Raw genomic sequence first — 144,179 nt, 5'->3', positions numbered from 1 at the left:
AACAAAATTGGAAATCATAGATGGACATCTGTACCGAATCCGTTGTGGCATCCACATAATAGCTATGGAACCGAAAAAGTTTTCAAGTCCGAAGGATCAATCACATGCACACAGAGTTTTCGTTTCACGTTACAAACCATGTCCTACAGGCAAGTCTATGACGTTGCACAGTAAGCAAATAATATTGTTCCAGGTATATGAAGTTACAACGAGATTAATCGAATGAGTAATTCTGACAGATTTTGTAAGTTGACTCAAGAATTGACAAAATATTATCTCCTCACAAGAACGTCATTTGCAAAAAAAATTTAAGCATGTTGTTAAGTAATTATTACTTTTCGTAAGATGACAATTCGATCGACGTTACATCATTCTGAGACTCCAACAAAAGATTTTAAATGTCATTCTCTGCTTTTAGCATTGAGTGATCTGTAAAAATTACATAGGGAACGGGTTCCTATACATGTTACTTTTTCTGATTTTCATTTGAATTGTGGCTTTTAGGCTGCGACTAGATTCTGTCCATGCAGAACGTTTCCCTCAGGCCAACGAAAACCAGCATGCAAAAAGATGGGCGGGGCGGGGGGGGGGGGGGGGGGTTAGGGGGGCAGCACCGTCTACTTCAGGACCGTAACAGTTATACATCGCCATGATGGTATTCAGGTAGATAGGGAATTGGAAGACAAGCCAGGAAGCGCATCAGAAACACACAGTGCAGCGAACGCTCCTAATGATCGGCCTCCGAGTTTGACCACCCATGTATTTGCCAATGTTAACACCACGACATCGACAACTACGACTGAAATGGGTGCGTGACCATCGGCACTGGACGTTGGCGCAATGGCAGAGGGTTGCATGGTCTGATGAATCCAAATACCTTCTTCATTATATCGACGGGAGGGTGCGAGTCCGTCACCTTCCAGGGAAACAGCTCCTTGTCACCTGTACTGCGGGACGAAGACAAGCTGGAGACAGCTCCATTATGCTCTGGGGAACATTCACGTGGGTACCCACGGCTCCAGTGGAGCTCGTGTAAGACATGGTGGCCAAGAAGTATCGTGTACTGGTTGTAGACCACGTACACCCCTTCATGTAGATCATCTTTCCCAATTGCTGTGACATTTTTCAGCAAGATAGTGCTCTATATTACAAGACCAGGAGTGTGATGGAATGGTTCGAGCAACACAGAGGCGAGTTGGAACTGATGTAGTGCCCCCCTCCCACCCAACTCGCCAGATCTGAAACCTACTGAACACATCCGGGATGTGATGAAAGTGGCACAGAGCTCATAGCAATCCCCCCCCCCCCCCTCCCACGGAATTCACGGGAAACGGGAATTAGGTGAGTTGTGTGTGTGCAGACGTGGTGCAGACTTCCTTCAGCGACCTACATAGACCTCATTGCTTCCATGCCACAACGCGACGCCGCTGTTATCCGTGGCAAAGGCGGACATACCCTCTGTCAGGTAGGTGGTCATAATGTTCTGGCTGATCATCGTATAGAACCTATCCTAATTATTTCGACATCCCGAAAAAATTATGTGATTCTGTTTCAAAACGTCCTTGCCTAATGCACAATTCGTAATCGTAATAAGTGGCTTGACTAAAATTTCATTGTTTTTAGTAATTAGGTTCGTAAGATTGTTGTCTGCTAACACTGTCACAACAGTACTCTCTATGATTAGAAAACAACACTTGTAGCTCCCAGAGCGCCTGTTATAATAACATTCCTCTGACGGCGCGCTTAGCTGTAACAAAGCTGTAACTTGACAATTTCAACAACTGAGAGTTTACGTTGCTCCAGGCCTCCTATACATTGAAAAGGGTTTGTTTACGTTCGGTAACTGCCTGTGGATCAACTCCACAGACGTTATTTCCCGACACCTAACGTTAAAGAAGTACTAAGTAACTTCGGACTTGTATAGGAACAGTAGTGTCTTCAACCATGTTCGCTACATCAGTCATAGCATTCTTGGTCACTATTGCTCCGCATCATTGGTTCACCGTGTTGCAATACGGTGAATGGAGCCAGAACGTCTCCAGGCACGCATTATAATATTATTGTTGTTGGTGATATATTACCACTGAAATTTGCGAATGAAGAAACTGCAGCTCCTTATGCCTAACTTTCTTTAATGTAAAACGGCAAGAGAAAATCAGTTTGCTATTTCTTGACATTTGCTCACTTGGAAATGACAGCATCTTTTCATTCGCTCTTTTAGAGACAGCACCCAGTGGAAAAATTTTTCATCGATAAATTCTGACATTTGCGAGTGCTTGTCCTGTAGCCATCAGAACATTTCATCTCATCGCTTTTTGGTACTGGTCAAATTGATGTCTTATCTCGTCTTAATTGGTTGCAATATTCGTTACAAAATTAGATGAAGTAGCATGCATGTTCGAGGTCTGTTCTAAGTACTGGCATTCGTATTAGTCTGAGCACCAGAAATTTCGTTACACGGTGACAAAAAAGGTGTCATGGAACAGTCAAATATTCGAAATTCCTTAGCATTTAAGAAGCCTTATCCAATGCATTAATCTTAGTTTGAACTTCTCCTTCCGTTTTGGTAACAGAATTCTGGAAAATTTACGGAAAGAAAATAAATTCTCACAGTGATTTGAATTTAATAAATTACTTCGGCGAAAATTGGTAGTCCCTCTTTGAGACATACATTTTTATTTTCAGTTATGGAAGTCGCATTGAAGGGCTTGGTGCAAGTCCTAATGGAAACCACTTCTGAGACTTGCATGTCCCTAATTTACCCTGGTTAGCCAGCGGGAGAAGGCGACCTACAGTTTAATGTAGAACCCAAACCACGTTTTGTCCGTAATGGCTCCTCACATCGTTGAGAGGCGAGGGCTAAGTTAAAGAGGAGACTGTAAACTCCATGCTCCGACAGTGATTTGATCCCACAGTGTCTCGGTATCCAGGCACACGCTTTACCATTTTTTTTGTCAGCCTTACTTCGTAATTACATGAACATTCAGGTGACCATAGTCAAATTGATCACGTGATATGAGCTCCAAACTGAGAAAGAAATAGTTATTACAAGAGAAATAGATTCTGAACAACCAAGAAACTGATTCACAACCTATTGTATCTCAGTTTATTTTTATGTGTGTAGAAAGAAGAGAAATGAATAAAACAAGTTTCAACGTGACTGGGCACCGGAAACAGGGAGGAATCGAAGACCCCAGGGGAACTTATTCAATACCCTGTTGACTAGACTCAAGAAAAAGTACATTTGTGAAAAGGGCTCGATAATGTGGCAGCCGCAGCCATTCCCAATACTCGGTCTCTAGATATTGGAAAAGACCTGGATATACCATCGTTCTCTCCTTCACCAACATAATCAACGCAGTGACCCAGGTGTCAGATGGTCGTATTCGGTTTCGCCTGCGCAGGAAAGGATACGTCTGTATCAATAACAGATTTACTCTAAAATGAGGATTCAAGCTTTCGGAAAAGGAAAGAAAGTTTTCGACGGATATAGGGCCAATGATCCCATCCACAAGAGAAAAGCCTGTGAAGAAAGATGTCAATGTTATGACATTCGTCACATTCGGAAAAGGAAAGAAAGTTTTCGACGGATATAGGGCCAATGATCCCATCCACAAGAGAAAAGCCTGTGAAGAAAGATGTCAATGTTATGACATTCGTCACATTGATCAATAGGGCGAAGGCCAATGCAAGAAAGACGGTCACCAGTCAGTACTAACCGAGGAATGACCCTATATGACAACGAACTGGTCTCCATCGGAAATATAGGAAGATTAAGATGAGGCCAGACAGTTTTCCCGGATCTGGATGGGGAAGTTATTTCGTTAGGTAAGATGCAATACTTTACTCTTCAAGGGATAGTAAGACTCCGGTAGTAAGGCGCGTCTTTGGAAGAACATCAGCGCCTAAGAAACTGACAGTAACAAAATATTCTCGGATATGGTAAATCCTTCCAATATCGACTGAAGGGGTCACACTGAGCGGCTGGAAACAGGAAAATAAACGAGATATAGTGGAATACAGCGCCTTTGTACATGTTTGTGATGCACTATGACCCGTGAAGTCTTGTGGGGATTGACCACCTTTGTCCAAGGAATTACCAGTTGGTAAAAACTCTGAAATGACAGGAACGCGCATCTGCGATCATTAAACCAGCAAGGCAACAAAAAAAATCCAAGATATCATTGAGTGAAAACACCGTCGACATTTCGTATTAAAATCATGACGTCATCAGCGTACGTGCGGGACGAAAATCGTTCCCTCACTATAGTCCAGTCCTCTAGCTGCATGGCAGAACGGCGAAGTAAGGGTTCTTTGGGGTAGACCCCCTCATATCGAAATCTGGGGGTAAGGTGATAGTCACAACCAGTAAGGCATGGATACCTGTGAGTAAAACCAAAACCGGTTAACACACTCATTAGAAAACTTTGACTGACAAATGTAATTTACGCAGTTGCACGCCCGAAATTTAATCGAACATTGGACAAGATGTTTATTTTATCCAACAATGTGTAAATCTCACCGGTAAGATATTATTCATCCCCCTAAGTGACACCACTGCTCGCTTTGTGGCGCTAGACTGGTGTCAGGCTGGTCTTGTAACATCCAACACCGTTGTAAAACGTGGCAGTGAAGAATTGTACATGTTTCAGTCAGTTGAATGGATGCAGTGCTGTGACATTATCGACGCGGAGACGTTGAAACGTCCCCTTTTAACAATTTATACATACGACTGTGCTTAGACTGACACACAGTATTTTTTTTGCGCAACGCAATCTGACTTTCAATAATCTCTACAAGAGAATGGCCCTGACTAACATTAACCTGTACTTTTCACAAATCACTTACCTCACAAAAATCTTCGCTGCTCAAGCTACTGCAATACAGCGAGCGCCACTACTGCCAGCTAAATAAAAGATTCAAACTATGGAAGGCACTAACTACTGATAGGGATAGTTAGCAAATGAAAGATATTAATAGAGAACAAACAATGTATTTACCTTGATATCATCATATATATAGCAGTTCATGACAAATTACAAAACTCCGCCATCTCTCTCCCCACATCCACCACTGCTGGCGGCTCACCTCCAACTGCGCAACGCTAAGCGCTGCTCACAGCCAGCTGCCTAACACTACAATGGCGAGTATTACAACAATGCAAAGCAGCCACAGACTGCACACAGCACAGCCAGTGATTTTCATACAGAGGTGGCGTTACCAATAAAAAAACCTAAACAGCCTACTTACATAGCCCCCATGCTACCCACAAAAAATTTTACAAATTTTTTTGGGCACTGGCCAATACATATTTGTTAAAATTTTTTTCACAATTACAATGACAAAGAAATCAAATGCACACACTTATTGATACAATGTTGGTCAAAAGCTAAAATTTTCTCACAGTCCATAAAGACAGTCCTGATCGGTGAATTGCAGTGTTTTTCTCAAAGACTGAGCAGTAAAAGACAATGCACACAGACGTAGTGGATTTCCATGCAGTCTTGAAGTAGTAGTGCTGTCCTTCCAACGGAAAGACAATGCTGACTCTCGACATGCAGACAAGTAATGGGTCACAACAGAGCAAACCCACAGCAGAGTCATTAGAAGTTTTGAAGAATATTGGTAGGGAGGTCATCACAGAGTAGACCCCCTGTAGTCCTGGTAGAGATTATGGTATTGATGGGCTACCAGAGGTGCAGACCCACTGTAGTCCTGGTACAGATTGTGGTATTGGTGGGCCACCAGAGGTGCAGACCCACTGCAGTCCTTGTAGAAATAATGGTATTGGTGGGTCATCAAAGATGTAGACCCATTGTAGTCCTTGTAGAGACGGCCAACAGCCATCTGTTGCGACTGTGCAGGTGTACCATCACCATCGAAGAGTCTTGCGGAGAATATAGCAAGTCCATAAACCACCACTTGTGCATGCACAAAGTATTTGGAATTGTCCTTAGAACCAGCAATGCTGTTATCCAGTCCCTTGCTGAATTATTAACACATGTGCAAACACTAACAGTCCCTACTTCTCACATATTGCCCATATACTATGACCAACAGAAACGTGTGCAGTGAAATGTAACTTACAAGTTACTTAATTTGATGAACTGGTGTCAATTACAGTTTTATAACACAAGAATACAATAACAAAGGTACAAAATACATCATTAAAACATAATAATACAGATAACATTTGTAGTAATAGGGGCTTTACAAAAGAATAGAAATAAACATACACATCAGTGTTACAGGAATTATGACATAAGCAAATACATAAAAGATCAGAATAACTTTTGAAACATCAATTTCACACATGAGCATTAAAACAAAACAGAATAAATAATGTCTAAACATCTTTACAAGGTAAATAACATATTATCAGAAAAATTCTACAACATAAATCTTATTAGCTAGACACATACAGACAGGAAAAACACAAATTCACGTAGTGTAATAAAACAAAAATACAGGACAGGGTTTGTTTTCAGTGTAACATTTGGTACTGCAGTCAATCGCAAAACTTCATTCCACAGATCTTTCGCCTTATTTCAACATTTGTTTCCACCAAAAAAATCCTATCCAAGCATGCTTTCTGTATTTATATGTTCACATATTTCTTACCTCATTATTTATTTTCCATTATCTTACCCCATCATTTATTTCCAAGAAAATCCTACCTAAACCTGTTGTCCCTAAACCCTACTTTTTTGCTCATATCCTCTTTCAAACTACTTTTTTGGCCTAAACATTTTCTTATAGCTTCTCAATGCATTTCTTCCAATTGATCACAACTCGTTCTCTCATATAGCCTACCCCATCTTAAGCTAACTTAAATCTACTGAGCTCAGATGCTAAACTAAGGAACGAGGCAATGCAGCAGCACAAAACAAGTAACACAAACATCAATGACAAAAAATACAAAAGGCGAAGCAAGCAGCATAAATTACAACTAATATAAGGCAATGAGCAGCAAACAAGAAAAATAAATCAGTAGTAAACTGGCTTAGCAGAGTAATACAAAGTCAAATTCAATAACATTATGCCTGGCAAACAGCAGCAGAAAATTAAATAACTTCTACCTAAACATGACATAGCTAAAGCAGAAAAAATAATACACTAAAGATAACAATGCAGATAAGGGAAATGTATATTCACATCTTAATATCTATGTCATTAAAGTGGTGCACCACAAGAACTAATTCTACAAAAAAATTACTAAGTACTAGAAAAGAAAATTATGTATGCAGTTCCTGTGAAGGTAAATGTCTTTTTGTGCTCCCTCATTTGTTTGAAAAAAATTATTATTTACTCGATCTGTAGACAGAAAATATTTGTATTAGTACATCTATAAAATTTTATTTTAACCAATGCTGCAGTGCAGCTAGAAACTAGATATTAAACAAAATGAGTAAACAAATACATAAAGCAAGCCATATGGCATTTCTCTCAATTAGCAAGACAATAACTGTGAAATGTGTAATCATATGTTTTCAAGTTCAACCGTGTCGTTTTTGCGATGCTCTCTACAAAGGAACGTCAATAGCGAGGATAATGTCCTCCCTTTTTTTTTCTACCTAATGGCTTTTTCTCAAGGTGGCTGGCACACCTGGCTGCTCACAACGCATTACATCACGGTCACTCACCTTTCTTACCGAAATATTTACGACATCAGTTTCCGCTACAGTGACAGTCTCCTATAAAAAATTTCACAGGCCAAGAATTTGCGTTACAAATCTGTAGAAACAAAATCCTATTGATATAAGAGTGTCCAAAAAATTTTCGTCGGCATTGTGATACATTCAGGCATTTACATACATTTCATAACTCTTAAAGTACGATTCTTGGTTTCCAACAACCTTTTTCACAAATCAGATTCCCTAAATCACTATTCATTACTCCTTACCTTATTACACATATATATATCGTCGACACATAATCAAATTCCTCATAGCATCAGCTTATTGATCATAAACGTACCTCAACAGCATAAAACACATCGTCGTCGTCAAAATAACAACATAACACCTCAGTCAAATCTCAAAAACGTCGTAGCTTCCTCCAATAATTTCAAAACCTAAGAAAAATTCTCTGCTCATTTCAATAGTGTCATTTACCTCAAACGTACTTTAAAAATCATGATCCCATACCAAATACATCATTCAAAGTTCTCATAGTATCACAATGGTTCCAAAAAAATATGAACAGTTCACAAAGTACTGACAAAATGCAATTTCATACGTGTGAAGTTATTCAACTGTGTAATTACGTAAACATCTGTCACTGATGTAGTAAAAAAAATGTTTATCTCTCAGTTAAATGATCAGATAGCTGTGTAATTTGTGTGTTAGAGAAATATGGTACCGATGTATAAAGTTGCATAAGCAAATACCATATTAGCTAGGGTTCCTCGTGGTTGCCACACACATGGTACACAAAGTAAGCGTGTACCCCCCTGAGGATTAATGTAATTATATCCTCACAAGTTACAGATTACAGCAATGGAATTAAATGTATCATGGAAAACTTTATTTGTAATTCAAAAATCTTTAAAAATAAATGTTTCAAGTATAAAATTAATCACTCAAATACATGTCCTGTAGCGCTAAACTGTGTGTCATGTTGTAAGATAATCTCTGTGGAAGTCTCGTAGTTATCGTCCTCCGAAAGCTAAGTTCTGCAGAAGTCAATGTACTTACCTCATGATAAACAAAAGTGAAATGCTTTGCGTATAGATATCTTAGTTATTACGCTTATTGTTGTGATGAAGAACGTACTGTGCTGTAACGTATTGTTGTGCTACAAAAAAGGCTGTCTCACTGTAGCTATACCACAAAAGTTACTACTAAAACATGTTTTACTTTCCAGAATAATAAAGAAAAACTGTGTAGATATAAAACAGAAACACCGCAAAAGCAACATTGTAAATTGTCACTCATTAGTAGCGTTGTGATAAAAATCGTGTAGCTGTCACATAAACTAACCATTGTGTCATCTGGTATCTCACAGAAAGTACTTTAAATCCAGAATGTATTTTCAAGTAAACCAAAATGTTGCATTAAAATCTCATTAGCAGTACTGGTAAATGTTCTAAGTATGTGAGTCTTATAGTCGTTACATAATTGTGCAACTAACAAGCAAGAATGTACAAATACAACACTGTGTAGTCTGTTCACTATAACAATGCATTCGTAATTTCAGTTTAAATAAGTTCTCTTGGTTCTTGACTGGATATTTAACTTCAAACATTGTTGCATGTTAACAGATTCTAAGTCTGACAAAGCATACTAGAAATGTGAAGTGAAAAATTTTATGGCAAAGACTAAGTTAAAAAGCAGATTATCTTTCAATAAACGGTTTTACATGTGAAATGTGGTGCAATCCTTTACTCTTCCTAGTACGCAGAGTTTCAACTTCAACGCAATTATCATGCGGTATACGTCGGTAAAGAATGCTAAAATTTTTCTCAAGGCTAGCGTCTTATGTTATTTTTCTCGGAGCCAGCGGGCGCACGCAGCTGCCTGCTGTGCGAGTCATTGTCTGTCTCTTTGTTGGCGCGCGCCGTTATTGGAATTAGGAGACCTAACTTCTACAAATTCACTTTGATGAGAAGGCCCTGCCCTGTTTGAAGCTCGCCAGTTCTGATGGAATTCAGGTCTGTCGTTTTGTCGGTAGTTTACACAGTTTCTTTCTTGTCGGTCACGTGGTGGAGAATTTCTCCCTGAATCGTAACTGCGTGCTGAACTGTTGCGTCTGAAATTATTCTGTCTCCCTTGATAATAATAGTTCTGATTACCATATTGTCTGTTTCTATGGTTACCTCTGTCATATTCATTACTACGGAAATGCGATCTTTCTCTGTACCTATTATTTTGCCTACGGTTGTCATATGGGTGGTGTCTGTTTCGGTCACGATTTACGTTGAAAGAATAGCCTTGTCGTATATTATTTCTGTCATCGCGGAATTGTGACGGATGTGATCTGTAATTGTTGTGCTCCTGTTCTCGCGTTCCGCGATTGTCAGCGTCAATTTCCAGTTCTTGTAACAGTCCCTGAAAAGCCTCAATGTCTTCTTTGCAACGTCCTGCTAAAATAATATGTCGTAAATGTTCAGGTAATTTGATTAAGCAAATGCGGATGAGTTCTGAGGGGCTGTATGGGTTTGACAGATACTGATTCTTATGCAACATGTCTTCAAAATATTTCATAAGACTGGAAAATTCAGATTGTTCGAAACGTTTCATCATTATGATGCTATGTTTTACTCGGTCTTGTGTGGCTTGAGACCAATATGCTGAGAGGAAAGCATGGTAAAATTCTCCTTCACTGTGGCAATCGTGAATGACCGATCGCATTCTCACAGCTGGTTCATTCTCTAAGTAGCCACACATAAATTCTAATCTGTGTTCTAATGACCAGTTGGGAGGAAAACAATGAGAGAATTGATGGAGCCACGCTTGTGGATGAATGTCGTTGGCAGAATTCTTAAACTTTTTGAATTTACGTGTAGTAATGAACAGCTTATAGTCAAAATCATCATGTCGGCGAGTTGCATATCGGTCATTGTTAGGTCGTGTCGGCCGTTCCATCTCAAAATTCGGTGCACATTGCCAGTTTCTTTCATAACTTCCGAAATGCCCTGTGTTATTATTTTGCGTCTTTTCCGTATTTCTAAGTCCCTCTTCCCGTGTTGGGGCGCGAGTGTCCTCTGAAATACGTAATTCTTGTATTACCTGTGTCAGCTGATCTTGTACTTCGCGGATTTCTCTTTGGTGTTGCGTATTAATTTGATTCAGATTTTGTTTCAGTTTCCTAATTTGTTCGCTCTCTTCTGTGTCATTAAAGACTACCGGTTTTGTGTCATTCAGATTATCATCTACCTTCGTAGATAAGTTAGTGAACTGATCCGAAAGTTCGGCTACTTTCTCCGATAGTGAACACATTTCCTCAGTGTTTTTTTCTGAACCAAGTTTCAGAGTGTCCATTTGTGTTGAAATCGAATCTACTGTGTCCTTCAAGTTTTCCTGAGTTTGTGCAAGTTGCGTAACCGAATCGGTAGATGCAACTGAGTCAATTTTAGCCCACAAGGTCTCATGATTTTCATGAACAATGATTTGCAGTTCCTTTATGGCTGCTTCGTGATTCTGTAATGCATTTTCATGCCGCGAAAAAATAGGTTGAAAATGCTCACAAATTTGTGTTTTTACGTCATTACAGACTTTTTGACATTTCGATTCAATGTGATGTAACTAGTAAAATCCTCACGTGTTTGTTCAAGAGTTTGCTCCAATGTGTCTAACTTTTGAAGATTTTGTCCCATTTGTTTCTGATTTTGTTCGAGCGTTGTGTCTAACTTTCGAAGATTTTGTTCCATTGTGTCTAATTTTTCAAGCTTTTGCTGTGTTTGTCTCTGATTTTGTTCCATTTGTTGCATTAATTGTAATAATAATGTGTTAATGTCTGGAATCGGTTCCTCTATGCTTTTCGGCACTGAATTTGCACCGGCAACATTTACATTTTGACAAGCAGAAAATGTATCTTGACTTATTTGAGAAAACGGTGAGGACCCAAAACCTAAGTCTACAGTATTTGCAATATTGTGTTCTGTCATTCCCGATTCCTGAGGCGAGCTGTTGCCGACCGATCGATCGATAATGCTTCCCTCTTCACTAATTGTTTCACTGTCCACGCCATTGTTTGCAACCCGCTCCATTTCCCTATGCACAATTACCAAATTACTACTTTTAACATTAGTTAATTCATTACTCTGCGGCGCTAACATACTGCTTTCGTCTTCGCTGTCATTTCTCAATTTACTTTGGAGCCTAGTGTTACGTTTTTCACACGCCATTATTGTCACAGTGTTTCACACGACAACACAGAAAAACACAATTTGAAGAGCAAAAATAGGGGAACACATTAACATAGCACTGAAAATAATATCTAGTTAATTGCAGCTGCGAAATACTTGGTGCAAATCTACATGCATACCACAACTGTTTTACTGTACAACAATGAAAGACTGCAACTACAAAGGAGATTTTCTCTACAACTACGCGCTAGCAATAAACAAAAGCTACACTAATTACACAAACTACAAGAAAAAAAAAACAGAAGATTCCAGTGAGGTATCCTCGGCTAAGGATCGACATATGAAACGTCCCCTTTTAACAATTTATACATACGACTGTGCTTAGACTGACACACAGTATTTTTTTTGCGCAACGCAATCTGACTTTCAATAATCTCTACAAGAGAATGGCACTGACTAACATTAACCTGTACTTTTCACAAATCACTTACCTCACAAAAATCTTCGCTGCTCAAGCTACTGCAATACAGCGAGCGCCACTACTGCCAGCTAAATAAAAGATTCAAACTATGGAAGGCACTAACTACTGATAGGGATAGTTAGCAAATGAAAGATATTAATAGAGAACAAACAATGTATTTACCTAGATATCATCATATATATATAGCAGTTCATGACAAATTACAAAACTCCGCCATCTCTCTCCCCACATCCACCACTGCTGGCGGCTCACCTCCAACTGCGCAACGCTAAGCGCTGTTCACAGCCAGCTGCCTAACACTACAATGGCGAGTATTACAACAATGCAAAGCAGCCACAGACTGCACACAGCACAGCCAGTGATTTTCATACAGAGGTGGCGTTACCAATAAAAAAACCTTAACAGCCTACTTACAACGTGCTACAATGGTTGAGAGGAGATATAGTGTCTGTACAAGCCCGTGACTACATCGTAAACGAAGTCTCCTCATTTGTGGTTGTAATAAAAGCATATAGACCATCGTATTTACAAGTAAAGTTATACTGCTCGCAGTCATGCAACACGGCGTAGGGACAGTGGGACAGTAAAACATCCTAACCGAGAGGGAACGGAGACGAGCGACATGCCTTAGCGATGACAGTCACTTCTGAACCCCACAACAGTTGCTGCAGTCAACGAACGCAGGTCCTTATCAACAAATACCTGAGTGAAAACAGCGATGGGAACAGCATGAAATGGGCCTTTAGAATACGGTAAATGGTGCAAAACCACCGTTCACAACGGTTTACGAAACCTACAGTCGTCGGTTGTATTAATAACAGCTCGACTCGACAGTTGCTTATTGGAGAGATGTAGTGCTGCCTGATGATTTGTGATTTTGCTTCTTTTCAAGAAATGCAAAGCGAAAACACTAACGACCCAATGAGCCGTCTAACCCACAGTTGTGCTATAAGTGTGATTAAGGCTGACGGTGGTTCTGTGATGTCTCTGTGCTATTTTCTCCCCGTGAATTCGACCCACGGATGCGTGATACCGTGAACAAGAAGCACAACATTTATTTCAAGACATTGTAACGTGCATGCAACAAATTTGCAACAGCAGTGGCTAAATCTAACCTGTGTAACACTGTACGGATGTTGTATGAGAGTCAGTTTCACTGTCATTTAAGCCCTCAACAGATCGTTACATAATAAACTTAAAACTAACATTTAGATAAGCTATCTGACTGCGTTTTTGAATAAGAGTTTGCAAGTGATACAGAATCTGACTTATGCAACGGAATTTACTGGACTATAGTACATGACGTGTTTTGGTGTGTCAGTGTCTCTGTTTTGGCCCTAAGTTTTGCACTCACCTCTTTAGATGACTACCTTTTTCCATGTGGTTTACAGCAATACGCAGCAGCATGCAGCAGCAGCGGCTAAAGCTTATTGTTACTAAGAAAGAATTTAATGACAAGGAGTTTGCTTGGGTCCTGTTAACTGCAAAATAACTTTTGAGAAGGGTTTTCATTAATGAAGTCTATTTAAAACTTCAGAATCATCATGAACAAATACTAATAATGACAATAACAAATTATCTCAGTTTCAAACTTGCATGAAAGTACGGCATATTATTAAGATGTGGAGAATAATTATTTATATTTGGAGGATAAGGAGGCTTCTTTCACTCACAAGCAAAATATGGGATTATTGCAAACTCGGACTAACAATCACCTAAACCTGCAATTTCTTTTGCACTGTGCTTGCGAATTTTACCTTGAATTCCATCTTCAAGCGCAGCTAAGCCATCTAAATCTCACCTGGCTATATAAAGGAAATCAGGCCTTGAGTGTGGTAAGATCTGCCATCACCGACGTGAGGGCAGCGTGACATGTCTTCTGTCTCCGAGCTCTCGACCGGCACGTATTACTTCCACTGTCGCAGACAGACCTCGTCTCACAACAATGCTTAGAATCGCGTTCCCATGTTTCGCCCTCAGATTGTTACTATCGATATCTGAGTGTTTACACAATACAAAGAATAGCGTTAAGTTTGACGTATTGTTTTATGTAATGGAGAGTTCTGACACACTCCTTACAACATTCGGTGCTTGGGTCTTAGGTTTTCTTCGAAATCTTCGTGATAAGTATGCTGTCGACAGTTACGTGACAAGAGCTGTGTACACAAGGCCGCACGTATTTGTTCTCTGGTTGAAGAATACTCAAGCATCTTACCGCACCTCGACATTCGCTAACTCATATGACCTTAATCGTAAAGAATAGCTAGTGACACATAGCCATTAACGTCTCTAATTCTGGTACCTTTAAGAGATTTAATCATCAGTAAATGGCAACCACTGGAAATGATATACTGAAGAAACTTGTAACCTCTCTTTATCACCGAAAAAGGACAGTTATCAAAGGTAGAACCGGTGTTACACGATATTAGAGTGGTGACACCTGGGTGTACGTAAATTTTTTCTGTTGTGCTTGTTTGATAGATCTGCACAGGTATGATAAGCCAAGAATATGTGTTTACCTACCTTTACACATACCTATACAAGTGTGGAATCCAGACAAGAAAGTGCTCTATGGCGCTGTGGCTGGCTAATTACATGAAGGTCTGCCTCCCCTGCTGGTGTTGGAAGTCAGTGCGTTGCGTGCTACGTTGCGCCAGCAATTCGAATCCATTATTGCATACCAGAAAAAGAAATATTTAGTCAGTCAGTCAGATTATGCCTATTGATACCAATGATCACGACCGTAATAAGGCCCAAGTTACCCAAGCCGCAGCTTTGGGCGCCAGGCTGAAAGTGGTGCCAGATGCGCCACGATCGTAAGTTTTCTATACAGGACTGTAAAACAACTAGGAACAGCCGTTTGGGGCGGCGAGGAAAGAGGGGCGCCATGGGGTGGCCAAAAGCAAGATTAGTCTACGGGATGCCGCACAGTTAGTAGCGGAAACTGAAACGGATGCAAGTGTAGAAGCAAAAAGGAGATGTGTGTGTGTGGGGGACGGGAGGGTGCCAAATGATAATTCGCTTATATCGAAAAATATTCTCGAACTGGTTGTGCCAGCCAGTGGCAACACACAGGCAGCAACTAACGCAGTGGTAGCTGTCTCCATTGTTGATCTTCCATATCAGTAACCCAGGAAACCTGAGAGTCTACGAGAAATTTCGATATTATTTGTCATCATAGAAATATAAAGTGAAAGAAGAAATACTGATATTTCACAATTTCAATGGAAAAGAGGAATTAAACAAAGAAGTTTTGGGAAATGATGTCTAAATGGATAGTTCGAGCTGCCATTGCAGTTGCCACGGGAGCAGCGGGATACATGTTGTAAGTACCACAGCAGCCGTCTTCAGGGAAAAGAGGCCGGAAACCACCTAGAGAAAGATTATGGTCTATCACAGTAAATTTACGCCAATTAAAATTACGTAAATGCAACTTTGCAGTACACTAAGATTTCTAGAGTAGTATAAAATAATTATTTTCGTTATGATTTCACAATTTCAAATAAATTGACAGCGTGTCATTTTGGGATACGCCGTGGGGTAAAATGACACACCTTTCGCTTAGCAGATTTATTTCTTTATTATTACTATTACGTGTTAACATAAACATAAATTATAGCATAAACATAGATTATGTCTGTTGTGGCGTAACAAGCTAGCTACGCCACACTGAAGTAGCCGGAAGGGCACGCGTCAACTCACGCCGTCTTGCGTTAAGTCTGAAACAGGATACTTTACGAATGCTATAAAGAAAAGAACGGAGCTTCTCGTATACTTAACTTTTATTCCCTCTTGTGGTACATCGCTATGGTTAATACAAATGAGACTCTCTCCAGATATGGTTAACTGCGCCTTGCTAGGTCGTAGCCATGGACTTAGCTGAAGGCTATTCTAACTGTCTCTCGGCAATTGAGAGAAAGGCTTCGTACGTGTAGTCGCTAGCAATGTCGTCCGTACAACTGGGGCGAGTGCTCGTACGTCTCTCTAGACCTGCCGTGTGGTGGCGCTCGGTCTGCGATCACACAGTGGCGACACGCGGGTCCGACATGTACTAATGGACCGCGGCCGATTTAAAGCTACCACCTAGCAAGTGTGGTGTCTAGCGGTGACACCACAATGTCTTTATTAAGAGTTAGAACAGTATCCCTAACAAATTTACAACCTGGATTAGTAAAATATATGAAAATATATATCAATTTACTTCCAGGAACTTAGAATCTTACAGCACAAATTCTTTTGGGAAGTCCAGCAAAAATAGCATGGGTCACATTGAGCAGCTTATACTCTTCAGCCACCCTCCTTTCCTGAGTTAAGCTGAATATATCTAAACAGTAAATACAAGTAGCGTTCTCTTCTTCATCAGTACGTTAGTTAATATTTGCTACTTGTTCTTCATTAGGAGTTGAAACGATGATGAAAAGTCGCTTCACAGTGGCTCGGTTTGAATTTCTTTATTCATTTTGTCTTTTCTGGGGATTCTTTTCCTGTTGTTGCTAGTAACTTTCAATTTCTAATAGGTTTCCTATAAACAGACACACAGCATTTCAGCAGTTGATAAGGTATGTGATGGATTAGTGTCAAAACGAGATAGTCTTGTTCATTTTTCCAATAGAAGTGTAACATGTGGTCATAACCTCGGCAACTAACAAACACAAAATAAAAATATCTTCGTAAGATTTCCCCGTGGTAGTAAATCTTCCACAGAAGTAACGAAGGCTGCATTACGTTATAAGTTTCCTAAGATAAATATTGGTTTCGTTGACTTCGAACATGGTTTCCCACTTCTCACGTGGCCAAACGGTACAGGGCAAACAGTAATAGCTCGTGAGCAAAAGTTATCCATCACAAGCCGTAAAGAAAAATGTCCTATCTGCCATCGAATTTTAAAAAGAAACCACTGTCTTGTTTTACCGTTCCATGTCATTTTGAAGTACTTTCCCCTACACTTTTACAACAATTTCACCGAAACGAATATTCAGCCTAAGACGATTGCGGATAACGGAGAATACGTGGAACATGCGACCGGTGCTATTTTGCAGGGATAATTTTGCAGATGAGTTTAAATCACTTATAAGATCTTATTTGAGTACAAGTGCGGTAACAGGAGCCATAGTTCGGAAACTTAGAGAACAGTACTATTACACCTCTGATGAGAATGGAAATTAAACGCAATAGTAACGTGCTGCTTGTTGTAATTTATTAGATTCGACAATACACACTGCCGACATGACCTGACAGTTATTTTCGAAACTGATGACCTTCCGTTAGCCACAACAGACTGCTGCAAACGAGTTCTCCTTCTTTGCCTTAAGGTTCAAAAATGGCTCTGAGCACTATGGGACTCAACTGCCGAGGTCATTAGTCCCCTAGAACTTAGAACTAGTTAAACCTAACTAACCTAAGGACATCACAAACAGCCATGCCCGAGGCAGGATTCGAACCTGCGACCGTAGCGGTCTTGCGGTTCCAGACTGCAGCGCCTTTAACCGCACGGCTTGCCTTAAGGCTAAAAACGCAGAGCTCCTTCATAGGCAAGCAGAGAAAAAAGCAGTATAATGATAGAAGGAAGACATATGGGACCTTATACGGATCCCAGTTTGAAAGCGACCATCAGTAATTTTATGAGCGGGCAAATGTATAGTTTCAGACTAGATTCATGTGTGTCAGCCCTCAATCTCAAAGAAGTTCCTATGATGGGGACGGGTATACTAACTGGTATAGGCAGCGACGTGTTCTTGGTGGTATGAATCCCATAACAAAGCTAGAAATCAAATATGTCAGTGTTTGCAACGTGGAGAAACGTATTCGAGAAAGGTTTACTGACCCGTACGCTACAAACGTGTAGTGTGACTTCAGTGTACTGTCTGGACGAAGTTTCTAAATCTGAGGAAACAGGATGCCTACACATCATCTTTCACGTGACGAGAGTTATATCCTCGTTTCAAATCATCCCGGAGGTATGCAGTGGGGCTCAAATCCAAGAAATGCGTTGGGCATATCTGTTTTATACTTAATCCATAGTATTTGACGTGGCACGCTGTCTCAACTTTTGCCAATTGAGCTGAGGAACTGCTATCCTAGAAGACAGAATAGGTAATATAGCGTACAATTTTTCGATCAGTAGCTCCAGTTAGTTCATCTGATTCAGCGAATCTGTCGCTTCGAGCCAAGGAATCAGTTCAGTATTAAGTAACATCACTGAACCTCTATTTTCCAATACTCGAGTCACGTACACGATATGAATGAGTTCACGTTGCCTTCACGTTTAAATGGATATCTAAACAGTACAACTTGTTACCGAAGTCTAACGATGGTCACTTGTCTTACTTATCAGATTCAAAGACGGCATTCGGATGACAGAAAAGAGTGGTAGTCTCTTTCGTGTGCCTGCATCGTACCATCTCAATGGAAGTCTTGCCACTATTGTTTATGACGATGTATTTTTTTGTGTTTGACACGCAGAATAGTTAGATCACATTGTACGTTTATCATATTTAAGTAAAAGTCACACAAGCAACAACTTTAATTGTACATATTACACAAAACTTATGGCACATATAATGAAGCGCCAAAGAAACTGGTACAGGCAGCTGCGGTTGCAAACGCCTATATAAGACAACATGTGTCTGGCGCAGTTGTTAGACCGGTTACTGCTGCTAGAATGGCGTGTTATCAAGATTTAAGTAAGCTTGAACGTGATGTTGCAGTCGGTGCAAGAGCGATGGGAAACAGCATCTCCGTGGTAGCGATGAAGTGGGGATTTTCCCGTACGACCAGTTCACAAGTGTACCCTGAATATCAGTAATCCGGTAAATCATCAAATCTCCAACCTTGCTGCGGCCGGAAAAAGATCCTGCAAGAACGGAAACAACGACACCTGAAGTTAATCGTTGAACGTGACAAAAGTGGAACCCTTCCGCAAATTGCTGAATATTTTAATGCTGGGCCATCAACAGATGTCAGCGTGCGAACCATTCATCGAAACATCATCGATATGGGCTTTCGGAGACAAAGGCCAACTCTTGCACGCTTGATGACACAAAGCTTTACGCCTCACCTGGGCCCGACAACACCGACTTTGGACTGTTGACGACTGGAAACATCATGCATCGCCGGACGATTCTCGTTTCAAATACTATCGAGCGGATGGGCGTGTACGGGTTGTAAGCGTATTGACATATCGCTGGCTTAGTTGTGGAGTATCTTTGCGGGCAGCCGCGTCTGTGAGTGAGTCGAGCGCGGGACACGGTACTATTATGTTGTGTAGTGTGTAGCTCTGAAAGTGAGAGGCTTTTTTAGTATTCAGGTTGAAGTGTTGCTACAAGTGCTGTTACAGTAAAGTGATGAAATATGGAAGTGATTCAGAGGAAAGTGCGTCAAGAAGTAATGAAAAAACGAGCAGTGCCGTCGATAACGTGTTTATGTTTCCTCTCGTTGCGTGTCGCACAACATCGATCATCCGCGCCGTGTTCGGTCTCCCAGGATAAACTGATGTCAATCAGTAGAAATTAGTTACCATAAAAGAGTGCAGTCAAGTGCCAGTGTCTTGTAGCGAGTGTGAGGACATGCGTTCGATCATCGCGTTCCGCATCATCAACAATCAGCCGCGCCGCGACGGTTACGCGAACGCTCGTACAAGTGAGAAATGAGAACTGAAAAATTAACTTTACGAACAGTGTTATATCATTACTAGTGACAAGAAGGACCATTACCAGATATCTGTATGTGTGACGAGCGTAATAACTTTCGTTGAATCATTCGGCTTCCGCATCATCAACAATCACCCGCGTCGTGTCGGTTACGCGTACGCTCGTCTGAATTATATTTTGGACTGTTAATCATCAGGATTGTTAATTGGGATAAACATTTACGATTTAGATTGTAAACGGTGCAACCTGTGGTTTCCATATCATCTCAGAATATAGATGTTCATATCAGACATAGGACAGTGTTGTGTTTTAACGTTGAGTGGCTCCCCTAAACTCGCTTGCATATTTCAATAGATAATTTCAGGCAAGCCAACAGCAGTGTGGAGCAGAACAGTACGACCACCGCGGGATTACCAGGTTCGTGGTGTGGACAGGGCGCACGGTCAAGAAAAGCAGAAACAGTAACGGTTTAGGGTCCCCAACCCCCATTAGTACTCCCGGGCGTGTTACAGGGTGTGGAGACAATCTCATGAATCCATGGATCCTGCATGTCAGCAGGGAACTGTTGAAGCTGGTAGAGGCTCTCTAATGGTGTGGGGCGAGTTCCGTTGAAGTGACACAGGACCTCTAGATACGACTCTAACAGGTGAGACGTATGTAAGCATCCTGTCAGATCACCTGCATCCATTCATGTCCAATGTGCATTCCGCCGGACTTGGGCAATTCCAACTGGATAATGTGACACCTCATACATCCAGAATTGCTACTGAGTGGCTCAAGGAACTCTCTTCTGCGTTTAAACACTTCCGCTGGACACCAAACTCCCCAGATATGAACATTATTGAGCATATCTGGTATGCCTCGCGAAGAGCTGTTCAGAAGAGAACTCGACCCCCTTGTACTCGTACAACCCTGCAGGATTCATGGTGTCAATTCCCTCCAGCACTACGTGAGACATTATTCGAGTCCATGTCACGTCGTGTTGCGGCACCTTTGCGTGCTCACGGGGGCCCAACGTGATATTATGGAGATGTACCAATTTCTTTGGCTCTTCGGTGTATTCATTACGATGTGTCACTAATTTTGGTCTAGTTGCCTCTTTAATTATCTTTACGTTTTTTTATTTGTAAGTAAATAGCCAATTAATAAAAAAGTGTCACTGAAAGTGAAGGGTTTTTTCAGGCATCGAAACTTTAACTGGAGACGTGTGTTACCCGGAATAGTCTGGGCGTCCGAGGAGGGTAAGTATGTCCATTACTAAATTGTGGAAGTAGTTTGTTGTTGATAAGGAGGCGTTAATTATATCAGATGCAGCACTTTCATGAGAAAAGGAGTTACACAAATACGACTTGTTTCTTTTACTTTAGCTACTCGAAAGTAAAAAAAATAAACAAATACTATCGTACCTCTGAGGGTCGGATTTTTCTTATGTTTCAAAGCATATACAAGAAGTTTACATTATCGTTTCTGGTGATAATCAAGATAAAATCAAATTATTACCTTCTCAGTCAGCTTACATGTCATTGTATTTCGATATACACCTAAAATAAGTGAAAGACTGGTTGTTATTGTTAAGCATATTCATTATTTTTCTGTTATATTATAATTGTGTTACACGTAAATGCAACAAACGAGAAAATAATTATATTAAACAAAATCCAGAAAATGAAAAGACACACACGCACAGAAAGACTGAACACTGGCATTGCAGGAATGGTAAGTAAGTCAAACTAGATTGACGAATGAGCTAAAGCTTTTTACTGTATAACAGCTAAGGAGGTGATTCAAACATAAATGAGTTCTTGTTATCGCCTTAAAGGGAGAGCGAAAGTGTGGGCTGCCCTCTCAATAGTAGAGTGAGTTCCGTGTTCGAAAACTGGCATATAGAAAATCATATATCACACGCCGTATTGTATGTTGAGCTTTCTTCCCAGAATAGCTTAAAGCCAGAGACGTGTTAGTAGAACGTGGTTTCGCCTTACAGGTTAGAAGGTGGTACGGCCCATCTGGGTGGTTCTTTTCACCGACTGCACTTTATTGTAGCTCTCTCACAGTTGGTGCTCTTCCCAATAATCCATGGCGCTGTATCACATCTGGGAGATTTCTGCAGATGTGGTGACTTTTCGTTGTCCAACATTAGACAGTGTACTGGGCTACCTGCCTACTACATCCACAATTCTGGTGGTACTCAGCATACTATCTTCTTCTATCCTGGCTTTTGAATCTGAAGTAATTTTTCTTGAATGTACTGGAATAATTTTCTGCTGGGCACATCTTCTAGACCGATTACAGCGCATACAAAGGAACAAACGAATTGAGGAATTTCATTTGTTGACAATATTTGTGATCTCAAGGGCTACATCTTCATCTCCATTTATAGAACGCCAGCCACCTTACGGTGTGTGGCGGTGGGTACCTGGTGTGCTACTGTCATTTCCTATATCCGCTGTTCCATACATGAATGGTTCGTGGTAAGATGGATTGCTGGTAATTTTCTGTAAGCGTACGAATCTACCTGATTTTATCTGCACGTCATTTTTCGGCAATATATTTGTTGACTCTTCTAGGAATTTACGCTTTCGAACTTTAACAGTGAGCCACACCGTGATGCAGAACGCCTCTCTCGGAGCGTCTGTCACTATTTGTAATTTAACATCTCCAAGACGCTTACGCAAATACTAAATGAACCTGTAACGAAATACGCTACTCTTCTACTCATGTTCTCTATCTGGTCTATCAATCTTACCTGGTACAGATCTCAGAAGGACAACAGAATTTAATTATTGGTTGAACGACGGTTTGTAAGCTATCCCTTTGTGGGTGGAATACATTTCCTGAACATTCTGCCAAAGAATCTTAATCTGGCGTCAACCTTACACGTGATACGTTTTACGTGGTCGTTCCACTTTGAATCGATTCGTATGTAACCCCTATTCGTGGACGCAGCTGCTCCCAATGAATGTTTTCCAATAGTGTAAGCGTACATAAATGGGCCTTTCTGCCTATTTATGTACATGTTGGAAGTCAGTTCCCACTTCCTGCACCCCCTCTACAGTTCTTCCTATATTTCGCTACAACTTTGTAGCGTTCCTATTTCTGTGTATAAAACTTCATTATATGCGAAAAGCCTCATGGAACTACCTATATTATCCCCTGGATCAATTATATAGAGTACTTTGTGAAACGTAATGCTCCTATGAAGTTTGCAAAGATGCATGCATCCTATCAAGAAGGTGCCCCGCGCGGGATTAGCCGAGCGGTCTTAGGCGCTGCAGTCATGGACTGTGTGGTTGGTCCCGGCGGACGTTCGAGTCCTCCCTCGGGCATGGGTGTGTGTGTTTGTCCATAGGATAATTTAGGTTAAGTAGTGTGTAAGCTTAGGGACTGATGACCTTAGCAGTTAAATCCCATAAGAAATAAAATTTAAAAAATCAAGAATCTGCGCATATAGTATCGAATAAAACAAAGAACTCTGGCAGCATCTAGAGTGCATTAGAAAAGCAATGAGAAAAACGGGGTTAATGTTCCATGAGTTATACTAACGGGCCTACAGCGTTTTCTGCATGATGATTAAATAGATAATTCGAACTAAATTTTGGCATACATATAGATTACTATAGTGATAACATAACTGCGTGAAACGATGTGGATTAAGACATACCGCGAAGGATTAAACGGTGAATGTCATTAAGGGGGGGGGGGTTAAAATTACTTCTGTTTGCATACACAACAGAAGACTATGCACGATAGTGGGTCGGTGGTATAGATTTAGCCTATGTTTCTTTGCATTTTCTAATATATATTGTACAATAGACTAGTGACTTTTTGCACATCTCCGCAAATACTGTATCTCCAGTACAGTACCCATTTGACCCGTATGCAACATATAAGATGCTGGCAGTAGAGGATGGGCCAGAACTCACAATCGGAAATTATTCAGGTAACTTAACATATATTTTCGCTGTTACATAGATCTCGAAATGTATTACAGATTAAAAATAATGTTCCCTGGCCGTAGTACGCCTGTCTTCTGATAGAGATCACTGAAATTACAACAAAGCGGGTTCACTCCATGAAAATAAGTGTTGTTTTGCTTGTGTTTCTGGCGAACGGTACGACATATGATTGTGTTCTGTTTTACAACCAAGGTGATATTGTTGTAAATATTTGTGTTAAAATGGCGGATACAAGCAGAGTCACAATTGCAGAACGTCTTCTTCTTAGCGTATAGGTGCATGCAAAGGAGCGAACGGGTGAAAAATATGATAAAATTAGGGGAAACTTTTTTAATCTCTTCAAGAAAGAAGCCCCAACGGAGGCTGATCTTCGGAAGCTGAAAAGTAAGGTCTTTCAAACTAGACCTGTGAGAGATGCACGACGCAGTAATAGACACAAGAACTACGACAACGATAATGAAGTCACTGAACGCTTAAATGCATTATTGCTTCGTTCACCAGCAATATCGTCAAGGATGCGCTCGGCAGACATGGACATTCCCAGAAACACCAAGTATCGTTGATGAAGAAAGAAGATTACCGTTTATTTCGGCCCAGCAGCGTCAATGAAGCAAGTGATCGTGATATGCACGCACAGCGTGATTCCTTCAAACAGGTACTTACAGCTTCTCCAGCATTAGCGGCTCGAAGTACGGTTATGATGACAGATGAATGTGGTATGTAGCCGGCAGGAGTGGCCGAGCGGTTCTACGCGCTACAGGCTGTAACCACGCGATTGCTACGGTCGCAGGTTCGAATCTTGCCTCGGGCATGGACGTGTGTGATGTTCTTAGGTTAGTTAGGTTTAAGTAGCTCTAAGTTCTAGGGGACTGATGACCTCAGACGTTAAGTCCCATAGTGCACAGAGACATTTGAACTTTTTTTTTCTTTTTTTGCTACGTATCTCAGCTCCCGGTCTCGAAATGTTTACATCTGTTCGATGGACAACCCTGAGAATGCTCACTAACGAAATTCTGCCCAGGCAAGTAGACGCACATAGCATCGAATCCGACTCTCCGCTGAGGTTGATGGTCAAGATACAAAGAGAGTCTGAAATATGTAAAAAGCACGTAAGAACTTTCATTTCTGTGTTATACCATTCTTGCATCTATCTTTTTCCGTCAAATACAATTTTTGCTAGTGCTTGGGAGTCATTTCATGTTTCTGTTTGCCTTTCATGTTGCTCTTTGTTTCAATAAAATAACTAAACATTTTCGATCGTGACTTCTGGTCAAGCCTGTAGAATTAACGCTCGGTTTACACCCCTCCCTAAACTCACACAACAGAGCTTCGTGAGAACTGCATGGTCATTCTTCCTTGGAATTCTCTTTAATTTCTTACAATGCGCATGCGGACTGCTTGTAATATCAATATCCAAATATGCATCTCCTAGGCAGGCAATGTACTAGTCGCTTAGGGGCGTCATCTTGCATTAAAAATATCGAGACTGATGCTCTAATGAAAATACTCCATTAAGTTTCCTCCATGTGATGTGTGGAGTAACATTCTGCGTACAAAATTATATGAATGATGCTTGTTGTAATATACGAGAATGGCTATATATCTCTGATCGGGAACGACTAAAATTAAATCTTGTGTCCAAAATTGAAGTATGCTTCATCTGTAACAGATACCGTTTGTAGAACCCCTGAGGACACATTCTTCAGTGTTATTCGACTGTTATGGATCGCCATCAGGTGGGATGAAAGGAAGACATCACTGCGACTCAGAGGCGGGCTGCTAGATTTGTTGTCGGTAGGTTTGATCGACACGCGAGTATTAAGGAGATGCTTGGTGAACTCAAGTAGGAATTCCTGGAGGGAAGGAGACGTTGTTTTTCATGGAACGCTGATGAGAAACTTTAGAGAAGCTGCATTTCATTCTGACTGCAGAACGATTCTACTTACACCAACGTACGTTTCGCAAATTAATGCCCGTACCAGAGAGTATAGGCATTCATTTTTCCGGCGCTTCATTTGCGAGTAGAATAGGAAAGAACTGACTAGTAGTCGTACAAGGTACCCTCTGCCACGCACCATTTGGTGGCTTGCGTTGTACGGATGTAGATTCGGATGCAGAAATAATTGTCTTTATTATTTATCGAAATATGTATGATTTGAGTATAAGAATACTCAAGAGTTTAAGTGTTCTACAGCTTTAATGACGGTTTTTCTTATTTTACAGTAGATCGAGACTATATTGATAATGACGTTGAATTTGCATCCATAAATAGCGATGAAACGCTGGACATTGGAGACGAGTGTAAGTAAATTTAATGTAACGATACATAAGAGGATAAGTTACATTCCACATTTTTTTACACAGTGTGTTATTAGATCTTAGGTTATTTTTGTTTATCTTTACAGTGACCCATCGTATTAATGATGCTACGGAAGATGCAGAAATCGTCTTGCTCTATAGCGCAGAGGAGGAATGTATGTATATTAAATGCGTCAGTACGTGCATGTGTATGTTATATTGCTTGCCGTTCTATATGTTACTTGCTGTAACGATGGGGTTTTAATTTTAAAGTACAGAATAAGCATAATAACTGATGTGCGCTAATTGTATGCCAAATAACATCTCACATATTTAGAGTATGTGCCAAGTCTAGATAACCGCAGCTGATCAGTATTGCGTATTAGTGCAGTTCTGTTCATTCTAAATGTCTCGAGCTAGTGCAGTCTACTATTCTCGGGGGTTCATATCACAATGCAACATTGTCAGTCAATTACATCGAAAGTCGCCTCGACCCTCAACCTGTCACTGGCTACAGTGAATAACCTTAATATTCGGACACTAAGAGATTTTTACTTTGTTGCATCATAACTGTATTCTGAATAAAAGATATATATATATATAATATATCTACGTATCATATGGAGGTAGATGTTTAGTAAATAATGGTGTGAATGATTTTTGCACAACGTATACCACTTGTTAAGTAATACGATGGAATTAAAGCACTCTTCGATGGTTACGTTAATTTAATATCTGGACAGATGGCAGTGCCGCACTTGCTTTCACCGTTCACACCGGGGTAAATACGTCGAGTCAGAAGGCAAGTGTGTGTTTACAAGCGCGGTCCACTGACCAGACGGTACGGTCCCACGCAAAAGCTAACACTAGTTCGAAATGTCTCGAGCTAGTGCAGTCTACTATTCTCGGGGGTTCATATCACAATGCAACATTGTCAGTCAATTACATCGAAAGTCGCCTCGACCCTCAACCTGTCACTGGTTACAGTGAATAACCTTAATATTCGGACACTAAGAGATTTTTACTTTGTTGCATCATAACTGTATTCTGAATAAAAGATATATATATATAATATATCTACGTATCATATGGAGGTAGATGATTAGTAAATAATGGTGTGAATGATTTTTGCACAACGTATACCACTTGTTAAGTAATACGATGGAATTAAAGCACTCTTCGATGGTTACGTTAATTTAATATCTGGACAGATGGCAGTGCCGCACTTGCTTTCACCGTTCACACCGGGGTAAATACGTCGAGTCAGAAGGCAAGTGTGTGTTTACAAGCGCGGTCCACTGACCAGACGGTACGGTCCCACGCAAAAGCTAACACTAGTTCGAAGATACGACCGCTTGTGACTTTTCACAATGCGAAAGGTAAATCATATAGACCAATTGCTGCCACGCTCAACATAAGTAAGAGTACTGTGTCAGATATCGCCAGACGATTCAAAAATGAGGACCGTGTCGACTGTATTCCGCAAAGGGGTCAGCCGCCGAAGCTGGATGCACGTCACAAGAGACAGCTAATACAGAAAATTAAGAAGGATCCTACCCTTAGCGCACCCAGATTAGCATGTGAGCTGCTAAACTAGACTGCCAGGAAGGTACATGCTCAAGCGATTCGCAGAGAATTGAATGAAAGTGGCTACAATGGAAGAGTGGCCAGGAAGAAACCGTATGTGAATGAACAGAATCGGAAGAAGAGATTTTACTTTTCCAGGGAGCTTATTACGAAGGATGAACTATGGTGGAATAACGTCATTTTTGCCGACGAAAGTGAATTTTACGCTTTTTGATCGGATGGACGAAGCATGGTGTGGCGGAAGAAGAACAAAGAATTTACAGTCACAAATATTAAACCGATTATGAAGCATGGAGGTGGCAACGTTCTTGTCTGGGGCTGTATATCGATACTTGGACCGGGCGAATTGGTGTTCATCGACAGTCATCTGTGTCTAATCTTTAATATGGATGCTCAAAACCAGAGGGCTCGGTGTGGTACAAGCAGGCTACCATGCCACGGAGACCCAATCCTGCTTTCTATAGCCATGTGAGCGAGTCTGAAATGTGTCAAATTGTGGCATTCCGCATGGCGGGATGGTCTTTTCGGAGAACTGCCTCACAAATTGAACGTCCAGCGTCAGTTGTGCAATGATGCTGGTAGGAGTGGTGACGTGAACATTCTCACACCTGTAGACGAGGTTCTGGACGTCCACACAACACAGACGCTGGCCAGAAGTTCGTATTGTTAGGGCAGCAGTACAGTTACTACAGCACAGATACGAGCCCAGACGCGTCAACACAAACTGCTGCGAACCATTTATTAGCCGTGGGACTACGCACATGCGCACCTGCAGACCGTCTTCCAATTACCCCACGGCATCGACGTTCACGGCTCGACTCGTACCGTAAGAGGATCATTTGGAAGATGGAATGGCGCCGTGGTCTTCGGCGGTGAGAGTAGAATCTGACTGCATTATCATATGCGCATAGGACGTAGAATGCATTCATCCAAGACTCAATGGCCACACTCCAGGCCCTATGGTCTTGGGTGCGATAAGGTAGAGTTCTTGTTCACATTTGGTATTTCTGCAGGGGACACTAACTACTGCTCGCTAAGTGCAGAACCTTGTTAGACTCGATCCTTTGCCGTTCTTGCAACAGGAAAGTGATGTGTTGTTCCTGCAGGATAATACTCGCCCACGCACTGCCCGTGAAACTCAACGTGCTCTGTAAGACGTGTAGCAATTTTCCTGGCCAGCACGATCTCTGGACTTGCGCCCAGTCGAGCATGTGTGAGATATGACGTGATGAGAAGGGACTCGAGCGACTCGACAGGCAGCAACTCTTACAGAACTACGTGAACAGGTCGAGCAAGTGTGGCATAAGGTAACCAACCCATGACAGTACTCGCCCCATCTCTACGATGAACCAGATGCCAGAGTCAGTGATTGCATTGCCACCTGTGGGGCCTACACCACACACTTTGGCTGTTTCGGTATGGTCAGTACCTGGTACCTCAGAGCCGTTTGTGCTATTCATCGGTAAATGCAATCATTTTATATACCCCACAATCATTGTTGTAACTATAAATCTTGAGTGAATTGGAAACCTCTAAAAGCGTGGGCTATATTGTCTGGCAGTATATATCAGTTTCTGAATGTTGCTGTTGTTGTTGTGGTCTTCAGTCCTGAGACTGGTTTGATGCAGCTCTCCATGCTACTCTATCCTGTGGAAGCTTCTTCATCTCCCAGTACCTACTGCAACCTACATCCTTCTGAATCTGCTTAGTGTATTCATCTCTTGGTCTCCCTCTACGATTTTTACCCTCCACGCTGCCCTCCAATGCTAAATTTGTGATCCCTTGATGCCTCAAAACATGTCCTACCAGTCGATCCCTTCTTCTAGTCAAGTTGTGCCACAAACTTCTCTTCTCCCCAATCCTATTCAATACCTCCTCATTAGTTACGTGATCTACCCACCTTATCTTCAGCATTCTTCTGTAGCACCACATTTCGAAAGCTTCTATTCTCTTCTTGTCCAAACTGGTTATCGTCCATGTTTCACTTCCATACATGGCTACACTCCATACACATACTTTCAGAAACGACTTCCTCACACTTAAATTTATACTAGATGTTAACAAATTTCTCTTCTTCAGAAACGATTTCCTTGCCATTTCCAGTCTACATTTTATATCCTCTCTACTTCGACCATCATCAGTTATTTTACTCCCTAAATAGCAAAACTCCTTTACTACCTTAAGTGTCTCATTTCCTAATCTGATCCCCTCAGCATCACCCGATTTAATTTGACTACATTCCATTATCCTCGTTTTGCTTTTGTTGATATTCATCTTATATCCTCCTTTCAAGACACTGTCCATTCCGCTCAACTGCTCTTCCAAGTCCTTTGCTGTCTCTGTCAGAATTACAATGTCATCGGCGAACCTCAAAGTTTTTACTTCTTCTCCATGAATTTTAATACCTACTCCGAATTTTTCTTTTGTTTCCTTTACTGCTTGCTCAATATACAGATTGAATAACATCGGGGAGAGGCTACAACCCTGTCTCACTCCTTTCCCAACCACTGCTTCCCTTTCATGTCCCTCGACTCTTATAACTGCCATCTGGTTTCTGTACAAATTGTAAATAGCCTTTCGCTCCTTGTATTTTACCCCTGCCACCTTCAGAACTTGAAAGAGAGTATTCCGGTTAACCTTGTCAAAAGCTTTCTCTAAGTCTACAAATGCTAGAAACGTAGGTTTGCCTTTTCTTAATCTTTCTTCTAAGAGAAGTCGTAAGGTTAGTATTGCCTCACGTGTTCCAACATTTCTACGGAATCCAAACTGATCTTCCTCGAGGTCCGCTTCTACCAGTTTTTCCATTCGTCTGTAAAGAATTCGCGTTAGTATTTTGCAGCTGTGACTTATTAAACAGATAGTTCGGTAATTTTCACATCTGTCAACACCTGCTTTCTTTGGGATTGGAATTATTATATTCGTCTTGAAGTCTGTGGGTATTTCGCCTGTCTCATACCTCTTGCTCACCAGATGGTAGAGTTTTGTCATGACTGGCTCTCCCAAGGCCATCAGTAGTTCTAATGGAATGTTGTCTACTCCCGGGACCTTGTTTCGACTCAGGTCTTTCAGTGCTCTCTCAAACTCTTCACGCAGTATCTTATCTCCCATTTCATCTTCATCTACATCCTCTTCCATTTCCATAATATTGCCCTCAAGTACATCGCCCTTGTATAAACCCCCTATATACTCCTTCCACCTTTCTGCCTTCCCTTCTTTGCTTAGAACTGGGTTGCCATCTGAGCTCTTGATATTCATACAATTGGTTCTCTTCTCTCCAAAAGTCTCTTTAATTTTCCTGTAGGCAGTATCTATCTTACCCCTAGTGAGACAAGCCTCTACATCCTTACATATGTCCTCTAGCCATCCCTGCTTAGCCATTTTGCACTTCCTGTAGATCTCATTTTTGAGACGTTTGTATTCCTTTTTGCCTGCTTCATTTACTGCATTTTTATATTTTCTCCTTTCATCAATTAAATTCAGTATTTCTTCTGTTACCCAAGGATTTCTACTAGCCCTCGTCTTTTTACCTACTTGATCCTCTGCTGCCTTCACTACTTCATCCCTCAGAGCTACCCATTCTTCTTCTACTGTATTTCTTTCCCCCATTCCTGTCAATTGTTCCCTTATGCTCTCCCTGAAACTCTCTACAACCTCTGGTTCTTTCAGTTTATCCAGGTCCCATCTCCTTAAATTCCCACCTTTTTGCAGTTTCTTCAGTTTCAATCTGCAGTTCATAACCAATAGATTGTGGTCAGAAACCACATCTGCCCCTGGAAATGTCTTACAATTTAAAACCTGGTTCCTAAATATCTGTCTTACCATTATATAATCTATCTGATACCTTTTAGTATCTCCAGGATTCTTCCAGGTATACAACCTTCTTTTATGATTCTTGAACCAAGTGTTAGCTATGATTAAGTTATGCTCTGTGCAAAATTCTACAAGGCGGCTTCCTCTTTCATTTCTTCCCCCCAATCCATATTCACCTACTATGTTTCCTTCTCTCCCTTTTCCTACTGACGAATTCCAGTCACCCATGACTATTAAATTTTCGTCTCCCTTCACTACCTGAATAATTTCTTTTATCTCGTCATACATTCTATCAATTTCTTCATCATCTGCAGAGCTAGTTGGCATATAAACTTGTACTACTGTAGTAGGCATGGGCTTTGTGTCTATCTTGGCCACAATAATGCGTTCACTATGCTGTTTGTAGTAGCTAACCCGCACTCCTATTTTTTTATTCATTATTAAACCTACTCCTGCATTACCCCTATTTGATTTTGTATTTATAACCCTGTAATCACCTGACCAATAGTCTTGTTCCTCCTGCCACCGAACTTCACTAATTCTCACTATATCTAACTTTAACCTATCCATTTCCCTTTTTTAATTTTTTTCTGAATATGACATGCAAATTGCCAAAATAGCACACCATCGAGCTTTTAAGTAATTCTCTGACTGTCTGAACTAATTAACAGGCTTAGGGGCTGTAATGTTAAATATTCATATATTTCTCACAAGATTTCAGAGAAGATGTGAAAAATATACGATTCTATTTTGTTTTATGATTATCCTTAAAGGACTGACATGTTTTAGTCTGGTATTATTTCTAAACGAATGTGACGAAATTTTAGATCAATTGGGAAAGTGTTTACACCACCCTAAATTATCCCTGTATCTGTCACCTAAGCAACTAAAAAGTATGCAGTGTTAAATATTGTTTGTAATTTCGAAAATTCCTTGGCGTTTTCCAAACTTTCTGCTTTCATTGGACTTTAAACTGATACTCATAGTGATCCTTATTTTACAAGCTCTAACTTTTATCTGTTGACGGCAATAGCTAAACTGAAGTTATAAATTAAGACATTTGAAGTCACTGCGCGATTTTGTCAATAAACATGTCTCCTTATTCAGCTACACAGCAGCTAAAATTTGCTTGAAAATTATCATCAACAGAACAGGATACATCTAAAACGTGAGGGATGTAAGTGATACGATCCCACGGGATGACACATTTCGATAAAAAAAGTCTCATTAAGATATCTCTGAAAATGGATGACAGCATGATTCAATAAACAGGTGATCAAAACAACTGATTTGTCATACTAAGCAAAAACTACCGTCACTGTAAGAACAGTTGCAGTTCTAAAGCCTCATTCCTTAACGTAGACCTCCGGCACTACAGTGCGTCTGCGAGAGCTTTGGTACAGCAAGGCTCAGAATGCCTGAACACCGCCAGAAAAGTACAGTACAGGAAGCCAGAATGACAGGGCAGGAGAATAGAAGAAACTCAAGCAGCTTATTCAAGAAAAAAGGGTATACAGAAACGGACAAAACAAGAATCTCTGCTAACATCTACAGTGGTTTACAATACCAATGAAAAGATGGGGCCAGTGTTCGATGACGGTACAATAAAGACAAGCAAACAATGTTCCCTATGCTCTACTGTGTATTGATTTTAACATGATGACCAAACAGATAATCTGACCTATATACAAGTAGATCACGAATGTGGTAAGGTAACTGCATCAGATGATGTGAATTAGAGACATAACTCGAAATATTAAACTGCAGAGCTATAACCCACTTTTAGCTCCATCAGTATCTGCATATTTAGATCGTGGAGCACAGTACTCTGCGGTGGTTACTTGGCGTAGATTTTACCTTATCTTATTTTGATTCACATATTGTGCTATGGAAAAGTGATTGTTTGCACACCTAGGCACATACACTAATCTCCATTATAGTATCCACATGATCCCTAAACTCATCCAGCAGTTTCATGAGAACTGCATGATATTTAATCCATGGGATTCTATTTAAATCCCTACAAAACGCAGATATATCTGTTTTGATCCCTAAACTCATCCAGCAGTTTCATGAGAACTGCATGATATTTAATCCATGGGATTCTATTTAAATCCCTACAAAACGCTGATATATCTGTTTTGATGTCAATATTTGCATACGCCACTCCTAGGCATTCTATGTTGTATTGGATTGAGGAAAGTTATCTTGCAATCTTGCATTAAAAACAGATAGCATCACCTGATGCTTTAATAAATATGCAGCACTAAAGTTCCTATATATATATAGGATGTTCTGATGTGTTTAGTAACACTACGTTTTGGTTGTCGTAATTCAAGACCATAGCTGCATATATCTGTGGTATTTAAAAAAAATTGTGTTGTTTATCAAAACAAGTATAATGTTGAGTTTAAAAAACACTTGCAGCTTAATTGTTCTATAGCTCTAATTATGTTTTTTTATATTTTACAGTACACGTTGATAACGTTTATGATTATACTCAGTTCACATCGATAGATGGTGCAGGAACGGTAGTGTTTGGAGAGGAGTGTAAGTAAACTAAACGCAGCAGTACATAAATTTATAAGTCATATTGCATTCATTTTACGGTATATGTTTCTTGATCTGAAGATTTTATTTTGACAGTATACTGTTATATTAATAATGCTATGGAAGACATAAAAGGCGTAGGTAAATGTTGCCTAGACGAGAAATGTAAGTAAATTACGTGCATCAGTATGTATGTGTATATGTTACATTCCATGCTTTTTTATACCAGGGAGTGCTGAAAAGTGATGCGTCTGAATTTTTTATGTGAAAACTCGAAAATCTATTAAAATAATTACTTTACTTTAAGCATTGTTGGACATCGCAGCTTTTTTCAGAAAATACACTTTAGGAAATGTGGCAAACGGCCACAAGTTTTTTAAAAATGATGTTATTGTACCATTACTAGGTTTGGGCGTGAGCCTATCGTCAGGCGGTGGCGGTTACTTCTTATCAAATTTTACCTTTGTGTCCTAAAACAAAGTAAAGGTCTTGTGATTACATAGTTTAAAAAAGATTTTACCTTCGTGTCCTGAAATATAACAATGTTTTTGTGGTTACATAGTTTTACCCATATAGAGGCTCTAAATTTTTACTTACTTCGTGAAAAGCTGTCCTTTGCAATGTTACAAGACAGAGTTTTTCTTTTTTTTTTTAATTTTATTATCAATGCTGATCAGTGAACTGAACTAAATACAACATAGCGAATACATTTTTTTTTTTTTTTTACATTGGCTGCTGATTTGATGTGCCCAAGAAGGTGATATGTATACAGATAAGGCACTGTAGTAACTAGAAAAATACTTCTTCATAGAACCGATTTTTTTGTTTTGATTTGTGAAGTGCACAATAAAGTAAAAAAAAGGGACCTGAACACTGAAGATAAGCTATAACAACTAAAAACAATCACATTTATAGCCTACAGTAATAACTACAGCTCTGGCACCATTGCTAAACCTCATGATAGAATTGAAAACAAATACAGTAACAAAGATAGCTCTTAGTCCAAATCAAACAGCGTTTGGCACGAACAACTTCTCAAAGTTCTGCTATGGATGTCTATATACCATTCATTATTAAAGTGTCATATCAAATTGCAAACTTATTTCTTACAAAAAGAATCAAAATTAGTCTTTCTACAAACAGTAACATGAAAGACAAAATTGTTTACAGTTGAAATATAAAAACTGAAGTACTTCACAAATGTAGCATTTAAAAAACTAAACTGTACTGTGTGCCCCAAATTTTACATCGGTCAAACTGGCAGAGTTCCAACGTACCATTTCGTGAACACATGCATGCTCTCAGGCTCAACAACCTAAATAAGTCAATCTTCGCTAGTACGGCCCAACACGGAAACAGAGATAAGCATCGAAGAAAATGTAGAGTTATTACATTTTACAGACAAATTTGTTGGAGGAAACAGAAACACACAACCAAATTCATAATAAGGCTAACTGCATACAGAATGATTAACTGGAATTAAAAAACTAAATGTATCCCCAAAATTTAATGCACTTCTCACAATTTCAAATAATAGAATCATAATTAATTGACAGAGAGAACATATTTCATTGACCATTCCCAGCATCTTTCCAGACTAAATAATTAAATGTGTAAGTGTATAAAATTATCTGTACTGCGAAGAAGTATCTTTGCAGTGTGCCTTATCTGTAGACATGTCACGGTCTTTGACACATCAGATCATCAGCCAGTGTAAAAAAATGTATTCGCCGCCTCCTATTTAGCTCAGTTCATTAATCAGCATTGATCGTAAAAGAAAATCAAACGTTTGTCCTGTAATATGTAAATGGGGATTTTCGTGAACTAAGTACAATGTATAGACCATCTGTAAAACTGCGTGATCGTAAGAAATTTGCTACATTTTGTGAAGCAAATGTAAAAGCGTTTGTAAACTATTCAATCATAAAAACTATTTTATATTTTAGGGCACAAATGTAAAGCTTGCAGAGAATTCAACGCTACCGTCTTATTATGGCTCAGGCCCGAAACTAGTAACGGTATGATAAAGTCATTTCAAAAAACTATGGGTGGTTGCAGTTCTTCCTACATAGCAATTTCTTTTTAAAATAAAACAAACGCTCTTAAAAATCTACATCTTTATCATTTATGTCTACATAGTCGTAATTATTTCTCAGCATAGTCACCCTGGTGATAAACATTTTTCTCCCAACGAGAGGTCAGGTTTATGATCCGTCAGTGTAGAACGTTTGACTTCGCTTACAGAGCCACAACCTCACCTCCGCTAACTCCGCTTCATCGCACTGTGAAGGTCTCGAAGGTGTTCTTTAAGATTAGGAAATACACAAAAATTGGTTGGGGCCAAGACCTGACAGTATGGAGTATGATCGATAACAATGATCCCAAAGGTTCAGATTGTTCCAGATGTTGTGCTTTGGCATTTTCATGCTGAAGGAGAGAGTGTGTGGAAGAACCCTTCGAATTTCAGACTCGATTAAGCTTTTTTTTTTTTTTTTTTTTTTTTTGACACAATGCCAAAAGGGTTCCCTAAAAATGCTGAAAAGGCTTTTACTGATGTAATAACATCAAATGATATACGTAGAATAATTTAAAGTTATTTGCAGTTGTAGGCTTTTATACACGTACTGCCAACAGGTTATGCTCGCATAGTTATAAGATATTTAGAATTACAAGACTTTTGCATGACGTCGGAATTTAATATTGTTGGGCTCGCAGTAAGGATGGTTTCCTAAAGAGTAGCTAGCAGTGATATAAATGAGATGTCGTTGCCCCCTTCACGTATCGGCACTTTTTCATTCAAGAGCATGATGTTCTCTTATTTACAGGGAAAATATGGTCCTCTATTTAAGTTGCCGATGTAATGAAGGTTTTCTTTAGACCTAAAGAGGACATTTAATACTTTTGGGGCAGAGGATAAAACTGATAGCTGCGTCAGTGCTGGTACATACTCGGTAGTCTGCAGCCTTGAGCACCTAAAATTTGCTGAAATTCTGGAAAATCTTAATAGTAGTACTGCGTAATAACTCGTCTTAAGTAGCGACGTAGCTTTTCGTATTTAATCAGCTGGCCATCGCGGTCATATTTAAATAAATTAGTAATCCAGGCAGTAATGGCTGCCAGAAATGAAAATCTCCGCCTGAAATTAATTCTGCAAATACTCAGACAGAGGATGTTAATTTTTACGTAAATAAAATGACATTCCACCTTAACCCAAATAAGTTATATTTTAATGATAAGAAATAGATAATTTCCAGCGGTAAAGACCTTTTATCAATCGAGCAAAATGAGATATTACAATCCACGCAGCGGTAAGATACAAAGAAGATTGATCACAACTCTATATTATAAAAGAATCAATTTTGTTTAAGTATTTTTGCAGGAGACGTTACAAAGCCCCCTGTAAATGGTTTTGTCTATCACGCAACTTATGTGGATTAAACATTTCCCCGTCTTTGAACGGGAAAAGTTAATATTTATATCGATAACAACGGTAAAATACTTTTCAAAGTAGAGAACCAATAAGAAAATACACTGGCTTTGCCATCATGCAACTGTTAAACATGAAATATTCTTCATTTCTTACGATTGTCGTTTACCAGACAAATGTATACAACCACAACATTTATGTTATGATGTTAACATCTGTGGTGTAATTTTTTGTATGGTATAAGTCAGCGAGAATACAGCTCCGATAAAACTTCGTATGCTTCCCGGGATGTACAGTGATAAGTATTCTGAGAAACACTTTCTCTCCACTGGGATTTGCGTCGTGCGCTTTCTAGTCCGTCTTGGCTCACTGTGCAGAGGCACTCGTCTATATAAATTCAGCGCAGTGGCGGGAAGTACAACACTTACAATGTTGTTGTGGTCGGTCCATAAGCGTTTTGTCACTGCCCTTCCGCTAGTATTTCGTCGAATACCTTTGGCTTCTATTAGCTTTTGTTTTGATTTTAAGCAGTTCACAACATGCCGTAGATCGTAGATTATTCAGCACACCTCAGGCATATGAGGCTCGGCATTTTGGTTTCTCCAGACAAATTGTATTTGGAATAAGAAGAAGCCATTAACAGGGAGCACAGATAATAAAGAAAGAACGGATATACCTAGCAAAGTCACACTCCGAACGAAGAATCTCATAATGAGGATGTGAAAGGGTGACCTAAAGAGAACTACTGTTGATATAAACAGAGAGCTGCGTGAATTCCTCAACGGGGAAATATCTAACAGTACCGTGAAACGGATCCTCGGAGAGTCTAATCTTCATGGCTGGCACCCATGCAAAAAGCTATTAATATGGGCAAAGAACAGGAAACGTCGACTTGAGTTCACCGGAGTGTGTAAGGACTGGACACGTCAACAGTGGTCACGTGTACTTTCGAGCGATGAAAGTAAATTTAGTTTGTTTTATTCCGATGAGGTTAGATGTACGAGGCCTGTTCAGAAAGTAAGCTCCGATTGATTGCCAAATTGAAACCACAGTGAACATCAGAAATGTTTTACTTGTAACAATTAGCTACACCTTTCAGCTACTTCTCTACGTAGTCACCGTTCTGACTTAGACTTTTGTCATAGCGTTGTACCAACTTTTCAATAGCTCATCATAGAAGGCAGCCGCCAGTGCTTTCCGCCAATTCTCCACGCTGGCCTACACCTCGTTGTCTGTGTGAAAATGTTGTCTTCAAAGACAGCGGTTCATGTGGCCAGAGATGAAACTCAGGGGGAGACAATTGCGGACTGTATTGTGGGTAATCTAACATTCCCATTTGAAAACGATGCAGTAGCATCTTCATCGCCCCTGCTGAATGTGGCTGAGAATTGTCATGAAGAAGAAACAGCACGACAGTTATGTAATGTTAGCTGCATAGCTTCAGGCGAAATTTCTCACCAGGCCCTCGTACTTGGCGGCAGACACTATTTTCTAGACATCTTTACGCACTCACTGCGAGCTCAGAAATGAGAAGAGCGACGTGATGCTAACTGGGGTTATACTAGAGACACTACCCAACACATCTGTGCAAAGCTTTATCGGATTTTCATAGTCGTTTCCATTTCGCGACCGATCGGAGCTTACTTTCTGAACGCCCCTCGTATATACCAGTCAATGAAAGAAAAAATGTCCGGTACCAAGTACCCACTGTTATGGTGGTGGGAACGTCGTTGTGTGGGGATCATTTTCCCCTTTCCAGAGTTGGCCCTCCAGTGTCTATTGAAAATATTAAGGATCGTTTCAAATACATCAGACTCTTGAAAAACCACATGTTGTCCCATGCCAAAGATAAAATGCGGTGAACCTGGGCATATCAGCACGATAATGATCCGAAGCACACCTCTGCTCATGTCACAGACTTTTTGACAAGGATGAGAGTAAGGATGCTTAAGTGGCCTAGCCAGTGCCCAGATCTCAGTCCGATTGGATACCTTTGGGAGGAACTCGATCGAAGGCTAAGGCAACGAAAATATTCCATCCTTCACCGGTAATTACAATCTTTGGTTAGAAAACGGCAGAAAATTCTCCTTCATCGTTTGGCTGTCGTCACTGACTCCAGGACATCACGCAGTGCGGCTGCAATTAATACGAAATACCAGTTACTGATGGCTATGTGCACTTATTCGAGTTCCACAAGTCTTTTAAGCTGTAACATGATTTTTGAAAAACTATCTGTGATGCTGCTAGTGTTGGAACACAGTGTTCCTTATTTTCTAGTATTAGTGAAATTAGCGCTGTTAATCAACTGACATAACAGTTATAAAAATTTTCCCTCGAATAATTTGCTCATCTTATGAAAATGGTTGTGTCGAAATACTTAACTGTCGCTACAATCGTTGTAAATGCTCTTCCGTCTGGGTTCGCAGGCGTTGGAAAACCTGAGAATGAGAAGCAGCCTGGAGCTTTCCAGCTGCATCATCTGACAGTGTAGTGTTATTATCAACTTAGTGAGTTAGTGTAACTTCATAAAATTTGGCTTCAGAATGCATAACTAGGTTTGAACATGAAGTAAATATCATAATTTAGGGATATCAGTTACAACTGAAAATGTGTCGTGAGATAACAATTTGCCATTGATAAGTTTTAGTCTGTCCATGTTTGCATTAGATACGCATGTTGTTCAAAATTTTGCAGTTCTACGAACACTCATACTGTTAAACAGAATTTACAATATTCATTGTTGCTGACATTGTTTCGTACGTAGTCGTTGGTTCATGACAATCGGCGTCCAGCCGACTGGAGCACTCGGCCCGCCGGAACAGTACGTGGACTCGACTGCAAGAGGGACTGGGTTGGAACTTAACGAACGCCGATCTGTTTCCCGCGTAGTCCAGACTACCAGCCTCTCCAGAACCGCATCTCGTAGCATGGTCTTGAAAATAACGAATAATATTAATTCACCCAATAGATAGTTTAATATCCTTCAAGGGAAGGATAAACGTAATTTAATCCACGCTCCACATGGTGCTTGGGTAGCATTGCTTATGTTGATGCTGCATTAAGCAATACATAGTCTCGATCAAGGTGTGCTAGTCACTTATGGCACTTTGCCTAACGACACTGAGCATTACGTTTTGCACTAGAATGAGCGTTTTTGGTAAATCAAGGACCTAATATTTTCGTCGGTTTCATTTGTCGACGTCTGCAGCGCTCGCAGCTTCAGAGCGAATGCATGGAACGTTCATTATTCCGCGCTGCATGGGTACAGTCTGTCTCGTAACTTATAACACAGATTTCATTATTTCTCAGTTTATTGGTCTTAAAAAGGATCAGATACTTTTCTTAAGTAATTATTTATATAATGACACAATGAACGTCCTTCCGTCTGTATTAAAGAGTTGTTTGCACTGGTAGAACGACTTTTATTGCACTGATTCCCAAAGCTTAGTGTAGTTTATCAGTTCACTCACTCATTTTTTGACTAGCCACCATTATTTGTACATAGTACGTGGCAGGACACAAACTGAAATCAGTATTCACCGTCCGTACTTCAATGTGTTCATCGTAAACGTGTAAGTACCACGACCAATTCGTTTAGCCATTCACATCTTTGTACTAAGTCCATCTCAGAAAAAAATTCCACCATTGATGTATCATTACATAAACCTCTCTTACACATATTGTCTGTCTTTTAGTAAAATAGAATAATTTCCTGAGTTTCTATCAATTACCCACAACAGACTACAAATGCCCTGTATGTTTTACATTAGTGATTCACTCATACAGATTGATTCCCTTATTTAGTGACTTATAAACTAAATGAGGACCTGTAAGCTTGTATCTCAGTCTGAAAAAAAAAAACAAACTCGAAACACGAACCAAAAAACGAGACTTTACAGTACACAAAAAACTCAGAGAAAGTTGGCTGAAGTGCCCGTTTTTATTATATTTTATTTATTTTTTAACTAGGACTTGATGTATCCTGTATCAATCAGTCTATGTGGCAAGAGTGTATCCTAACTGATAGACTGTCTAGAATCTGGGTTCATATTCCCTGTGTTTACACTAATTACTTATTCTGGCAGTACATGCTGCCCGTAAAAACTGACACACATATATACACGAACATGAAATGAAATCTTTACAAACAGAAATAGGAACCACTCCGTTAAATAACAAGTGATGAGTGCTGAATCTCACTTCAAATCATATCCCAGGGTTTTCTCAATTAACAAAGGGTTGCTGTGTATGCAATCTCTAAGTTTTGGCCAGTGATATGAAAACTGTTTTGCCCTTGCAACTAAACCTACACCCTTGGTATAAACACAAGATAATAACATGAAAAGAAAAAAATACCTGTAGGTACTATATATATCCAGTAGAATATTTGGTTGCTGGTTCAGCAAAATAGTTCCTCTTATGTATAAAACCTCTTGAGGTCCGCATTACTGATATGTCTCCTATTTCATTTGTTAGGATTTACCAGCACATAACAACCCTCCTGAGGTGTGGTGCCAATTTTATGTGGCCCATTACACAATAAATGTCATATCTTACTTTTCTTTTTGTTAGTGATGCCTTCGTATGGGACCTAGGCAACACTACGTCTCCTACATTTTATGATTGTCCTTTTGTTGACCTTTTGTCAAACTGTTTCTTGTGAGTCCTAACTTGCCCCGCAAGAGTGACTAGAGCTTGCTCTATTTTATCTTCCTGCATTTCTTTCTATCTCAGGAAGATGATTTAACAATTCATTGGATTCTGTAACTGGAAAAATAATTTCAGAAGGTGTAAAACATGAAGAGGTATAAGGTAGATTATTATAAATTGTCCAGACGGCATGACGTACTCGAAACATTTGGTTTGCTTGGAATGAGCGTAACTTCTTATAAATTGATTCAGCTCTATAACTATTCTCTCTAAGGGATTACTAATCTGGCTTAAGTGGGCTTTTAAAACATGCTTTATATCCTGTAGTTGCACGAAATTTTTCATCTCCTACTTACAAATTAGGAAGCTTTATCAGATAAAATAAAGATAGGTTTTCCTGCCATTAGCAGGAAATCAGAAACCGTTTTGTTGAGTTCTAATGAGAATATTGGGTTATCTTGTCTACGCACTTTTTTATGTCAAAATGCCCCATACATTACATGTGTACCAAACAAAATCGTCTAGATGATTAGTAGGCGCGCGCGTACACACACACACAAATACACACACGCACACACACACACACACACACACACACACACACACACACACGCACGCACACTCACACCATTTATCAGGGTTAGTGTTGTGTCTGTTGTATAACACTTCTCCATGCAACAGGATCATTTCTTAATGTTCCTTTCATGTTTCTCCACATAAGGTCTGCATCCTGCAGTGGTCCTATTTTCCTGCACATACTCAGTAATCGTTGTCTGAATGTAGCATCTTTGATCAGAAGTACCTTGTACTCTGAAGATTTAACCAACTATTTCGGTGAATTCTGACAGACCTTGAGGTAACCTGGATAATGCATCCATTACTATGTCATCCTGTCAACTTACGTGACGAATCTTGAGGACATATTCCTGTAAGGATCCATTGAGACAGCTGCACATGCAGTAATTTGAATGACGGAAGGGAACTCAGCGCCTGATAGTCACTGAACACCTTAACATGTTTTCCATAAACATAATAATGATATTTTTTAAACGGCCACACAACAGTGAATGCCTCACGTTCTGCACTGAACATGCTCATTCTAACCCTGACAGGACCCTACTCGTGAAACCAATGATTCTAATGGTTCTAACTTCGGGTTTCCTAGATATTTCATCTTCTCGAAGCGGGACGCTCCCAAACCACAGCTTGAAGCATCTGTTGCCAGGCGGAAATCCTTAATCATGTCTTGGTGTTTCAGAATCTCTGAGTTAAATAGGGGCAGCTTAATACCGTTGAATACTTTCTTGCATTCATCGTTCCGATGTCATTGAGCGCTTTTTCTCAATAAGCGTAATAGTGCGCGGTTATTTAGTAGCTGAATTGGCACAAAGCGTCTGAAAACTGAGGCAAGTCCTAAAAATGCATTTAATTGTCTCTTGGATTTGGGGTACAAAAATTTTTTAGTTGCATCCATCTTTCCTGGATTATGCATTGGGAGAGATTGTAAGTCTGACGAACGTTATCTATTTGCAACCAACGTGGGCTTTTTCGAGTTAACTATGAAACCGGCATTTGCACTTAATTACTCTTTCACCAAGTTACATGTGTTCTTGGCAAGCAGATGTGGCATTAAGTAAGTGATCTATGTAGAAAGTAAGTGATCTATGTAGAAAGTAAGTGATCTATGTAGACAGTTACCTTGTCTACAACTTCCTACTCCGAAATAGCGCTAAGTACAGCAATAAATATGCCTGCTTCTACCTTGAGACCAAAAGGTAACACCTTAAACTGGTAACTACGTAAAGCAAATATGAACACTATATACTTTTTCGATGAATCCGACAATGCAATCTGCCTGTAGGACGTACACGTGACGATCTAGGTAATGTATTTCGTTCGTAGAAGTTTTGAATCTGTTCCTCTAAGTTCTCCGGTCTAGTCTGCACTGGGATAATGACTTTATTTATGTCCTGTGCGTCGAGTAATAGGCAATTTTTTTCGTCTGATTTTGTAAGATGAGAAGGATGTTTCTGTTACACCCAAAACCAACATTTCTCTTAACCCCCTCATTACAGCCTCTCTTTGTGTCCATGGCACCGATTAGGCAGCACGACAGTAGGTTCGTTCAAATGGCTCTGAGCACTATGGGACTTAACATATATGGTCATCAGTCCCCTAGAAGTTAGAACTACGTAAACCTAACTAACCTAAGGACATCACACAACACCCAGTCATCACGAGGCAGAGAAAATCCCTGACCCCGCCGGGAATTGAACCCAGGAACCCGGGCGCGGGAAGCGAGAACGCTACCTCACGACCACGAGCTGCGGACCACGATAGTAGGTCAGATACTTCTAAATTTGCATATGATATGTATATCTCCAGATAACATCCGGTTTTTCTGAAAGTACCTTTTCATATCTCGTGCTGTCCCAGATTTAGGTGGTCAGATTCAACAACTTTAGATTGAATCAAGTTGGAAGGTTGCTGTGCTTCTTGCGCGTGTTTCATTTCAATTTGACAGTAAGCCTCGTTTGACTGATTATTGCCTACTAATGATACGTTCGATTGGATACACCGTACTCGAAACGCATGAAAAAACTTTCCATGAAAATCTGTGGTTTTATCCATTTCCAGCGCTAATTTCTTGGCCTGGCCATTCAGTCTGATAAGTCGGCGTGAGAGGCTTATCTGTGCATCACTCTCGTGCTTAATACCTTATCCCAGGATAACAGGGATTGATAAATTATTTAATAATGCTCCTTTTCCAAATATCACTTTAGCCTGCACCTACTGCTTAGTTATTTGACCTTTAGCACCGATGCCTCCGACTACTTTACAATTTTGCACTGGCAACATGGGTAATCTTTTAATCTGATTCACACGCATGAAGAAACAGCTATTCATAACCAAAATACCTTATCCCTGGATAACAGGGATTGATAAATTATTTACTAATGCTCCTTTTCCAAATATCACTGTAGCCTGCACCTATTGCTTAGTTATTTGACCTTTAGCACCGATGGCACCGACTACTTTACAATTTTGCACTGGCAACATGGGTGGCCTTTTTATCTGATTCATACATCTAAAGAAATAGCTATTCATAACCAAAATACCTTATCCCAGGATAACAGGGATTGATAAATTATTTACTATTGCTCCTTTTCCGAATATCACTTCAGCCTGCACCTGGTGCTTAGTTATTTGAACTTTTGCTCCAACTACTTTACAATTTTGCACTGGCAACATGCATAGCCTTTTAATCTGACTCACACATCTAAAGAAGTACCTATTCATAACCAAAACCGATGCTCCGGTATCGATTACCAATTGTACTTGAATACCGTTTATGTTGCCGTTTACTGCAGCTTGGACTTTCTCGACACTTTCTTTCTGATAATTACCGTTTTCCTCGGATAGTTCCCATCTGGGGGCCATTATACCTTAGGACGTTTAGACCATTATACTGATGCCTTCACCCTGTATTGTAACTGCCTTCAGAAGTCTTATAGGGGACATGCATAGTTGACACTTGTGAAGGTCTACTCTGATTACTGTCAGTTACCTCCACAATATGTGCACTATGTTGTGGAGTTTGATTTTGAGTATTCTGATTCTAAGGCTCCCAGTACAAATGATATCCTCCATCAAGCATAATAATCACAGTTACATGATGTACTGTAATTCTTCATGCTTTCCCGGCGCTCTGTTGGCATCTTGGATGTTTGGGAATCCAGGTGGATGTTCGCGTCGTTCTCTCACGAAGTCTCAGGTAGCTCGGCTCTGAGCACTATGGGACTTAACTGCTGAGGTCGTGAGTCCCCTGGAACTTAGAACTACTTAAACCTAATTAACCTAAGGACATCACACACATCCATGCCCGAGGCAGGATTCGAACCTGCGACCGTTGCGGTCGCGCGGTTCCAGATTGTAGCGCCTAGAACCGCTCGGCCACTCCGACCGGTGAAGTCTCAGGTAGCACCTGAAGTAGACAGCGACGCACGCTGTTGAAATATCGTGCGGGAACGACGCGAACATCTGGCTGGATTTCCGAATATCCAAGATGTCAACACGATGTATTGGTACATCCTGATATTATAGCGGTTGTTGCCATGAATTAAGGTTCCAGCCACTGGGTCCGGGGTTCTGGCATGACCCACAAGAAGTTCGCATGTTTTTATTTCTGACTGAATTAAACCTGTTGCCAATTCGCCTTTAGCGGTCGAAATTGTTGCATATATTCTGGACTATTGAGCTGTGGCCTACCGTTATTACTGTTTGTACTACTATTTGAATCCTGATTATTTCCGTTCCCATTGTTAATCGGTCTGAAACCACTTCCTGTTTGATTACCGTCACCTCGATGGTTGCTGTGGTTCCAGTCTCTCTTTCCATTACTATGGTTTGGCACATTATTCTCATTCGAATTCTTCGCGTCCTCCTGTATGAGGTCTAAAGAATCCATTAAAGAAAGTATTCCACTACACATTTTCTAAGAGTCTCCTTCTTAAGATTATAATTCTCTGTGCTATATAGAAGTTTCCTCAACCGTTTTTGCGCAGAACGTGATCATAAACGCCCTAAAAACCACTTGTCAAATTCTGGAAAGATGTCGCAACTTTCATCAGTGTGGAATGCCCACGAGGCGTCACTCGTCTTATTGCAAATTAAATTTTTTGCCGCTCGGTCCACGACCGAGGCAAAAAACTATAAACTTCTTAATATAAACTACGGGATGAATTTTTTTCTTCTCCTCGTTAAACGTCGGAAACTGTCGGTGATTTATTAAGCTTTCTTTCTGCATTAGGCTCGTCAACGTTGACATGACTGGCTCTATACGTCATACTCCTGTTCATTTCTGGCAAATGTGGGCTAACTTCTCCATGAAACAAGGGCTCAGTTCCTGCTTGTGACAAAGGTGTAAGTGTGTGTTTCTATACTGTAATACAGGATGACACACTTGCCTTTGCTCCAACTTTTTGGTACTTCTTAATCCTGTTCAGCTTCTCCGACCTGACTTCTGTCCTACTTTTGCCACGCTGAAAACGTGGACTGAACTAGACGCCATTTATTTTCGCAAACTTTGGCAAATCTCCCACATGCCGAAGGCTGCTTCGGCAGCTGCATTCTACACTTCTGTTTTAATCTCCTCCTTAATAATACCTCTCACATTTTTATTAATCTCACCCACAGCTGTGGTTGACTGCTTAACTATTTCCTCTAAATGGTTCTGGGTTAAATGTGTGTTTGCCACGTCCGCGCTCAGATGATCCACATTCCTTGGCAAATATTTGCGACTAGTTTTCAAAGGGCTGATCTCGCTACGAAAACTATTTAAATCTTCCCTGATACGTACAGGAAGAGCTTTGTCATGAGTGTGTAGTACCTGATTTTACCTTATAACTATTTCTTTGTCACGACTAGCTAAAGGTTCACTGAGTTGTCATATGATACATTTTTCCCAAAGAATCATTTTTGCTTTCGCTTCTCCTCCAAAGATCATTTTCTTCCCGCTCTTCCTCAAAATCGGCGAAAAGTTGCATATCTTTAATCATCTGTTTCTCCTCTCTCTTCTTTTCACGCAGTTCGAGCTTTTGTATCAGCATGGCGATTAAATCATTTTCTGATTTTATTATTGGCAAGGGATCAGTTGTTGCTGCCACCTGCCCCTTCATGTCTGCCGTATAACTGCTACCTATCACCGTAAGTGCACTTTTCTCGTCAGCTGAACCTTGTTCAGAATTTATTGTGCCTAAAGGCATATTACCATCTTCTGTTCCCTACGTACAGGATTCGGTAGTCGTCCTATCACTCGTTATGTTACTATCAGAGTCCAATATACGGTAGTGAGATTTACCACTTGGAATTTCTTCCATATCAGTTTTATCTTTTCTTTTCTGGTCTAAACATTTTGCAATACCTAAGTAACACGAATACACAATGGTGCATAACTTAAATCTTAAGTCACACAAATATACAGACAAATTGTTCGGCTGCCAGCAGAAAATTCTTCCTAACAGTTGATAATTATGTAGCAGCTGATGTCGAGACGCAATTATAGCGTCACTTGTTTCTGAGATCTTAACACAAATCGGTAAATATCTGCATGCCCTGCAGGCTCACTGATACGCAATATGAGAACACAAAGACATGCACACAGTTCCTTACCTTTTGTAGACTCTGGATCCATTCTGTTGTTTCTTGATAATTCTCAAATATTATGTTTATTCCACAGTATGTATTTCATCGGTATTTGAAGTGGAAACTGCACTTGTACTAGTGTAACTAAAAGACATTTACAAACACATACGTTAACGAGATACAAATATTGTATAATCTAGCCACACGTTCTGGGCGGTAACGTAGTTTTAAAAAGGGGTTTACTAATGTAACAATAAAAAATGATATTCGTCGTAAAGTTCAACGTTATTTGCGGTTGCGGGCTTTTATATACGAAGTGCCAACAGTTTATGCCCGCGTAGTTATAAGAGGGATGGAATTGCAACACTGTTACATGAATTTCTTAAGTATCATTGTACGTCCCGCAGTAAGGGGGATTTCCTAGGGAATTTCTAGCAATGATCTAAGTGAGACGTTGGCCTCTTCAAGTAACAGCAATTTTTAAGTCAAGAGCATGACGTTCTCTCATTTACAGGGAAGATATGACCTTTATACGTGTTGACATTGTAATGTAGCTTTTGCTTCAACCTAAAGAGAACGTTTAATATTTTTGACATAAGATAAAAGTTAGGTGCGCCAGTGCTGGAACATACTCGGCAGTCTGCAACCTGCTGCGTTTAAAATCTGCTGAAGTTCCGGAAAATCTTAATACTAGTGCTTGCTTAACAGCTTTTAGTGAGTAACGGTATAGCTTTTCCTCTTAATAAGCTGTTCACAGCGGCCGTAGTTAAAGAAATCCGTAATACCGGTAGTAGTGGCTGATATCAGTGAAACTCTCCATCTGAAAGTAATTCTGCAGATATTCGGAGAGAGAGGAAGTTAATTTTTAAATAAATAAAGTCCCAGACCACTTTAACAAAGTTAAGTTATATTTTCAAGATAACAAATACATAATTTCTAGCAGCACAGAACTATTTTCAACCTAGCAGAGCAAGAATGTAGCGATAAGACACAAAGCGAAATGGTCATGAGGAAGACCATATTCTCTAAATTGCAAAAGAAACAACTGTGTTTATTTATTCTTTGGTTCGGTCGTATTATAGATGCGACTTATATACCAATTGACTAACTTCTATAAAATTCCTATCTCCCATATATCTGTTTTTTACCTCAATATGAGTCAATTAACTTACATTTTGCACTACATTTTTCCAGGAGGTGATACAATAGTTAAGTTAGACACCACCATGTTATACTTTACAACACGGAGCCTTTAGTGGTAGAGACCTCCAGATATGTATACATGGAGAATAAAGACGTAGAATGTTAATAACGTTTGTTTTGTCTAAAAAACTTGAAGTGTTTTCACATAAAAAATTCGGAGGCTTTACTATTCGACACACCGTCGTATTTGTTACTTGATCTAATAATGGAGTTTTCTTTTTATAGTACAGAATCAGCATATTAACGAGTGTGTTCCAGATGCGTATGAAATAACAGCTGTTTACTGCTGTAGCTATGGGATTTCAAGAATATTACAGGGTGCAGCAGAATTTCGACATTGCTGGTGCAACCCGTTCATACCTAACCCTATAGTGATAGCTAATGAGGACTTAATTATTTATGATTATTACGAGTGCCAGTGTCACTATCGTTGCTGCTCCTGCTACATGGGATTATGTTTGCTGCTGCTTCTGTTGCTGCCGTTGAGCATTTGCAGCTCTGCTTCCTCGTCTATGCGTCACTGAAAAGGAAGGTAAGAACTCTTTTATTTCTACTTATTTGTGGCTGTTTGTAATAGGAAAAAGATAGACTAATATTTCCAGGTGACATTTATAATAAACTTATGCAAGTATTACTCGAAAGCAAGGCACTTCTCGAAGTAAGTGCTGTTCATCAATAAGTAATCAGAGTAGATATGAATGTTAAGAGATTTCATACAACTGCAACGAAATAGATCTGATATGTTACGGAATGGAATTTTTTTTCTCAGTGGAATAACTGATGTTAAGCCAGGTTCCTTCGATTAGTTTTATGTAACAGACATATAAATTTCCTCTCTTGGATAAGCTTTAATAAGATTCTTTTTCAATAAATGCGAGTAGCGACGGGTGTGTAATATTGCAAGACAATATCGGCTTGTAAGTAAATAAGGTATCATGCGTCACAAGACTGATCCAGACATCATCAACAGAATGTATGTAGCACTGATACAAAAGTAGTATAAAAGTTGGCGAACGCTACATAAACACAAAAACTATACAGGTTGCTTGTCGTATGTGTGTTTTTACTCTAAGCAGGTGTAATAACAAAACGATCGAAAATTTCAAAAAAGAAGTGTAACGGCCTGTATCTAGTGGTTTTCACAGACAAGTACTAACATGCCCATTTTTACTCATTTTACGAGGTCCTCGTAAAAACACTTATTCTCCTCTTCCAGGTCAGGAATCATCTGAGCTAAATCCCTTCGTTTTACTTAAGAAAACCTAGATTTACAGTGAAATGTATTCAGCTCCTCCTGTTGAAGACCAGCAGACCTCTGCGAGGCGTAAATTGCCTTGAACTCTTCAGTTCCAATAAAAGTTGACCAAACTTGCAGTACCTTTAGTCGTCCATCAGTTAGTCTGACGACTGCACTTTTGAAATACGCAAACTGGTGAAATTCATTTATTTTTCAGCACCTGACTTTAAGTCTTAAGTTTTTTTCATAACAGTCACTATGAATCGGGTTGTGTGTGCAGATTCACTGATGAGACGAACTTAATCTCTTCGATCTTCACACGCAGTTAGCCTCTTTCTTTTGCCAATGTGTCCAAAATTACGATAGCAAAACATAAAAGAGTGTCCATTCATCGAAAACCTGTAATCTATTTCCATAATGTAACCCTTTGCGGTTAGGCAAACCCATAGAAACACCATTGTCTTCGTTTTGGGCTGCCCACAGCATCTGTCACTTCAAACTACTAGTTCCTTGTAACAAGTTTTGCGCACACCAGAAGCAGTTTCATTTCCAGTTTCATTTCCACCCACGCGACAAAACATCTCATGATAGAAAAATGTTGGCTGCTTTGATTATCATCATAAAAGCTGGAGTAACTGGCATAAGTAGTACATTTCACTGTACCTGAGGAGAGGAAGAGAAAGCACTTTATGTAAATACATTGCAGTTGTACATACTTCTGAGTTCAGTCCTTGGCTCTTGATTGTCTCAGCTTTCATCAAATCCTTATCATGCGTTGTTTTACGATGATGCAATTCTAGTTGCAGTTTACTGTCTTTCTTATTGGGATCACAGCTCAATTTGGTTCTAAGAAGATCACATGTAGAAAGCGTGTCACTTGAAAAATGACGAAATTTTATTTTCGGGAATTTTCCTTTAAAGACCTTAGCATAGAAACGGTATGTCATTTTTGTTTCTTTGTGTTGCTTTTGAAAATATCTGAACAAACGAAAAACAGTCTGTTCTTCACTTAAGTATTCATTGTCTCTTGATTTCTCCTTGGAACAGTGGTTTTTGCCTTGGTATGGCGTTAATATGATCAACAAGCAGCTTTTCATCTTCTGTGTATTACTTGTGTATTGTTTCATTTCCCCGCATTCCTTCATAGGCAGTCCCACATCTCTTCTTCTGAGGTGTCAATCTCTGAACTCTTCCTTTTTTCAAACCGAGAACTTCACAAAATGTTCATTTACATTTATCTTGTCTTACATATCGCTCACCATCCAGCAACGTGTAGCACATATTGACTTCTTTCATCTTTGATACTATCGATTGTTCAGCGCCTTCCCCAGTAGACAGCGACGGAGTTTCGTTAGTATTATTGTTTACTTTTGATCTTCGCTTCTTCATTTTGCAAACATGTTTGTGAGATATTGCATAGTAATTTTGCTTCGCCGTGTCCTTTAGCGAGTAGAAATTATAAACAACTTGAGTTCCTCACCATATGAAACGTGTCTGCATCTAAATTGAAAATTACAGGAAACGTGAAAGAGGGAAAAGTATATCCACTGACAGAAAAAATGGAACACCAAAAAATTATTAATGTAGAGCAATGAAATTTGAGTATTATATTTGTCTAAATAACATATTTATGTAATGAACATTACAAGATTACAGGTTAATCTAAGCGCGAGATATGCCATTACTTACTTTTTACTTTACATGTGGCAAGGGCCTTATCGATCATACGCCTGCTCTATGAGCCTCTTCCACTTGTGCCTGTCCAATGCGCTGTTTGTCCAGTTGCTGCTGCTGTTCATCCTCATTGTGTCCTCCCGAATGTTATCCCACCATCTGATTCTGGGTCTCCCTCTTCTTCTCGTTCCTTCTATTGTTCTGCTGAATGCCATTCTAGGTACTCTATTCTCTGACATTCTTGCTGTATGGCCTGCCCAATTCAACCTTCTTCTCTTGAGCACTTCGACAATGTTACGGTGTTTGTACAGCCCTCTTAATTCTTCATTTCTTCTCATCCTCCATTCCATGTTATTTTCGTCTTATACAGGTCCAAAAATTTTCCTTTGTACTTTTCTTTCGAATATTAACAGTTTTTCTTCATCTTTCTTCCTAAATATTAATGTTTCACATACATATAACATCACAGGTATAATGTTCGATTGATATAAGCGGATTTTGAAGTTACTGCTAAGTGATCTTTTTATTAGAATTTTGATGAAACTAAAAAGTGTCTTGTTTGCTGTTGATAAACGGGCATCTATTTCTGTATCTGTTCTGTTGTTATTACTAAAAATACTTCCTAGGTACTTGAAGTGGTCAACAGTTTTAAAAGTGAATCCATCTACAGTCAGAGATGCATCTTTTCTGGTTTTCTTACTTATGGGCAGGTATTCTATCTTTTCTTCATTAACATGTAATCCTGTTTTGTCAGAAATTTTGTAGTAATTTTGCATCATTCTGATTAATTATCTTTTGGAACTACTTATTAGTGCTACATCACCTGCATAGGCAAGTATTCTAATGTTCACATCCTGTAGCTGGATCCCTTGTAGACTGGTTATAGAAAATTCTCTATCAATCTTCTCTAGGACAAGGTTAAATAAAATAGGTGAAATTACATCCCCTTGTCTCAGTCCAGTGTACACCTTAAAATCTTCAGTTTCTCCTACCGGTGTCTTTATGCGACATAAAGTTTCATCGATACACATTTAACTAATCTGATTAATTTTGATGGTATTTTAAATTCCTTCATTATCTGTAAGAGTGTCTGTCGGTGTATGCTATCATAGGCCTTTTTAAAATCTATGAATAATATGTGGACATCTACATTGAATTCCTACGCCTTCTCAGTTACTTGTCTTAGGGTGAATAAGTGATCTAATGTGGATCCGCGGAAACCGCATTGGTAGTCCCCAATCAGTTCTTCTGTTATTGGTATCAGCCTGTTTACTAGGAAGCTTGATAAGATTTTGTAGGTGACATCCAGAAAGGCAATTCCTCTGTAGTTAACAAATTAGTGGATCATTCTTCTTAAATATGGGGCACACAATGTGAAATGCTGGAATATCAATAACCGGTGTAAATGTCAGAATACTGAATGCAAGCATGCAAACCGAGCATGCATTGTGTTGCACAGGTTCAAAATGGTTCAAATGGCTCTGAGCACTATGGGACTCAACATCTTAGGTCATAAGTCCCCTAGAACTTAGAACTACTTAAACCTAACTAACCTAAGGACATCACACACACCCATGCCCGAGGCAGCATTCGAACCTGCGACCGCAGCAGTCCCGCGGTTCCGGACTGCAGCGCCAGAACCGCTAGACCACCGCGGCCGGCTGTTGCACAGGTGCCGGATATCAGTTTGTGGGATGGTGTTCCATGACTGTTGCATTTGGTAGGTCAATATAGTGACGCTGGAGCTGTCGTCCGATGAAGACACATATGTGCCCGAATGGAGGGAGATATGGTGATCGAGCAGGCCGAGGCAAAGAATGTAGGGTTACTACAGCGGTATGTGGGCGAGCGTTAACCTGGTGGAAAAACATCCCCTGGAATGGTGTTCCTGAAAGGTAGCACAACAGGTCGAATCGCTAGATTGATGTACGTTTTCGCAGTCAGGGTGCGTGGGATAACCACAGGAGTGCTCCTGGTGTCACACGAAATGGCACCCCAGACCAGTTGTTGGTCGAGTGTGTCTAGCACGCTGACAGGTTGATTTCAGGCCCTCAGCTGGCCTCCTCCAAACCAACACGCGGCCATCACTGGCACCTAGGCAGAAAGAGCTTCTATCAGCAATCACTACAGACCTTTTCCTGCCCTCCAGTGAAATACACTCATGCTCATAAATTAAGCTTAGTTGCAGAATGTGGTGTCACACAACGTGGCACTTAACAAAACTGGCGCTAATAGCATAGGCACATGGGTAACACACACGACACAGATCTGTAAGTCCACAGTATTGGTGATAAGTTGAGAAAGCCGTCCCGAAACACATGTGCTACAAAACGCCACTGTTTCCTGCACATGTACCCCGACATCAATATGGGGCGATGTAATGTCTCTTGCAGCGGTCTTCAAATGGTTCAAATGGCTCTGAGCACTATGGGACTCAACTGCTGAGGTCATTAGTCCCCTAGAACTTAGAACTAGTTAAACCTAACCAACCTAAGGACATCACAAACATCCATGCCCGAGGCAGGATTCGAACCTGCGACCGTAGCGGTCTTGCGGTTCCAGACTGCAGAGCCTTTAACCGCACGGCCACTTCGGCCGGCTGCAGCGGTCTCTCCGCGATATTTTCAGAAATTTTATAAATTATATAACTCAGTACATATCTCGAAATATCTCTTCTTACCGATTCCTAAACTTTAATATACGATGATTATCAATGCAAAGTAGTTTCAAGCCCTATTATTCACTGGAGCGTCAATTTACTTCATGGAATAGCTTCTCTGCTATCTATGTTTTCCCTTATAAAAATAATGAAGGAGATCTTGCCGATTAGCCGTGAAAGAACGAAGATGTATATGTATGTATTGTTGAGCTAGTCGCCATCTTGATGAGATTCTGTATGAGAAGGAATTTAATACATGAACTAAACTAAAGTAAGTGTGTACGCGTATTATTTAACTGATTATTATTGAATTGTGTGAATGTGATAAGCCTGCTTTGTGAATGAAAATTCCCTTAATATACGCATGTTTTTTACTATCCTGATCAGTGAAGCTAAATCAGGCCGGTGTGAGAGAGGTTTTTAAATTTTAGATACCACAAAAATATTAAAACATGATCACCATACACACGTACACACGCCACACAACGGGTTGGCATACTCTGGATGAGCTGTTGGGGTATAGCCCCCCATTCTTGCACCAGTGCCTGTCGGAGCACCTGAAGTGTCGTAAGGGGGTTTGAAGATGTGCAGCGATACATCGACCGAGAGCATCCCAGACGTGCTCGATGGGGTTTAGATCTGGAGAACAGGCAGGCCACTCCATTCGTCTGCTATCGTCTGTTTCAAGGCACTCCTCCACGATTGCAGCTCGGTGGGGCCGTGCGTTATCATCCATCAGGAGGAAGGTGTAACCCGCTGCACCCCTGAAAAGGAGAACACACTGGTGTAAAATGACGTCCCGATACACCTGACCTGTTACACTTCCTCTGTCAAAGACATACAGGGGTGTACGCGCAGCAATCATCATCCCACCCACGCCATCAAACCACGGCCGGCCGGTGTGGCCGAGGGGGCCTAGGCGCTTCAGTCTGGAACCGCGCGACCGCTACGGTCGCAGGTTCAAATCCTGCCTCGGGCATGGATGTGTGTGATGTCCTTAGGTTAGTTACGTTTAAGTAGTTCTAAGTTCTAGGGGACTGCTGACCTTAGATGTTACGTCCCATAGTGCTCAGAGCCATTTGAACCTTTTGAACCATCAAACCACGACCTCCATACAGGTCCCTTTTAAGGACATTAAGGGGTTGGTATCTGGTTCCTGGTTCATGCCAGATGAAAATCCGGCGAGAATCACGGTTGAGACTATACCTGGACTCGTCCTTGAACATAACCTGGGACCACTGTTCCAGTGACCATGTACTGTGTTCTTGACACCAGGCTTTACGGGCTCTCCTGTGACCAGGAGTCAGTGGAATGCACCTTGCAGGTCTCCAGGCGAATAAACCATGTCTGTTCAGTAGTCTGTAGACAGTGTGTCTGGAGACTGGTGGTGAGATAGTGAGATATCGGTCTTCTTGTGGTGTCGTACACTGTGGACGTCCTGTACTGCAGCGCCTGGACAAGTTTCCTGTCTGCTGGAATCGTTGCCATAATCTTGAGATCACACTTTGTGGTACACGAAGGGCACGTGCTACGACCTTCTGTGTTTGACCAGCCTCCAGTCGCCCTAGTATTCTACCCCTCATAACGTCATCAATATGTGTTTTTTGAGCCATTTTCAACACCGAGTCACTATTAGTACGTCTGAAAACGTCTGCACACTTACTCGCTGCACCGTAATCTGACATGCACCAACACACCTCTGCGTATGTGGACTGCTGCCAGCGCCAACATGCGACGACCACAGGTCAGATGCGCCGCATGGTCATACCTTGAGGTTATTTAAGCCCGCAAACCGCCCACCAGAGCGTTGTTTCATCAGGTATCAGCATTATCCTTAATTTATGAGCACGAGTGGTGATATCAACTTTCAGATGTAGAAACACACCAACCACCTTTATTTTATTTCGCGCAACTCCTTGGTATTGCGATTTTTTCCGTCGGTGTATATGTATCATAATATTAACATGTGGTCACGAAAACTGAAATACCGATTTTTAAAATTATTGGGACAAGGAGGCCAATGATCCTTATATAATTCGACAGGTACGTTGCCATAGACGTGCACAATGAAAAACTAATGTGCACAAAGAAAAAAGGAGTGTTTGTATGTAGCCATTAAGAGTGGTAAAAGGAAGTAGGAGCTTTCACATTCATAACACTGATGTTACATTCTTTAAGACGCATTAAAATATCCAATACCTGAACATCGAAAACTGAAGAGCTACCAATCTCTGCCTGCGCAGCGATCTTGGTGCTGTGGTAGAAATGACACACGAAGGAAGCTACATTATGCGAAGTCGCATCTAGGGTCTATCGTGTTTACATAGTTCATTTGCTGTAAAACATGCATACTGGACAGTTACAATCCGTCAAAGGCTAGGTCGATGATATTGTCAGTTGTGAAAATTAGCGTATTATAGTTACTAAGTCTGTAATTAACGTTGAATATTGGCGTCGTTATTTTGCTTACTTTTCTGTAAGAGTAACTGTGTGGCCCTTTGCTTCCATCACCAGAAAATTTGAAGTAAGTTCCTAATATTAATTTCTTCATTTGAATAACTAAGACTTCCGACTGTCGTTATCATCCGTAAACTATATTTCTTAAGGGCACGCCTAGAAGGACAATGCCAACGAGTCAGATTGAAAGACGCAGAGTTAAGCACACACAATTTTTGCGTAGAGAGTGTAATAACAATATGGACATTCGCAATGCTAAAGCATCTCTTTTTATTTAACGATCATAATATTAATATGTGAACATCGAAAATTGAAGTACCGATTCTTAAAATTAATTACACAAGTAGCCCAATGAAACTTATGTAATTCAAAAGGAACTTTGTCGTAGATGTGAACAAAAGAAAAAAGCAGGTTTATACATAGCCATTAGGAGAGGTTAAAGGAAGTAAACACACACGTGAGAAAAGTTTTCCTTTGTCTTTGACACTGATACCAACTCTACCATGCGTAACGACCGGGTGCTATGGTAGAAACGTCATATGTAAGTAACGACGTTTCGAAAGGTTCCCATGTTTAAATGTTGCAGATGGTTCATTTGCTGTAGCACACACATACCGGAGAGCTACAATGTCGCAACTGTTACGTCAATGATGCTGTCGACATTGGAAAATGATACTTAGTAACGAAGCCATCGGGGACATCCAACGTTGTTTATTAGTGACGTTTTCTCACTTTCTTTGGTTTAATAGTTAGCGGAACTAACTCTGTGTTCGTTCTCCGCCGTCACCGCAAAATGTAGCATTCTAAATTTTCAGTACGGTATCTTCATTTTGAGTAGCTACAACGACCACTATTTCGCCGCCGTTAACACAAAATTTATTTTTCACCGCAGTATACCAAAGACTCCCTTCAAATGGTGGAACAATTAAAGAGAAATCAAAGAATTATTTCAAGAATACACATAGCTACAATGCAGCATTTTCCACGGATCAGTGCTGCGGTTAAAATTTAAGATACTTTAAGATACATGACATTAACTACCACAGATCAGGTGAACTGACGCAACTGGTCGAATTTCGACCACATGCGATACTAGTTAGTATTATTATATCAACATACCCAGGTCTTTGCAGATAAGTAAATGATTCAATGCAAGCAGTCAACCGGAATCTCATAATAAGAACGATGATTTTTGTCAATAAGAAATTCTCTTCAATAATTAAACTCATCAATTAACGTCACCCATATTGATTCTGTAAGTTATAATAAATTTTAAAAAGACAATCACGGCCGACCTGATGCTTCGGAGCTTGTTTATTTGGAACCACAATATTGTCTTTTAGAATATATTCCTTTCCTTCGCTGCGTATTTTGTTCCTATCACTTTCGGCACTACTTTCAGCTCTCTTCCTGAGATTTGGTGCCGTTTTCCTTCCATTTTGCAACGTTGTTTATTAATAATCAGTAATAATCGCTTCCCCCCCATGAACCATGGACCTTGCCGTTGGTGGGGAGGCTTGCGTGCCTCAGCGATACAGATGGCCGTACAGTAGGTGCAACCACAACGGAGGGGTATCTGTTGAGAGGCCAGACAAACATGTGGTTCCTGAAGAGGGCCAGCAGCCTTTTCAGTAGTTGCAGGGGCAACAGTCTGGATGATTGACTGATCTGGACTTGTAACAATAACCAAAACGGCCTTGCTATTCTGGTACTGCGAACGGCTGAAAGCAAGGGGAAACTACAGCCGTAATTTTTCCCGAGGGCATGCAGCTTTACTGTATGGTTAAATGATGATGGTGTCCTCTTGGGTAAAATATTCCGGAGGTAAAATAGTCCCCCATTCGGATCTCCGGGCGGGGACTACTCAAGAGGACGTCGTTTCGTTATCAGGAGAAAGAAAACTGGCGTTCTACGGATCGGAGCGTGGAATGTCAGATCGCTTAATCGGGCAGGTAGGTTAGAAAATTTAAAAAGGGAAATGGATAGGTTAAAGTTAGATATAGTGGGAATTAGTGAAGTTCGGTGGCAGGAGGAACAAGACTTTTGGTCGGGTGATTACAGGGTTATAAATACAAAATCAAATAGGGTAATGCAGGAGTAGGTTTAATAATGAATAAAAAAATAGGAGTCCGGGTTAGCTACTACAAACAGCATAGTGAACGCATTATTGTGGCCAAGATAGACACAAAGCCCATACCTACTACAGTAGTACAAGTTTATATGCCAACTAGCTCTGCAGATGACGAAGAAATAGATGAAATGTATGATGAGATAAAAGAAATTATTCAGGTAGTGAAGGGAGACGAAAATTTAATAGTCATGGGTGACTGGAATTCGTCAGTAGGAAAAGGGAGAGAAGGAAACATAGTAGGTGGATATGGATTGTGGGGAAGAAATGAAAGAGGAAGCCGCCTTGTAGAATTTTGCACAGAGCATAACTTAAGCATAGCTAACACTTGGTTCAAGAATCATAAAAGAAGGTTGTATACCTGGAAGAATCCTGGAGATACTAAAAGGTATCAGATAGATTATATGATGGTAAGACAGAGATTTAGGAACCAGGTTTTAAATTGTAAGACATTTCCAGGGGCAGATGGGGATTCTGACCACAATCTCTTGGTTATGAACTGCAGATTGAAACTGAAGAAACTGCAAAAAGGTGGGAATTTAAGGAGATGGGACCTGGATAAACTGAAAGAACCAGAGATTGTAGAGAGTTTCAGGGAGAGCATAAGGGAACAATTGACAGGAATGGGGGAAAGAAATACAGTAGAAGAAGAATGGGCAGCTCTGAGGGATGAAGTAGTGAAGGCAGCAGAGGATCAAGTAGGTAAAAAGACGAGGGCTAATAGAAATCCTTGGGTAACGGAAGAAATATTGAATTTAATTGATGAAAGGAGAAAATATAAAAATGCAGTAAATGAGGCAGGCAAAAATGAATACAAACGTCTCAAAAATGATATCGACAGGAAGTGCAAAATGGCTAAGCAGGGATGGCTAGAGGACAAATGTAAAGATGTAGAGGCTTGTCTCACTAGGGGTAAGATAGATACTGCCTACAGGAAAATGAAAGAGACCTTTGGAGAAAAGAGAACCACTTGTATGAATATCAAGAGCTCAGATGGCAACCCAGTTCTAAGCAAAGAAGGGGAGGCAGAAAGGTGGAAGGAGTATATAGAGGGTTTGTACAAGGGCGATGTACTTGAGGACAATATTATGGAAATGGAAGAGGATGTAGATGAAGACGAAATGGGAGATAAGATACTGCGTGAAGAGTTTGACAGAGCACTGAAAGACCTGAGTCGAAACAAGGCCCCGGGAGTAGACAACATTCCATTAGAACTACTGATGGCCTTAGGAGAGTCTTTCATGACAAAACTCTACCATCTGGTGAGCAAGATGTATGAGACAGGCGAAATACCCTCAGACTTCAAGAAGAATATAATAATTCCAATCCCAAAGAAAGCAGGTGTTGACAGATGTGAAAATTACCGAACTATCAGTTTAATAAGTCACAGCTGCAAAATACTAACGCGAATTCTTTACAGACGAATGGAAAAACTGGTAGAAGCGGACCTTGGGGAAGATCAGTTTGGATTCCGTAGAAATGTTGGAACACGTGAGGCTATACTAACCTTACGACTTCTCTTAGAAGAAAGATTAAGAAAAGGCAAACCTACGTTTCTAGCATTTGTAGACTTAGAGAAAGCTTTTGACAATGTTAACTGGAATACTCTCTTTCAAATTCTGAAGGTGGCAGGGGTAAAATACAGGGAGCGAAAGGCTATTTACAATTTGTACAGAAACCAGATGGCAGTTATAAGAGTGGAGTGGCATGAAAGGGAAGCAGTGGTTGGGAAAGGAGTAAGACAGGGTTGTAGCCTCTCCCCGATGTTATTCAATCTGTATATTGAGCAAGCAGTAAAGGAAACAAAAGAAAAATTTGGAGTAGGTATTAAAATTCATGGAGAAGAAGTAAAAACTTTGAGGTTCGCCGATGACATTGAAATTCTGTCAGAGACAGCAAAGGACTTGGAAGAGCTGTTGAACGGAATGGACAGTGTCTTGAAAGGAGGATATAAGATGAACATCAACAAAAGCAAAACGAGGATAATGGAATGTAGTCAAATTAAATCAGGTGATGCTGAAGGAATTAGATTAGGAAATGAGACACTTAAAGTAGTAAAGGAGTTTTGCTACTTAGGGAGCAGAATAACTGATGATGGTCGAAGTAGAGAGGATATAAAATGTAGACTGGCAATGGGAAGGAAATCGTTTCTGAAGAAGAGAAATTTGTTAACATCGAGTATAGATTTAAGTGTCAGGAAGTCGTTTCTGAAAGTATTTGTATGGAGTGTAGCCATGTATGGAAGTGAAACATGGACGATAACTAGTTTGGACAAGAAGAGAATAGAAGATTTCGAAATGTGGTGCTATAGAAGAATGCTGAAGATAAGGTGGGTAGATCACATAAGTAATGAGGAGGTATTGAATAGAATTGGGGAGAAGAGAAGTTAGTGGCACAACTTGACTAGAAGAAGGGATCGGTTGTTAGGACATGTTTTGAGGCATCAGGGGATCACAAATTTAGCATTGGAGGGCAGCGTGGAGGGTAAAAATCGTAGAGGGAGACCAAGAGATGAATACACTAAGCAGATTCAGAAGGATGTAGGTTGCAGTAGGTACTGGGAGATGAAGAAGCTTGCACAGGATAGAGTAGCATGGAGAGCTGCATCAAACCAGTCTCAGGACTGAAGACCACAACAACAACAAAAATAATCGCTTAAGCAATGCTACATTGTTGGAAACAAACCATAGCGCCACTCTTGTTGTTAGTAATTGACACAAATGCGAGCCAAGACACCAACACACAGAAGGGAGTTGGCACATGGCTCTTTATTTGAACTTCGACGTTGGTGTTAGACACCACTGCTATCTTATGACGGCTGTAATCATTGTTTTCCTCTGTTCTGGGGCTTGCATCAGAATATACTGTTCTTGGTTTTGGCGTTCACAGAAGAATTTCACAAATTACTCATATTTACATTTTTTTGGTGCTTCAATCCTGTTTTGCTTACATATCACAACTGTTTGCATATAATAATATAGAGCTGTGTGGAATAGCCTAAGCGTCTTAACAGTACCACTCTGAAGGGAACACAATGTTGCTTTTTTCTTATGACAACTTTATAATTCTCACATTTTTGAGAGTAGAAGTTTTGCTTCGACGATCTTCTGGGATATGTAGTAGGGTACTGTTACCTTTGTAAATTAAAACTGTGTTGCTGTAAGCTGTATGGAAACTATGTGGCCGTGGTTGGTAGATGTGTGATTTTAATACAAACTATGTGTTGTCTTCTGTATCGGGTTCTCCAGCTGGCGTTTCTTTGATGGTTCTTCTGACGTTTCGCCAGTTCGAGAGGCTGGCATTGTCAGAGCTTCTCCGTCCGCTTCTGTTGGCGGTCTGGAGCCTAGCTCGCTGCAGCAGTTTATAAGTATCTGTCGCATCAACGTCCGAGAACTTTTCCATAGTCATTACTGCTGTGGTTCCCTCGTTCATACCTACAACAGTCGTTCGCTGCAGCAAGGGAGTGCAGAAAGCGGTCAGCTTGAGACTTTCCTCTGTCTCTCTTGTTGAAGCTATTGACGTATTTCTGGATTTCTAAGGCTTCCCTGAACAAGTGGGCGTGGTATCTTCACAGCAGTAACTTCCGTGTTGGCATATTTTATTACGTAGTCGGTCTCAAACAGCGTGTGTCCCACGGCGGTTGATTTCTTCGCCTATCACAGCCTGAAATACGGTTTATGTTTCGTGATTCTGCTGCTGATTTATGTCCCAGTAATTCCCACACAGACTTTTCCACATGTACAGAGTATGCGGTATACATCCAACATAGCGGTTCCCTATTGTCCTTTTCCGCTCTAAGACACCCTTTGATCTTCTTTGTCGGTTTAAAAATAGTTTTTACGCCATGTTTGAGCAACTTACGACTGATTCTGCCCCTCTCTTTGGCGACATGTACCCGGCTTTTCTTCTCCCGATGAGTCACTAATCCGATAATCGTGGCACTTGTGTACGGGTGGTATACAGATTGCACCTCAGAACGCTTTGAAGGTGTTAGACGTCTAGTCTGAGGTACTGCGGCTCACGTAATCATCTTGTACGCCTTAATCACTACTGTCTTGTGGCTCGGCATTTGATTTGACAGTTGGTGCAGGTATCGGTCAGTAGGCGAATGTGTCGATTTTCGATATATGCTGCGTCCCTGTTTCTTGCTACCCCTAGTAACGAGCACATCTAGAGAAGATGGCGATTGGTTCTTTTCTACCTATACAGCAAATTTTATGTTCGAATGGAGATTGTTCACTTGCCTCTGGAAGTTACCTAGCTGTTTCTCTGTATGACTCCATACAAGGAATGTATTGTCAACATACCTGTACCACTCGTTTGGTTTACAAGGGCCACACCCGACGTTCGTGTTTCGAAATGTTCCATAACGCGATGGTTAGCACACTGGACTGACATTCGGGAGGACAAATGTTATACCCGTGTCCGGCCATCCAGATTTAGGTTTTCCGTGATTTCCCTGAATCGCTCCATGCAAACGGCGGGATGGTTCCTCTGAAATGGCATGGCCGATTGCCTCCTCCTTTCCTTGACACAATCCGAACTTGTGCTCCGTCTCTAATTACCTCGCTGTTGTCGGTACGTTAAACCTAATCTTCCATCCTTCTTTCTTCCGACGCGACAGGCAACACCAGGAAAGGCTTCTGAGGAGGAATGCGTACACGATCAGGTACATAAGAAGTGTCACGAAATGTAACAGTTGACGAAGTGTCACATCGTAAGATGGAATGTCCGATACGGAACTTTTGTCAGATATCCGCAGAGTGACCGACAGTTTCGGCCGTATGTCGCGCAGACTTTTTATAAACCGACAAAGAAGATTAAAGAGTGTCTCACATCGTCAAAGCATAAAATGATATTTGAAATATCTAGTGTACGCCGCATACCACGTGCACGTGGAAAAGTCAGAATGATGCTCAATCATATCTGTCTTGATGATACATCAAATCGACTACGGTTTCCATGGTGTAATTAGAGCATCTCGTCGACGTCTCCCGTGCATGAACAAATTGTGTAAGCGGCGATTAATAAAAAGTCAGCATTATGACTGGACGATAAATCAAAATCTGGATCACGCCGTAAACGATATTGCAAGTAGAAACAGGTGGATAAATAGGTCGCGGTGAAACACGCTGTAAGTGAGACCGACCACGTTATAAAATTCGTCGACAATGAAGTTCTTGCTGAAGAGCTACCACGACCACATTTTCAGGGAAGCCTCAGAAATGCACAAACAAGACAGTAGCTTCGACATAAGGCGGGCGGATCCTGTATTCCCGTGCAGCAGCGAACGACCGTCGCAGGCAGCAAGGGAAGAACCACAGTTGTAATGACCACGCGGAAGCCCTAGGATGTTGGCGTGAAAAATACACATACTCTGAAAGCCCGACTCCAACCCGCCACCAGCAACGGAAGGTAAAGCTTTGACAGTGCCAGCCGCTCGTGCTGCTGAAACGTTACAAATATCAACAAACAAACGTCGGCCGAAGAACTCGAGACAGAAACCAACAGTCAGTTTGCCAAGAAGTGGCTACGAACTCCTTAACACTTTCGTATTAATCAGTCAACGTCACCGTCCTTAAAAAATCCTATAACTAGGTTGTAAAACGCGCTAAATATCCCAGAACATGGCTGTGTGAGCGAGAATTGTGTGCAACATACGTAGAACGATAAAGATTTGGTAGATAATACATGAAAGACGGGATGTGCACTAGCGAGAACAGAGAAAATTTACTGATTGCTGACTGCCCTATCCGTCGGGTCGTTTATGTGTACGGAGAACAAGAGTGGTCCTGCAACACACTTCCCCCGCGCAGCCTCCTGACAATACTCTTGTCTCTGACGAACACTCACAGCCAAGGGCATGTTAGTGGGTTCTATTGCATAAAAAAGTGTTCGAGCCGTTCCGCAATTTAAGTCACTATATTAGTTACTGAATCACTGAGCTCACTTAGCGAGTTGAACTCTATTTGGATAGGAAAAAATATGATGGAGAGGGCAGGCAATGCACCGGCTAAAACTCACCCACTGCTATGCGAAGTCTGTAAGGGTTATGCGTGTACAGTTGCTTTTAAGCCCCAATCCTAAACAATTCAGATTACTTAAACCTCTTACTAGCATACAAAAATTAGCAAAAGAAAACAACGAACTATGCAACAAACTAGGGTAAGTCAATTATTATCCACAATTTATTTATATTTTTGTTTTTCTTGGTAGTACTGTCGTTTTACGTTGATGACGCATGCTTTTTTTATTTGTTGTTATATCTTTGACATTTTCAAGCTGCTAGGTTAGCTTCGTCATCTCTGCCGTGCTGGTAATATGGCTGCTCCGCTGTCTATCTGCACCAAAGAAGAGCAACGTTGAGCGATCCATTTTTCGTGGTCGGAAGGCGCATCAGGGGCCGAAATTAATCGAAGACTTTCGGTACACTACGGGAACAGTGTTTTGCCACAATGGAGTGTCTACGAATGGATTGAAAAATTCCGAAATGGTCGCACAAGTGTTACGCACGATGAAAGAGCCGGACCACCGTTTACCGCAACAAATGAAGAAACCATTTAGCGTTCACAGGAAATGATTCCCTTAGACAGATGATTAACTATTTACGAAGTGGCACATCATCTGCAAATTAGTCACGATTCTGCTATGAAATCATCCACAACAGACTTGAGTTTCATAAAGTTTGTGCAAGATGGGGCCCAAAACAACTCACACAGTTGCATAAACTAACGCTCTTGGACATCTGCAACAAATATTTGGATCGCTATTGCAACGAAGGGGACGTCTTCTTAGACAGGATCATTACTGGTGGCGAAACATGGATCCATCATTACGAGCATTACGAGCTGGAGAGTAAACGGCAGAGTATGGAATGTAAACATCCAAATTCACCGAGCAAAAGAAAGTTCAAGACACAACCTTCCACAGGAAAATTGATGCTTACGGTTTTTCGTGACGCCCAAGGTCCATTACTGGAACATTATGGGCAAATGGGCACAACAATAAACAGTGTACGTTACAGTGAGATGCTTACTGCTAGGATAAAGCCTGCAATTCGAAGGAAACGCCGAGGATTGCTGTCAAAGATGGTGTGTTGTTGCTCGACAAAGCCCGTCCGCATACTGCTGCCCACACTGCTGAAAAGCTCCAGAAATTCGAATTTTTAGTACTGATCATACTCCATGTAGTTCCGATCTTGCCCCATCTGACTATCACTCGTTTGGTCCACTCAGACAGGCATTAAGGGGCCGTGGATTTGCCTCGGATGAAGTCGTGAAAGAAGCGGTGCATTCCTGGCTCGCAGCTCAACCGAGAACCTTATTTTATGAGCTCATCAGGAAGTTTGTACAACGATGGGCCAAGTGCGTTGAAACGCAAGGAGACTATGTCGAAAAATGATGTTCTTGTAAGTTTCCTAATTGATTATAATAAAATTTTATAACTACTTTGCGGATAATAATTGACTTACTGCCGGTCGCGGTGATCTAGCGGTTCTAGGCGCGCAGTCCGGAACCGCGCGGCTGCTACGGTCGCAGGTTCGAATCCTGCCTCGGGCATGGATGTGTGTGATGTCCTTAGGTTAGTTAGGTTTAGGTAGTTCTAAGTTCTAGGGGACTGATGACCACAGATGTTAAGTCCCATAGTGCTCAGAGCCATTTGAACCATTTGAACCATTGAGTTACTCCCGTGGAAATAACTGAAATAAGGGCGTTATATTTAAATTAAATACAGTAGCATGAGAATGATGTCTAAACAGGGTTGTTTAGAGATCAAGACAAATGTTTATTTCAATCGTTTTTACAGACACGTGTCAATGGCGACCTCACATAGAATTAATAAATCAAGTGAATAGTATAAGAAAATATAGTTACGTGGTACAAGTAGAGCATTTACCGAAGGTTATATCTCCATGTGGAAGGGCGTAAAGACTTTTCTATGGAGCTGAAAACTGAAGAGCAGTCTGGAAAGAATCATGTATGCTGCTCCAACTATGGAATGTCACAACCGTTACGTCACATTCCTCTGGCACAATAGGATAATATAGCTCTTGTTGGATGGGAATGGTGATAGTGGGCACACATCTTGCTATGACACTAGAAATTCATGGGCTTGAAATAAAACATTCAAATAATGAAACAGCACCTCAATCTTAGAGTAAAAACATAGAAACTCCGTCATTTTTATGGAAAACGGACTTGTCACATAGAGCTCTACACACACACACACACACACACACACACACACACAGCACATGTTAATGTTGAAAAAATCTGAGTCACTTATTACTTTCTTTACCATGTGCTTCGCGAAATGACGACAGTTGGAAATTAAGAGTTATACAGAGGTTTACTGACAGTCATTTTGCCGGCCGGGATGGCCGAGCGGTTCTAGGCGCTACAGTCTGGAACCGCACGACCGCTGCGGCCGCAGGTTCAAATCCTGCCTCGGGCATGGATGTGTGTAATGTCCTTAGGTTAGTTAGGTTTAAGTAGTTCTAAGTTCTAGGGGACTGATGACCACAGATGTTAAGTCCCATAGTGCTCAGAGCCATTTGAACCATTTGACCGTCACTTTTTCCCCACATGAATGGAACAATGATGGGTGTTAGATGGAAATAATCACTGCTGCACACCATAAGGTTACTGCAGTTGATCTGTATTCCATGTTATCAACATATGAGAGTGTAGAATTGGATATCAGCTTCGTTAGGCCATCATGAAGCAAGATCTTGTAAGAAAGAGTGAGTACAAAGCTGCATTTCAGATAGTCGAAGTTAGCACACTAACCTGTGATGCTCTAACAACCATTCTGATCGTCTCTGCAGCATAAACTGATGAACAGTTTACTACATGTGTGAAGCTGTTTCATGCACTGAAAGAAAATAATTCACATGTCACTGGGACATTGGGTGTCATGGGTCACTGTCCCATTACACCGACGACTTGCAGTTGCAAATCTTTATAAACTCTTAAATCACATTAAATGAAAGCAGGTGGTTGAAAATTTTTTTTGTAAGAATACATTATTATTTGTTATATATATATATTCACACACTGTTCTTCACAATCTTCAAAAAATACGTCATTCCCTTTTTTATCGCTCTGCCAACGGCGTTGCCGCAGTGGTAACACCAGTTCCCATCAGATCACCGAATTTAAGCGGTGTTGGGGTTGGCTAGCACTTGGATGGATCACCGTCTGGGGCTACCGAGTGTTGTTGGCAAGTGGAGTGCACTCAGCCCTTGTGAGGTCGATAGAGGAGCTACCTGAGTGAGGAATAGTGGCACCGGTCACGAAAACTGACAACGGCCGGGAGAGAGGTGTGCTGACCACGTTCCCTTCCGTATCTGCATTCAATGATGCCAAAGAGTTGATGATGACACGATGGCTGGTCGGTCTCATTTGGCTTTTAAGGCGCGTTTGGGCAGTGTTTGTTTTGTTTTCTCAGTATGTGCAGTGCAGTATTCCTTAAATATTCGTATATGTTTCTTATATGCTTTAAATTCACATTGTATCACATTAAAACTGATAGGAATTTCCATTTATTTAGACACACCGTCTGTATGGATTTCAGATTTATTGGGGTGACAGTAACTGACTTTGGTACTGTGCAGAGACATGCACCTATACACTGTTCTAACTCACTCGCATTTACACTGTGCTCACACAGACAGATTACGAAATCATTGAATATTGCTTCGAAATGTGGTGGCCATATCATCAGCCTGTCCCACACAATCCATAATGCATCATACGGACCACTCAAATTCATAACACTCGAATGATGGGTATACACATGGAAGAGTCCTCAAATATAAACATGTGTGTCATGTATCCGGATACGTCAGGGATGGAAATCTTAATCTAAAGCAACTGATGTCGATGGGTGTACGAGATGGTTCATACGATAGGTGTCACTGCCCGAACGTACTGTCTTGAAACCTAGATCTCCCCACTCCATCCCTATAAACTGCACCTTAGCACCATGTTTAACACTCTCCATTTCTGTACTACATGGAAGTCACTATCTGTTTCTAAATCTATATTAACACATTATGATCCGCTGGCAAGCAAATTATGTGCTGTGGCAAACAGTAGTATACTAGAAACATGTAGTTGTTGATTGGTGAGTGGTGATGGTGCAGTGAACAGTGTTGTGTGTCCTGCTCTTGAAAACCAGGTGTTGATATCTGCTCGATGAGTGGCAGCAGTACTGACAGTAGGAATTTGAACAGTTGTGTGTCCTGATGCACTGTATCATATGGCTTTTGCAGTATGGAAAATAAAAACCTGCAAGTATTTGTGAAATTACACATATGTAAAGAACAGTGAGTTATGTGGTTTACTACTTACATGTAACTTTTATCTTATTCTGCCTTGATTTTCTAGTTCATCCCTGCTGCTGCCTCATGACAATGACAATAATGTACATAACACGATTGAAAAGTCTGTCTGGCGCTGGAAAAGTGATGTGGGTAAGCAAGCGCAGCGCCGCCAACTACTCTGTTATAAATCTGGAACCATGCAGACAGTCGCAGAGATCCCGACAATTTTAAATCACACAGTAGACTTACAGAAAGAGGGAGAAGCGAGGCAGTGAAGTGTGGTGAGCGGTGAGGCGAGATCTGCCGGATATACAGTGCCCCATGCAGGCTGTTTCAGCACCAAGTCTGCCCCAATACTTCTGTGTATTTAGTCAGTATCGTAGGTGTGTTGATTTTAGCAACAGCCATTCGGCACTTTTTCTCAGTGCACTTAGATTTTCAAAGAAGTGAACTTATTTACACATCAGATGATGATGGCTGAATGTGGCCAGATACTGATCTGCCTGAGTCGGTTTCCTTTGAGTAGTATGGCTTTTACACCCGCTGGGTTAATGGTGCACAAAGATATCAAGAAAAAGAGAAGAATTACTTTTTGATACTTTCGTCATGAACTTGCGTTTTAGTAGACCCTTTAATTCTGTGCCAAATTTGTGCATATTCTTGCTTTCATTTGCTAGCAATCTTCTGTCAGGGAAAGAAGACGAACAAGAAGTTTTCCTAATCCGTAATACAGTGATACAGTACAGTGTTGTTCATGTGTGTTTTGGTTCACCACCAAATATACGGAGAGTCAGTACACGTTCGTTAGCTGTTAATTGTCACAACGGCAACCGAATGTAAATCTGCAACCACACAGAACACCAGGAAACTAAGGATTAAACATCTTGTTCTCAGTGAACTTTAATTCTCAACGCTGTGTGGCTGGTCCCGGCGGAGGTTCGAGTCCTCCCTTGGGCATGGGTGTGTATGTTTGTCCTTAGGATAATTTAGGTTAAGTAGTGTGTAACCTTAGGGACTAATGACCTTAGCAGTTAAGTTCCATAAGATTTCACACACATTTGAACATCTGAATTCTCAACGTAAAACTATACAGCGCTTCTACATGTTTTTAAAGTTACAATAAATGAAATTAAAACTTTGAATCAGTTTGGAAAACGGAACAGTACATACCTATTTAACTGTTAATACAGCAAAGTCATTTTCATCTGAAATAGAACGAACAAAAAACTTACATTTCCTATTATTTTTAACCTCAGATGGATGATACTAAATGAAATTCTCAACAATGGTCTTATCTTTCACAGCTGCATGAGATTCACACCATTTAATACTTCCAAATCACTGTGGAGATTTTTTGGAAATACGAGAGATGTCTCCGGAACGTGAAGCAGCTTCACGTTTACTATTTGGGAAATCTAAAGAAGTGGAAAAATGTCAAAAAAATCCCGATGGTTGCCATTACAAAATTATAACATTATATGGAAGGAATACAATTACCGTTACCACAGACACTACTATTTCCACGAATTCCAGCGTGTCACTTTCAAGCTGTGGCTGCTGCTGTGACAGCACTTCAATGAGTGGTGGTCAACGCCAATGTTCTTCAAGACGTCCTGCCCGCTGGAAACACCCCATGAACAGGGTGAAAGCATCATAATATCAGAACCGGTTGGAGAAGAAAAGAAGTTCAATTCATAAATGGTGTATTGTTGCGGTTATTGTTAATCTTGGTAGCCCTGACAGAAAATAATTGTTTAATTAAAGGATCACATAATAAAGTGTTATTAATACACTGTTGACTAACGTGATTCTATTGGAACAAACTAGTTTCAGCTCTCTTCATCTCACTGTCGTTTCTGCATATTTGTCACACACACACACACACACACACACACACACACACACACACACACTTTTATCAAAAAATATTAACAATTATCTATCCTGGAACACGTTTAATGACTTTGTACGTCATGTATCGTTTACTAGATTGTAGTAGCAATATACAATTATGGGTCTCATGGTTGGCATGTACTTAATAATCACTGGGTTCCATTTCTTCCAGGATTGGGTCAGAGATAAGTGAATGCAGTATCAGAGACATAGGTTCCGAAGAAATGTGTTGGAACGTCATGTGCGCCGTGGCCTATTCCCTACTCAATCTTGCGCAGCTGCTGAGTCTATTATTGTCACAACTTTCCCCTCCCAGTTTCGGTCAACGTTCTCAACGAGAGGAGAGCTTATGTACTGGAGGGCTCGGCTTGTATCGGTAAAGTTTGTCCGCGACTAGGAAACTTACTGGTGTGAGCTCACCACATATCTGGGAAGAAGGTCTCTCTAGTTTCAGGATATCCAGTGTTTAGTAGCAAGGTGTATAGAAAAAGGAGGAAGGCCTTTCCGACCCTTGTCAAGCAAAAAATTCACAATAACCCTAGCGCACCCTGACGTGACTTTGAGGACTGACGTTAAGTGTGCATTCAGCATAACACAGAAGTCGTGGTGTCTCCAAAGAAAATAGCTCGCTTTGTGTCAGTCATGACCAAGGGCCAATGTAATTGTGCTGCGGCACAAAGCATTAACACTGCTCGAGATGCTACAAACATTGATAACCACGGAATTTCAAAAGGTGAACACTTGCAACGTTAGTGGATAATTCGGTGCAAATGCCTGGAAAAAGTGAATGTGAGGACTGCACGTATGTGTTCCGTTCATTTTTGGTCCGAAGATTATGAACGACATTTACGAAACAAACTTCTACGGGTACTTTCGATAAAGAAGCTACCGCCCACAGCAATTCCCAGCGTAAACATTTCAAAGTGACTTGGGAAAGAAATTACAGGAAGCAGTGATGAAAGCGATAATGTGAAAAGTCACTACATAAATAACGCTCAAAATAATTATAACTCAAAAATTAGCCTATAATAAATTCTTTCACACACATTTCATGATTCTTTCATGAGGTACGGTATACCTCTGACAGTGAATGACTCTACACGGCGTATGAAATAAATAAATTATGTTGTTGATGTTTCCTAGCTTTATCTCCTGGATATTATAAATTCATTTCTCGTGGAGGTAGCCCTTATTTTTCCCGTATTCTTCAGATGTATTAACTGTTTCAATGTAAGATTATAGTAAAACTTCCGACTGAACTCTTACACCCGAACATTTCACGTGGGCAACTGATGTCTTACAATACGAGTGTTGGCCACACGGGATGTATAGCGCAGTCCATAAAATTGTTGCCTGACATGCTGAAGCTTGTGAGTTCGCATCCTCTCTTCTTTCTGAGTTGTTAGTTTTAATTTTTTTTTTTCGTAGAGATCTGGATGTTGTGGATAGCGCTGTGAAGCACGAAAGTTTCCACAAATGAGCTTTGACGGCTTTAGAAACTCTCACCTCAAAACAAAGTCGGCCAGGCAACAGCTACAGGTTCCGTTTATGAGCTCATTGAGGATTTAGAAATAAAGAAATTGAAGACGGGAGTTGAAATTAAAAAAAAACTAAATATACAGAAACGTAATACGTCGGCTAAGGTGCTTATTTTGATTTGTTCAACTGGGTGCTGAAATCAACGGAAATAAAATGGACGAGTAAATGCCGCAGTTTCTGTGGTGCGGCGAATTTGCCGCATAATTACATTGTGCGCTCTGCTACGGAGCCTCTCTGTGGCGCCAGGGGCCTCCAACCAATAGCGAGCGTTTTTCCCAGACTGGACCTGCCTGGAAAAAGGCTTAGTAACATCACCTGTTCTCCCTGCTTGCCCGGGCTGCTTCACTCTAATATACACTGAGCCGCCAAATAAACTGGTATAGGCATGCGCATTTAAATACAGAGATATACAAATAGGTAGAATATGGCACTGCGGTCGGCACCCCGTATATAAGACAGCAAGTGTGTGGCGGAGTAATTGTATCCGTTACTGCTGCTACAACAGCAGATTATCAAGATTTAAGTAAGAACGTAGTGTTATAGTCGACGCACGAGCGATGGGACACAGGATCTCCAAGGGAGCGATGAAGTGGGCATTTTCCCGTCCGACCATTTCATGAGTGTGCCTTGAATATCAGGAACCCGGAAAACATCAAGAAGAGCAACACTTCCGAAAATTGCTGCAGATTTCAATGCTGAGACATCAACAAGTATCAGCGTGCGAACCATCCTTGATGACTGCTCGACACAAACCTTTACGCACCGCCTGGGCCCATCAACACCGACACTGGACTGTTGATGACTGGAAACATGTTGCCTGGTCGGACGAGCCTCGTTTCAAATTGTATAGAGCAGATGGACGCGTACGGGTATGGAGACAACCTCATGAATCAACGGATCCTGCATGTCAGCAGCGAACTGTTAAAGCTGGTGGAGGCTTTGTAATGGTGTGGAGCATCTGCAGCCGGTCTAGGTATGACTCTTACAGATGACGTGTACGTAAGCATCCTGTCTGATAACCTGCATTCGTACATGTCAATTGTGCATTCCGATGGACTTGGATAATTTCAGCAGGACAATGTGACATCCCACACGTCCAGAATTGCAACATAGTGGCTGCAGGTACACTCTTCTGAGTTTAAACACTTCCACTGACCACCAAACTCCGCAAACATAGAGATTATTGAAAATATGTGGGATGCCTTGCAACGTGCTGTTCAGAAGAGATCTCCACCCCCTTGTGCTCTTACAGATTTATGGACAGCCCTGCGGAATTCATGGTGTCAGTTCCCTCCAGCACTACTTTTGACGTTAGTCGAGTCTATGCCACGTCGTGTAGCAGAACTTGTGCGTGGTCGCAGGGGGCCTACAGGATATTAGGCCGGTGTATCAGTTTCTTTGGCTCTTCAGTGTATAACAAAGGCATATTTTTCCGCTACCAACCACTTTTGCCATGATACTTCCTACGAAGTCATATGTAGAACAATGAGCTCAGTGGTGGTGGCTTCTTTAATATTCTGACGAATTTGATCAGATGGAAGGGCAGATCAGTGTTTCGATATTTCTCTGCTGGCTGGCAGTCTGTAAAATTCGATTCTCCTCGCTGTAATTAGAGACTGCTCGTCTAGCTCAGAAATATTCTTAATTCGCCTTGGTGGTAGATATGAAATCGACTTGTTTCCGTGCAGGTAAATAGAACAATGTACCAAGTGAGGTAAGATCTTCTGGTGTGAGAATAAAGAAGTCTCTCAGATTCGATTTCGTACACTTAAAAATGTTATTGATACGACGTTGATTCTCTTGGAATTTTGTTTAGCGTTCATTGATTTCGTAAATATAATTAACTTATTTAATTAAAATGCCAAAATAACGTCAACGGGAAACGGGTGGCCGCAATATTAGGAAAAACAAGAAGTTAACAGCAAACTAAATGGAACTGTCAGAGGCAGGTATATCAAGTTCACCGGTAGGGTGGATGTTTCTCGAATTGATGTTGCACAGATATTTGTAGTTCGTGATTCACTTTACTGACTGGCATTGGAAGCAAGACCAAACCCATCTTTCATCCTGAACCTTGACACATTGTATTGTTGCAGCATGATGGCTATAGAAATGTTATGCTATTGTGGTTATAGTTTCCCATCCTATTTACTGTTTTTGCTGATAACAAAGCGTAATAGCACATTTCTACAAATGCTGCAAATAGATATTAGACAGTTTATTCACTAGTGAAATGTGGGTATCTATTCCAACCAGAAGTAACAATATACGTAAAATTCCCTTTATGTTCAACTTTTATAAACAGAAGTAGACTCGCCAAATGTAACATCTACAGGTTTCCTTGAGACTGGCGCTATAGCCGAAACGAGCCTGTAGCACTGAAGAAATATTAATAATTAAACTATTGCACCTTACCTGGAATTATTCACTACAAAATTTCATGAAAATATTAAAATCAAACATGATAAGAGCAACCAAAGGAGAATAGTGAATCTGATATTTAGCACTGCGTCCAGTATCATAGCATAAAGCAATCAACCGTGCAGCGAGCAGCTAAATTCATGAATAGCATTAAACGAAGTGAAAGATAATAGAACTTTTGAGGAAAATGCAAGGTGTTTGTGGGCCACAAACCGGTACAACAAGCACGGACAGCACTCAATACAAGGGATCAGTATTCACTTCGGACACTACAAAAGAACTGAAAACACTAAGGTAATAAAGGCAGTAACAAGAAACGAAATTTCCCTTGCCAGGAACTCGGATATTCCCAGGGAGAATAAATCCGTCATACTGACATCGGTACTGGAGCCTCAGCCCACCGCTATGTAAAAGTCACAAGAACTTCCACAACAGTCAGCCTGAAAGAGTTTGGTGTTAGCCATGTAAATAACTATGGCTTCTATACGTAACAAAGGAACCGCCGACGCAGTCACCGTGCTCACAGATGCTCCACTCATAACTGGAAAACATAAGATACAGTAACTGAACGCATTACTCCAATATAAGGTCCGTAGGAATAGAAATAAACATTGTATATGGTCCATCCTCGTGAACAGAACCTTTTACTGTCACAGTTGATCGACATAATTTGAAACAGAATAAACAGCAAAATATTGTAAATGTCAGTAAACATAACCGGTTACTACCTCGTTCATCGAGATATTCGTGAAAAACATTTAGCAAAATAGCCAACCGTTTAAAACACACACACATATTTTTGTATACCGCCTGGAAGGCGGCGCGTGGGTCTGCTCCTGAAACTTGAAGGGTAGGCCGAATGTAGGAAGCTATGAGGAGCAGGTGAAGTAGAAGACTTGGTACTGCAAATAAAAGTGGTTTTACTATGAACTTAACTTTGGCTGAGACGAGCACGTAGGTGCGAAGCTGTACATCAAGTTACAAGTGGTGGCTCGCCCACTATGAAATAGAAACAATGTTGCTTGTTCGTCTACTCCGAATCAAATGGGCTGAATATGGAGCGGCGCTCGTAGAGCTGCACAGCGCTGGCTAGAGGGCGCTGTCATCAGTGTCGGTGTCGTAGTGCCAACCTAGCAGAGTGCCCCTACGTTGTGGCATCGTAGCTATCGATACCACATATATAAAATACATAACATTCTACAACACACTTAAAACACTGTGGATGGTCTCAGTGAATAGAATCTACTACCTTACATCGTGCCGATGCACTGGGTATTTCTGAACTAACTGCGATATAATATGGGTAAGACTGGATCCAGTTGAAGGTTCCCTGCTGCAGAAATATGCACTGAATAGCCAAAGAAACTGGTACACCCGCCTAAAATCGTGCAGGGCCCCCGTGAACACGGAGAAGTGCCGCAACACGACAAGACAAGAACTCGAGTATTGTCTGAAGCAATGCTGGAGGGAACTGACAGCATGAATCCTGCAGGGCTGTCCATAAATCCGTAAGAGTATGAGGGGCTGGAGGTCTCTTCTGAAGAGCACATTGCAAGGCATCCCAGCTTTGCTCAACAGTGTTTATGTCTGGAGCCACTCTAGCAATTCTGGACGTGTAGGGTGTCGCACTGTCTTGCTGGAGTTGCCCGAGTCCGTCGGAATGCACAATGGACATGAATGGGTGCAGGCGACCAGACAGGATGCTTATGTACGTGTCACCTGTCAGAGCCGTATCTGGACGTATCACGGGCCCCATATTCCTCCAACTGCATATGCGCCATACCATTACAGAACCGCCACCAGTTTGAACAGTCTCCTGCTGACGTGCAGAGTCCATGGATTCATGAGGTTGTCTCCATATCCATGCATGTCCATCCCCTCGACAGCATCTGAAACGAGACTCGTCCGACAAGGCAACATGAATCCAGTCCTCAACAGTCCAATGTCGGTGTTGATGGGCCCAGGCGAGGCGTAAAGCTTCGTGTCGGGCTGTCATTAATGGTACACGAGTGGCTCCGAAAGACCATATCGATGATTTTCATTGAGTGTTTCGCACGCTGCATTTGTTGATGGCCCAGCATTGAAATCTGCAGCAATTTGTGAAAGGGTTACACTTCTGTTCCGTTGAACGATTCTCTTCAATCGTCGTTGGTTCTGTTCGTGCAGGATCTTTGATGTTTCACCGGATTCCTGATATTCACGGCACACTCGTGAAAGGGACGTAAGGGAAAATTCCCACTTCATAGCTACCTCGGAGATGCTGTGTTCCATCGCTCGTGCGCCGATATAATAGCACGTTCAAACTCACTTATTTCAGGTTAAACTGCCATTGTAGCAGCAGTAACCGATCTGACAACTGTCTTATATAGGCATTGCTGACAGTAGCGCCGCACTCTGCCTGTTTGCATATCTCTGTATTTGAATACGCATGCATATACCAGTTTCTTTGGCGCTTCAGTGTGCATAGACGTCGTGGCCACAATTCGCTGAGGTGACAAAAGTCATGGGACAGCAATATGCATACATTCAGATGGTGGTTGTATCACGTACACAATGTATAAAAGGTCACTGTGTAGGCGAAGCTATTGCTTGTGCTCATGTGATTCATTTGAAAAGTTTTCCGGCATGATTATGGCCGCCCGACGGGAATTAACAGGCTTTGAAGGCAGATTGGCAGTCGGAACTAGACGCATGCGAAATTACACTTCGGAAGTCGTTAGGGAATTCAATATTCTGAGATACATATTTTAAAAGTGTCCCAGGAATACCAATTACCCATCACCAAGGACAAGACAGTGGCTAACGACCAGCACTTAACGACCAAGAGCAGCGTTGTTTGTTCAGAGTTGTCAGTACCACCAGACAAGCAACACTGCATGAAATAACCGCAGAGATAAATATGGGACATACGACGAACGTATCCGTTAGGACATATCTGTGAAATATGCCGTTAATCGGCTATTTATTGACAGCAGACGATCGAACTGAGTATCTCTGCTAACAGCACGACATCGTCTGCAGCACCTCGCCTGGGCTCGCGACCATATCAGTTGGCCCTTAGACGACTAAAAAATTATGACCTGGTCAGATGAGTCCCAATTTCAGGTGGGAAGAGCTGTTAGTAGGGTTCGAGCGTGACGCAGATCCCTAGAACCCATGGACTCATGTCGTCAACAGGGCACTGTGCAAGCCGGTGGTGGCTCCATAATGGTTTGGGCTGTGTCTACATAGAATGCGCAGGGTCCTCGGAGCCAAAAAAACCGATCATTGATTGGAATTGGTTATATTCGGCTACTCGGAGAGCATTTTCAACCATTCAGAGCTGATGTTTCAAAAAACGACAGAAATTTTGTGGATAACAATGCTCCCTCTCAGCAGGCCATAACAATTTGCAGCAGGTTTGCTGAACATTCTGGAATATTCGAACGAATGATTTGGCCACTCATCGAACATTTATATTATATAGTCCTGCGGTCAGTTCGTGCACAAAATACTGCACCGGAAATCCTTTTGCAATTACAGTCTGCTATAGAGGCAGTATGGGTCAATGTTTCTGCAAAGGACTTCACCAGCCGGAGTGGCCGAGCGGTTCTAGGCGCTACAGTCCGGAACCGCGCGATCGCTACGGTCGCAGGTTCGAATCCTGCCTCGGGCATGGATGTGTGTGATGTCCTTAGGTTCGTTAGGTTTAAGTAGTTCTAAGCTCTAGGGGACTGATGACCTCAGATGTTAAGTCCCATAGTGCTCAGAGCCATTTTTTTGCAAAGGACTTCCAACGGCTTATTGAATCCATGGCTCAACTAATTACTGCACTACGCCGGCAATAACAGGTCTGATAAGACATTAGGTGGTATCCGACGACTTTTGTCACCTGGGCAGAAGGTAGCCACACCATCAGCATATTCATGGGCTACACCGGTTTCCGTATCTGCTAACGGCTCATCTCGGCAGACTCATAATAATTCTTAGTATGCGAGCGGCTGTGTAAACAACCCGCTCTCCCCTTGTGGGCCACCTGCTGAGAACATCAACCCTAAGAGAAGGCTCATTGTCTCTAAGAGGTCGCTGATGGCTCTGTGTTTGCGGACGGCCTAGTAGCAACATACTTCCTGTCCACTCGCAGGCAGGCCGCCGATCACTGCTTCCTTACTCGCCGCTATGTTAACTGTGACTGACGCTGTCCATATTCACTCCATATACGCCTGCAGCCAAGTACCATAACCCCGCTGTTGAGTCGGGGGCAGGCCATCGAGCGCAAATTCCTTCAACGTGGCTTCACTGAAAATTGTTGTTCTCTGTGCAGAGGAGGAAACTACACTCACCAGCGTCAAGGTACAAGCAATGGTGCCAACCTGGAAGCCATTGTCACCGTAGTGCTACACGTGGCACACTGTACATCTTCGATGCAGTGCCTCTTGAAACATCAAACATTTCGGCTATGCTGATGAAGGAAGCATCTATTACACAAGCACAAAAATTTGCCACATCCGAATTCACTTAGCTCAGACAAAAGCACTCAGAACATGACAAAACACTGTTGTGGTCACGACTTACACTTTCAAACTATCTATACAATAAGCACGTATACATCAGCATCAAATACGTTTTGCGTGAACAAGATGCTGCGAAGCGTTTTCAGTAAATAAAAACGTTTTCTCTATAAATTAAGATATAGTCAAACAATACACTAAAATATGTAGTTTTGAAGAACAGATTATAAAGACTAAAACTATCAGGTTATTGAATTAATATATTTTGGAATGCAGCTTCATCTTGCAGGAGAACCAGCAACTGCTCGAGCAGCAACAGGAAGTTACTGCAAAAGTCAAGGGGAATTCACCCGAGTAGTCAGCGCATGTGACAACTGTAGCTAATACGGTTTTTAACGCAAACGTTTGCAGGAATTCTCAGTAAGTCACTCATAACAATCGAGGTCGCTGTTGTTTCACACCATTTATTCAACGAGTTGCAATACGATGTACACAGCCAGAACGTCTCCAGCTATATGCTAAAATATGTTTGTTTTTGCTGATATTTACCACTGAAAATCGCGAGTGCAGAAATTGCAGCCGTCTAAGCCCAGCTTTCTTTAAATGTAACATAAGAAGAGACAGGAACTTGAATTACAGCGTTTAGCTACTTGCCTTTGGTTACACCTATACCCTTACTGGTCTCATCTCCATATTCTCTAGCAGAAATTTTTGTTATTTCTCGCCATTTGCAAAATTTTCAATAGGCAGCCGTTATTCATCTGTTCTTATTGAGCTGGTACCCTGTACGTAATATTTCACCGATTAATTCTGACATTTGCTTGTCCTTGTCCTCTAGCCATTTGGCTATTTCATCTTTCAGTATATTTTCATGCTGGCCAAATCTCTCGGGTCTGATCCCTTCTTAGTCGGTAGCTAAATCTGTTAGCCTGTTGACTAAGTCAGCACGAGTGTTCGAGATTACTTCTACCTTACTCTACATACCATCTTTCGTTTCAGCCAGAGCATCAGAAATTTCGTAGACCAGTGACAAAACAGTTTTAAGGGCAATACTTAAAGTTTCTAATTGTGTTGGCATTTCAGAAATTCTCTTTCACTGGATTATGCGTGAGATGATCTTTTCTATTAATTTATCAATAATATTTCGGAAAATTTACAGAAAGGTAGTAAATTCTCAGTCAGTTTGAAAGCAATAAATTACGAGGGCGTGCTGAAAAGTAATTCCCCCGAATTTCTTATTCTGTACTCATTATCAGATGAAGTATTGTATAGCACAATCGACTTTCCCATTTCACTGATGCAAGTTGCCACTAGAGGGCTCTGAATGGTAGCGTGTAACGAGGTGGTGTGTAACATAACTATTTCAGTGTGTGACCGATCTCAGCAAACTGAAATCATGAATTGAAAGAGTTTGTCCACACACGCAGTACCCTCTGCTTCACCATCACAATGACAGACCACCCATGACAATTGTAACATCTGCAACGATCAGGCACCTTTGGTTCACTGTCATCAGTCATCCTACACACAATTCAGAACTTGACCCATGGAATTTTCATCTGTTTCTGGAACATAAAAGACACCTTCTTTGACTTTGATCGACCCCTCCAAAACCCAGGCAACCATCATAGGCCACACCACTCACTCCTTCTGTCTCCACGATTTCTACCTCACCATTTATGGTCGTCCCATCCAGCTCACCACCACCCTGAGATACCTTGGCCTCACCCTTGACCATCACCTCACCTGGATCCCTCACCTCCTGACCCTCCAGCAGAAAGCCCATTCCCATCTCCACCTCCTGAAACTATTGGTTGGCTGTCTGGCCAGACATGGGGATTGCATCCTTCCCCCATCCTCCACACCTACAAATCCATCATCTGTCCTACGCCAGTGTTGCCTGGATCTTAGCCTGTCCCCTCCCCCCCCCCCCCTCGCTTTTACAAGGCCTTCCAAATCCTCAAATGCCATGTGCTCTCCCTTGCCTTCCATATCCGCATTCGTTCCTCCACACGACTCCTGTATGACCTCATCCCCTTCCTCCACCTCCTCCTTTTCCTCCTACATCTCCACATCCTTTACACTGTCCCCTGCTTGATCCCCCCCCACCCCCTGGTTTCCTCCTTCCTCTCCACCCACCACCTGTTGCTGCGTCTCTATCGCCGTATCCCTCCCTCTCACCACCCCTACACCCTCCATCTCCATCAAGGCAATTTTCAATACCATCCCCTCCCAGATGTTGAAATTTGTCGAGACATCTACCCTTCCTTCCAACTGTAACCTGGCCTTGTTTCCTTCCCTTCACAGGGGCCCCCCGTTTCCTCACCCCTCCTTCTCCCAGTGCGGATTTTCCTCCTTTTCCTCCGAGTCCCTGCACACCCTCCTCAACTGTGTCCCTCCCACATCCTTCCCAACCCAGCCCTTTTTGACGTGCCCCCACCTGTCCCCCCACTGTCTCCACTCCTCCCTCCCTTCTTCCCTTCCCACTCATCTCAACGCCCCTGGCAGATCCTGTGTTTGTTCGTCGCCATCAGTGTGCTACGTCAGTGTTTTGTTTGGTGCTGTTCTCGTGTGTGTCCAGAGCTATGATTTTAATTGTGTGCTGGACTTGTACATAGTGTTACGGTCAGTGATCGTTATGTGCTACGCCGTCTGTCACTACTTTTATGCTCCAGCCACACTTCGTCTTGTGTTCTTTTAAGTGTCCCAGTGTGAGGTTTCTTTGTGTGCAATACTTTTTTAAGGTTTTTATCTCCATTTTACAGCAGCCCCCTTTTTCTCTGTTCTCTTTCATTATGTTTCCCCTTTTTATATATATGTACACCATATTTTCTCCTTTGTAATTTTAAATGTCTTCTATTGTATAATTAATGTCTTTGGGCTGAAGAGCAGCCCACCCCAGATGGGTCATTGAAATACAATTAAGGAAAACAAAAAAAACTTTGCTCATGAAGAAGTGGTGAAAGCAGAGGTTAAGTAGTGTCTCTGTCAACACAGTCAAACATTCTACAGTGACAGTATAAATAAACTAGTCTCTTATTGAGAGAGGGTGCTTATTTTGAGAAATTATTATGTAGACATGAAGATTACATATTTAGAATGTTAATAAAGTTTGTTTTATTTAAAAATCCTGATGAGTTTTTATGTACAATATATGGTGGAATTACTTTCCAGCATTCCCTCGTATGACAATGAAAATTAATAGTCTTCTCCTTGAGACGTATTTTTTTCTGGTAACAGAAATCATTTTCATCTTATGTGGGATTTGGATTTTCTAATATTTATCAGTCTTTGGCTTGCTACTTTGCTTTGTTGTGATATTCTTTTCGGTTTTTGTATTAGTTTCTAGCATGAAAAATAGCAAGACATGTATGAAACATATTACAATTTTCTTAAAGTATTTTTATTATACAATAATTATTCACTGATTGTTCGTTGGTTGTGATATCTTTAACAAATATAATGCTAATCATTCGAATGGAATTGAATAACTAATAAAAATGAATATTTTCATTATATGCTTTATGGTCAAATTTTTTTGCCATGTCATCTTCTTTATTACACATGAAGATATAGAATCTATATCTGCCTGCATGTTAGGATGGACATATGTAAATTCATAAATAAGTAATACCTCTCTCGTATCAGCAAATCAGAACATCTAAAACGTAGTTGAAGAATGATTGATCAAAGAAGAGCACAGGCGAGAACCCATGAGTCATGTGATTTTCCATCTGACTGATGTAACCGATGCAGTTATAGAAACATATCGTTCCTTAGGAGGGAGCCTATTACTCCTATCTACGGACTTGGAATTCATTAAATATGAAAGGAGGAGATGTGATTAAAATACATTTATAATTTACTCCAAAAGTGTCTTTTTAAATCTTGAAGGGATGAAATATCGCCGGCTGGAGTGGCCGTGCGGTTCTAGGCGCTGCAATCTGGAACCGAGCGCCCGCTACGGTCGCAGGTTCGAATCCTGCCTCGGGCATGGATGTGTGTGATGTCCTTAGGTTAGTTAGGTTTAATTGGTTCTAAGTTCTAGGCGACTGATGACCTCAGAAGTTAAGTTGCATAGTGCTCAGAGCCATTTGAACCATTTTGATTAAATATCCAGTACTAACCGTTTCGTTTCAAGCAGTACATGGATGGTCAAGCTAATGTCAGTAGCTAATTGTTGGCAATGTTCTGAGGTGTATTGGGTTAACAACCTGCTTACGACAGTTCACTGTAAGAGGTAGAAAATCGTGAAGTCAGACGACAAGCATGCAGTGACAGCAAGGGCTGTTGCTGCAGTGTGTTGTTACCTTAAGAGGCGGTGGCCAGGGTCAGCCCGTAGTGGCGTAACTTGCCGGTGCCCTTCGTCTCTGCCAGTTTGGTGTGTGCTCCTCTGAGATACTCACCTCCAAATCTAGCTCCGGGATGTCCACACCGAAGTCTGCGTAAGAATCTCTGACTCCAGTGTCCAAGCCAAAATGTGCCTGCTGAATGTCTGATAGTAAATTAGTAGAAACGTACTCATGAAGGACTAGCGACATTTTTGGGTGCACCTAAAAGTTTCTACCAGTTACCAGATTTTCCACCAGCGCTGGCCAATGATGTAATTTTGAAATGTTTCTCTTCCTCTCTCCAGTGGCTCAGTGAAACTCTTCCGAGTCGACTTCTTTACTGCCCCTCGCAGTCTTGAAAGTGGAGCTCAGGACCAATGTCACAGGCATTATAACAATGACAGACTGTCCTTTTACTGAGGCACGTTTTCGCCGCTGTGGAAAACAAAAAGAGGAAAAAAGACCTCTCCCTCAGCGTCAGCTTGGCGGGCAAACAGCCACACAACAAAGCTGCAGTCGGTGGCGTTGTTGGTACGATTTCTAAAGATGTTACCGATACCCAGAGCCTGTGCCTTTGCACACTCAGAGAAGCTGAGAGTGTTTCTTTGAAAGTCTTCACAGCACGAGGCAAATTCATCTCGTTAACCTGAGGTTGGGTTGTATGGCCTGCAGATTAAACTTTGGGAGACAGCGGGGATTGCGATTTTAGCACTAAAACTACGTGCTTGTGTGTTGTCGTAGGCCCTGACACTCTGCAGCTTGGCGTTAGCCTAATGACTACCCGGCCATCCACACAAAGCCCCATTCTTCTGCTTTCCCTAAGCCAAAGGTTCACCATACAGCTTGTAAAGGACTTCGCTTCCTACGTCCCAAGTGAATGATCCCTGTTGCGGTTCTCTTTCTCTCCAGCCTTGTCTCGCTACTGACGGTGCCTTGTCATTCTTTAGACATCGTTATGCAGCATGAGAGAAATTCCGTCCGAACAGAAAAGCGGAAAGTGTTAGTAATGTCGCTGCTATGACTGTCGTTTCTCTCCTTCAAGTTCTAAGTGAGACTGACCCGTTTAATTGTTATTAAAATACTAATACATCACATTACTGCTGACATGGGCGAGTTGTGGCAGCTGGAACTATTAGCTGGCTATAAACAGCATATTTGAAGCTAAAGTAGTGAACCAACGGTCCAGTTCTTCGACGTAATGAAGTAGCAGTTTCAGAAGCAGAGCTGGAATTCGTACCACTCTCCCTATATCAGCCAGACAACTGATAATAGAATAATGAATTTAAAACAAGCGCCACAGCATGCACTTACCACAAGTGATATGTCTTTGTCATCATCAGTCTTGATGTTGATTACAGAGATACAATTTCGTAGTAAAATTTTAATAAAGAAAATTAAGATATTCACAATGGCTTGTACACCTTTCGACATGGAAAAGAGAGTAATACGGCTGTTTGTACTGTGGATTCAGTCACTCACTGTACTTTTCTGGATGTGACAGTCTAGAGGAAGTTCCGCCAGAAGAAAAGAATTTCTATATCATCCAGTTTGTTTAAAGACGGCTGAAGTGTTATTAAAAGGTGAGGAACACTTTCAGAAATTCATCTATAAACTAAAATGTATTTTTCCTCTTTCCTAAATAATTTTTGTGACTTGATGTTAGCACCTCAAATACACCAATGTTTGACAATTTTACTATTCCCTTCGTGTAGATTTGATACAATAATCATTATTTGTATCTACTGCTGGTGACCATGGATGAATATTTTTCGATTATCTCCAAGATTCAGTAGTATTTGATTAATATCTTCCAAAGGCTATATTGAAATTTCTGCAGGTACAGTATGTATCAACAATGAGGGTTCATGACCATTGGTGGAGTGGTGAAATCTCCTTATGTTAAGCGAGGTGCAGCTGAAGTGAATATTCAATGAGTAATGACGTGAGAGTTCAAAGGTTTTATAAACGCAAAGTGGTATACAACAATGACGCTGCAAGAGGCGGCCAGAGTGAAATTACGTTGTACAAGATGATATGCTGATTGAAGAGAGCTATACTCAATTAACAAAACATAGAACAACACACGCATATATTCAGTTAGCAATCACGATGTAAAGATTTATCCACTGCCATAAGACGCTATTGATGCTAAGAATGAGTAGGCCTATATGAAGAGCATTTATGTTTTTACTTGACTGTAAACCAGTTAAAAAGCACAATTGCACTAAAAATGTTCTTTGTAGTAGATATGGAGCAGTAATGTGGCTAAAAAGGAGGAGAGGTTCTATGGGTTAGTCATTAATATTCGTACACTGGAGGTGTAAGTTAAAAAACACCTTCAGTCACAACTTTTCGTGTTTTATTAAGTACACGATGTATTTCGGATCCTGTGGGTCTATCATCAGGTGTAATTTGTCTTAATACATGCTTTATTATTTCTCTTGAATGAGGTACACAGCCATGTACGAAACGATGGAGAAAAGAATGTATGCCCGTGCTTAGACGTTAAGAACGCTTTTATGTGGTAAGATTACACCGTTGGTATTAACCACTATTTCGCACATATTTTCCGCTTTTCGCTTTTCCGCTTTCATAACCTAACATCAAACCTTTTCGTGAGAAGAATATGCATTTCAACTAATTCAAGAGAAAGAATAAACAATGTATTAGCACAAATTACACCTTATGATGGACTCTCAGGGCCCGAAATGCATCGTGTACTTAATAAAACAAGAAAAGTTGTGACTGAAGGAGCTTTTTAATTCATACCTCCAGTGAACTGAATACGGTCACGTCTGAAGCTGCGAAATATGGTAAAAACTAAATTAACATTAGTGACACGTATTAAACTACAGAATACTAGAAGGAGTACTTATCTGTTTAAGGGCTACTCTCTGTGAGAAGAAATTCCTACTGTTATAACCATAAAGATGAATATACAATAGTACAGAAAGAAACATTACAAAAGCTTGTTACAACCCTTTGGTAGGTCGGCAAGAGCAAACTATCTCACAGGTTGATGTTTGCCATTCTGCATATGATACATGTGGCCTACTGCTGAATACGGATCTTATTTCTCCAACATGTAGCAGTGAAGTACGTCAGAGGCAGACTCGGCCGTTGGTGGTGAAGTGAAAGTGAAAGTGGACGAGCTTGACTTAGTGCCTGATTAATGAACAGAAACTTGTAGTAATTTTGAACACCGCTAAATTTTTATACGTGGTAGCTTGTTTTGAGGTAGGTGATTGTCGAATGGGAAGAAACAAACTGCTGGTTACTCGTGAGAGCAGACAGACAACACATCTGGAACACCACTAAAGAGGTTACTAAACTTACGCCATTTTCTGGCGGATGCAGAAACATGAACATGATCACATGCTGTCACTACACGAGACAGAACTGAGATGACCATCTTCTGACTTACTTCATGTACGTCAATTTTCCAGCGAAGTCAACGAAAACGGCTGCAGGAAACGTTTCGACCACTGCCAGTGAGTTCACTCTCTCTTTTAATGACAAATGTTCAGCGTACAGACGAAGATGGAGGTCTTAAACTGATGAACACAACAACAAGTAGGTGGCTGGTAAGGCAGTGGATTTCGTAGAATCTGTTCCGAGACTTACGTCTTAACACCGATCGTAAAGGGCGGTGAAGCAATTTTTTTAAGCTACCCTGGTAGAAAGTAAATAGATGCTGTGCAATGGAGTAATTGCTGCAGCAGTATCACAAGAAATCATAATTACCTGTTCTCTCCCTAGATCATAGAAAATCATCCAGTACTGTAGCTATTTTAAACAGAAACTCCACCATGAGACTTGCAAGCCCTACAGTACCCTCAATAAATATTTACATCACTGTACTCATTAGTAAGAAGTTTGGGTTAAAAATATTAGATATGTTGTCGATTTTATCCGACAATGTCATAATTTGACCAACCAAAATATTATTCAGCTACCTAACTGACCACACCTGTCACTTTGAAGCACTGAACTATTAATAGGCTGGTCTTGTAACCCCTATCACCGTTGTAAAACATGGCACTGAAGTGATGCGTAAATGTGAGTCCGTTGTATGGTAGCAGCCCAGTAAGGAGGGCAGACGTGAAGACGTGACAGAAGGGCTGGAAGGAGCTGTCGTGTTTGGACGGGCCCATGACTACACTGTGAACGAAGCTGCCCCATTTGTGGCTGTATCAACGCGTATTGACCAACGTGCCTACAAATAGTGGGGTATCACTCGTAGTCATGTAACACGGCGTAAGGACAGGGGGGGGGGGGGGGGCAAAAGGATGCTAACCGAAAGGAAACGGAGACGAGTATGAAACTATGATAATAACAATCGCTTTTCTCTGAATAATGAAGCAACTTAAATTTCTTAATAAAAGCAAGTCTTCCGGTCCAGATGATATACTAATTTGGTTCCTTTGAGAGTATGCTGAAGAAATAGCTACATACTGAACATTCATATACAACATCTCTCTCGACGAAAGATCCTTACCAGGAGCTGGATAGTTCACAGGTCATACTAATATTCAAGAAAGGTAATAGGAGTAATCCACTAAATTACAGGCCCATATAATTAACGTCGATATGCTGCAGAATTTTGAAACGTATATTGTGTTCGAACATTTGAATTACTTCGAAAAGAACGGTATGTTGACTGTGTGTCAACACGGAGTTAGAAAACATCGTTCTTGCGAAAAACAGCTAGCTGTTTACTCACACTAAGTGCTGAGTTCTGACGAAAAGAGATTTGAAATTCATTTCAGTATTTCTAGATTTTCAGGGGGCCTTAGACACTATGTCTCGCAAACGGCTTGTAATCAAATTACGTGCTTATGGAATATCATCCTGCAGACACTTTTTTTAATATAGAGATCTTCATTGTAGCCTCACAATATATATACTCACTTATGAAATTTGTTATTAACAATCCGAACGAATTCAAAAGTAATAACAGTGTACATGGCTACAACACTAGGAGAAAGGATGATCTTCACCACTCAAGGTTAAATCTAACTTTGGCTCAGAAGGGGGTAAATTATGCTGCCACGAAAGTCTTTGGTCACTTACCTAATAGCATCAAAAGTCTGGCATATAGCCATATAGCATTTAAAAGGAAATTAGAAGAATTTCTTAATGGCAACTGCTTCTACTCATTAGATGAATTTTTGGATATAATAAGTGGGTAATTTCCCCAACCCCCACAAAAAAATTAAAAATATTAAGTGTCATGTAATATTTTGTGTAATGTAATATCTTGTATAGACACCTTTTATTAACCTGACACGTTCCACATCATTAGGAAGTGTCGTATTCATGGTCTATGGAACCAGTACTAATCTAATCTAATCTAATCATCTCAGTTGAGTGACTGGATTCGTGATTTCCTGTCAGAGAGGTTACAGTTCGTAGTAAATGACGGAAAGTCGTCGAGTTAAACAGCAGTGATTTCTAGCGTTCCCCAAGGCAGTGTTATAGGCCCTCTGCTGTTCCTTATCTATATAAACGATTTAAGAGACAATCTAAGTAGCCGTCGTAGGTTGTTTGCAGATGATACTGTCGCTTCTTGTCCAGTGACGTCAACGGAAGTTAAAAAAATGCAGAAGTATTTAAAAAAATATATCTGGATGGTACGAAAATTGGAAATTGACCCTGGGTAATGAAAAATGTGAGGTCATCTACATGAGCGCTAAAAGGAATCCGTTAAACTTTTATTGCATTATAAATCAATAAAATCTAAAGACCGAAAATTCAACTAAATACCTAGAAATTATGATTACGAACAACTTAAATTGGAATGAGCACATAGAAAATATCGTGGGAAAAGCAAACCAAAGACTGTGTTTTATTGGCAGAAGACTTGGAAGATTCAGCAGATCTCCTAAAGAGACAGCCCTGATTACGCTTGTCCGTCCTCTTTTGGAGAACTGCTGCACATTGCGAGAGCCTTTCGAGATACGTTTAACAAAGTACATCGAGAAAGCTCAAAGAAGGGTAATGCGTTTTGTATTATCCAGAAATAGGAAAGAGAGTGTGTACGGATATGATACAGGATTTGGTGTGTAAATCATCAGAACAAACGCTTTCTCGTTGTGGTGGGAAGTTCTCACGAAATTTCAATCACTACATTTCTCCTCCGAATGCAAAAACATTTTGTTGACACCGACCTATATAGGGAGAAACGATCATAATAATAAAACAAGAAAAATCAGAGCTCACACGGAAAGATATAGGTGTTCGTTTTTCCCGCGTGCTGTTCGAGACTGCAATAACAGAGAACTATTATGAAGGTGGTTTGGTGAACCTTCTGCCAGGCGCTTAAGTGTGATTTGCAAAGTGTCCATGTGAACGTAGATGTAGAAGAACTGCGGTTGCTATCAGTTAATGTATGTCCGTGTCAACAAATTTCCTAGCTAACATAGCGGTGGTAACACCTTGAAATGCAGTCAGGTGGATCTAGTAAATCCACGGCTCACAACGGGTCCTAAACCTACATACCTTCAGTGGGAATAACAGAAAACTGAAGAGTAGCTGGCTACAGAGGGGCAGTGTTGTCCAGCGAATCGCGACTTCGCCTCCGTTCAAATGATGCAAAGCGAGTCCAATGACAGCCCAGTGAGACCTTTAGCCTACAGTATGCTGAAAGTGTATTTCAGTTTAGAGGTGGTTCTCTAGTGTTTGGGGGTGGTGTTTTTGCTCCATGAATTGGGGAAACTGATACATAGCATCTCTGAACAAGAAGCATGGCGTTTATTTCAGCATTCTCAGTGCCTGACTGTTACTCTTTCTTCGTAATATTCAGTGTGATTATCCTGTAGACATTCGCTTTTTCCATGATGACAAAGTCTGTGTTCACAAGGCTGCAAGCATTCGTCTCTGGTATGAAAAAGAGTCAAGCATGTTATCGTGCCTCGACTGATTCGCAAAGTCCCCCGATCTTGTTCCCATAGCAGACGTCTGTGACTGTTTAGAAGCTCAGGTCGAACGTAGCCTTCAACATCTCTAATTCTGACCACTGTGCGGTATATGAACATAAATGAATGGCTGCAGTTAGGTATGGCATATACCTAATTGTGGACCCTCTTCATCAGTGAAGTAAGACCGTTATCAAAGCAGAAACCGGTGTTATACGGTATTGTTGTACAGCAGCACAGCCCCTGTGAATCTTGAGTTGTACCTCAGGCGATGGAGCCAACTTTCCAGACAAATGAGAAGTCTAGCTTCGTTCTGACACCAATTACAGTTGTGTAGTATGGTGTAGTGTGGTGAGTTTTGTGAACTGTAGCGCTGTGTAGTCCGTAGTTGCACAGTAGTGTGGTCTATAATTATAAAATACAAAATTCGTGTTCCATCAATGCACCACAGTGTAGCAGACCAATAGCAAGAACCTTCTGGATTCCTGGTGAGCTCCTCACACACAAATAAAGAAAAGATGTTATGTGGACATGTGTTCGGAAATGCTTAATTTACATGTTAGAGCTCATTTTAGTTTCGTACGTATGTTCTTCCACCTACGCTCAATGGAGCACGTTATCATGATTTCATACGGGGTACTCTACCTGTGCTGCTAGAACACGTGCCTTTACAAGTACGACACAACATGTGGTTCATGCACGATGGAGCTCCTGCACATTTCAGTCGAAGTGTTCGTACGCTTCTCAACAACAGATTCGGTGACCGATGGATTGGTAGAGGCGGACCAATTCCATGACCTCCACGCTCTCCTGACCTCAGCCCTCTTGACTGGGGGCATTTGAAAGCTCTTGTCTACGCAACCCCGGTACGAAATGTAGAGACTCTTCGTGCTCGTATTGTGGACGGCTGTGATACAATACGCCATTCTCCAGGGCTGCATCAGCGCATCTGGGATTCCATGCGACGGAGGGTGGATGCATGTATCCTCGCTAACGGAGGACATTTTGAACATTTCCTGTTTGACGTCACGCTGGTACGTTCTGTTGCTGTGTGTTTCCATTCCATGATTAATGTGATTTGAAGAGAAGTAATAAAATGAGCTCTAACATGGAAAGTAAGCGTTTCCGGACACATGTCCACATAACATATTTTCTTTATTTGTGTTTGAGGAATGTTTCCTGAAAGTTTGGCCGTATCTTTTTGTAACATCCTGTATATGTACAGGGTAAGTCACCTAACATTACCGCTGGATATATTTCGTAAACCACAACAAATACTGACGAATCGATTCCACAGACCGAACGTGAGGAGAGGGGCTAGTGTAATTGGTTAATACAAACCATAAAAAAATGCACGGAAGTATGTTTTTAACACAAACCAACGTTTTTTTAAATGGAACCCCGTTAGTTTTGTTAGCACATCTGAACATATAAACAAATACGTAATCAGTGCCGTTTGTTGCGTTGTAAAATGTTAATTACATCCGGAGATATTGTAACCTAAAGTTGACGCTTGAAACCTCTGACGTTCAGTTGCGTGTTGTAACAAACACGGGCCACGGTCGGCGAGCAGCATCTGCAGGGACATGTTTACGATGACGACCGTGTTTACAAGTGTGGCTGTAGTGCACTGTTGTGGTTTCGTCTAGCTGTCGCAGTGTCCGCATGTAGCGCTTGCTGCTATTGTTATTCTGCATTCGTCTCCGCACGCAGGCCAACTGTAGTACACCGTGTTACCAGACGTCTGTGATAGTGTAGTGTTGTAGGAACTGTGACCATGGTGTATTCGAACTCTGAAAAGGCGGAGATGATACTCATCTATGGCGAGTGTCGACGAAATGCAGCTGAAGCCTGCAGGGTGTATGCAGAACGGTACCCGGACAGAGAGCATCCAACGTGCCGCACATTGCAAAACATCTACCGTCAACTGTATGCAGGAGGTATGGTCGTAGCACGCAAACGGGTCCGTAACAGGCCCGTCACAGGAGAAGCGGGTGCAGTTGGTGTGTTAGCTGCTGTAGTCGTGAACCCACACATGAGAACACGGGACATTGCGAGAGCCGGTGGACTGAGTCAAAGTAGTGTCATGCGCATACTGCATCGTCACCGCTTTCACCCGTTTCATGTGTCGCTACATCAGCAATTACATGGTGATGACTTTAATCATCGAGTGCAATTCTGTCAATGGGCATTAACAGAGAATGCGTTGGAGTTCTACCTGTTTACCGATGAAGCGGGTTTCACAAACCACGGGGCAGTGAATCTGCGGAACATGCATTACTGGTCCGTGGACAATCCTCGCTGGCTCAGACAGGTAGAGCGACAGCGACCGTGGACTGTAAAAGTCTGGTGCGGAATCATTGGCGACCACCTCATTGGTCCTCACATCATTGCAGGGGCTCAAACAGCTGGAACATACATAGCGTTTCTACAGAATGATCTGCCAACGTTGCTCGAAAATGTCCCACTGGAAACGCGTCGACGTATGTGGTATCAGCATGATGGTGCACCTGCACATTCCGCAATTAACACTAGGCTGACCCTTGACAGGATGTTCGACGGGCGTTTCATAGGACGTGGAGGACGCATAAATTGGCCAGCCCGTTCTCCTGATTTTACACATCTGGACTTCTTTCTGTGGGATACGTTAAAGGAGAATGTGTACCGTGATGTGCCTACAACCCCAGAGGATATGAAACAACGTATTGTGGCTGCCTGCGGCGACATTACACCAGATGTGCTGCGGCGTGTACGACATTCATTACGCCAGAGATTGCAATTGCGTGCAGAAAACGATGGCCACCACTTTCAACATCTATTGGCCCGACATGTCGGGACACACTCTATTCCACTCCGTAATTGAAAACAGAAACTACGTGTGTACGTGTACCTCACCCCTCATAGTAATGTACATGTGCGTCAGTGAAAAAGACCAATAAAAATGTGTTAGCATGTGGACGTAATGTGCTGTTCCAGTCTCTTGTGTACCTAACGTCCATTACCGTTCCCTCTGGGTCCCTACGTAATTCGGTGCTCTACGATACACACGATCGAACAGCGGAGGAGTGGTACTCAAGCGTCAAATTTAGGTTACAATATCTACGGATGTAATTAACATTTTACAATGCAACAAACGGCACTGATTACGTATTTGTTTATATGTTCAGATTTGCTAACAAAACTAACGGGGTTCCATTTAAAAAAAACATAGGTTTGTGTTAAAAAACATACTTTCGTGCATTTTTTATGGTTTGTATTAACCAATTACAGTAGCCCCTCACCTCACGTTCGGTCTGTGGAATCGATTCGTCAGTAATTGATGTGGTTTACGAAATATATCCAGCGGTAATTTTAGGTGACTCACCCTGTATATATATGTGCCAGATGGCCGAACTGAGTACATAGATATGTAAACATATAACACGTCAGCTTCAGTTGCAAATAGAAACCAATCTTTACCTAAGTTTCAGCCAAAATAATTTGGCCTTCTTCAGAAGCTATTGACACTAATCTACTGTATGAAAATGTTTGGCCATGTCAAGTACAAAACTATACCACCGTAGTACCCAGTCATAACCTACATTACTTAGCTGAAGAGAAACAGCAGGTCCCACTGCGCGGTTGAGGTCGGTAGGACGCGAGAGCTGCGCCGGAACTAATCGCGGCGCGCAGCTATGTACCGAGCACCGCTGATGGCCATGCGCATGCGCACGTGGAAATACAGTGGCATAACAGTAGCTACATTTACGGTATGAATTAGAGTAATACAACCTTTAAAACTATTGCTGGCGTAACATGTAACCGAACTTACTTCTGAGGAGAACGAGAACCCTATAAACGGATTCGGAGCTCAGCTGTTACTCGGCAAAATTATTCCTCAGTTTTGAATACATTCCTATTCGACTAAAGAAGTTGCTGACGGGACTGCACGATGTTCAAAATTATTGTTCTTGTACATAGATATTTTTATGCAGATATTTTATGGAGATTATTGCCCTTATACACTATAATACTTTGTTATACTTGTGGTGTCACCGCCAGACACCACACTTGCTAGGTGGTAGCCTTTAAATCGGCCGCGGTCCGTTAGTATACGTCGGACCCGCGTGTCGCCACTATCAGTGATTGCAGACCGAGCGTCGCCACACGGCAGGTCTAGAGAGACTCCCTAGTACTCGCCTAGTTCTACAACCGACTTTGCTAGTGATGGTTCACTGACAAAATACGCTCTCATTTGCCGAGACGATAGTTTTGCATAGCCTTCAGCTACGTCATTTGCTACGACCTAGCAAGGCACCATTATCAGTTACTATTGATATTGATTCATGTTCCGTCAAGACCGACGTTCACCATTAACGGATTAAAGTTAAGTATTCCACCAGCTACGTCCGTTTTTCTAAATTCTAATTTCCTTGTCCTGTTCCAGACCTCACACCAGCCTGCGTGAGCTAAAACACGTGCCTTTCGGCCTCCTCTAGTAACACGGTGTTGGCTCTCCTGTCAACCAAAACATTGGCGACGAGGCAAATCCGCGTTCTTCTTTAAACTGCCCTGATTTACTTGTGTAATGGCTTCGCCACAATCTCCAGATGTACTGTCCGAATTTTATCGCTTACAGAATCAGCAGATGCAGGCCTTACTGGATGCCCTTGGACAGCTCGTCCAGGGTCAACGGGCAATGCAAAACGATGCGGCAGCCGCCGCTCCACCGTTAACGCAGCCACAACACGCTGTTGCACCAACTTTTCGACCTTTTGATGCTGCACTGGAAAGCTGGACGGAGTGATCACGCCAATTTGGATTCCATCTCACCGCCTACAGAATTCAAGGTAACGAGCGGCAGCCTTTTTTGTTATCATCGGTCGGCGTCCAAACGTACCGTGTGATAGTCAAATTATTTCCCCGACGCGACATAGCAACTCTGTCCTACGAAGAAATTTTGTCTGCATTAGATGCGTATTTAAAAGAATCAGTCAATATAGTTGAAAAACGGTATACCTTCTTTCGTACAAAACGTACGGCAGGTCAGACTAATCGAGAGTGGGTTGCAACCTTGCAAGGCCTTACTAGGGATTGTGCTTTTGAGTGTCAGTGTGGACTCCCTTATTCAGATACTATGATACGTGATGCAATTGCACAGAACGTTTCTGATGTTCGTATAAGGGAACAGATTTTGAAACTAGTCAATCCCTCCCTTCAACAAGTGATGGACATATTGGATCGGCAGGACACACTTCACTTTGCTCAGGAATACTTTGAAACTTCGCCATCCGTGTGTTAGGTTAACCGGCCCGCCGGGCGAGCTGCACAGAGCAGGAAACAGCCCTCGCGCCCGGCTGCGCCGCTGCCGCCAGGCTCTGAGCCACATGTGCCGCGCAGGAAAGCAAATGCAGTGCTAATATCAAACTCGATATTCGCGTGAGAATTGCTTGTCACGCCAGGCTATTTGCTTTTTCTGTAATAAAAAAGGACATGTTCAGAATCTTTGCCAGAAAAAGCTCAGATCGGACACTCACAACAATTCCAGGCCCTTTGCTTCGCGCCGAATTCGAAACAAGGATACTCAGGCTCGTGAAACTTCGCCCATGGAAGTTCATGTAGTTCATTCCACTCCGCTCAGTGCTAATCACTCTAACAGGGACTGTGTTCGTCCCACAAATAGTGTGCGTCGACATCACCGGAAATATCGTCAAGTCGCAAGTGATTATGTACCAGTGTCAGTTCACGTTGCACGAGACAGTCGCTCTTGTCGTCAGCAGGACAATAAACTTTTTGTAGACTTGGACATTAATGGCAAAGTGATACCATTCCAGCTCGATACCGGAGCTGCAGTTTCACTGATCAGTCAAGACATGTACAAACAGCTGGGCTCACCTCCGTTGCGTGCCGCAAATCTTAAGTTAACTAGCTATTCAGGTCAAGATATCCCTGTGTTAGGACAGTGCAGCCGTCTTGCCACATACAAAGGACACACAAAACTTGTGTCATTTTACGTCCTTCGTTCTTCTCCTGCAGTGAACTTGTTTGGTTTCGATTTATTTCAGTTGTTTAACTTGTCTATAGTAAATCAGGTCCTATCAGTGAACCAGACTGTGCCTTCAGACAGTGTTTCTCGTCTCTCTGAAGAATTTGCAGACATTTTTGCACTGGACCTTGGTTGCGCAACGAAGTATAAAGCACATTTGGAACTGAAAGTAAATGCACAACCGAAATTTTTCAGAGCGCACAATGTTCCCCACGCATTGCGTGATGAGGTCGCAAAAACATTACACGATTTTGAATCACAAGGTGTAATTGAACATGTGCAGGAAACTCTCTGGCCATCACCCTTAGTAATTTTGCCAAAAACCTTCGGGAAAATTGAGACTTTGTGTGGACTTCATGGCAACAGTGAATCTGCAACTAGTGATTGCTACTTTTCCTTTACCCCGCCCGGAAGATCTTTTTGACAAAATGTGCCCAGGTAAATATTTTTCGATGTTGGACCTAGCAGATGCGTACTTGCAAATACCAGTGGAGGAAGACTCCCAGCGCGTTTTGGTGGTTAACATGCATCTTGGTTTGTTTCGATTCAAACGACTGCCATTCGGGTGTGCATCCGCCCCTGCATTGTTTCAGCAATATCTACAAACTGTTTGTGCGTCGGTCCCTACTGCAGCAAACTATCTGGACGATATTGTGATCTCCGGAAAGACGGAAGAAGAACATTTAGCCAATCTCAGAACATTATTTCAGGTCTTGCGACAAAATGGTCTTCGCTTGCGGAAGGACAAATGCGTGTTTTTTGCTCGTGACTTGCCCTACCTGGGACATGCCCAAGGCATCCATCCCAGTCCCGAGCACCTCCGTGCCATACAAGACTTGCCTTCGCCGCAGAATTTGAAGCAGCCACAGAGTGTGCTGGGAAAAATCAACTATTATCATAAATATGTGCCGCATGCCTCTTCCATTTCAGCTCCGCTTCATCGCTTACGCCGTAAAGGTGTTCCGTTCGTCTGGACGACGGAATGCGAACGCGCCTTTCGCCGGTTGAAATCGGAATTGCTTTCCAATACTTGCCTTACGCCGTTCGCTCCCCAGAAGCCCCTTTTGTTGATGGTGGATGCATCGGATTTCGGGATCAGTGCTGTGCTTGCGCACAAAGATGGATCGCGCGTTCGCCCTATTGCCTTTGCGTCCAAATTACTCTCGTCTGCGCAAAGAAATTATTCACAGATCGAGAAAGAAACATTGGCTCTCGTATTTGGTGTTACAAAGTTTCATGATTTCTTGTATGGTCATCACTTTACCATCATCACAGACCACAAACCTTCGACATCGCTTTTTCATCCGAACAAGCCTGTACCTCCACGTACAGCACAGAAATTCATTTGCTGGTCTATTTTCCTCCTGGTCTATTTTCCTCTTCTTGTATCGGTCCACTGCTAAGCACGGAAACGCCGATGCGTTGTCCTGTTTGCCTGTTGCTGAGGATAGAGCATTCGATCCCTCCGAACTTGCTTGCATGTTCATTGATTCGGCAACCGATGACGTGGTCGAATCCTTTCAAATCGATTTTCGTCGTGTAGCTACTGCTACAGCTGCCGACCCTGTCCTTGCTACCGTTCTGCTTTTTGTTGCTACGCAATGGCCCTTGTCAACGTCAGGATCAGGGATCCGTTGGTTCACCGAATTTTTGCTCACAAGGAGAGACTTTTTATTCGACGTAGTGTTTTGCTGTTGCGTTCTGATAATGATCAGTCCAGGGTCGTGGTCCCACGTTCGTTACAGTCCTCTGTTTTACAGTTTCTCCACCAAGGACATTGGGGTATAGTGAGAACGAAACAACATGCTCGTCAGCAATGTACTTGGTTCGGCATCGATGCCGCGATTACGAATATGTGCTCTTCTTGCATGGTGTGTGCCGAACAACAATCAGCCCCACCGCGGAAATTCTTTGCATGGGCAAAAGCCACTTCCCCTTGGCAACGTTTACACATCGATTTTGCTGGTCCATTCTGGAATGCTCGATGGTTGGTTGTGGTAGATTCATTCAGTAATTTCCCTTTTGTTGTCCGGATGGCTTCCACAACGTCGTCTGAAATCATCCAAGCGTTATCTGCTATCTTTTGCATTGAAGGTCTTCCACAGGCTATTTTTCCGACAATGGCGCACAATTCATGTCTGCAGAATTTCAGTCATTCTGCAAGGCCAATGGTATTCAACATCTGACGTCCGCGCCGTTTTCGCCACAGTCAAACGGTGCCGCTGAACGATTGGTCAGGACTTTCAGGTCACAGATGTTGAAGTTAAAGGAGTCGCATTCTCGGGAGGACGCGTTATTGCTCTTTTTGTCCTCGTATCGCTCTCAGCCCCGAGATGGTCGCTTGCCGGCTGCGTTGCTCCACGGTCGTCATCATCGAACCTTGATGTCTTTGCTACATCCGCCGCATCATGTTCCTGTGCAGCGGCAGACACCTGCTTTTGCTCCAGGCGACGTTGTCTACTATCGTCACTTCCGAGGTTCACGGCGTTGGCTCGAAGGCTGCATTCTTCGCTACCTCGGACGCGCTATGTATCTGGTTTTGGGGGCCTCTGGTGAGGTGCGCCGGCACCTCAACCAGCTGCGCCTCTGTCGTCGCATGGGATCTGCCGCTCGCCGTCTGCTTTCAGCGACCCATCTACTGGCTCGCCTCAGGCCCAGGTGTTACCGACGCTGCCTTCCACTTTGCCCCATGGCGACGCGCCGCCGCCACTGCCGCGTGTTCTCCCGCCGGCGACGCCCGCAGTGGACGCGTCGCTGCAACCGCCGGGCGCCTCCCTGGGTCACGCGCTGCCGATCGCTTCCCGTGACCGGATGTCCTCCGACATGGACCTCTTGCCCGCTCCGGACCATATGTCGTCTTCTCCCGTCGGGTGCCCCGACCCGATGGAGGTCGGCCCTTCGGCCCCTCCTGTCTCTCTGCGGGCGCATACACCGCATGTTGGCGTGCACCCTGGAGCAGGTTTTCAGGCGTTTCCTAGCTCCCCGCGGTCCGAATGGCAGGGTGCGGGTGACACAGCCTCGCCTGTTGTTAGGCTCCCCACCTCGTCGCATACGTCAACATGGGGTCCTCCCCACGGCGTGCGGAAGCCTTATGCCACAACCGTACGCCGATTTGCGGAGGAGGAATGCGGTGTCACCGCCAGACACCACACTTGCTAGGTGGTAGCCTTTAAATCGGCCGCGGTCCGTTAGTATACGTCGGACCCGCGTGTCGCCACTATCAGTGATTGCAGACCGAGCGCCGCCACACGGGAGGTCTAGAGAGACTCCCTAGCACTCACCCAGTTCTACAACCGACTTTGCTAGCGATGGTTCACTGACAAAATACGCTCTCATTTGCAGAGACGATAGTTTAGCATAGCCTTCAGCTACGTCATTTGCTACGACCTAGCAAGGCACTACTATCAGTTACTATTGATATTGATTCATGTACCGTCAAGACCGACGTTCACCATTAACTGATTAAAGTTAAGTATTCCACCAGCTACGTCCGTTTTTCTAAATTCTAATTTCTTTGTCCTGTTCCAGACCTCACGCCAGCCTGCGTGAGCTAAAACGCGTACCTTTCGGCCTCCTCTAGTAACATGGTGTTGGCTCTCCCGCCAACCAGAACAATACTAACGCTTCCGAAACTGTGTAAATACATACTGTTTTATATTCATGTCAATTCAGGTTCAACATATGGTCCATTCTTGTATCCAAGTAACAGGCTAAAATAAAATAGTAAACATATACACTACTGTCCACTAAAATTGCTACACCAAGAAGAAATGCAGATGATAAACGGGTATTCATTGGACAAATATATTATACTAGAACTGACATGTGATTACATTTTCACGCAATTTGGGTGCATAGATCCTGAGAAATCAGTACCCAGAACAACCTCCTCTGGCCGTAATAACGGCCTTGACACGCCTGGGCATTGAGTCAAACAGAGCTTGGATGGCGTGTACAGGTACAGCTGCCCATGCAGCTTCAACATGATACCACCGTTTATGAAGAGTAGTGACTGGCGTATTGTGAAGAGCCAGTTGCTCGGCCATCATTGACCAGACGTTTTCAATTAGTGAGAGATCTGGAGAATGTGCTGGCCAGGGCAGCAGTCGAACATTTTCTATATCCAGAAAGGCCCGTACAGGACCTGCAACATGCGGTCGTGCATTATCTTGCTGAAATGTAGGGTCTCGCAGGGATCGAATGAAGGGTAGAGCCACAGGTCGTAACATGTGAAATGTAACGTCCACTGTTCAAAGTGCCGTCAATGCGAACAAGAGAAGACCGAGACGTGTAACCAATGGCACCCCATACCATCACGCCAGGTGATACGCCAGTATGGCGATGACGAATACATGCTTACAATGTGCGTTCACCGCGATGTCGCCAAACACGGATGCGACCATCACAATGCTGTAAACAGAACCTGGATTCATGCGAAAAAATGATGTTTTGCCATTCGTGCACCCAGGTTCGTCGTTGAGTACACCATCACAGGCGATCCAGTCTGTGATGCAGCGTCAAGGGTAACCGAAGCCATGGTCTCCGTGCTGATAGTCCATGCTTGTGCAAACGTCGTCGAACTGTTCGTGCAGATGGTTGTTGTCTTGCAAACATCCCCATGTGTTGACTCAGGGATCGAGACTTGACTGCGCGATCTGTTACAGCCATGCGGATAAGATGCCTGTCATCTCGAGTGCTAGTGATACGAGGCCGTTGGGATCCAGATTCGCTACAGCCATGCGGACAAGATGCCTGTCATCTCGACTGCTAGTGATACGAGGCCGTTGGGATGCAGCAGGGCGTTCCGTATTACCCACCTGAACCCACCGATTTCACATTCTGCTAACAGTCATTGGATCTCGACCAACGTGATATGGTACGCATTTCTCCTCCTTACTCGAGGCATCACAACAACGTCTCACCAGGCAACGCTGGTCAACTGCTGTTTGTGTATGATAAATCGGTTGGAAACTCTCCTCATGTCAGCACGTAGTAGGTGTTGCCACCGGCGCCAACCTTGTGTGAATGCTCTGAATAGCTAATCATTCGCATATCACAGCATCTTATTCCTGTCAGTTAAATATCGCGTCTGTAGCACGTCATATTCGTGATGTAGCAATTTTAATGGCCAGTAGTGTAAATAATTATTCGGGGCCAACGTAATGTCTCCTGGCTGTGGCTAATTTCTTTCCGTCTTGTCTAATTTTATAGTTCTTCACAGGCACGGTAAATGGAAAAGGTGTGTTTCTCCAGCTGGGATCTTACCTAGAGAAATGCAGAAAACTGCTTAGAAAGTGCTGTATGGTAAAGGGCTTGCTAATTCGATGCAGGTATGCCTCACCTGCTGGTGTGAAAAGATAGCACATTCCATTCTACCTTACAACAACAGATAGGATCCATTATTGTATTCCGAAAAAAGAAATATTGATAGCACATCAGCAGCAGCTGATGTAGTGGCAGTTATTCCCATTGTTGACCTCACATAAGAGTATCCTAGGAAACCAGAGATTTAGCGATAAAATGTCGAAATTCTCATTGTGAAATCATCAAGGAAGCAAGAGATACCGTTACTGAGAAATTACAAGAGAAAACACAAGTCAAACAAAGAACGTTTAGAAAATGATGTCCGAATGGATAGTTCGAGTTCCACTTTTACTTGCCACAGGAGCAGCGGGATACATGTTGTAAGTACCGCAGCAGATGCCTTTACTTTTTACCATACTTTCATCGGAACGAATATTTAGCCTAGAGACGCATGCGGATAACGAGAAATACACGCGACTGATGTGATATGTCGCAGAGATACTCCTGCTAATGGGCATTCTATCAAACGTTTAAATCAGCTGATACGGTTTTATTTGAATACAGGCATGAGCAGAGAAAACGCAGTTCAGGAACCTACAGCGCAAAGGTACCACACATCTGAACAGAAACTAGATTAAAAGCTATACTATCATGCTGTTTGTCGCAGCATATTAGTGTCGATCATTCTTACCACCCATAAGATGCAACAGAAATTTTCTACTCTGGTGTACTTGGGCACAAATGTCTGCTGCAGACGACTTCTCGTGCTCTGCCGTAAGGCTAAAAATGTCGAGTTCCTTCATAGACAAGAAAGAAATAAAATCAGTGTAATGACGGGAAGTAGACATACGGGACCTCAATGGATCTTAGTATGATAGTAGTCACTTATTGGGTAAGTGCACAAATTTATGACTTCAGTCCAGTTTCGTGTGCATCAGCCCTCAATCTGAATAAAATTGGCGCTGTGGGGACTTGGATGTCGACCCTTGGTAATATGAATCTTGTAACACAACTACAAAACCAAATACATCAGTGTTGGCAACATGATGAAATATATAAACCACTTTCGGCACACTTTTACTCACCCCCACCCTACCAGCGAGTAGTGTGGCTCTAATTTACTGCCTGGACGAACTTCGAGATATAGGAGATAATGCTACGGTAACTCGATTCAGGTTACGCATCACTTTTCATTTTAGGCACGTTGTTTCCTTGTTCCGCATCGTCCCAGAGATACTCAATGAGACTAAAATCCCGGAAAAGTGTTAGGCATATTAGGTTTATGCTTAGTCCATAGTGTTCCTCGTGCAAAGCAGTCTTATTTTCAGCTATTTGAATGGAAGACATGATTTCTATAAGACGTTATTAGTGTCATGACATACATATACTGACCAGCAGCTCGAATTGACCATCCTGATGGAGCAAGTATGTATTACCTCGACCGAAGGAATTATTTCCGTGTAATTTAACATGATAGAGCCACTTCTATTTTGCAACACTCGAGGCACGTAGATGACCTGAATAAATGATGCATTCGCATTTATATAGACATTTCAGTTCATCTAACTATATAACACGTTACCCACGTTTAACTATCTGCTTTCATTTATTTCACTTATTACATACGACAACGCGGCAGTCTCTTGTGGCTGCCTGCAACGTACTGTTTGGACAGAGACCTTGTGAATATTGTTTCTGATTGCGTGACTGATCACATTGTACGTGCATCACATTTCGCTAAAAGAGATACAAGCAACAAGTTTTATTGGATACTCCACAAAATGTATGACGGGTTTTAATAACATGAACATACCATTGAATCTACAACAAGAGTTTCAATATTCCGTTGGCTGTCATCTTCTTGCAGAGTGGTCGTGTAAACTGCTACAGAGATGATCTTGAAGATAATGATGATATCTTACAAGATAATGTTAATGATAAGTTCCAGCTGTTGTCACAGTTTTCCAGCTGATGTTATTAGTAAGCAGGTAGGAAACAGATAGGTTAATGGCGTGTCCCGTACATCGTTAATGTGGAACAAATCTCATTATCGAGACATGGTGGAAGGTGTCTTGAATTAACCGACTGTTTGTACATCGTTACTGTTGAGGTGGGAAGCTACCGCATTCTGAAATTATTGGGACGGCAATAGTACAAGCCAAGTGATTTTGTGGATACCTGTATTATTAAGTGGACCCTGAACAAATACCTGATGTTTACAGGCATTATTTACTGATCCATGAGGTTGTATCTGTATGTCACTCTCAGAAATTCACACTCATAGAGGCCAATATTCACCCAAACTACGAGTTCCGTATCAGAAATTTCACTTCGAAAAATACTCGCAAAGATGATGGTGAGATACAGAGAGTCAATACTTGAAATAAAGGTTATTTCTTACGAAATTTTTCCAATTTTGCTACTTATAACCTTTTAAATAGCCTCATTTTTTATCTATTACTAAACGCCAAGTGAATGAAAACTTAGTACTGAAAGTGAATATATTTTTCAGGCATCAATACTATTCATGGAGAGGCGTGATACCCGAGGTAATCTGGGCGCTCGAGGAGTGTAAGTATCTCCATAACATAATTCTACAAGTAGTTTGTTGCTAATCAGAAAGCGTTAATTACATCAGATGTACAAATTTCTTGAGAATGAGGACACAATTGTGATTTTCTATTGACTCCAGTAACAAAGGTTAAAAATACGAACACACCTCTGAGAGCCCAATTTTTCTGTCATTTAAAAGGATATGAAAGTAATATATAGTGTAGTTTGACGAGAGAATTTCAAGAGAATCAAGTCACACTACCGGCCATTAAAATTGCTGCACCACGAAGATGACGTGCTACAGACGCGAAATTTAACCGAAGGAAGAAGATGCTGTAATATGCAAATGATTAACTTTTCAGAGCATTCACACAAGGATGGCACTGGTGGCGACACCTACAAAGTGCTGACAGGAGGAAAGTTTCCAACCGATTTCTCATACACAAACAGCAGCTGACCGGCGTTGCCTGGTGAAACGTTGTTGTGATGCCTCCTGTAAGGAGGAGAATTGCGTGCCATCACGTTTCCGACTTTGATAAAGGTCGGATTGTAGCCTATCGCGATTGCGGTTTATCGTATCGTGACATTGCTGCTCGCGTTGGTCGAGATCCAATGGCTGTTAGCAGGATATGGAATCGGTGGGTTAAGGAGGGTAATACGGAAAGCCGTGCTGGATCCCAATGGCCTTGTATCACTAGCAGTCGAGATGACAGGCATCTTATCCGCATGGCTGTACTGGATCGTACAGCCACGTCTCGATTGGGACGTTTGCAAGACAACAACCATCTGCACGAACAGTTAGACGACGTTTGCACCAGCATGGACTATCAGCTCTGAGACCATGGCTGCCGTTACCCTTGACGCTGCATCATAGACAGGAGCGCCTGCGATGGTGTACTCAACGACGAACCTGGGTGCACGAATGGCAAAACGTAATTTTTTGGGATGAATCCAGGTTCTGTTTACAGCATCATGATGGTCGCATCCGTGTTTGGTGACATTGCGGTGAACGCACAATGGAAGCGTGTATTCATCATCGTCATAGGGGCGTATCACCCGACGTGATGGTATGGGGTGCCACTGGTTACACGTCTCGGTCACCTCTTCTTCGCATTGGCGGCACTTTGAACAGTGGACGTTACATTTCAGATGTTACGACCCGTGGCTCTACCCTTCATTCGATCCCTGCGGGACCCTACATTTCAGCAAGATAATGCACGACCGCATGTTGCAGATCCTGTACGGGCGTTTCTGGATACAGAAAATGTTCGACTGTTGCCCTGACGAGCACATTCTCCAGATCTCTCACCAATTGGAAACGTCTGGTCAATGGTGGCCGAGCAACTGGCTCGTCACAATACGCTAGTCACTACTCTGGATGAACTGTGGTATCGTGTTGAAGCTGCATGGGCAACTGTACCTGTACACGCAATCCAAGCTGTGTTTGACTCAACGCCCAGGCGTATCAAGACCGTTATTACGGCTAGAAGTGGTTATTCTGGGTACTGATTTCTCAGAATCTGTGCACCCAAATTGCGTGAAAATGTAATCATATGTCAGTTCTAGTATAATATATTTGTCCAATGAATACCCGTTTATCATCTGCATTTCTTCTTGGTGTAGCAATTTTAATGGCCAATAGTGTATTATCTACTCATTTTGCATCTACGAAACTGTATTTCATTATGCACGTAAAATATTTGAATTACTGATGTGGTTGTGGTTGTTTTACAGAGGGTTAAAAGTCTTGTACATTAACATTGTGTCACACGTAAAAGCAAGCAACACAGAAATAATTAATGTAAAACAAAATACAGAAAGAGGAAAGACATACAAACAAAAAGATAAAAGACGTTCATAGGAGGGATGGTAGGATGGTTGGAACTACCTTGATGAATAAGTTCAAACTTTATCCTCTGTAACAGCTAAGAAAACGATCAAACCCAGTATGAGTTATTATCATCACATTAACGAAAGAGACCATGGGTGAACTGGCCTCTTGTCAGTAAAGTGAGTCCTAAAATTTAAATGAACGACAGCCTCAGTTGCAATTTAAAATTAATATTTATACAGTTTCTAACAGGGCCTCGAAATGTTAAAAATATTAAAAAGTGGGTTCTCTCTTGGGAAATGCTGCATACAGGTAATCATATGTCAGACTCGGTACAATATGCTTGGTTTTCCTGGCATAGCACCGACAAATCCACAGACGAATGAACACGACTTGGTTTCGCCTTACAGGCTGGAAGGAGGTACGCCTTCGCTGGGTGTTTGTGTTTACCGACTACACTTTGTATTCAGTCACAGTGAGTGCTCTTCCCAAAGGCTCATGGCCCTGTGCTACATCTGGGAGATTTCTGCGGGTGTGGGAACTTTATTTTGTGCAACGTAAAGCAACGTAGTAGCCTACGAAAGTCCTACGTAGACTGGTACTTAGCATACTGTCGCCTACTTGTACCTGAAGGAATGTGCTCTGAATGTATTGGACTAATTTTCTGCCGGGCTTACACCTTTTGGGCCGATTACAGTGTATCTACACTGATGAGCCAGAACTTGATGACCACCTGCTTAATAGGTTGTTTGTCCGTCTTTGGAAAAAAATATATCACTGATTCTCTTTATCACGGATCCTACGGCTTGTTGGTAGGTTTGTGAAGGTATGTGGCACTAGATGTCTACGGACAGGTCATCTAATTCGCGTAAATAACGAACCGCTGACTTCTGTACGCTCTGATGGCGCCCGATAGCGACCCGGATGGGTTCCATAGGATTTAAGCGAGGCAAATTTGGTCACCGAGTCATCAACGTGAGTTCACTATAATGCTGCTCAATCACTGTAGCACGGTTCTAGCTCAAAGACAGGGACAATTATACTGCTGAAAGATGACACTGCCGTTGGAGAAAAGATCAAGCATGATGGATGCCGGTGGTTCGCAGCTGTCAGCGTGTCTTCGATTAATTTAAAAAATGAAAACTGCGCCAATTATTTATTTTTTGCTGCTTAGCAGAACTCGTTCCGAGAATTTATTCTCATTTTCAAGTGAATTTGTGCATTCGGTCAGTACTACAGGTCAATTACAAGAGCAGGAGAATGTCAGCTATAGCATAATATCACTCCCACCAGCCTGCAACCGTGGCGCGCTTCACGTTTCGAGCCTCCATTCGCTTTGATGACGGCGTTTGTAGAGACGACATCCACCTAGTTTTGCGAAAATGTGATTTACCCGAAGAGCCGAGACGTTTCCATTGATCTACTGTCGAATCCCGATGGTTCCGTGTCCACTGCAATCGTAATTGACAATGTCGTTGGGTCAGCATGTGAACACGTAGGAGTGGTCTGCCGCGGATTGCATGTTCAACAATATACGATGAACGGTGTGCTCAGAAACACTTGTGTGTGAACCAACATTGTGCTCCCTCGGCAGAGATTCCACAGATCACCAGCAATCCTACTTTACAGAGCAGACACTCCTCCAAAACCCACGTTCTGTGAAGAGTCGTTTACGTCCATCCACTTAGCGCCTAGGGGTAGTTTCACTGTCCTACCTCTGTTTGTAGATGCTCACGACAGCAGCACGCCTCGGGCATGGATGTGTGTGATGTCCTTAAGTTAGTTAGGTTTAAGTAGTTCTATGTTCTAGGGGACTGATGATCTCAGATGTTAAGTCCCATAGTGCTCAGAGCCATTTGAACAGCAGCACGTGACCATTCTACCAGCTTCCCTGTTTTCGAGATACTCGCTCACGCGCTCTACGTAATAATAATTTGCCCTTTCTCAAAGTCGCTTACCGGGATGGATTTCGCAATTTGCAGCTCATACCTTCGTCCCGTTGGTGTCTGCTCCGTTTACATACTTTTGTTGCCGCGTCACATTCTCGCAGCACCACAAGGAGTGAGTAGTGGTTATAATGTTTTGGCTTGTCAGTGTGCATGTCGTAAATCTGGACGATCCAGCCACACAGTGATTGATTCTCAAGCTTTGCATTCTGTTCCTTTGAGACCATCTTCTAGCAAGGCCACACATAATTGTTTGTAATGCCCGGCGGCGGATGTGGCCAGTGTGATAAGTGGATCGCTTCTTTAGACAGTCTCCGACGTCTGTAAACCTAGCGATCTTTGCACAAAAATTTTGAATAACAGCGCACTTTCATACTGGATGATGATTGGTGAGTACGGCCAGATACCTATTCTCATGTGTGAGTCTCCTTTGAACACTACGGCTGAGACACCCATTTGGTTACTGGCGGACGATGATCTCGAGGAAGAGAGATGGTTTCTTTTACAATAATTTCGAAGTGAACTTGATATATAAAGATACTCTTTAATTCAATGGCGTATTTGGCCACATTCTTGGTTTTATTTGGCTAAGTTCTTCAAGCGGAATAAGAAGGCTGACAAGATGTTTTGCTGATCTGTATTATAGCGACACAATGATGGGCACGAAAGGGCAAAACATACCTCCTTCTTGTGGGGTTTTTGCTCTCCATCAGAAGTAGGGAAAGTCAGTGCCTGTAAGTCCCGATTTTTTGACTGAATTTATCCATGAATTTCATACCCTTGAAACTTAATAGAGCGTCTGTGTACGTTTTGAAGGAAAGAAAAGCATACGTTACAACTTTGAGGCAATTTCGAGAATCGAATAACACATCTCGGTTTAAATGTTACTACAATAAAATCACTTTAATTTGAAATGGAATGAAAAATACTATATACTTCCTCTTTTACAATGTATTTAATATCTCATATGAAAGCTACTAAAAGGCATTTTCTACATTACTTCTTCTCTTCTACAGCCATATGACGCCATCGTTTATAAAACGAATCCAAACCATTTGTGGAGATTTTCTGGGAATTTAAGAGACGGCTCTACAAGAAGACACGGTTGCAAGTTTATTGTTTCAGAAATCGGAAAATCTGGAAAAATTTCAAGAAAATTTCGATAGTAGTAAATACAGAATTACAACATGATATGTAAGAAGTGCATGTATATTTACGACACGCAGTAATATTTCAATATGCTTAAGTGCCTGAAGATCAAAGCCACCATGTAGCAGTAATAAATCAAGATCTAAACTTTCGGGCCTAGTATCAACAAATATATCAACCACCATCAAAAGGATTCAGTTGTAATACGTATGTGAAATGCAAAATTAACAGGGTAATTGTAGTTTTGTTGGGCCACCAGATAGTAACTGATAAAGGGCCCCATTCTGCCTCCTAGACCTATATCATTTGCCAGCTACAGTACCTCCATCAGCCGTTCACCGTCCAGCGGTGCCCTCCAGCATGGCTGTTCAACACGTGGTGGCTAAGGCAGCTGTGGTGGCTGCCGGCCCAGTACTGCACTGAGTGGCGCCCACCGCCAGTGTTCATCAGGCCACACTGCCCGCTGGAAGTTCTGGCGTCCACACATCAACTAGGAACAGTCGTCATAAGTTCGTAATTGGTCAGGGAAGAAACATAAGACATATATTATTTTGGTTATTGTTAATCCTGGTAGCTCTGACAGAAAAAATTAACCCACTAATTAAGGATCAGAAGGTACATTGGTGTTAATATACTACTGACTAAACTGAACCTAATTGAACAAGCTAGTTTTAATTTCCGTCACCACAGTGTCATTTCAACAAGGATACATGCACGCACACCCACACCCACCAAACCGCCCACCCATATATATGTCCACATAAAATATGGCCAGTGGTGGAACAAGTTTAATGATTGTGTAGCAGATATAACAATTACTAGATCTTAGCAGAGATATATACACTATGTGATCAATAGTATCTGGACACCTCCAGAAACATACGTTTTTCATATTAGGAGCATTCTGGTGCAACCTACTGCCACGCACTCCATATCAGCGACCTCAGTAGGCATTAGACATCGTGAGAGAGCAGAATGGGGCAATCAGCGGACCTCACGAACTTCGGGCGTGGTCAGGAGATTGGATGTCACTTGTGTAATACGTCATTACGCGAGATTTCCACACCCCTAAACATCCATAGATCCACCGTTTCCGATGTGATAGTGAAGTTGAAATGTGAAGGGACACATACAGCACAGAAGCTTACAGGCCGACCTCGTCTGTTGACTGACAGAGACCGTCGACAGTGAAAGGCAGTCGTAATGTGTAATAGGCAGACGTCTATCCAGAACATCACACAGGAATTCCAAACTGCATCAGGATCCACTGCAAGTACTATGACAGTTAGGCGGGAGATGAGAAAACTTCGATTTCATGGTCGAACGGCTGCTGATAAGCGACATAACACGCCGGTAAATGCCAAACGACGCCTCGCTTGGTGTAAGAAGCGTAAACATTGAACGATTCAACAGTGGTTAAACGTTGTGTGGAGTGACGAATAACGGTATACGATGTGGCGACTCGATGGAAGGGTGTGGGTATGGCTAATGGTCGGTGAACGTCATCTGCCATCGGGTGTAGTGCCAACAGAAAAATTCGGAGGCGGTGATGTTATGGGGTGGTCGTGTTTTTCATGGAGGGGGCTTGCACACCTTGTTGTTTTGCGTGACACTATCACAGCACAGGCCTAAATTGATGTTTTAAGCAACTTCTTGCTTCCCACCTTTTTTAAGAGCAGTTCGGGGATGGCGACTGTGTCTATCAACACGATCGAGCACCTGTTCGTAATGCAGAGTGGTTACACGACAATAACATCGCTCTAACGGACGGGCCTGCACAGAGTCCTGATCTGAATCCTATAGAATACCTTTAGGATGTTTTGTAACGTCGACTTCGTGCCAGGCCTCACCGATCGAGATCTCTACCTCTCCTCAGTGCAGCAGTCTGTCATGAATATGCTGTTATTTTCCAAGAAGCCTTCCTGCACCTGATTGAACGTATGCCTGCGAGAGTGGAAGCTGTCATCAAGACCAAGGGTGGGCCAACACCATACTGAATAGCAACATTGCCGATGGAGGGCGCCACGAACTTGTAAGTCATTTTCAGCCAGGTGTCCAGATACTTTTTGTCACATAGTGCACTTCCTGTTTTCGTGGTTGTCATGTAGATAGTAATCAGTACATACGGTTTCTTCTTTGAATCACTATTTACTCCAAAATGAAGTGGATGTAGTGTTTTAACAGGAACTTTGTTAGCGTGTTGTGACGTTCTCTGGACCTTCTCCTGTCTTCTACACTATAAGACGTTCATGTTTTACTGATGGCTATTCCGACTGCTCCATCACGGGCAGCCGCTAAGTCTTCTATTCTCACACCTTTCCTCTTCCAGTTTCTGGTAATGTTCTGAAAGAGATTAAAGCTCATCTTACAAAGTCAACAGCATTGGAAGTCTCGGTTCCTGTCTGTACAGTTTGCCCCCAACCAGCAATCTCGTAGATGTGAGCTCATCAACGTGTCTGGGCCGAAAGTCTCCACTTGGCGGATATACAGTGCTTACAAGTGCAGCCTGTTGTTACTCCTCGCCCAAATTGCTTCTCTCTAGTACATTAAAAAGGGCATAATTTTTCGCTACCAAACATGTTACCCATCAGCCTCATTGCCAAGCTGTATATACAACATTGAGCTTCTTGGTGATGCCATCTTGTGCAACATTGTGAAGAATTTGATAAGATGGAAAGGCAGGTCAGATTTCCAGGCCTGGCTGCCTGTGAAGTTCGATTGTTCTCACTGTAATAAGAGGGTCTCTTCGTCTAACGCAAAAAGTCCTTAATCGATCATAAGTCGACTTGCGACCGTGCAGGTGAATAGAACAATGTAGTACTTGACAGTACGGATTTCTATTTTGAGAATGAAGAGTTCTATCAGATTCGATTTTGTAGGCTTATAAACGTTAGTAATATGACGTTCATTCTGCTAGTAATCTGTCCAGCCTTTATTAATTTGCTAAGGATGACGTTTTGTTAAACGCGTCTAAATAATGACAACAGAAAACGTATCGATCCAATATTAGAAAAAACAAGAACTTTAAAAAAATAGAAGAAATTTTCTAAGAAAGGTATTGCAGTTCACTCGTAGGGTATCTGTTTCTTGAGCTGAAGTCGAATACATGCCTTCAGTTCAATCATGGTGTGTGTCGAATAGGTATCTACAGTTCGTGACTCACTTTACTGCTGGCACAGGAAGCAAGACTACATGAAGAGAGAACCATCGATCTTCACTCTGGTGTTCCTTTCGTCCTGAATCCTAACGTGTTGTATTGTTTCAGCTCAAGACCATAAAGATGTTACGTTATTGTGGTTTTAATTTGTCAGGATGTATACTGTTATTCCTGATAATTAACCGCAATAACATTTTCATAAATGGTGCCAGTAGCGCTATATTTACAAATTAGCGAAGGTGTTGGCGTATTTGGGATGTAACTACAACCAAAACAATACCATCAGCTGCTGACAGGCGTTGATATACGAGTACATGAACGGGGACAGTTGAAAATGTGTGCCCCAACAGTGATTCCAACCCGGAATTTCCTGCTTACATGGCAGATGCTCTATCCATCAGAGCCACTGAGGTCACAGAGGATAGTGTCACTACAGGGACTTATTGCCGGCACGCTCCCCGTGAGACCCACATTCTCAGCTTATAGTCCACACACTACATTCGTAGAGCCCCTGACATTATACCATTAAACGCGGCAGACAATCCACCGAGTCCCATAAGAGTTCAGGCAATTCGTATGCATCCGCACTGAAGGAGGTCATCAGCCGGTTAACCTTAACGATATGAAGATGGCATCTATTCTTTCGGACATGTCCCCAAGAACAGAAGCCATCTTCATATTTGGGGTGTGTTTCGCCTGTCTGATTCATTTCCCACACACAAACGTGAAATAAAGCCATTCTGTTTGAAGTTGTTGCGTTAAAGCAGCGAGAGTTGTATCGGTAGTTATAGAGGCTCATTTTATGCTGTAAAGACTCGGAGTTGTGATATTCGCTATTTTTGACTTCATTAAAACAGCAAATACGAGTAGTTAATACTTTCAGCCAGAAGGCAAATACTTGTTTATAAATAATGTTTAAAGTATAATAAGGCGTCGCATAGCGACGGTGGAATTTTCTAAATAATGTAATTCGTCGTCTTTGGGCGGCAATATAAACAGAAAAATACGGCTAGACATGCGATCCTTCACTATTTTGTTCGCTGGAGAACAAATGAAGCCTTGAGTGCTAAACACTTGTACTGTTTTTCTTAAGTAAGACGGACGCAGATTTGTGGCGGTCTGATCTATTTTTTTTTACTAAATAAATAAAAACGTGTTCCGTCTAAGTTTAAGTGAAGTGTAAGAAGAACTGTTATAACTTACCGTGACGACGCACGGGTGACTCAAAAGGACAAAGGCTACATAAAAGAGCGCTCAATGGACATGATACGGACATAAAAATCTACCGTCATTGTAGTACTAAGCTTAAGGTACGATATATGTTTTAGTTACAATAAATATTTGTTCTGGGAATACTGAATCATTTAGCAGTGCTCATTCCTATCATCTCCTCAGTATTATTTTCATTTTAATTATGCATTTTGCTAAGATTACAAACGCCAAGATCAGCAGTGCAATGTGCGTGTTACATTGACAAAAAGAAAACTCTCTGATCGTCTTCTTGCATCAGCTGTAATGTTGAATTCCCCTTTTGTGTGATGTTACAGTTGTTTTTGCGCCCTTAAGAACTTTCTGGTCCCTTAGGAAATGGTTTTGCCATAACAATAACTTCACAACCGGGTATGATCGTACCTACGATCATGATGTAATTAGAAAGACGACAATGTAATTTCTTAATCAATAGCGCGCTAGCTGTGACTGCTTCAAGCCACGCGAAACTGCAAGTAAAAACTATTCACATTTCATAATGCAATATTTTATGACAGTGGTCAATCCATGATTCTTACGCCAATTGTGATTGATAAAACAGTAAGCGAAATCTCAAACTCCAACTTTCCATTGAATAACAACATCACTTTTAGTTTGAAACATCGCAGAGTCTAGGATTGTATCCAGATCGAAGATAATTTCAGTGCCTCACTGTATATGACCAACTACTCCTGTTTCTATTTGGCACCGTTCACGTGCACTATGACAGTTAAAACGATGCTCTACAATGTCAGTGCGTTTCACACGTGGCATAAGCTGAATCGAATACATGTAATAGGAATAATTGTTAGAAGTCTTTCATACTTGCCTACTGACGATGGTCTGCATATAGGTTTTTGGAAATTAGTTGTCACTCCAGTACATATTTTGTGCGGCTTACACATAAGAAGTATAGAAATTGCAAACCATTTTGTCGTTATTTGCCATACTTGTTTGACTGAACCTCTGGACTGAATATAGTTAGTAAAGTATCCATCGAAAGCCAGTCGCTATGTAGAATTTGTTAAGAGGTTTAAAATGGTTTCTATGGACATGAATAACTCCTCGACATGGTGAATCACTTGCACCTGAAGTGGATGTGTGCAGTGTGGTTCTTGTCCAACTTCAATATAGAGAATTTCGATATGAGTATGTGATGTTATTTCAATATGCCAATGTGTAGTGGAAGACGGATGCTGAGATAAATTGTATATTACTAATTACTTCGCCCATTACCGATTTTAATCATGTCGGGCGATGCAAATGTCGCAGATTGAGAATTTGATGGGCTGCAAGTATTCCACCACGTGCTATTGCTCTTTTTGTTTCCAGCAGCTCGATACGGCCATCTAGAAATTTAGTCCGAATCTTATCGTCGGTTGGGGTGATGTTGACAACTTGTGTTGTTATCCCTCAAATTATTCCAGTAAATTTCATACGATTTTATGACGGATATTTTCTCTATCACTGTACAACGTGATGCATTTTCTATGTTTGATTACATTTGTAATGAAGAGAAAATTTTTATAGATCCTTCATCCCTTTTCTTTTTTGATGTTCAAGTGTAAATGAAACCTAATATTTTCTGTAAATATGTTCCAGTTTTTTTTCTGTTTTTTTACGTAGCATTAACGTAAAACATTTATATGTTAAGAAACGCTTTTGTCCAGCAGTAAAAGAAGTATCTGCGAAAATTTTTCTAGCAGAATTATAATAAATGAAAATAAAAAAGGTTTTGCATTTATTGTTTGTTGCTCTTGAGCCCCAAAGGGCGACTGCATGAACTATAGATTGAAATAATGAAGAATGTATCGAACGATGCTGGTCTGAAACTTTGATCCTCGGTTTCTGTATGCGTGATTCGTTTTTACTATTCCGCTATGCTACTCACTAGGGGTCAACCAAAAGCATTTGAAGCTATTACCTTTAATAATAACAAAATTTCGAAAATTAAATGTGCAGGCTGGAATACGCGGTATAAGTAATTAATGTTCAACAATTCACAGCACTATAGATCTAAACCATCTCTTATCTACAGTGAATGAACATGTAGATGGTAGAACAACTTTAAAATAAAAGAAAACCGCAGTAGCGTTCCACATTCATCGACTATAAAGTCCGGTAAGATCTCGGTAATAGTTCAAAATTCACTATCGTGTGTTTTAAATGGCCACACATTTTAAACCAAAAGCTCAAATTGCTCATAAATAAACGCGGGAACGTTGTAGCGTCTTACCACGTTCGCCTATCGCTAATTACTCTGAGTTCACACGCAGGTTAACCCGCCGAAGTATTCCTAAATATTCGTTGCCAACACGCGCGAAAAACACAAGTCTACCATTCCATACTTACAGTTTTCCGGACGCTACTGAAAGGTGACCGAATCGCCGCTCATACATACATGTTCATTGCCCCGGCTCTGGGAAACTAATGACCGATCACGCAAGGACGAAATGACCACGAGGAACGCGTCCGGAATCCATTCCTTTCCCAATAAATACTTAAAAGTACTTACTTTATTCGATACATATGTGTGACGCAAATTTATTCAGCTTTTCATTGCTGCCCTTTATTATCTGCTAAGTCTACTTACTTGCTTGTCAAACATTTAGCATTGTGTAAACGTAAACGCTATCTTCAGCTGCTTTTTTGTGACTAAATAAAAACTAAATGCGTTTACATAATCTGACATGCTTCCACTACTTTAATTATATTATTAATAATTTTGCTGAAACTGCACGTTTCTATAAATGTAATGAATATTCCAGGGTGTAGTTTAAAATACATGCGTTTCTTAAAATGCAATGGCGACACTGTTGTAATTCATACAAGAATTATTGCCAGATGTTCACCGTTATTACATGCCCTCAATGTAATCGCCCTGCATCTCGATCACCTTCCTCCTTAGAGATGGAAGAGGTCGTACACCGTCAGGGCGTTCATCTCTGTGTATATCTAACAAGGACCTCCCTATAGCACAGATGATGTTCTTGCGTTGCAGCGCATGCCACGAAGAGTTACCTTCGTTTTGGCGAACAGGTCAAAACTCCATGGGCTGATAATGGGTGAATACGGTGGATGTTTCAGTATCTCCCACCCCCAAGTACACAGGAGCTCCTGCAAAGGTTTTGCCGTTTAGCATTGTGCATTGTCATGGAGAATGATGGCATTCACTGCATCGGCGATTCGCGTACAACAGGGAGGTAAGGAGCTCTGTTGTCATGTTGTCCTTGAGAGGACGTCTTAAATGGGCCGATCTTGAATGACATCCCAGACATCCCGAAACACTTTGTCACCTCACCACCATGCGATATGGTAATGCAACATCACCACATGCCTCACACAGCCCCTGAAAATATTGTTTTGCTCTCTAACTACGTGCCAGTCATAATCCATGTGTGATGTTCATGTTTCCTAAACACACTGTTTTAGAGTGTCCTAGCTGGCATTCCACTCTTTCAGACCCTACAGACTGCAGCTTTTTCAGATACAGGCGTTGCTGCTCACTGCACTACTTCAACTGACCTTATGCTATCAGCTACAAACAGTATGAGTGCCACTGGATAAACATCCTTCAAGTTATGACAGTGTTGCAATAATTTTTTATCGACGTCTAGTACATAACGTTTATAACAAGTCTACCATTATGTTCTGCCAAAATTACGTGACCTCTATCCAAGGACTCTTAGTTTACAAAAATCGGACTAGGTGTTGAGAAATTAATTTTCAAAGTTCATTTTAATAATACAAACTTTGACATCCAATAACTTAAAAATGACAGGAGCGCCGATTCGCTCGCCACATTTATGACTGTGTGAGCACCGGTGACCACTTCACAGACGTTACCTGCCAACACCCACAAAGTGAAGACTGACAAGTAGCGGTCGGTGCTACGAGGTAGCGGTTCGCCATTGAACCGACGCATCCGGTCCACACAGCCGACCACAATAAAATCGCCCAACACAGGCGAAAGAGTCAAGGAAGACCTGCTCACCAGGAGGGGCGGGCGGGGGGGAGGGGGGGTGTTGGCAGACTAATCGGCCAGTATGTTGTCGCCTTGAGCCATCAAACACTGGCGCGCAAAGTCAGGCCTACAGGTACCTCTCCCGTCACTACATCACCCACGTTCACATACGCGTTTGCTCTTTGCAGTTTTTGGTGTAGAGCTTGTGACGTCGTTGATATTCGTTACATCATATACAAAAAAATTACGTATACATATATTTTATATATTTTTATTTTTAATTTATCAGCATGCTTCGTTCTCTCAGGGAGATGGTCTTTCCTTATCACTTTTACTTACGTGCACAAGTAAATATGAAACGGGTTCTTGAAGGGCCTCAGTTATTCATGTACCAACTTTAGATTTTGAACGTGAAGACTAAAATATAGTTGCCGTTAACTGAATTGAATGTAATTTTGTTAATTTCTATTTACCGATTGCAAAGCAAGGCTTGAAAGAATTTCGATTGTTGCCGTGGAGCGGCCAAAAGAAAACTTATCGAACTCATGGAATCTGTATAGTTTAAAAACACGAACTTTAACGTAAATTAATTATCTGTTGCAATTTAAAATGTTCTTGTAACGAAATCTCTCGCAATTACAGTTACTGTTAACACTAAAAAATAAATTAATACTTCGGCGCCTAATGGCCGACCAGAGGCTGCATCGGAAGGTGAGCTTCTCGCAGCGCAAATTACTGAAAAAATGTTTATTAAATATAATTACCCCTTCGAGCATTTGAGGTGACAACTATTCCAAAGAAATTCATTTTGTAATAATAATAACAAGTTTATTTTAGCAATAAATACGAATAACTTACATAAAATATGTGTAGCCGCTCAATGGCTGCCTTCCGTATAGCGAAACAAAACTGTGTGTCTACCACAAAATACGTCCTTCCTCCTCGGTCGTACAATTGTGTCTGTTTTGATCCTTTTTTATTTTCATAGACATTAAATAAAGATGCTACTCTTTAATTATCGCTGCATATCAGTTGTTTCAAGAACATTAATTATATCTTTTACACTAATTATATTCATAAAATACTTAATTACGGTTTACAACCGATAAAAATGTCAATATTTATGTGACGTACCGTCACAAGCTATATAAGGGTTTACCCTCATGACAGGAAAGCGACGAGTGAAATGAGTTGGTTGGTGATGGGAATTGTTCACATAATGATGGACAGGCGAAGAAGTGTCGATATTCGATGGAAAAAAATGGTAATTTCGTAGAAGGAGTGGCCGTTTTTTTGGTGTCGAAAGTCAGAGAATTGTGTATAGAACAGGTAATTGCAACAGTGAACTGGAAAGAGCAATCTGGGTACACGGAATAGAGCAGAATGGAGAAGTTTCCAGAAAACTCTCATAACAGTTGCACTGAAACGAAAGGTTTGTTGGAGAAATACGACTTGATATTATCAGTGAAGAAGAGGGAGCACAAGAGGGGAAGATTGGAAACAACTGGAATCAAGACCAAAGTCTTATCAAGAAATCAGCAGGAGATTGTTCACGTTTATGAAAAAACGACCCAAGGGGGATAAGTGTGGGTAGCTCTCTTTAGTCATGGCCTAATCGGACCAGTGTTTTTATACGAAACTGTCAATGCTGACCGATACAAGACAATGTTCTGGAATGACTTTGTGCCCCAAATTTTTGGCACAAATCTTCCAATGAACACACTGTAATTTATACAAGATGGCGCAACACCTCACACGGCTAATGCTGTACAGTGCTGTACAGCATTTTTTGTAGGAAATGTTCGGCAATCGTGCGATGTCCAACAGTTACCTGCAGAGACGTCATGCGGGATTCTTTTGGCCTCCAAATCCAGATTTAAATCCATTAGATTTTTTTTCTGGGGATATTTGTAAAAGAAACTGTTCCCTGTCAGACCAGAGAATACCATGGAAATGCGTGGCCGGATATTGCAATTGCGCAACGATGTAAATGAAGGTTTGTGCCGCAAAGTTGTAGGGAATATATTTGTACTGCACATCGCTTTAGTTGCCCTCTGCAATGGAGCGCATATTGAACAGCACGTGACGAAGAGAAATGCATTTCCATCAGATCTGTGTGTAAAATTTTAACATTTTAATTTGAGATGTTTAAGTGCTGTGAGAACATTAAAAGTGTCAGCCATTCCTGCGCCATCCTGTATGCAGGTTGAGTCACGTAAGATGTAACATCCTTTTTATTTCGTGAGCGGTTGCAGATATCGAACCGAGGTTTGCGGCAGACGATAGTATGCTAAAGGGTATGCTGTTTGGGTTGTGATAGAGAGAATTAAGCGATGTATCTGTCGAGGTACTGACAGTTGGACAGGTGGTGATAAACTCCTATGGGACCAAACTGCTGAGATCATCGTTCCCTAGGCTTACACACGACTTAATCTAACTTCAACTAACTTACGCTAAGGACAACACATAAACCCATGACCGAGAGAGGACTCGAACCTCCGACGGGGCAGCCGTGCCATTGGACCTGAGACCGCGTGGCTATCCCGTGCGGCTGAGGTACTGAAGCAAATACGAATTTTTAAAAACAAAGATATTCTTTTTTCAACGGCATTCGAAAGCACTTAAAAAGGCGAGTACAGTGATAGAAAGCTTGTTAATGATGGGGCTGAGGCTAATTGCAAAAGAATTCGAGAAATATTCTGCAACAGAAAGGAAAGGCGGCCGGAATCAGGTATTGCATTGTAAACAAGCTCACGCCAGGCTAGCCTTTCCACTGTTTACTTGTCTGCATTGCAGAACAAGCAGAGACTGAGGCCCTCTTCGGTTCAACATTCCTCGCACGCAGAATCGTAAACCAATGAGGTGCAGTTAGACCTGCTACTTTTATACGGCGAATGGTTTGCACGAAACATACTGCCTAGGAATGTGGGATCAGCCAGAGGAGCGTCATTCGCATCTTGCATCGACATAAATCCCATCTTTATCGTCTGCCACTACCTAAGGCACTTGTAGGACGTGATTCCGAAAGTCGTCTAATTTTTTTGTTTTTGGTTTTCTCTACATCACTTTGGAAACGACACTACGTTTCTCCAACGTGTGCCCTTTACCAGCTAGGCAACGTTTACGACCGACAGAGCAACGTTTGCGAACCACTTTAATGTAGATTTACGTAGCGTGCGTTTCGATTAGCTCAAAATCCACGCTGGCTTCGTGAGGTACAACAACGACCACGAAGCGCAAACCTACGACGCGACATCTTAGGGAATTCCATTGTGGGACCTTACTCATACCAGGGACGTTAAATCGAAATACATACTCATACTTCCTACCTGTTCTTCTAGAAGAGGTACCACTGGATAAGTGACTGTGTACGTGGTTTTAACGTGACGGCTACCCATCTCACTCTTCCCGCGTTGTAATACAAATACTGAATATGGCTGGCCGGGTCTCTTGATCTGAATCCCCCTGATTTCTTTCTATGTGGAACATAGAAGTCTTATCATGAAGCTCCAACTATGACATGGTAAGCGCTGGCGAATCACCACAGCTTGCAAAGGGTTTATAAGCCAATATAATATCATCTGTTCATCTATCTCTCGAACTGCGATTGGAAATGAGTCTTGCAGTCAATGGTAAACAATTTGAGCACATACTTAAGTAAAGCGTCAAACTGCATTTCTTTAACAAAACTGTTTATTTTATAGGTGAGGCATCGTCAGTCATTCTGAAAAATGGTTCAAATGGCTCTGCGCACTATGGGACTTAACATCTTAGGTCATCAGTCCCGTAGAACGTAGAACTACTTAAACCTAACTAACCTAAGGACATCACACACATCCATGCCCGAGGCAGGATTTGAACCTGCGACCGTAGCGGTAGCGCGGCTCCAGTCCGAAGCGCCTAGAACCGCTCGGCCACTCCGGCCGGCAGTCATTCTGAAAAAAACCTTTACTTTATCTAAAGTGTATTCCGTCGAATTACAATTTCAAGTAGTATTTATAGACACAATTTGTCCATCTGCTGGTGGTTTACCTTAAGAAGCACTCAAGCGGCAGCAGGGAAAACTGGTCAGGTATTTTTCTTTCAAATGTAAGAAAGTTCATGTAGTAGTCTGCTTATCCCCCTGAATATAGCTGTTTTGATCATGAAGTATGCATGGCGAAGTTTCTGTTTCTGCTTTGACAAGTAAGCAGCAACGAGGAGGGCTTAAATAGAAAACTGTCGGAGGAAATTGTGGTTGTTTCCACAAATCCTGAGAACTTACAAATATCTGAAATAGTTTTCCTAAGCACCAGCTGATGCTACAGAAGCTAGCATATGCCGTAGTCCGATATAAAAAAAAAACATAGCTTACCCTGCATCTACGTCGGATAGGAAATGAGATTCTTTTTTCTTAATAGTGTAGGTCTGTCTTGCTGCATATACCGACGGAGCGTCGCATGAGAGCTCTGCTTGTCATTGCTTACATCGCAATAACTGAATCTCGTCACATTTTATTTCCAATATGAGTACTTTTCCCGGATACTTTTGCTAAAATTTTCAATCTCAATATGATTAATCATCATATAACTACATATATTTTTTCAAGCGCTTTCCGATGTCCGATACTGTTTAAAAAATCGTATTTGCTTCATTATCTCGATGGATACAAGAGTTAAGACACTTTATTACATATCAAGGTACATGTCTCCTAGCGTGTTATCATCTTCAGGATACGCCGTTTCGATACCTGGAACCATTCGCGAAATAAAAGGGACGTTAAGCCTTATGCGACTCACCCGGTATAGGAACATTACCATAGAGGAGTTCATTGCACTCAGTAACTTCGGCAACAAGACATTGGAGAAAATAATTGGGAGCAAACAACAGGATTAGAATCATAATATAAAAACAATAGATCAGATAAAATTGATTAAGTGAAACTATTAGCAGTGATATAAGCGGTCGTTTCACTCAGTCGTCTGAGCTCTTTCTAATAGTAACAATTCCAAAACACAAATCACCCATTAGCAAGTGCGTGGTGACAAGTACTAAACAAATAGCAAGTTCGACATAATGCTCATTCAGTATTTAAAACAAAGTAACTGATGAGAAATTCAGCTGAATGTCTGCAGAAATGTCTCTGAGGGCGATTGACCAATAGTGTGTTTAGCAAAATTTAAACTATTAGGATCCAGCACACTAGTCAATTATGAACTTCAAAATACATCACTCCAGATCAAATTCACACATCTGACATACATGCTCCAACGAATTAGTACTCCACGAAGTTGCATACATCAAATTGCAAGGCATAGAGGAACAGTGATTTAAATCAAAGCAACCGTGCTGATGGCACATCGTCTCACCCTGGATAAAGACAAAGCATCATCACCGTTTCAAGCATTACAGTGATGTTTAGTCATAAGAGGAAGTATCAAGGAATTATCACCAAATTATTAGTTATTAAACTCTATGCAGACAGCTACAAAAGCTATCTGAATTTACAAAATATTATGTTCTGAACACCAGACACACTAAGAACTTGATGATTCCAACAAGGATTTCTTAAAAGAGAGCTCCCCGACAGCTGTTGGAGATGTGGCCTCTTTTTTTTTAGCATGGGAACGGAGAACCCAATTACGTGGGCCTACCCAGTACCTAATAGCTGTCCAGTAGTGGACCAAAACGTGGAAAAGTTTTAGAGGTGTGAGCATGCTACGTAACTCAACATCTATGGAATGGAGCAAGGGAGGTTGGTATTCCTAAGATCTGAGCGAAGGGAACTTTTCTTATCTCAATCGGTACATTTCCAACCACTCACCCATCTATAACATTCTTCTCCCAAGTACCGACGAATGGTCGAAAAGTGAACTAAAACAAACGTTTGTTAATACATTAGTAAAGCATGAAAACGAAGATATATGGAAAGGGGGGAGGCTGAAAGATGCACCCATTTCATCACATGGGTACTCAAGGGAAAATGTATGTACAAACCACTTTTATTTACTTATTCTAGGAAGTAAAGACAAACACTTTATTTTTATTTTTGTCTCTTATATGTGCCAATTACCTGGCAACAATCAGAGATCTTAATTCCTGGGCAGAATTAAATAATATCTTCAGGCACAGACTTCGTAAGCTAGCTCCACTTACCAAACAATAACAAAACTGATTCTCACTTTGTGAGCCTCACAAAAACAAAAGTAAGAAAAATAGTAGCTCCCGCTACTGTTACGCTGTATGTCACTCGTACAACAATGAAATCAGCGTAGGATAATTGTAGGTTGTCAATACCCATTATAAAAGAAATTTACAAGACAAACAAGAAAAGTAACTAATGATGATTGACTAAAGCGGTAAAATAAGTGTTTATGTTTGTGCATCCATTAGCATTCTACGTTTCTTTCAATTAAAAAAAGACCTTAAAATTAATAATAATAAGTCAAATAGGAATTATTCTACCTATTGACACCGATCAAACTCATTGATAAAAATTACACACACATTCGTACCATGATGTCAACAAAAATCGTTAGTGTAAGGCACAATTAGAATATTCACACTTGTTACGTCAAATGTAGTTATAAAGGAGAGAAACCTAGGCTAAAGTTTAGAATAAACTTTTGGCATGCAACTGATTGACTGTACGATTTCCGTTGTACTCAGACTTGTTCCATTAATAAGGAACAATGAAATCCAAGGGATAAGCTTCTGCACAACAGATATATGAATAACAATAAACTTTTGGCATGCAACTGATTGACTGTACGATTTCCGTTGTACTCAGACTTGTTCCATTAATAAGGAACAATGAAATCCAAGGGATAAGCTTCTGCACAACAACAGATATATGAACAACAAGGCTCGTGACTTGCAATAAAAAAGAGCGAGTTCATGATTGTTTAATGATTGCTCAGTCCTGCCCAGTGTCATCTCATGTTGTCACAGAACAAAGTTCACTTTACATCCTTAAAAATTCAAATGATATGCATAGTGATGGTCAACAACAATGTTCACAGTGCACTCCCTATGCATGTGTCCACATGAAACAGATATATAAATGTGTTTACAGATATTACTTTTCCATGAAAAATCAACAGACAAGTCTCTCTGTCTCCTGTAGATGCAACACGCAGGGTCGACCAATGGCCTTGCTGATATGCGATTCAGATTAGACTGGATAGCTACTTGGTCATGTGACGTCAGGTACAGCGTTGTCTTCAGTCACAATGGCAGCTGCAGGAGGCATGACGTCAGAAACGTCCAGCTAGAGGTCATTCAGATGGTATATTTGTATTCACCCATGTCCGGAGAGAGACAGTCTCTGTTGTGAACAGATACCCACCAGGTAGCCTCTTGCTCGGCCCCATCCAGGCACAGCACGCCTAGGTTCGAGTGGGAAGACCTATAATGTGTGCCTGACCATGGTGGCCAGATCACATTACATCTGAACTTCCAAGAGTGTGAGGCTACTCCGTTGGGTACGTACACCACTTCTCTACCGCAAATCAAATGCCGCCTTCTGAGCTCATAGTGAATAGTATCACGGTATAAGTGTATGTTTTTTATAATTATATATTTTATGATTTTGTTTGGGGTGGCTTTAAATATTGTGGGCTAGCATGAGACTTTTAATTAACTTATACCGCGATGACACTCGTACGGACATCAGCTGCCCCGAAGTACGTACGATATAATATTTTTTAAACACAGCGCGCGACTCACCGCCTTCTAATAAATAGTTTGCGTGAGCGCTGCTATTTAGAAAAGAAAATATGCGTATTTTTGCGCAAACTGTAATTATTGATATGGGTCTCAGGGGCTACTGGTTATTTATGTATCAAATTACACAAAGATTAACTGAGTTATTGCAGAATGTAATGCTTTTCAATATTTTTTTTCATTATTTGCAAGGCAAAACTGGAGAGAATCTCGTCTTCCGTTACGCGGCCAAAATGAAGCATTCTGAAGTCACTCAGTATTCTACATATTAATAAATCAAATCTAGTTTGACTCTTTTTAACTTCGAAATTAATGAAAGATCCAAAGTGAGAAGTCTCTCGCATTTACATTTAATATTATGACATGATATTTTAATTAAATAATACAGTCAGCGTAATGGCCGAGTAAATCCTGCTAGGGGAGATGAACTCCCGGCACTATGAAGTTCTGTAAAAATTTTGTTAATTATAATTAATGGTTGCAATCATGAGAGGTGACAACTAAGTCAATAATACACACTTTCTAATGACAATTTCTGTTATATTTGTCAAAATACAGACAAAACTTACGTTAATTTTCAGACAGCACTACAATGGCGGCCTACCGCTAGACGAAACAAAACAGGAGAGCTAGTTTAATCAAAGAATTGTCTCTGATCTTCATGGCCTATGATACACAGAGATTATACCAAAAAAATCTGTGTTTTGTTAATTACATCGATATTTGTGTTTTGATAATAATAACTTACGTTATGTACTCTTTGTTATACATCGCGCACACGTACACAGTCTTGAAATCCGCCAATAGAGTTGCGGATCTCCTGTCATATCAATCCATGAAGTTAATTAACATAGACATACAACCACACTAGACTACACTTTCCAACGTATATCCTACCATTCTTTCATCAAACTATATATAGGCTCTCTATACAAGTCACTATATACGAGGATATTAGCATACCCAAAACTAGTTGTATGATTTACCCAAGCAACGACACACACAACAGCAAAACTGTTTCTCATTTTCACAATGTATCAATTCGACCTCAAACCTGTGAAACAAAGAACTCCAAATATTACGTACATCAGTCATTTGTAGAAAAAAATCTTCCACTGTCATATTCATGTAGGAAATTTCATAGTCTCTCACATATGTGAGCTGGAAATACATTACTGGCTGCACTAATTACCATGCAGGCGACTTAATTCTTCGTTCGTAACACTCCTTATTTCATCTTTATTTCTGAAAAAGACAGACACCAGTAAACCCACAGTTTCTTAAAGAATGGAATTCCCTTGTACGAAAGAACTTCACCTATGTGATTGCTTTGCAAATGGGTTAATGTACTAAATACTTGACGTTAAGCCTGTTTAACCTTAGAGGCTGAAGACACACAACCCTGTTAATGTTGGTCTTATTGGTTCCCAAAGGCTAATTAGAAAATCGGAACCGGAACTGGTAAACTGAAAAGGTGATAATACTTTTGTAACCCCATGTGACACAGTGTTCATTTGTACTGCGTTAGGAAGCCGAAGTATTCGGAAGTAATAAGAACATCTCCGTTGCAAACGATTAAATGCTATGAAAGTTCAGAAGCCGAAAAAAAAAATGGTTCAAATGGCTCTGAGCACTATGGGACTTAACATCTGAAGTCATCAGTCCTCTACCACTTAGAACTACTGAAACCTAACTAACCTAAGAACATCACACACATCCATTCCCGAGGCAGGATTCGAACCTGCGACCGTAGCAGTCGCTCGGTTCCGGACTGAAGTGCCTAGAACCGCTCGGCCACCGCAGCCGGCATTTTAACGAAAATGGCGTTACAAGTAGTTAGTTACGTAAATCCTTTGAGTATATGATAATTTAAAATATAATTGCAATAAACAATTTTCCTTTCGTTATTAGCCGGCCGCGGTGGTCTAGCGGTTCTGGCGCTGCAGTCCGGAACCGCGGGACTGCTACGGTCGCAGGTTCGAATCCTGCCTCGGGCATGGGTGTGTGTGATGTCCTTAGGTTAGTTAGGTTTAAGTAGTTCTAAGTTCTAGGGGACTTATGACCTAAGATGTTGAGTCCCATAGTGCTCAGAGCCATTTGAACCATTTTTTGTTAAGTCTCATAGCCCTCAGAGCCATTTGAAACCATTTTCCTTTCGTTATTCCGTAGGGGTGTCAGCGAGAAAAAGTTTCGTAAATGTGTGAATTTATGTGCTAAGTTTGTTGGAAATCGCTAAACGTTCTCGTTCTCAAATACTGGATGAATGAAGTCTGGGTTTCTGAGCGCCATCAGTTACGGTACCTAGAGACAAACAGAGTTTCTACATGTAACACGTCCATTAGTGTGTCAAACTTTTAACATGTGATTATATACCTTAATGAGTAGAATTTAATTAAATATTAAATTTTTAAATTCCAACAATGATTACGCAGAATATTTGAAATCAAATCTCTGTTTTTCCTGGACGGCGTTAGATGGGCTACCAGCAAGTGGATACGGGGACAGTCGTAGTATCGCGGATAGTCGTGTCGTAATACAGATTTTTTTGTAAAAATTTGTAGTAAGTTCTGTGATGGGACGGAGCTGTTGTCTTCGGTCCCTAGGCTTACACACTACTTACCCTAACTGAAACTAACTTAGCTAAGGCCAACTCACACACCCATGCCCGAGGGAGGACTCGAACCTCTGACGTTGGGGAGGGGGGAGCCGCGCGAACTGTGGCAAGACGCCCAAGACCGTGGGGCTACTCCGCGAGGCCGTAATACAGATTCACACCGTTCTCACACTAGTAATGAATATCAAAATTTCTGCTTTCGATCGACGTTAACCGATTGGCATCGATGTTCAGTCTTCGACATAATACCTAGCCGGCAACTTGTGCCCGGCAGGCAGTCGCCGCAGACTCTAAGTCCTCGCTGATCGCGACATCGGGCAAATAACGTGGCTACACTGACAATTCTCTACGTTAGGCTGTCTGCACAAACTGGCTGCACTGTAGTTTCCGGCAGTACCCCCGTGATCTAGCAGTAAACCGCTCGTTGTATGAATGCAGCGTCCAGCAGTCGAAACCGTTCGTTGCTTATACAAGGGTTGTGCAGAAAATAAGTTCCGATCGGTCGCTAAATGGAAGCCACAGTGGAAACCCGATGACGTTTTGCACAGATGTGTTGGGTAGTGTCTCTAATATGACCGTCGATCGCATCAAGACGCTCTTTTCAGTTGTGAGCGCACTGTGAGCGAGTACAGGTGTTTAGAACAACGATGTCTCCCGACAAGTAACAGGGCCACTGAGGGGCTTTGCCTTAATCAATGCAGCCGACCTAACACACCTGCCACGCACTTCCTTCTTCATGGAAATATCAGCCGCAATCTGTGGGGGCAGTGAAGATGCTCCTGCAGCCTTTTCGAGGGTAAGTGTTCGATCAACCACAACACAGCCCTAATTCGCTCTTCCTATCATCTCTATTGACATGAAACGTTGGATAGGATGACAACACTTGGGCGCTGGCTATACGCTATAGACCAGCGTTGAGAATTATCGGAAAGCACAGGCGGCTGCCTTCTATGACGATGATGTTGGAAATTTGCTATAACGCTCCGGCAAATGTCTAAGTCGGAGCGGAGACTATGTACAGAAGTATCTGGAAAGTATAGCTAACTATTGCAAATATAATATTTCTGATTTTCACTGTGGTTTCCATTTAGCGATCAATCGGAACTTACTTTCTAGACAACCCTCGTATTTGTACAGCGCGTTTCTTCTGAATGCTGTGGTCCTGAGTGTATCGGTAGCGCAGTTCCAATGTATTTCATTTCCTGACACACTGGTAATAACAGGTCCGTCCAACACCATTTTTCCGAAAAACTTCTCGGCAGACTGTCTGCCTTTGGACATCTCAAGCGCTATAGCCCACTGGGGCCCATTTCCTCACACCCGGTAGCGGCTATCACCGTAATACAGCGCTCCCTCGCCATTTGTTGAAAGAGCGAGTTACTACCACTCATTGCTCTGGTTACACTAAAATACTATACTGTTTTTGAATGATGTTCTACAAGAAATGACTACGATTTGTATTTCACGCTCGATACAAACCGAGGCAGAAGACCTTTTTTAATGTTATGAATATTGTGTTATACTAACATGCAAGACATGACTATGATTCAAAATTAATGTCATTGTTTGTGAGTCAATCTGAATACATCACTACGATGTTTGATATTAGTAGAAATGCTTGAAATCTCGTTTATTTTGCCTGTAGAAGCTATTCTTTATTAAATCTTTTCGTAAAGAATTTGTATGTTTTCGTCAAACCACAGTGAATACCTGTGGTGTAATGCGTTTTATTGTTCTTTTTCATTTCTTATAGTAAATGTATGTGACGAATTGTGTGAATACCTCGCAATGCACTCTCTATAGAAAACCAGGCACACTGCGCGCTTTTAGATCCAGGTAAGGATACAGTGAGATCTCACTGCTGACCGAAAGTGATATTTATAGTACTGAGTTAGGTTTTAATCAACAAAATTACCCATTTTTGAAGTTACCCACAGTACGAAGAAGTTCCTAGCGCAGGTGTCAGCAAGCATGTACACAGGGTTCCTTTTAATAAATAGAGAGAGAGAGTAACATTTTTAACCAGTGCAGAGATTTGAGGTCGAAGAGATGGAACATTATTGACATGACAGTACCAGATAGATGTATCATTTTCATTATAGGAAAACGTCTGTTCGTACGCCATGTTAACGTGACTTTAGAGAGCTGCGGTAGGGCTGTGAAGGTAAATGATACTGAGGATAATACAAAGTTTCAAAATGTTAATGGTCCCTGCAAAGAATCGGAAAATGTCTGCTTTGTGAAGGTGGTGTTTGAACGTTATCGATACAACTCCAGTAATTACGAAATTATCTCACAGGAAGAAAGGAATAATCAGAACTATATCGAAACAGAAGTGTCAGACTGTGAAATGACAGTTTAAGTAAAGGAAATCAAAATTATTAACAGAATTGAGAAAGAAGGACTGAGAGTTTGGAAATGTTTCCAAATAATACAAACATACTCAAAAGTAACGAGAAGGAACGCGGTATTACTGAGAAACTAGAAGTTACTTACAAAGCTGTTGAAGGACGGCTAAGCAACTTCCTTTTGAAATACCAGAAACTGAGTTTTTTCGAACCGTACAAGATTAACAAAAAGTAAGGAGACGTCATTCAGCATTAATAACAGGAACAAGATGCATTGTGTGAATCTTGAACGTCAGTCTTAATGAATAAAGTGTGTCACCAAAAGGTGGTAAACTGGAACCTTCTGTGCACCAGTAGTCAAAAGGTATAATAGTCAATGTTAACAGATATTGTAGCGGAGTCGAAAGCCACTTGTCTATGACAAGAATGAATACCAGATGTTGGAAGACACATCGCTTTTGTAGACAGATAGTGAATGGTCAAAGGACCGAATATCAAGTAAAAGTGCTTGAATGTAGTATGGAGGGAAGAAACGATGAGCGAGACGCAACTGTTGTTGTTGTGGTCTTCAGTCCTGAGATTGGTTTGATGCAGCTCTCTATCCTGTGCAAGCTTCTTCATCTCCCAGTACCTACTGCAACCTACATCCTTCTGAATCTGCTTAGTGTATTCATCTCCTTGTCTCCCTCTACGATTTTTACCCTTCACGCTGCCCTCCAATACTAAATTAGTGATCCCTTGATACCTCAGAACATGTCCTACCAACCGATCCCTTCTTCTAGTCAAGTTGTGCCACAAACTTCTCTTCTCCCCAATCCTATTCAATAGCTCCTCATTAGTTATGTGATCTACCCGTCTAATCTTCAGCATTCTTCTGTAGCACCACATTTCGAAAGCTTCTATTCTCTTCTTGTCTAAATTATTTATCGTCCATGTTTCACTTCCATACATGGCTACACTCCATACAAATACTTTCGGTAACGACTTCCTGACACTTAAATCTATACTCGATGTTAACAAATTTCTCCTCTTCAGAAACGCTCTCCTTGCAGTTGCCAGTCTACATTTTATATCCTCTCTACTTCGACCATCATCCGTTATTTTGCTCCCCAAATAGCAAAGCCCCTTTACTACTATAAGTGTCTCATTTCCTAATCTAATTCCCTCATCATCACTCGACTTAATTCGACTACATTCCATTATCATCGTTTTGCTTTTGTTGATGTTCATCTCATATCCTCCTTTCAAGACACTGTCCATTCCGTTCGACTGCTCTTTCAGGTCCTCTGCGGTCTCTGACAGAATTACAATGTCATCGGCGAACCTTAAAGTTTTTATTTCTTCTGAGACGCAACTATAGAAGGGGAATTAAGTATAAATTCTTCATTTGTGTGGCCACATTGTCCATAGCTGCATTACATTTCCGGAGCGTATTTCCGTTCTGTCGTTGCAACGACCAGAAAATGCGTGGTTTTTTTTTTTTTTCACCCGACGCCTTTCGCTTTATTGAATCAAAGCATCATCAGGCGTCTGTTATTAAAGTTGCTTATAATTTGTTTTTAAAACACACATTTTCTTGTAGTTGCAACGACAGAACGATAATACCGTTTATTTTGTGTGTGTCTGTCGACAACTAAGCGCTTCTGCCTTTCCATAAGTTGATCTCCTTTAATCCTAAAGTGTGTAAATTAGTAACAGTACGATAGACAGTATCTACATTGTGGCGTAACTTTCCTAGGAGAAAGACACAAATAAGAAATTTAGTACCTACCAACATCTAAGTGATATAAAAAGAAGAACATTAATGCGTAAATAACCAAGAGAAACCTAAGTGGATTTTGGAAAAGTCTTGGCACTACCCACAATGCTATATGGAGCAGAGAAATGGACATTAAGATCACAAGACTTAAGGAAGTTCGAAACATCAGAAATTGAGATCTTTAAATCATTGAAATTCTGCACAAGAGAAGGCAAAAGAACAAATGAAGAAATAGACAAGGAACTGTGGATACAGGCACTAACTAACAACATAATCCAATGAAAGCACCATTGGAAAGAGCATGTATTACATATGTCGTTTTAGAAAGTCCCTCGACAAGTGATGGAATGCAATCCTATTGGAAGAAGGAGTTGAGAAGGGCGAACACGATATGGTGAGGCTGGAATAGGTCATATGGCCTAATCCTGGAGTGGCAGAAGAAGGAAAAAAAGTCTTCAGTAGGTATGCGGGTTACTTCGTGGGAAAATGACTCTTGGGTTAATAAAGAGCACGGTTAAAGTTGTCAAACAGAACTATAAAGAATTTCCATCGACTGATTTTTTTAAATGTTGTAGTAGTCTTATGATGAAAGCCTGTAGTAAATTAGGAACACAGGAAAGTAGACGCTGATAATGTTTCCTGAGGTGCCAATCTCTTCGAAATGGTATTCTCCCGCAGAGAGTGCAGAGAGCGTTTCTGTCTCACCCACTGAGCACTGAGTTATTTTCCTCTTTTGACATGTACGCGGCAAGGTGACAGTACTGCTGCGCCATAAAATAAATAACCGTAAAGATCTCGCAGCCATAGTTGAAGTGAGGTCTATTAGCCGTCACAGTTCATCAGGCTTGCTGTGTGAGGGACACATAAGCAGTCCTTTGAAGTGCAGAATAAAGCTGGAGGACGCCCATCGAAATTGGTTTTCTGTGCGACATCCTCTCAACGGCGAAATGAGTTTCCAACGCGTGGCGTGAAGCCTTGAAACTGCTGTGTCGACGAAAGGCCGTTGACGCGTGTGGTAACAAAATACGCCGGTAGAGTGCTCTGCTGCTGTAATCAGGTCGGAGGCACCGGCATGGAAACAAAATTGTAGAGAAACGTTTCACACTTTATCGAGGCAGTTAGCCTCACCGAGCTCGGAAAAAGTGTAATATCGGTTTCAAAGGACAGCAATCTTTTAGTCGCCTCATACGCCATGAAATGAGAAGAGAAACAATTTCTTTCTTCTTCACAGCAACGTGGGCCGCATTGAGCAGAGATTGCATTCTACAGTTACTTTAACAACAACAAATAACTCCCGCATATTTTAGAGACGTAAGTGAATGCAGATTTCCGTAACTACTACGGATTACCCGTTAGTGAAATGTGAAACAACTAGTGAATAATTTCAACAGTAATAGCTGCTACTGAAACACGTAGTTACATATGACTGTCACCAGTTAACAGTAATAGACTAGTCAGATTTGGTTAACACTTATAAGACGGCTTTTTAAGTTCATAGTTACTTTGTTAGTTCCGGACAACTTGTAGATGTGACTGTGAGTTAATACCTACTGCCAAGGAATCGGGTACTTTTACAAACATAAACGTATGTATTCTGAAAATCACTATGAGGTGTATGACAGAGGGTATTTAGAATTGTGCGACCGTCAGGATTTCTTCCCATTCCTCTGTGGGAAGAATGACTGCTTGATGCCTGTATTGCTGTGGCTCTCCCCTTGCTATTTGCAACGGTAGTTCGCTGCAGCACAGGAATCCAATATCCGTTCACCCTGAGGCTTTCCCTCTTTCTAGTTGAAGCTATTGTCGGTTTGTGAATTTCTATGGCGTCTCTGAACCTACGAGTGTCATAGCTCTTTTCCACAGCAAGAACTTTCGTGTCGCCGAGATTTATTATGTGGACGGTTTCACACAGCACATGCTCCGCCACGGCGATTTCTCCATCTGTCTCAAACTGCCATACCGTTCACATTCAGTAACCCTGGTGTGTTGCTCAGGGAAGCTGTACAGATCCCAAAGCATGACAACAGCGTCAACAAGAAGAAGGAGAGCCTCAACGTGAACGGATCCTGGATTCTCTTGTTGCAGGTAACGACGGTTGCCGGTAGCAAGGGAACAACCACAGCGGTAATCACCACGGAAGAACCACCAGAAGTTGGTGTGAAAGGTACATACTGTCTGCGGCCAAGGGCTCGATTCCAGTGCGCCACCAGCAACTGAAGGTGAAGCCTTGAACATGCCAGTGAATCGTGCTGGCAAATGCCCGAAGAAATCATCAAAAAAACGTCTTCTTAAGAATCCGACGCAGAAGCTAACAGTCAGTTTGTAAATCAGCTTACACGAGATTACTGGCGTCTATTTTTAAGCGTCTGCTATTTCACCTTGACTCAGCTTTTTCCTGACCATCTACCGTGAGTTAAACCATCCTGTAAACATTCGTGCTGCCCTTCTTTGTACATGTTTTTTTTTCTATTGGGCTGTTTTGATCTTTCCAGTGTTTTCAATAACAGTGACTGTAGAATTAATAACTAGAAAGTAATATGCTTACTTTACAAGGATAAGAAATCTAAACATACAAATTGTTAAGGGTATAAGTGCAGATACTTTCACCAGTGACTGAGGACAGTGTACTGAACAACAGTACATCAATATTTACTTCATTTGTTGATTAATAATTATATCCGTTAGGAGTGACATGTTTTTAGGTTGATTAGTACCTCCATGTACATGTGGCTAGAGCAAGACATTTACGCTTATTTTCCCCTTGGCAGCAGGTCACGTTCTGCAGTGTGGGCACGTGGACACAAAACAATTTGTCTATACTGACACGTGTAGTCCACTTCGAGGTGCAGTTATAACCATGGAGAGACCATCAGGTATTAATTATGTGACGTACACTCCTGGAAATTGAAATAAGAACACCGTGAATTCATTGTCCCAGGAAGGGGAAACTTTATTGACACATTCCTGGGGTCAGATACATCACATGATCACACCAACAGAACCACAGGCACATAGACACAGGCAACAGAGGATGCACAATGTCGGCACTAGTACAGTGTATATCCACCTTTCGCAGCAATGCAGGCTGCTATTCTCCCATGGAGACGATCGTAGAGATGCTGGATGTAGTCCTGTAGAACGGCTTGCCATGCCATTTCCACCTGGCGCCTCAGTTGGACCAGCGTTCGTGCTGGACGTGCAGACCGCTGAGACGACGCTTCATCCAGTCCCAAACATGCTCAATGGGGGACAGATCCGGAGATCTTGCTGGTCAGGGTAGTTGACTTACACCTTCTAGAGCACGTTGGGTGGCACGGGATACATGCGGACGTGCATTGTCCTGTTGGAACAGCAAGTTCCCTTGCCGGTCTAGGAATGGTAGAACGATGGGTTCGATGACGGTTTGGATGTACCGTGCACTATTCAGTGTCCCCTCGACGATCACCAGTGGTGTACAGCCAGTGTAGGAGATCGCTCCCCACACCATGATGCCGGGTGTTGGCCCTGTGTGCCTCGGTCGTATGCAGTCCTGGTTGTGGCGCTAACCTGCACGGCGCCAAACACGCATACGACCATCATTGGCACCAAGGCAGAAGCGACTCTCATCGCTGAAGACGACACGTCTCCATTCGTCCCTCCATTCACGCCTGTCGCGACACCACTGGAGGCGGGCTGCACGATGTTGGGGCGTGAGCGGAAGACGGCCTAACGGTGTGCGGGACCGTAGCCCAGCTTCATGGAGACGGTTGCGAATGGTCCTCGCCGATACCCCAGGAGCAACAGTGTCCCTAATTTGCTGGGAAGTGGCGGTGCGGTCCCCTACGGCACTGCGTAGGATCCTACGGTCTTGGCGTGCATCCGTGCGTCGCTGCGGTCCGGTCCCAGGTCGACGGGCACGTGCACCTTCCGCCGACCACTGGCGACAACATCGATGTACTGTGGAGACCTCACGCCCCACGTGTTGAGCAATTCGGCGGTACGTCCACCCGGCCTCCCGCATGCCCACTATATGCCCTCGCTCAAAGTCCGCCAACTGCACATACGGTTCACGTCCACGCTGTCGCGGCATGCTACCAGTGTTAAAGACTGCGATGGAGCTCCGTATGCCACGGCAAACTGGCTGACACGGTGCACAAATGCTGCGCAGCTAGCGCCATTCGACGGCCAACACAGCGGTTCCTGGTGTGTCCGCTGTGCCGTGCATGTGATCATTGCTTGTACAGCCCTCTCGCAGTGTCCGGAGCAAGTATGGTGGGTCTGACACACCGGTGTCAATGTGTTCTTTTTTCCATTTCCAGGAGTGTATTTGTGTGATACCGTTAGATGCAGAGGAAGTAACAAGTATCACACTGAACTGGGTACACACTAAGCTACTAATGACGACAATACCTGCACTTGTTCCCGTAACACCATGTATTTCGTTACTTCTTTATTATGGTGAATAAGTATTTGTTTTCTTCTTGTAAAATTTATAAAAACAAACATTCCAATACCAGTAGCATTTATTTTTCTTGTTGTGGACTTCTGCTCGAAGACACTTCTGAAGCCCTCTCCACACTAGTCTATCCTGTGCAAGCCTCTTCATCTCTCTATATCTACTGCAGAATTTTTCCGATGAAGTAGCCAAGCCTTGATCTCACTTTATTGTCCTCCCCTCCACCCCCACCCCCCTACTCACTCCCCTGCTTACATATCGTCGCACGCAATTATCAAACTGACTGTTCTTAGCATAGATTCGATTCCAAAGTTACTACGACGAGTTGGTTTGAAGTATGATTTTAACTTGACCTGTTACTTGGTTTTGCTTCTCCAGTACTGACTCGTTGCAACTGGGTCGACTTTCATCTGTAACATCATGACGGTTTTGAGAGGTAGACAAAAATCTATAAAAATTATTTCTTACATTATGTATTGAGCAACAATTTTGCAAGCGTATATTATTTTCTAACCTACCTGACGATTAATGGATTTGACATTCCACGCTCCGATCCGTAGAACGCCAGTTTTCTTTCTCCTGACAACGACGTCCTCTTGAGTAGTCCCCGCCCGGAGATCCGAATGGGGGACTATCTTACCTCCGGAATATTTTACCCAAGAGGACGCAATCATCATTTAATCATATAGTAATGCTGCATGCCCTCGGGAAAAATTACTGCTGTAGTTTCCCCTTGCTTTCAGCCGTTTGCAGTACCAGCACAGCAAGGGCGTTTTGGTTAGTGTTACAAGGCCAGGTCAGTCAATCATCCAGACTGTTGCCCCTGCAACTACTGAAAAGGCTGCTGCCCCTATTCAGGAACCACAAGTTTGTCTGGCCTCTCAACAGATACCCCTCCGTTGTGGTTGCATCTACGGTACAGCTATCTGTATCGTTGAGGCACGCAAGCCTCCGCACCAACGGCAAGGTCCATGGTTCATGGAAGTTTGGTGGTAGGAGGAACAAGACTTTTGGTCAGGTGAATAGAGGATTATAAATACAAAATCAAATAGGGGTAATGCAGGAGTAGGTATATTAATGAATAAAAAAATAGGAGTGCGGATAAGCTACTACAAACAGCATAGTGAACGCATTATTGTGGCCAAGATAGACACGAAGCCCACGCCTACTACAGTAGTACAAGTTTATATGCCAACTAGCTATGCAGATGATGAAGAAATTGATGAAATGTATGATGATATAAAAGAAATTATTCAGGTAGTGAAGGGAGACGAAAATTTAATAGTCATGGGTGACTGGAATCCGACAGTAGGAAAAGGAAGAGAAGGAAACGTAGTAGGTGAATATGGATTGGGGCTAACAAATGCAAGAGGAAGCCGCCTGGTAGAATTTTGCACAGAGCATAAGTTAATCATAGCTAACACTTGGTTCAAGAATCATGAAAGAAGGTTGTATACATGGAAGAACCCTGGAGATGCTAGAAGGTTTCAGATAGATTATATAACGGTAAGATAGAGATTTAGGAACCAGATTTTAAATTGTAAGACATTTCCAGGGGAATATGTGGACTCTGACCACAATCTATTGGTTATGAGCTGTAGATTAAAACTGAAGAAACTGCAAAAAGGTGGGAATTTTAGGAGATGGGACCTGGATAAACTGAAAGAACCAGAGGTTGTACAGAGTTTCAGGGAGAGCATAAGGGAACAATTGACAGGAATGGCGGAAAGCAATACAGTAGAAGAAGAATGGGTAGCTTTGAGGAATGAAATAGTGAAGGCAGCAGAGGATCAAGTAGATAAAAAGACGAGGGCTAGTAGTAATCCTTGGGTAACGGAAGAGATACTGAATTTAATTGATGAAAGGAGAAAATACAAAAATGCAGTAAGTGAAGCAGCAAAAAGAAATACAAACGTCTCAAAAATGAGATCGACAACAAGCGCAAAATGGCTAAGTAGGGATGGCTAGAGGAGAAACGTAAGGATGTAGAGGCTTATCTCACAAGGGGTAAGATAGGTACTGCCTACAGAAAAATTAAAGAGACCTTTGGAGAAAAGAGAAACACTTGTATGAATATCAAGAGCTCAGATGGAACCCCAGTTCTAAGCAAAGAAGTGAAAGCATAAAGGTGAAAGGAGTATATAGAGCGTCTATACAAGGGCGAAGTTCTTGAGGACAATATTATGGAAATGGAAGAGGAGGTAGATGAAGATGAAATGGGAGATACGATACTGCGTGAAGAGTTTGACAGAGCACTGAAAGACCTAAGTCGAAACAAGGCCCCGGGAGTAGACAAGATTCCATTAGAACTACTGACAGCCTTGGGAGAGCCAGTCCTGGCAAAACTCTACCAATTGGTGAGCAAGATGTATGAGACAGGCGAAATTCCCTCAGACTTCAAGAAGAATATAATAATTCCAATCCCAAAGAAAGCAGGTGTTTACAGATGTGAAAATTACCGAACTATCAGTTTAATAAGTCACATCTGCAAAATACTAACGCCAATTCTTTACAGATGAGTGGATAAACTGGTAGAAGCCAACCTCGGGGAAGATCAGTTTAGATTCCGTAGAAATATTGGAACACGTGAGGCAATACTGACCCTGCGACTTATCTTAAAAGATAGTTTAAGGAAAGGCAAACCTACGTTTCTAGCATTTGTACACGTAGAGAAAGCTTATGAAATTGTTGACTGGAATACTCTCTTTCGAATTCTGAAGGTGGCAGGAGTAAAATGCTGGGAGCGAAAGGCTATTTACAATTTGTACAGAAACCAAATGGCAGTTATAAGATTCGAGGGACATGAAAGGGAAGCAGTGGTTTGGAAGGGAGTGAGACAGGGTTGTAGCCTCTCCCCGATGCTATTCAATCTCTATATTGAGCAAGCAGTAAAGGAAACAAAAGAAAAGTTCGGAGTAGGTATTAAAATCCATGGAGAAGAAATAAAAACTTTGTGGTTCGCCGATGACATTGTAATTCTGACAGAGACAGCAAAGGACTTGGAAGAGCAGGTGAACGGAATGGATAGTGTGTTGGAAGGAGGATATAAGATGAACATCAACAAAAGCAAAACGATGATAATGGAATGTAGTCGAATTAAGTCGGGTGACGCTGATGGAATTAGATTAGGAAATGAGACACTTTAGTAGTAAAGGAGTTTTGCTATTTGGGGAGCAAAATAACTGATGATGGTCGAAGTAGAGAGGATATAAAATGTAGACTGGCTACTGCAAGGAGAGCATTCTGAAGAAGAGAAATTTGTTAACATCGAGTATAGATTTAAGTGTCAGGAAGTCGTTTCTGAAAGTATTTGTATGGAGTGTAGCCATGTATGGAAGTGAAACATGGACGATAAATAGTTTTGACAAGAAGAGAATAGAAGCTTTCGAAATGTGGTGCTACAGAAGAATGCTGAAGATTAGATGGGTAGATCACATAACTAATGAAGAGGTATTGAATAGAATTGGGGAGAAGAGGAGTTTGTTGCGCAACTTGACCAGAAGAAGGGATCGGTTGGCAGGACATGTTCTGAGGCATCAAGGGATCACCAATTTAGTACTGGAGGGGAGCGTGGAGGGTAAAATTCGTAGAGGGAGACCAAGAGACGATTACACTAAGCAGTTTCAGAAGGATGTAAGTTCCAGTAGGTACTGGGAGATGAAGCATCCTACACAGGATAGAGTAGCATGGAGAGCTGCATCAAACCAGTCTCTGGACTGAAGACCACAACAACAACCACAACATTTTATTTTCCACGATATCCTCCATTCTTACAGAGAACGACCTTCATGGGTTAGCAGCGCATCACATTACATAATATAAATCTTATATAAGCTTTATATGTAGGTTGTAACCTTCCAGGAATTAAAATTTAATGACAATGACAATAGATGAAAAATAGCAATCTGAGACAAGTGTAAGCTCACCACAAAAATTAAAGACAATTCAATGATAATGAAATCTCAGTGACAATGAAAACGCAAATAGACCGAAATGTCGATCTTAGGCCCTGTGCAATAATTAAACCCAAATTCTTACCTCAGTAAAACTGCATCTGCTCTTATTTTCGCCATAGTTTGGAGGAAATGCATCGCAAATATTCTTTGAACTTAAGTAAATTTTTTTCTTTAAGCAAATGCATGGGAAATATTCTTTCAATAAAATGTTTCTTTTGTTAAAAATGCTTGGTTTGAAAACAAAATTATTATTGGGGCGTTTCTTGGACAAATTAATTACAATAAATATACATTACATTATCTGATGTGCGCAATGCACCTTCATTACCTTATTTAACAATATACCTCGTCCTGAATCTTGACCAGAGACCCATGTCGACGCCCGCCAACTCCTCAAATATTACTGGCAACTGTACCAGACTACTACTGTCTCGCAACTCGACCGCAACTGCACTGCTTGCTCTCGCGCGGTCAAGCGCAGACTAGCAACGATAAATAACTCTCTGGTCAGAGATTCTGTCATGCCTCGCCATCGCTGCTACTGAATACACTGAATACATACGTGTTTCATAACCCTCCACTGGGGGGGGGGGGCAAAAATTTGGCAGCGATGGTGAGTCATTTGTACTTGCCATGAGCAACAAATTTTTTCATAACTAATTAACTTTACAATTCACAGAATATTCAGATGTAGAACATGAATTAAATGTGGTGCACATGCACCGAGTACAAAACATATTAGACAATAACAAAAAAATATATATAATGAGTACAGAACGTATCAGCAAATCAGAAAAATGTATATAGAGATCATATTGATAAATGACAAAAGTGCACAGTTACTGACGTTCAGCACAAAACATATTAACACATGACATAAGTGCACATGCACTGAAAAATTCTTCAACGTTTTCACAACAAATGAACATAATGAGTACAAATCTCATTGACAATTGACATAAGTGCACATGTACTGTAGTTCAGAACATATCTGCAAATCAAAAAATGTACATAGAATAGGTAGAAATCATGTTACAAAAATGACAAAAGTGCACACACACTGAAAAACTCTTTAGAATTGTCATAACAAATAAACGTAATGGTAAAAAATCATGTTGACAAGTGACATAAGTGCACATGCACTGCAGTTCAGAACATATCAGCAAATCAAAATGTATACGTAATGAGTACAAATGGCAGAAAGTGCACACGCACTGTAAAACTCTCTAATATTTTTACGACAAATGAACCTAATGAGTACAAATGATATTGTTAAATGACAAAAGTGCACACGCACTGTAGTTCAGTACAAAACATATTAACAAATGGCAAAAGTGTACACGCACTGTATATGACTTTTCCATTTTACAAGAATTAGGAAAGGAATAGGAAGGATTGCGTCATGGTTGTAGCACTTTAGGTTGCACGCAGCTGCACTGAAAGTCCATATCTTTCCACAGAAGTACAACACCTAGTGAGACAATCTGAAGTTATTTTCCCAGAAGTGATTATCAGCGTAGCCAAGACACTGAAATGTCGTAGTAATATTCCATGTTATCATTTTGGCAGTACATCAGGTACACCAAACAGTGGGACCATAATAACGTCTCCATCGCTCACGGTGGTGGACAGCATGTCGTGTCAACACCACGCTCTTACAAGGCACACCAACGTAGAATTTGTGCAAAAACCAAATATAGTGCTCCATGATCATGAGGATGGACAGGACAAATGGATATTGCAGTAATTCAGGGTAGTTAGGCCAGAAGGTGAAGGACATTAAGTCACATACTAGTCTTCACTGAAAATTACATTAGTAGTTTGCGGCATTCAGTGCCCAGTTTTTGAACATTTCTGTACCATGTATTTAGTGTTACAGAATAATGTTCATAAATCATCTGATTATAGTGAACATTGGCACTTATTGGCCAGTTATAAACCATTAGAAGTCATCATTGAAAATGAGAGACAATTATTGGCATAGCATTAACATAATTCATTTAGTTATACTAATTATTGGCACTCATTGGCCAGCAAGTATTGAATCAGTCATTGGCCAGTTACAAAACATCAGAAGTCATCATTGAAAACAGGAGCTAATGAATGGCATAGTATTAACATAATTCATTTAGAGAAGTCATAATTGAAAACAGGAGCTAATGAATGGCATAATTCATTTAGTTATACTAATTATTGGCACTCATTGGCCAGTTACAAAACATCAAAAGTCATCATTGAAAACAGGAGCTAATGAATGGCATAGTATTAACATAATTCATTTAGTAATACTAATTATTGGCACTCATTGGCCAGTTACAAAACATCAAAAGTCATCATTGAAAACAGGAGCTAATGAATGGCATAGTATTAACATAATTCATTTAGTTATACTAATTATTGGCACTCATTGGCCAGCAAGTATTGAATAGTACAAAACATTGTTCATCATTCAATATTATTCAGAACTCTCTTAAATGGATAGCATTATTTGGAATTGGTGATACTTTTTTTTTATTAGCAATGCATTGCTTTGGGTAATTATAAGGGAA

Source organism: Schistocerca nitens, chromosome 2, assembly GCF_023898315.1.
Source record: "Schistocerca nitens isolate TAMUIC-IGC-003100 chromosome 2, iqSchNite1.1, whole genome shotgun sequence".
NCBI lineage: Eukaryota > Metazoa > Arthropoda > Insecta > Orthoptera > Acrididae > Schistocerca > Schistocerca nitens.
This window is presented reverse-complemented; position numbering follows the sequence as displayed.